This window comes from Pinus tabuliformis, chromosome 3_2, assembly GCF_031772625.1.
Source record: "Pinus tabuliformis cultivar Carrire ecotype Pingquan chromosome 3_2, CPIR1, whole genome shotgun sequence".
Classification (NCBI taxonomy): domain Eukaryota; kingdom Viridiplantae; phylum Streptophyta; class Pinopsida; order Pinales; family Pinaceae; genus Pinus; species Pinus tabuliformis.
In genome coordinates this window covers 892,263,260-892,407,438 of record NC_142302.1, presented here as the reverse complement: position 1 = coordinate 892,407,438, position 144,179 = coordinate 892,263,260, and the positions used below count along the sequence as shown (strand labels likewise).

Sequence of the window (144,179 nt, the reverse complement as noted above, 5' to 3'; positions counted from 1 at the left end):
CATCACCTTTTTCATTATGTGGACCCAGGGAGGATCCTCCTTCCTGCTCATCATCTAGATTCTATGGGGTCATGATGATGCTCAGTGAAGGCTTCCTCTTGAATGTTTAATGCAGGGCGTACTTGAAAATGTCTAAGAAAGTCGTCAAAGAACTCCTTAATAATCAAGATTCTCCTAGGTTTGTGATTATGCAACCATGAATTATGACCATGGAAAGATATCATGAACAACATTATAAGGACATCCTAGTGGACCACTTTCTCCTTTGAATTATGTGCAATAAATCTTTCTACATGATCAATTGCGAAGAGTGGATCACCATCAAACATGGGCACCCCATGTACCATCCTCCCTATGACATGATTTGGGTGCTCAGGCATGCTAGTCATGTCCAAAGTGGGAAAATCATCAAAGAAATACATCCTAATAAGATATAGATGTAAATTATATAGGAGTCGCCAAGGTGAATTTAAAGATGCTTAGAGAAATGCTTGCTCCGCCCTACAAGCACTGACCTTAAAATTTAATGAAGTAGGGCTTTGTTCTTCCAATGGAGTTTCCAAGAATGATATATCAATATTGTTGTATGGGGGTTGTGTCTCGTGTCCCTGGCAACAGCACCAAAAATGTTACGCTCAAAGAAGCAGGGGACCTAGGAGGGGTTCCTATAGAGCGACTACAAGGTCAATTGGCAACAATGGAGCAATAGCCCACTATCACCTTAGCTAAAGCTCCCTGCTCTTTACGGACTTTCGCCAATGAAAGGAGTCCCAGTGTTAGGGAAATCAATAGGGGAAATATATCAATGGTGTAAAGGTAGTGATTCCAAAAACCTATTCAAAGGAGAGACTCTAATGATAGGGATAGATTGCTTTTGAAGCAAGATGAATGGCTCTCCAAGAAGGGCTAGAAGGAGACCTAGACCTAGGGTTAAGGAGTACTTACTGGTAAGGAGTGACCTAGACCTAAGAATCCTAGAAGGATAGGGTTTCTAAGCAATCCTTGTGAAATTTCAGTGACAAGGTTGTGGGACCACAAATTAGCTCTAGTGGACCCAAACGAGGTCAAGGGTTTGGGATGGAACTTCAAACAAATGCACTGAACCAAGTGAAGGAAGAAACAAAAAACATCAAAGAGATAGGATTTGACTTGGATTTTCAATGCAGTGACCCTTAATGAAGCCACTAACAAAAGGAATCCCAGGGAGAAATGGTTCTTGAGATAGGGCCTGGGATAACTTGAGATTCCACCGTCGGAATGGCTTGAAAATTGAAGGACCTCTCAGGACACACCAGCACAGTTCATGACCAAGTTTAATCAACGTTTGATGGCTACAATGGATTTTGTGTGATTCTCTAGGAAGCCTACTAGGGTTAGGGCATACAAAGAGAAAAAAGGTGAGAAAGATGTTTGTTTTGGTGACCATATAGTACTAGACTAGTGCCTAGACTATTGGGAAAGTAGAGTCAATGATATTCAATGTTTAGAGATGCTTATGCCCAATCAAGGAGTTCCCCATCAACTTCATATGGCCCTAAAAGAAGCAACTAAGCTACTCAGGAAATTTATATTTCTTTGATGTTACAATTGATGACTTATCAAGGAAATTATGAACAATCATATACCCCTAGGACAATCATTCACTATATTGCGCATGAACAGATGAAAAATCCCTCACAAAGACAAGGTAACCAAATTCCCATTTTATTTAAGGAAACTACACCAGCTTCATGAGAGAAAAATTTCCATACATTATACAAGTGCAAGACATGGGAAATAAACCATGAAAAGACACTTACAAGAATAGAAAAATCTTCCAATCATCAATAGAGACAAAAATTGAAGCTCCAAGATTAAATACAAGCTCTTCCAAACATCGAAATGCATCAACATTCTAACTCGTCCATCAATAGGGCTACTAAAATTCTCAAGAAGTGATACAAGTCCAAATCCAAGTGATGATCAAATGAAATGATCATCACATCAATATATATCCTCCCTATGGGGTTTGATTTTCCTAATAAGGCCTAATAATGCACCAATTAATAAAATAACATGCAAAAATAACATTCCTTGGTGACAAGCCCACCAAGATAGCTCCATAATACAAAAATAAGCCACCCAAGAGGGGAAAATAATACATATAATAGGTTGAAGGGCCATTGAGGAGGCTTAGGGGAGTCCAATGTGTGCTAAGATGAATGAATGGGCTCCAAACATAGTGATAAAAGGGTTGGCCCCTTTATGTCCAAGAAAATGACTTGTGGTGCCCCCATGTGGCTATGGGGGGCACAAAACATCCTCATGGATCTCCAAATGGATTGAACAAGCCTATATCCCATCTATAATGGTTGGAAGAATGATGCAAGTTGTCCCATTGTCTCTGGTGGTGAGACACGTCCTCATTTAGTCCTTGAATTAGTTACCAAGTGTGTGGTGCAAGAGTGGAGTCTAGTCCAGGTGCATCATCATCGTCCAATAGGTGGAACACGAGAAAAGAATAAGTGTAACTGAAGGATCCCATGAAGTGGTGATCTGCTTACTGTTATGGTGGAGACCTGTGGCTCTCAATGCTCACTCTACAAATGGCAATATTGCCCTCTAGAGGGCTTGGATCCCGTATAGGGAGACCAAACCCAAGACGAAGACCCGCCTGCAATCCTATATAAGATCCAATGTGTCCCCTCACCTTCCAGTAAAACCAAACAGTAGTGCAATTGAGTAAATGAGCTTACAAATCATGGAACCAAGTGGACACTTCATAGTGGTGTGCCCTTCCCATAATGGGCTTCAAAACATACAAGTGTCTCCAAGTTCAAGAAGAAGGTTACTCGAGGACCCTATTAGGTGGTTTCAGCCTCTAAAGGGGTGACATGTCCATGGTACATCCATCAAATGGTAGGTGGTATGTGAAATAATGATGGAATGGAGTGGGGCATTAAGGGAAGGCTCCAAGCCACATGCCACAGTACAAGGGTAGCTAAAATAAGGGAAGCCACAACTTGGATATATGAATGTAAGAGGCAGCAATCATGGTACATGAGTTACCCCTGCCATTTTTTTCCACCCTTATTCATGTATTTTTCCTTTTATAGGTTTTTCTTTTGTAATTGCTCGGGGCTCCAGGGGATGAGAGCATGATATGTAAGATATAGCAGTGAATACACCATTAAGGTGGGACAATTTTTCGCCCACCAGGGGTTGGGACAATCATGGGTTCCTTAATGATGCAAGGGGGCCAATATGAGGGGCCCTAGGAACCAAGGTGATGGCCATGATTAAAGGGGTAGAGCTCATGTTTGGCTTTTTCCCATGTGCTAATTTTTTATGCATCGGCCATATTTCGCATTTTATGGTACATTTCCTGTTGAGAGTGGCCAAATTATGTTTTTTTCTTTTCTTTTAGCTGTATCAACCTTCGGGGCATCGTTCCAAGCCCGACCCAAGGTGTGGACAAGGGGGGGGGGAGGCTAACTCCTTGTGGACCAAATGGATAGATGGTTGACCCGAATGGGAAATATGATGAATGGGGTTATAATAAGCGAAAGGGAGTGATGTATATGGTGTCGAGAAGCAGGACCGCGCAATGAAAACCAGAGTTTCCCATGTAGTGCCACCCCTAAATCTAGTAGCCAAAAAAGGAGATCCCATAAGACAAGGATACAAGGTTAACCATCAAATTGGACAGAGGAGACAAGAGTACAAACCAAACCCAATATTTTTGCCAAATCCCCCCATTAATCCATCCCCAAAAGTCTCGATGATAAGTAAACAAAAATACCCAACTACACAATGAAAAACAATACCTTTGGGGTTGGAAGGCCCACTTTCAAACATACGATCATAGGATATGGGCGAGGGAGCATATGGCTATCTCAAGTGGCGGAGATAGTGGCACATCATGTTGAAAAGTGTAACTAGGTTCGATCTTCGTAATGTCTATTATAATCATGATTTTATGTATTCAAGGAAAAGAGAAAAAGAAATTTATTATTGTCATTATTGATGCATGGGTTTCATGCTCAAGGTAAAATTATTTGTAGGTCAAGCACCCATTGAGTGCTTCTAGGTTTGTCATAGAATTATGAAGTCAAGAGAGACATTGTCATACATGTAAGACCCCTTTAGGCATGTTGTATCTTGTAAAGAAAATTTTTGTAGAGTCAATAATGCCAGAAAGACCCCCCAAGGCCTTATCAATTAAGTCGGCCTACATGAAAGCTCAAGTCGACCTTGTGGAAGCAAGTTGTTCCCCGAGAAAGCCTATATATAGTAAAGAACTCGGCCTCATTTGGACACAACAAGAAGCAAGTTAGATTTGCAGAAGAAAGAAAAAACAAGGCCAGAAGAAAAGGACCAAAATCAAGGATAAGAAGAAAAGAAGCAAGATTGAATTTTTGGACCTCTCTCTCTCTTGTCTTAGAGTTCCTAAATTTGTTGGGCAAGTTGAAGTTGTTGGAACTTGTTGGGCAAGTCGAAGTTGCTAGAAGTTGTTGGGCAAGTTGAAGTTGTTGGAAGTTGTTGCGCAAGTTGAAGTTGTTGGAAGTTGTTGCACAAGTAGAAGTTGTTGGGAAAGTTTTTGGGGTTGAAGTTGTTGGGGACAAATTTGTTGCTGGAAGGTCAAAGTTTGTTGTTGTAAGTTGTGTAAGGAAAACTCATCAAGAAGGTTGACTTGGTCTTGGAGGGGTCTTTGTCAAGGGTCTTAGCTCTTGGAATTCATCATTTGAAGATTCTATAAGAAGAGAAGAACTCTTGTGGGCTTTCCTCTCAAGAGGAGAGATTTTGGCCCTGGCTAGTAGCCTACATTTTGTGTCCTCTTGTCTCTTTGATCTTCAATGTTAGGTAGTTGTTTGATGATAGAAAACACAATAATAATAAAGTTAAAGAAGTTAATCAAGTTAAGTAAAAAGACATCACAAGCAGTTATCAAATTAAGAGGAATCATTGAATCTAGTTGCCCCTAGATTTATCAACATGGTATCAGAGCTAAGGTGACAAGACAAGAAGAGGCGGCTTGAAGATCATCAGTTGAAGAAGGATACATAAGGGTCAAGCACAAGGAGATCATCAAGAAGGACCAATCCACGCATCATCTTGAAGGAAGGAACTAAGAATCAAAAAGGACTACCATTTGTAGAAGAAGAAGACCTCATAGACCCTACCTCATTCAAAGAAGGACTACATATTTCAAGCATGCTTAAATCATCATCCAAGGAAGCAAAAAGAAGCATGTCCATCGTCATCAAAGAACTCAAGGTGATCTCCCTCACATTGAAGCAAAGATCACATCTCAAACATCCTTGAATAAAATCAGCAAGGAAGCAACATCATCAAGAAGGCATCAAGTTGAAGATATCATCATCTAGGAGCACCTTCACTTGATAAGTAAGTATCTTTATATTTATGTTTGAATCTACTATCAATATGACGCCATTCTGTAAGGAGAGAAACAAACTGGTTGGGTCATGAAATTTCCTTACATAGAAGAAGAAGATAGATTTTATCCTCATAGAGAATGAAGTTATTGGATATGTTAAGGGTCCAATCTCCAAACCATCACAAGAGGAAGATCAAGCATTATCGAAGTATATGAAAGGGGAAATAAGATCTCAAAGAATCCTCGTAGAATCAATCAAGGATTCTCTCATCCCTCGTGTAGAAAAGCTGGAGAAATCAAAAGAAAACTATGACAAGCTGGTAGAATTGTTTTTTGTAAGCACTACAGAAGTTATATCATTAAGAACCAAGTTATACAAGATGAAGGTATCAAATGAAAAATGGGTAGCCTCATACCTTATAAGGCTATCACAAATAAGAGATCCACTACAAGAATTGGGAGAAATAATGTCTGATAATGAAATGACCATCGTTGTGCTCAATGCATTACCTAATGAATGGGGCAATTTTGTATCAAGTATCTATGGAAAGAAGGAAGCGACTCCATTCAGTGAAATTTGGTCATTACGTAAGAATGAAGAAACTAGGTTAAAGGCGAAGAGTGATGTGGGATCAAATGAACAAGTTCAAGCATATGATGCCATGGACAGGTGAAAAGGAAAGTTTAGTTTGATCCTCGGAAAAAGAAGAAGATCGATATGTCAAAGATACAATGCTATGAGTGTAATGAATATGGGCACTTCAAGGGGATTTGTCCTAAACTTAAGAAGGACAACAAGAAGAGAAAAGAAAGGAATGAAGCCCATGTCACCAAAGAAGTGGAAGAACCTGAAAAGAAAAAGACAAAGAAGGAGGCGGTGGGAGACCTCTACTATGACTAAAATATACTTGAGTTCTTTTCAATTTTGTAGAAGATAGCAATCGTGATGAAAAGCATCACAAGCATCAAGATGAATTAGAGTTAGAGATGGCACTATCATAGTAGCTTGGAAGGATAGTTGAAGTATAAGTATGCATGGTTGTAGCAATCATCATGATAGAAAGAAAGTAGCTCATGGCATCTCCATTGGAAGCATATAAGGACAACCAAAGTAGTAGTATATATGGTTGGAAGAAAGTCCTCTAGCATGATAGAAGATAAAGAAATCATCATACATCATCATCATTAGAAAGGAGAATTCGTAGGATAGGGATCATCAAGATCCTCCACTAGAATCTTTGTAAGAAGGTTCACCTCTACCTGGAAGAAGCAAGTGTCTCCTTGATATTCTATGGTCCACCTTGTGTGGTGTTATACCTTAAGAAACCAATTTCCTGGCAGTAGAGAAATTGTGCTTAAGACATTAATAAATATTATTTGCTATCACTTGTTTGTCACTTAGATATATGTTGTGTTCTCAAATGAAGGGCCTGGAGACTTGATTTTTTATTCTTAATACATGTATGACCAGAACATCTCAGAATGTCATTTTTTGCTAGATACAAATGATGAATGAAGAAAGCTTGAAGGAAAAGTTAAAGATAATATGTCGATCTTTGACAGCAACTATTATCCGTCACCTAGAAGAACTATGAAAATGAGAACTAAATCATAGACAATATGTTGCTTAACACAGAAACTACTATCTATGAACCTTGGAGAAGTTAATGATAATATGATGGCTTTTCACAAAACCAATTATCTATAACTTAGAAAGGAAGGTGGAAACTTCAAGTATAGGAGCTTCTTTTAAGGAATTTTAACTTTATCTACATAAGAAAATAAAGACATGTAGCTTCATTACTATACTTGAAAGAAGAAAACATAAGATGACACATAACAGAGATTGTTAAGTTATGGTATGTTCTATGCTTATAACAGTTTACTTCTTTTCCTTATTATATTCCAAAGATTAGCAATCACACGTACATAAAGTAAAGTGCAGATAGAACATTAAACAATCAACAGAAAACAAGCCAAGACAAGAGACACAAGATGTGGCGGCTAGCCAGGGACAAACCCCACAATGTGTGGGGAAACCCTTTGATCAAATCTTCTTTTATTTTCAATAATTCAGCAGAGAGAAATAGTACAATAAATCTGATTCATATCAGCAGTAGCAAACCCTAGATCAATAGCATCAGCATTAGCGGCTTCATTATCAAACTAGGGCAGACGATATCTTGCAAACCGTTCATCGGATTGACTTCATTCCACCACCAAAAGTTGTGGCTTTCAGAGGAGGTTTAGATGAACCTACAGTGCAGTTCCAAAGAGGAGATCTTCTAGGCCACGCAAGTCAATCTTTACTTCTGTAGTTGCAGCAGTTTCTGGCTTCAAACTAGGGCAGTCGATATCTTGCAAACCGTTCATCGGATTGACTTCATTCCGCCACCAAAAGTTGCAGCTTTCAGAGGAGCTTCAGATGAACCTACAGCGCAGTTCCAAAGAGGAGATCTTCTAGGCCACGCAAGTCAATCTTTACTTCTGCAGTTGCAGCTTCAGTTTCAGCAGTTTCCGGCTTCAAACTAGAGCAGTCGATATCTTGCAAATCGTTCATCGGATTGCCTTCATTCCACCACCAAAATTTGCGGCTTTCAGAGGAGGTTCAGATGAACCTACAACGTAGTTCCAAAGAGGAGATCTTCTAGGCCACGCAAGTCAATCTTTACTTCTACAGTTGCAGCTTCAAATTCAACATCTTCCGGCTTCACATGTGTGAGAGAGAGACCCATTTCAGCGCAGTAAAGAAGAGACTCATTTTTGCGTAGTAGAGAGAGAGAGAGATGTGATGAGATGAGTGAGTCCAAATGAGGAAAAGTCCTCTTATATTTATACACAACGTTGGTGGGTGAATAGATGCGACTGTTGGGCTTCTGAGCTTACATGAGTTGTAGGTCGACTTGATAATAATTCCATAATCAAAATAAATTCATATCCCCATGAATACTTATCGGAATCGGATGATCTTTATATAAATCCTACACCTCTCGACGAGAGGAATCTAATAAAAATATTATCAGCCATGAATAAGATGACCCACATGAAGTTTTTCCCTGGTTTCCAGAATTTCATTTGTTGCTAGATACAAATGATGAATGAAGAAAGCTTGAAGGAAAAGTTAAAGATAATATGTTGATCTTTGACAGCAACTATTATCTGTCACCTAGAAGAACTATGAAAATGAGAACTAAATCATAGACAATATGATGCTTAACACAGAAACTACTATCTATGAACCTTGGAGAAGTTAATGATAATATGATGGCTTTTCACAAAAACTATTATCTATAACTTAGAAAGGAAGGTGGAAACTTCAAGTATAGGAGCTTCTTTTAAGTAATTTTAACTTTATCTACATAAGAAAATAAAGACCTGTAGCTTCATTACTATACTTGAAAGAAGAAAACATAAGATGACGCATAACACAGATGGTTACAAAATTATACCCAACAATTCATGGAAACTTTTGATTCTTTCATTAATCAACAATTATATCAGGAATACAGTGGCCTAGTCTCTGGGTTCTCCAAAGTTCGAACCCTTTTTTTGTAAACTTTCCTCTTTTTGTACATTGTGGAACAGTTGTTGATCTCTAAAACTGCCCAAATTATTTAACTGCTTCTTTAACTATATGAAGTAAAAACTATTACAGAATTTTACAGAGGGTAAAAGACACCTCAAAGAACATGAAATAACAGAAACATCACTGGATTTAGAAGAGGGCGATAACTGTTGGCTTGCTCTGTTAATTTGCTGTCGATTTCCTCTGTAAATGCCCTAATGACGTTTAATTCGCTTTCGTCATAATGAACTGTGTTGCCCTGTGTAAACCTAGGCTTACGCATGTACCAGGACCTGTGTCTTTAATGATTTTCCGAGTCAAACTTTTAATCCATAATGGTTAAGGCCCCTTTCATAAATCCCTATGCAGAATGATTTATTAAACCCAACATAGATTAACCCTTAGTCACATTCACTTATCGGAACTCAATCAACCCTTCTTAAACCTTCAATATCCTTTTATTAACCCAAATATATATATGCCCGCTTAAGTCACTCCTTAACATTGGTTATACCATAGTATTTACCTATAAACCCTTATATCCGCACTAAATTAATTATAAACCATCTATAATGAACATATCCATAAAGCATGCATAACATACCTTTTCCTCACTTTTCAAAGTCTTTGCACAGTTATCTAGGCAACAGATTTGCCCGATAGATTCCCACCATAGATCTGCGCTTTTTGGATCAGACAGTCTATAAAGATTTTGGGTGGGACATAAGCTCGAAGAATACCTGCCTGAAATGGGTGGTTTTCTCTCTCCACCCAGCTGCTACATGTCGAATGATAAGTGGGATCGGGTGAGCTCCAATAAAAACCATTTACTGTTTTTGCTTCGCCCAAAAACCTGCTTGTAGCTTGGAATCTGCCTTTTTGTACGCCTCGCGGACCCGCCAGCACTCTACAACATAGTATATATATGTTTTGGTCGGGACTTTAAACCACGATGTATATACCTTTTGGGTCTGGCCTTAAACACTTTAACACTTGTTTCTTTTGCGATTTCGCTATGAAATAAATAAATACTCCATGTCTTTTAAACTTTGCGGGGGATAAAGAATATAAATAAATTTAATTGAGGTGAACCCCCGATAGTGATATATCTAATACAAAGCTAAAAACACAACATAAGCTACAACATGTGGGATCCACTAGGAAGGTATGATGACAAAGATGTGCAACATGTTGAGTTGTTTGAAGTACCTTCATCTTCAAACAAGAAAAGGAAGTTACTGGAAGGAAGTCTATATGACCAAAAGAAGGAAAAGGTATGTATATATTGATAGATTCATGTCATCATATAGTTGCAGATAGTTTGGTTGGATTGCTATATCTCATGAGCATGATCAAAGAAGATGAATATATTCCATTATAATGATGCATGAAGGCATGTAGACAATATGCCTTGAACTCTTCTACAGATTGATAAGATGAAATCAACATAATATGACCTCATATGGAATATGAGGTGGTTGACAATCATGGTTCCTATGTTGAAAGAACCATATAAAGGTGGTCCTAAGGAAAGAAATATGTGAAGAAAGGAAGAAGAGTTCGTGAAAGATGCAGCTATAGTCACGTAAGATAAGTGATCAACATATGATAACTAGAAGAATTAGCTACGACGTCTCCATGGAGAAGGTATAAAGACCCTGATAAAGTCTGACAGAGAAGGAGACCCTTGATATTCACTGTCTTGGAGATGGATTCATACATGTGTAGGATGTTGATGTCATGATGAAAGGCCATCATAAAAAGGTAATTTTGATTTGATGTTCATTTTGATTTTTGAAAAGATCTGGTTGGGTTGAAATAGGGCTACTGAAAGAAAGTTGTAGATGTCACCTACAACTAGCACTCATGTGATTAGATGGAAGATCCTAAAAGAAATATGACTTGGAAGAGGTATTTGTATGAAGAAAAGCCAGATGTGGACTATAGTATCACTTTCCGATGAAAAGAAAGATGACATGACTATTGGTTCAACACTATGGTTTGTTGAAGGGGAAGTGATGGAGAAGATGGTCAATGCCCTATGATAAAGTGATGAAGAAGTAGGCTCCATGATGAAGAAGGTGAAGTTCATGATATGATGCAGAAAAAGGATCCCTACAAGCAGCTGATAGTACCATGATCTCTGCCATAGAGCATATAGTTGTTGTTGGAAACAAGTCCCTTGTTGAAAGGGAGATTGGGCAAGTCCCTGGTTAAGATGGAGCTTGGGTATATTCCTTGTAAAGGAATGATTATATCCTCCTAGTTAAGAGGGAGTGAAGGATATGGTTCTCTACTTCATGTTTCATGCACTAGACCAGGACTAACAGTCGTATGTTTTAGTGAAGGCCATGAGCGAGAGAAGGACACATCATTCTTGTCTTCTTTTTATGAAGAAAGAATGGAGGATTGGGTAAGATTTTGGTTTTGGATACTCTTTGAGGATGTGGTACAACATCCAATAGGTAAGAGTAGTCGAAGTGGAAATTCCTTGAGGATGTGTTATTCCAAGATAAGAATTGTCCTAGAAGGACATACCTTGTGAACATTCGAGTGGGGTATGTGCCTTAAGAGACAATGATGATGGTGCCTATCAGTCATTGTTTCACCACCATTGTGCTCTGATCTTGTGGAGAGATAGAGTTGTTAGTCAAGGCCTTGATATGTGACAATGTTGGTTGGTATGATGAGATGCACTGGTATAAGTTGTGAAAATAGTTTATGAGATGGATTACCAATCTGACTCTTCTGATGAGCATTCTTCAATTGAGAATGTCCAAGTAACATGTATGGATTATGAATACCTCCCTAGTTAAGAGGGAGGGCTGAAAAATGTTACTGGGTTCGGTCTTCATAGTGTCTATTGTAATCATGATTTTGTTTATTTGATTGAAAAGAGAAAAAGAAAATTATTATTGTCATTCTTGACGCATGGATTTCATGCTCAAGGTAAATTTATTTGTAGGTCAATCACCCATTGAGTGGCTCTAGCTTTTTCATAGAATTATGAAGTCAAAAGAGTCAATGTCATACATGTAAGACACCTTTGGGCATGTTGTATCTTGTCAAGAAAAATTTTGTAGAGTCAAAAATGTCATAAGGATCGTCCAAGACCTTGTCAAGAAAGTCAGCCTACATGAAAGATTAAATCGGCCTCATGGAAGCAATTTTCACCCATGGAAAACCCATATATAAGAAAGAACTCAACCTCATTTGGACACAACAACAAGCAATTTTGATCTCCAGAAGAAAGAAGCAGCAAAACCATAAGAAAAGGACGAAAATCAAGGATAAGAAGAAAAGAAGCAAGATCGAAGTTTTGTCCCTCTCTCCCTCTTGTCTTAGGGTTTCTAAAGTTGTTGGGCAAGTCGAAGTTGTTGGGCAAATCGAAATTGCTGGAAGTTGTTGGGCAATTAGAAGATGCTAGAAAACACAATAATAGTCAAGTTAAAGAAGCTAATAAGTTAAGTAAAAAGACATCACATGTAGTTATCAAATTAAGGGAAATCATCGAATCTAGTTGCCCCTAAATTTCTCAGCACATTGAGCTATCTGGTGGTTGCAAGGGGTTGTTGGTTTTCAGCTAAGGACCATCTAGGAGAAAAAAAATTCTCCAATGGATACTACCCACGAGTGGTGGGTAATAGTCACAATAGGTTGTATTCTCCTCTAATATATACTCATTTTGAGTGATCGAATAGGCTTCTTCTGGGCCGACTTCACTGGCAGGGTCGGCTTGGTGTTGGAAATCCATAAATGACACTTTCAAAACAAATTTAATATTTCTTTCTTGTTACAATGTGCCCATAAGGGTCTTATACAAATGGCAAGGACAACATTGACTCAATAAACCCTAGAGCATGAAGAACATGCTTGACCTATTTGAAAAAAAGAAATAGAGCATGAAACCCATGCTTTTACATTTTTCTTTTCTTTTGCTTTTACAATATATACAAAATTAATTATGAAGGTCGAGCATAGTTACATTTTTCAACAAATAGACGCAAGATATAGGCTCCATGTCAGGGAAAAGCCCCATAACTTGGGTAAAACCCGAACAATCTCCTTCTTATAAAATCAAATCAAAATGAGACCTCCAAGACCAAAACCACTAATTGTCATAGAAATCCAAGTCAGCCCTCCACATGCTACATCAGCGATTCTCGTTTCATCACAGAGAACTTCATCATTATTATCGCTAGCATGTCACAAAAATGTAGTCATAGTTCACCATAAGGAGCCAAAACAGTCCATAGAACATATGTCACAGTAACTCGAGTTGATTATAGACTTGAAGTCACAAATGCTCGTATTCTTCATAGGCTTATCCTGAGAAAAAAATTGTATTTCTATCACTAAATATGTTCCATGAAACTTCGCTCTTATCCTTAGGGAACTTCGCATTTCTTTTTCTACCTCAAAACTCATTACAAAGGAATAATGAGTTTATTTCCTTTTGGAAGATGATTCACGCCAATATATGGTTGTTTCTCTGTGCGAAACGTCACATCTTTTACGTAGGCCAACTTGGAGAGCTGACTTGGTCTTCTAGAGTACACTTTGACTCTTTTTTACTTTCACAAAAAAAATATTCCTTTTTCTTTACAAGGAGTCCAAATGGACTTTGACTTAATTTCAAATCATTTACTCAACATATCCCTAAAAGCATGAAGAACATGCTTATCCTAAACTTGAGCATGAAACCCATGCTTAAATAAAACTTATTTTACTTAAAATACAAATTGATACAAGTACAAAGATAATAATGAAGACCAAACCTAGTTACTTTTCCAACATTCCCTCTTAACAAAGGATGTATTTATAATGACTCAATAGGTTTGTCTCAAGTTGAAATATTCACATAAGAAGGGATCCAAATTGATAAGCCTCAAAATATCATCATAATCAGCATTATTCCATTACCAAGGCCTTGATAGGTACACTGTATCCCTCACAAGATCATAGCATAATGTTGGGAGGCATTTCATGGGACACCACACCACCTCACCAAGGTACATACTCCACCTGGGATACCCAGAGTATATCTTTCATCAAACCATTTTCCTTAAGGAAATGTCTATCTATTTGACCATTCTTATCCAAGCCCATGTGACTTAGGATCTTCATCATAATCCCTCACATTACATGACTCAAGCATGTTTGTCCAAGATGTTTATCCAATCCATCATTCTCCTTATCCATGTCCATGCACTTACCTTAGGACATCAGTCTTAATCCGTCACTGTACCTAACACAAGGAGAACCAAGTTAATTCAAATCATCATTCTCCCTACCAGTGATGCATCAACTAGACTAGCAGTTGTTAGTCTTGGCCTAGTACATGACACAAAGAGAACCATTATCCAACCTTACTCCCTCTGAACCTAAGAGGGTAAATTCATGCTCACTCCCTCTCAACCAGGGAGAATTCAGAAAGCCTCAGCTTGTGTTAGAAGTACTCATACTTCCCTTACATCAGCTACTAGTTATAATTGTAGCTTCCTCAACCAACCCTCTTATCACTGAGATTGCTCATCTTACAACTCTTTGGGCTCCAAATATGCCTCCTAACAGATCATTATCATGTCCTTAAGGTCTTCACCTACAACATTCTCAATTGTGTCCACCATTACTTCTTGCATTTCTCTGCTCCTTGCACTACTTCCTGCCTTGAAGATAGTCCATCACACAATTCCTTCAACATACAAGGTTATTACAAGGTTAGCCAATCCATTGTTCAATACAACTTGGTTGACCTTTCCAATCAATCTCTTTCAGTTAACATAGCTTAATGGTGACAAAATAATTATGCCCTCTAATTGTTATCCTTCTCCTCCAAGATTGTTAACTCATAAGGTCTTCAACTAGTTTCCCTTTTATCTCTAATACTCTGCTTTAAATCACAAAACAAGGACTTGCAATTCTGCCCTCCAATGATACTTTTGTTGTTCCAAATGATATTGTTCATAGGGTCTTCTATAGTGACAAGGTTGCTCCTTTGTCACACAACTTAAGGCATCATTAACATCCCATACAGCATTGAATAACCTCCACATTCAATGTGCTTTAGGAAATTCACACATCTGCCCATACAACAATGTTTTAAGCTCTAGAAATCACTATCCTTAGAGCTTCATACCAGCTTCCTCCTAATAGTGACTTGATCCCTCAAACATCATTACTTGGGCAACAAATAGTTGTTCAAATTTCACCTTTAACACTTCATGACAGCCTACCTTTGTCACACTTGAAAGTATTTATGCCTTCACACTTGGATCTAATATCCCACAAACTTGTACACTAAATCTTATGCATAGTGTCCCTCAAGACAAGGTTGATCCAACTCATGTAGGGTTTTGGCCCTCTCCATAGAAACTTCAATTTTTTAGGGTAGATTTTAGGGTTAAATTAAGTTGATTGTCCACATACCAAAGCAACCCTAAACTAGGGCATATAAGGACACCTATTGGCTGCCTTTTAACAGTCACAAGATGTCCATCAAAAATTATGTCCAACCTGGACAACTCATCTAGTAGCATCAAAATAATTTCAAGACATCGAATACATACCTCTAGACCTGTGCACACTTTTGTAGCTTCACCAATTGGTTATGGCACCTAACAAGCGTGTTTAACCCTCATTTTTTGCTCCAACAGTTCTCTATAATTTTTTTGCCTTCCTCTCTTTATATTTTTCTCTCATATGTTGGCACCTAGGCGACTTTCCAACCTTGCCTCACAGCACCCTTCCTTGCCAATGAACAGGGCTCAACCCTTGTTAAAATTGGAAACTAAGGCCAAACTCCATGTGGGTCATCTTATTTATGGCAGCTGATATTTTTCTTGGATTCCTCTCGTCGAGAGGTGTAGGATTGATCTAACGATCATCTGATTCCGACATGTATTTATGGAGATATGAATTTATTTGTATATACTTGACAATTTGTCAAGGTCGGCCAGCAAGATAAAGTGTGTGGCACACCCCCAACTTAACCTCAATGATTCATATAAAAGGAAGATACCTTGTGGCATTATTTCACATCATCTCAACACTCATCTTCTCTCTCTTCATCTCATTAGGCCAGCGTAGGAGCAATTTCTCTCACACATGCAAGAGGAAGGACGATTTTTTTGTTTTAGGGCAGCGTTGATTGTTTCTAGGACAGCGTTGATTTTCTGGGGCTGCGTTGACCAAGGAGCAAGGTTTTTATTTGATGCGTTGACCTACGCATGCTATTTGGGTGCTGCGATGATGAGCATTGACCGAATTGTTGACCAGTGTTGACTGGTTAGGGCTGACTGCAGGCTACTGATTATTGATTGTTGTTTTGAGCATTCATTGAGGGTTGTTTTGAGCTGCCGAAGTTTGTTATTGAAGATCGAGTTCTTAAAGGTTGACTAGAGGTCAATCCAGGGTTGTTTGACTCACTTTGACTTTGATGGTTGCTGATTTATTATTGTTGATACAAAATATCATACTTGTGATATTGTACTATCTCTCTCTCTCTGCTGAATTATTGAAGATTATAGAAGAATCGATCAAAGGGTTTCCCCACATTGGTGTTTGTCCCTGGATAGCCGCCACATCTGGTGTCTCTTGTCTTGGCTTGTCTTCTGTCGATTTATTCATGTTCTATCAGCATTTTACTTTATGTTAATGTGATTGCTAAACAGTGAAATGGACATTGGGTTAATAAGAAGAAACTGAAGTAAATTTCACTAGGCATAGAACATACCATAACTTAACATGGTATCAGAGCTGAGGTGAAGACAAAGCCCAAGCAAGAGCAAGAGCAAGAGAAATCACCGAAGATTGTTGGAAAAAGTCTTAAGACTTCATGGGTTCCTCATCACACTTCCCCACAGAAGACAAACTCCGTGAGAATTCTGACTATCATGGACGGAAGATGTCTCTCGATCTGACATTGGAAGAGCAGGAAGTGTTGGACTATGTGAGAGGTAGAATCACAGAGCCTCCATCAAATGCATCGGCTGCTACAAGGAACAAGTGGACTAAGGGTGAAGTCAAAGCAAAGAAGATCATCTGAGACTCTATTGACAAATGCCTGGTGGCCTATGTTTTCGAGATGAACACCTCCAAGGAGATCTACAATAGATTGGTAGGCTTGTTTAAAGTTAGTGATGAAAATCAAGTTTTGTTCCTCAAAAATAAGCTGAAGGAAATTAAGAAGGGAAAAGATGAGGATATGCAATCCTACTTCTTAAGGATCACTGAGATCAAGAATGATCTCCTATCAATTGGGGAAGTCATTCCTGACAGGGAACTGACTATCACAACTCTTGGAGGGCTCCCATCCAAATGGTATGTATTTAGAACCACTCTTCTCAACAATAATGTAATTCCAGGATTTGAGGAATTGATGGTGAGATGCATTCAAGAAGAGACTAGGATGGAAGAGCAAGAAATGCCTTCATTTAAAGGCAACCCCACTTCTTTCTCCTCTCACGCTAAAAGGAGAAATAATTCTGGGTCTAAATCCAAAGGAAAGTCCGGATCGAAAGGTGGTAGGAAGGGAAGATGTTTCATTTGCAATAAATTCAGCCACTATGCAAGGGAGTGTCCAAATAGGAAGGACACATCTCATGACGATGATCAAAATCACTCCCGAGGCAATTCCAACCACAATCAAAGGAATGGCAGGTTCAATGGCAAAGGAAAGAGGAATGTCGGAAATCAAGGAAGTGGTCAACCCTCCAAGAAGGCAAGGAACTCCAAGTATGAATCTAATGTTGTTAACAATAAGCAAGATGAATATTATCTGATATCGGCCCTCTCTACTACTTCTCCTCTGGACTCGTTGGGCAATTAGCTTATTGATAGTGGTGCCTCAAGGCACTTCACTGGTTACAAGGAAGCTCTCTCTAATCTGATAGAGAAGGAGACCAACCTAGAGATTATTCTTGGAGATAACTCCACCTATCCCATAAAGGGTGCAGGGAATGTTACTCTTCAATTAAATTAGGGTGACACGATTCATTTGCAAGAAGTCTTATATGTACCTGATCTCAAGAAGAACCTGGTGTCCATTTCGGCGATGAAAGACAAAGGCTACAAGGTGGCCTTTAGCGATGGCAAGGTACATGTATGGAAAAAGAATTTTAAAGATGCTTTCACTCTTGGGTTTCGAGTTCACTCTCTATATCAAGTTGGAGGAAGTCTATTAGGAGTCATGTCTTGCAACACAACTCTTCAGTCTAAACTATGGCACCAGAGGTTTTCCCACCTTCACTATAAGGCTCTACCTGATGTGAGACAAATGGTGATCGGGATGCCCGAATTTAAAGTGGAGCAAGAAGGTGTATGTCCGAGGTGTGCCGAAGGAAAACTCAAAATGGGACCATTCCCCTCAAGCCATAGCAAGACCTCCGACATTTTGCTGTTGGCTCACTCCGACATATCTGGTATGATGCCTATGAACTCTTTAGGAGGATATTTATATTATCCCACTTTTACAGATGACTATTCTCGCAAGACGTGGATATACTTCTCGAAAAAGAAGGATGAAGTGTTCTCCTGGTTTTGTCACTTCAAAGCCTTGATCGAGAATCAAACCGAGAAGAATATCAAGATCTTAAGAACTAATAATGGGACCGAGTATGAATCCAATGAGTTCCATGACTTTTGCAAAGAGGACGGCATTAAGAGGGAGACCAAAATACCATACACTCCTACGCAGAATGGTGTGGTGGAAAGGAAGAACCGTACAATTTTGGAAGTTGTTCGTTCCATGCTCCATGATCAAAGGCTTCCGAAGTTTCTATGGGCCAAAGCTGCAAATACCATCGTATATGTTCAAAACCGATGCCCTCTTCAAGCATTGGATTCCAAGACTCCCGAAGAGATGTTCACTAGTAAGAAACCTGATGTCTCTCATTTTAGAATTTTTGGAAGTCCCATATATTTTCATGTGCCGAAAGAGAAAAGGAATAAATTAGGTGCATCTGGAAAGAACAGAATCTTCGTGGGCTATAGCGAAAATTCTACGGGCTATAGAATCTATGTGGTTGGTTAAAGGGAAGTTGAGATTAGTCATGATGTCACCTTTGACAAAGACATGGCTCTTAGCAAAGTTGACAATCTTCCTATTCTAAGCAAAACTAAAGAAGTTGACACCAAGAAGTAGGATGAAAAGGAAGATGAGACAATGCACCAAGTGGATGAACCTATGGATCCTATTGATCCCCCTCCGTAAGAGCCTTCCTCTTCTAGGAAGAGGCCCTCATGGCTTAGGGGAACACTTGATGATGCCGAAGGACACATTACACCCAGAGGGACATTTCACGAAAGTAAGAAGTCGACCAAGTATCAGGAATACTTGACCATTATGAGCACGATCATTCAAAATGAGCCTTCATCATTCGAAGAAGTCGTGAAGCATCAAGTATGGAAGGATGCTATGAATGAGGAATACGAGTCCATCATCAAGATGTTGGCATTATGATATAGGTATGATACAGGTATTGTCCTTGATGGAAACTCACTCAGATGGCAGATCATAGTGCAGCAAGTCAATAGCAAAGAATTAATGATCAGAGAAAGGTATATGCAGGTTCATCGTGACAAAGAAGCGTATACACGCGGGTTAGCAGACCAAAATGTGCGTATAATGTACACATGCACTTTCATAGAAGGAAAGGCGCATACATGTTGGAAAACTAAGTTTTGGTCCGTGGTATTTGGTCCATGGTATTTTGGTATTGGTCCATGGTATTTGGTCTGAGGTATTGACCCTAGGTATTGGGTCCAAGGTATTGCTCCTACGTGGTTTTGGACCATGGTATTGAGAGAGGCCTAAACCTATATAAGGAGGAGAAGATCATTAGGCCAAAGTGTGCAAGTGTGCAAGGATTGAATATCTGATGAAGTGTGAGATCTAGTATGCTGGTTATGGGTTTGTGATGCTTTGTTTGATCTGAACCAAGGATGCACCTATGCGGTTGATGATGGATGATGGATTGGGATCATAAGGCTTGGAATGTATTATCATTATGTGGTTTGATCATGGATAGACTAGATCTGAATTATTGACACATGTTTTATTGTATAAATGTTATGATCTGGGTATGACTGATGTCTGGAATAGCTGCAAAGTTATGAATAAATATTTGCAGATCTGTACGCGGGTTCGCTTTGGTAAAAGCGTGTATACATGCTGGTTTGGCTCATCCGAGTAGCGTATACAGTATGAAGTATGATATTTGAAGTTGCAGTTGGGTCTGGTTGTTGTTGCAGAGTTCTGTGTTCTACTCTGTGTTCTGGTGACTGTGTTTTGATGACAAGTTTCAGTGATTCAGTATTGGGTGATTCAGAGATTGATGATGCAGGTGTAGTTGATGGTTGTATTGCAGTAGTGATTGATTTGTGCTTCAATGTTGTTGATGGGTCCAGTATGAAAATTGGATGAAACGTGGCCTTCATATTATGGTGTTGTGATGAAACAAGAAGGTCATAGCCTTCTGTAGGCCAGCGCCTACGTACTGGTAAACATATCGGCCAGTACAAGAGCCAAGGGGTTGGAGCTCCATTCCGGTAGCAGCTGGAAAATGAGTGAAGGTTGTAGCCTTCAGTAGGCTGGCGCCTACGTAGTAGTAAACGGATCGACTAGTACAAGAGCTAGGGGGTTGTAGCTCCCTTCCAGTAGAAGCTGGAGAACGAGAGAAGGTTGTAGCCTTCTGCAAGTGGGTGCCTGCATACTGGTATGAGTCTGCGCTAGTACAAGATTGTAAACAAGTTTTTCTTATATTAAAGAAAACAGCAGCAGGTGGTTTTTGTCCCACATTGGGTTTCCACCTTATATCATGGTGTTCATGTGCATTAAACACAGTTGCGTGTACACGCGAGTTTCCTTAACTAAAGTAGCATATATGAATCTGATTATGGAAATGAAAAGTTATTGATTTTCTAATACTGATTCACCCCCCTCCTCAGTAGAGATTATTGTTGGAGATAACTCCACCTATCCCATAAAGGGTGTAGGGAATGTTACTCTTCAATTAAATCAAGGTAACGCAATTCATTTTCAAGAAGTCCTATATGTACCTGATCTCGAGAAGAACTTAGTGTCCATTTCGGCGATGGAAGACAAAAGCTACAAGGTGGCCTTCATCGATGGCAAGGTACGTGTATGGAAAAAGAATTTTAAAGATGCTTTCACTCTTGGGTTTCGAGTTGACTCTCTATATCAAGTTGGAGAAAGTCTGTTGGGAGTCATGTCTTGCAACACAACTCTTCAGTTTGAACTGTGGCACCAGAGGTTTGCCCACCTTCACTATAAGGCTCTACCTGATGTGAGACAAATGGTGATCAGGATGTCCGAGTTTAAAGTGGAGCAAGAAGGTGTATGTCCGAGGTGTGCCGAAGGAAAACTCAAAAGGGGACCATTCCCCTCAAGCCATAGCAAGACCTCCGACATTTTGTAGTTGGTTCACTCCGACATATCTGGTATGATGCCTATGAACTCTTTAGGAGGATATTTATATTATCTCACTTTTACATATGACTATTCTCGCAAGACGTGGATATACTTCTTGAAAAAGAAGGATGAAGAGTTCTCCTGGTTTCATCACTTCAAAGCCTTGATCGAGAATCAAACCAAGAAGATTAAGATCTTAAAGACTAATAATGGGACCGAGTATGAATTCAATGAGTTCCATGACTTTTGCAAATAGGATGGCATTAAGGGGGAGACCAAAATACCATACACTTCTGAGCCGAATGGTGTGGCGGAAAGAAAGAACGGTACGATTTTGGAAGTTGTTCGTTCCATGCTGCATGATCAAAGGCTTCCGAAGTTTCTATGGGCCGAAGCTGCAAATACCGTCGTATATGTTCAAAACCGATGCCCTCTTCAAGCATTGGATTCCAAGATTCCCGAAGAGATGTTCACTGGTAAGAAACCTGATGTCTCTCATTTTAGAATTTTTGGAAGTCCTGTATATTTTCATGTGCCGAAAGAGAAAAGGAATAAATTAGGTGCATCTGGAAAGAAGGGAATCTTCGTGGGCTATAGCGAAAATTCTACGGGCTATAGAATCTATGTGGTTGGTCGAAGGGAAGTCGAGATTAGTCATTATGTCACCTTTAACGAAGACATGGCTCTTAGCAAAGTTGAAAATCTTCCTATTATAAGGAAAACTAAAGAAGTTGACACCAAGAAATCGGATGAAAAGGAAGATGAGACGATGCCCGAAGTGGATGAACCTATGGATCCTATTGATGCCCCTCCGCAAGAGCCTTCGTCTTCTAGGAAGAGGCCCTCATGGCTTAGGGGGACACTTGATGATGCCGAAGGACACATTTCACCCAGAGGGACTTTCCGTGAAAGTAAGAAGTCGACCAGTTATCAAGGATATTTGACCATTATGAGCATGATCATTCAAAATGAGCCTTCATCGTTAGAAGAAGCCATGAAGCATCAAGTATGGGAGGATGCTATGAATGAGGAATACGAGTCCATCATGAAGAACGATGTCTGGGATGTGGTCCATAGACCCCAGGACAAAACAGTTGTCACCTCGAAGTGGCTTTACAAAATAAAGCATGGAGTTGATGGAAGTGCCGAAAAGTATAAGGGTCATTTTGTTGCTCGTGGCTTCTCTTAGAAGGAAGGTATAGATTATGACGAGATATTTGCACCTGTTGCCCAATACACCACCATCCGCTCGATCATAGCCCTTGTTGCTTCACAAGGATGGAACCTACATCAGATGGATGTCAAGACCACGTTCTTGCATGGTTCAATCAAAGAGGAAGTCTATGTGGAACAACTCGAGGGGTTTGAGAATCATAATCGGGAATCTCACGTGTGCAGGTTGAAGAAAGCCCTCTATGGGCTGAAGCAACACCCGAGCTTGGTATGAGAGGGTCGATAACTACTTGATGAAGCTGGGATTCACTAGGAGCAAAGCCGATCCGAACCTTTATTTTAAGGTTGAAGATGATAAGCCTCTCGTACCAGTGTTGTATGTTGACGACCTCTTTCTAATAGGTGCAGACCCTCTCATTCACAAGTGTAAGAGGGCGTTGGCTTCCAAATTTGAAATGAAGGACCTAGGACTGATGCACTATTTCCTAAGGTTGGAAGTCCAACAGAAGCCAAGGGAGATTTTCCTATCTCAAGGAAAATATGTGGTGATAATATTGGAGAGATTCAGTATGGTGGACTGCAAGCCCGTGACTACCCTAATGGAGCTTGACTTCAAGAGTTATGTGGTAGTGTTGTCAGACCTACTTTGGGAAATGCTACTGAGTTTGTCAAATCATAGGAGCATTGATATTCTTGGTGAACTACCGCCCGGATATATGTTTTGCAGTCAACATGTTGAGCCAACAAATGGTTGAGCCTCACCACTCACATTGGATTGGTGCCAAGAATCTTTTGAGATATCTTCGGGGCAAATCACTCATGGGTTGAGATACCCTGTCGGAGACGTGAGGCTACATGGATATACCGATGTTGATTGGGCAGGCAGTGTGGTGGACCGAAAGAGCAACTCTGGGTGTTGTTTCTCTCTGGGTTCTACCTTGATATCCTAGATGAGCAGAAAGCATAATTCAATGGCTTTGAGCACCGTTGAGGCAGAGTACATTGCTGCAAGTATGGCCTCTTGTGCAGGGCAGTGCATTTGATGGCAAAGATAGTACCGACAGACAGATGGATTAGCATATGGAGTTCTCCCTAGTTGAGAGGGAGTGTTAAAATTGGCAACTAGGGCCAAAATCCATGTGGGTCATCTTATTTATGGCAGCTAATATTTTTCTTGGATTCCTCTCGTCGAGAGGTGTAGGATTGATCTAAAGATCATCCAATTCCGACATGTATTTATGGGGATATGAATTTATTTGTATATACTTGACAATTTGTCAAGGTCAACCAACAAGATAAAGTGTGTGGCACACCACCAGCGTAACCTCAACGATTTATATAAAAGGAAGATACCTTGCGGCATTATTGCACATCATCTCAACACTCATCTTCTCTCTCTTCATCTCATTGGGCCAACATAGGAACAGTTTCTCTCACACGTGTAAGAGGAAGGACGATTTTCTATTTTAGGGCAGTGTTGACTGTTTCTAGGGCAATGTTGACTTTTTGGGCAGCGTTGACTTTTCTGGGCTACGTTGTTAAAGGAGCAAGGCTATTATTTGATGCGTTGACCTGTGCATGCTGTTTGGGTGCTGTGTTGACCAGCGTTGACCGAATTGTTGACTAGCGTTGACCAAATTGTTGACCAGCATTCACTGGTTAGGGCTGACCGCAGGCTGCTGATTATTGACTGTTGTTTTGACCGTTGACTAAAGGTTGTTTTGAGCTGCCGAAGTTTGTAGTTGAAGACAGAGTTCTTCAAGGTTGACTAGAGGTCAATCCAGGGTTGTTTGACTAGCTTTGACTTTGCTGGTCGTTGATTTATTATTGCTGATATAAAATATCATACTTGTGATATTGTATTATCTCTCTCTTTCTGCTGAAGTATTGAAGATTATAGAAGAATTGATCAAATGGTTTCCCCACATTGGGGTTCGTCCCTGGCTAGCCACCACATCTGTTGTCTCTTGTCTTGGCTTGTCTTCTGTCGATTTATTTATGTTCTATCAACATTTTACTTTATGTTAATGTGATTGTTAAACAGTGAAATTGACATTGGGTTAATAGGAAGAAATTGAAGTAAATTGCACTAAGCATAGAACATACCATAGCCTAACAGCCCTTATGTAATTTGTCCACAAACCTCAGCCAATAAAACAAAGAGAGACCCTCCTAAAACCATGCACCAACACCCAGAATAGTCCTCTACCTACTTCGACATGCTCCTAATCTTTCAGCCCTCAAAACAATCACAAAAAAAATGTTAAAACAAGCTTCTTTCTCCTTCGCTAAGGTCTGCTCCTGATTTGTAGCCAAGTTTAGATGTCTCATCAATGAATTGATGCACCTTGGATGTTTATTTTTTCTTGTAGCCTGACTAGGCCTTCTTGGCCTCCATAAGGGCTATAATACTCAAGATTATCTCTTTCTCAGAGTTGTTTTATTGCGAAATCAAGCTCTCCATGAGTATGACCAGATTACAAAACCTAGCTTACTCCTTGAGAACTTGATCCTTCAAAAGTTTTGTTGAGAGAATTTGAAACATTATGGTGTAGTTCATATGATTGAGATGTTATGTCTTCCTCGCATCATACTTGAGAAAGTATTCACATGAAGATTTTGAGTTGTGCTTTCTTCGCATCATATTGTCAACCTTTTAATAAGGAGCTCACATCACCATTTGCCAACTAAGATCCAGTGCTTTTGATGATTTCGAATCATTGTTATTTGGATATAGGGTTTCATTGTCATCACTTCAGAACCTTATATCTAAGTAGGAGATGAACGAATCAATACACTTGGATTTTTGGCTTTCAAATGAACTCGTCTTTATTTTAGATGAAACTTTGATTACTTGATATATGTCAAATCTCACAAACTTAGGTGAAATGTACTTGACTTTACAAACTTTATATCATTTAAGTGTCTTTAATATATCATTGTTTTAGGCTTGATTGAATCAAATCTTCATATTGGACTAGAATTTATATAGAAGTCACCAAACCAATTCCTCCATCAAACTGGATTCATGGATAACGATCTCAAATTGCTTGCTATGTCCAGAACAAAGAACAGAGACTTTATATTAGCTCACTAGTATCAGATTTTCGGATCCTTCTTATATTAGGCTTTCATATAATGCCAACAACTTATGATCTTCAGCTTCCTCCATCAACCTTAGCTTTGATACCATGTTGGAAAATCAAAGTAAATGTAGATATATGATGATTTTTCTTAGCTTGATAATTATTTGTGAACTTTGTTGGCTTCTTATTAATTTATTTGTGTTCCTTATCTTCATCAAACAATTACCAATATAAACATGAAGATCACAAAAGACAATAGACACAAGATATTGGCTGCAAACCAAGGCAAAACCTCACAACTTGGGCAAAACCCGAACAATCTCCTTCTTATAGAATCAGATCAAAATGAGACCTCCAAGACCAAGACCAAGACCAATAATTGTTATAGAAATCCAAGTTAGCCCTCCACATGCTACATGAACAAAGCTTGTTTCATCACAGATAACTTCGTCATTATTATCACTGGCATGTCACAGAAATGTAGTCATAGTTCACCGTAAGGAGCCCACATAGTCCACAGAAAATATATCATGGTAACCCGAGTTGATTACAAACTTAGGTCACAAATGCTTGTACTCTTCACAAGGTTGTCCTCAAAAAATTCCGTATTTCTATCGCAAAATATGTTCCAAGAAAATTTGCTCGTATCCCTAGGAAACTCACACTTCTTTTTTTTTACCCCAGAACTCATTACAGAGGAACAATGAGTTTCGTTTCTTTTGGAAGATGATTCACACCAATATATAGTTATTTATCTGTGCAGAAGGTCATGTCTTTTGGGCAAGCCGACTTGGTATTCTAGAGCACAGATTGGCTTTTTTAACTTTAAGAAAAATTCTTCCTTTTTCTTTACAAAGAGTCCAAATGGACTTTGGCTAAATTTCAAATCATTGACTCAACAAATCCCCAAAAGCAAGAAGAACATACTTATCCTAGACTTGAGCATGAAATCCATGCTTAAATAAAAAATATTTTCCTTCTTTTACGTAAGATACAAATTGGTACGAGTACAAAGATAATAATCAAGACCGAACCTAGTTACTTTTCCAACTATTACTAAGGCATATGAATCGAACCTCCAGCTATTCCTAAATTATCTTTTTTATCTCATTATTTTGTGCAAATGGGTGCCTATGAGTATGCATGTTTGGTGGCACACTATCAAGAATTAGTGGAATCCCATGGTCACTCTCCCTTCATGAAGGTGGTAGCCCCTAGGGTGTTTGGAAGACATGTTGATGTTTGGAGAAGACATACTACAAATCAAGGCAAATATCTTGTTGTGGGGTGTCCACTAGTTATATGGCATTGAACTGGGATAATACCTAAGTGGTCTTTCTTCAATAACTTCTAGATGCAATGAGAGGTCACAATTTTAGAATTGAATGTAATCCCTTAAAGGTATGTTTGTACCCTTCTCGATTGAAGTTCATGTATATATATCTTAAAAATCCATGGTAATAGGTCCCAAACTATGTATCCATTCCACCCCAAAAAATACATCGCAACCACCCATGTCGATAACAAACATGTGGGTTGGGTTTTGAGATGATACTCACCCAAGTTTGGAGTATGACATTTTTACATCTACCACCATATTTCATAATACCTCCATTGGCAATCATAATTTGAAAAGTTGGTACAAGACAAACATAACAATGAGTTTCCTCAACCTCTTCTATGAATAAAATTGTGAGTGCTACCAATATCAATCAATACAATCACTTTACAATTCTTGATGTAGCCAATTAACTTCAATGATTGGGGTACCAAGAAATCGAATGAAGCAATGAGAGAAATTTGGGGTTCCTCACAAGAAGTTTATAAAGTGGTTTCCTCTTTAGGTAGAGGTCGATATGGTTTCATCCAAGTTGAATTCCAAAGAGTCTTCAGTGGAGCGTCTTCTAAGTGGTTATGTGGGGGGGCACATCCATTTTAATTTTTATTATTTACGTTTGTGCCCTTTGAAATAATCAACAATCACAATTATAGCAAAGATGGAGGTGTTAGCATTCTACCATCTATTACAAAGTAAACATGTCGACTCAAACTAGCTATGAGTTGGAGTAGCTAGAGTTAGCTGCCACAAGGGGTCTAGGGTGGGTAGTGAATAAAGTTCTTTTGATTTGTGCATTAATCCCCATCTTAGTTTCTTTAGCTTTATCACACGTTTCCAACCATGTTTTTGAGCACTAAATCATGACATGTGCTCAGATTGCTTTTTTGAGACCACGGATGAAACATTCTTTAAAAGAAAAAATCAGATAGACCCTTTGTGTCAATTTCCAATTGCTCAAAGGTAGTAATAGTCCATAAATGTGTCAATATGGCGGAATTTTGTTAGACATCCCAAATGGTGAGTGTCACATTCAAAACAAGCATAAAGAACTTGCACGAACCGAGTCCAAGCAATATAGCCTTCCTATACCATTGCCACTACAACTCTAATACCACTTGTAATGCTCCTTACCCAATGAAACACAACCAAGTATATAGAAATGTAATTGCAATAACCAGATTCAAAAAACAATGAAATGAAAGATGTAAAAGATATCATTGTATTAAGAGAATACGAAAAAGAAAAAAAATGTTCACTTGCTTCTTCAAGTGAGGCAACCTTTCACCGCACAAAGCTTCAAATGCAACCACCCAGGGCAAATATTCTATAGCCTCCTATCTCTTTAAATAGCTTTCCAATAGAAAAATTCCTAACTACTTGTGGTCCTATCACTAATAGGGACCAATTACTTGGCCTTATAGAGCAAACCTTTTTACATTAAATAACTATCAAATACTATCTAATGGGTCGTTTTCAAGGATGATGGCCACATACAACAATTGACTAACTCCTAGGTATCCTAAAGTAAAAAGGTTAAGATAGGACCCTAACCATGTCAAAATCACACTTCTTACTCCAACAAAAGAGGAGTACTAAAATTCAACAAACACAGCAAGTAGATTTTTACATCCTATTTACAACTTAACAAAATTAGCAATTTCCATAATTCCAACAAATAAGAGTGTACTGAGCCAAAGACGAATCCACTAAACCATCAAATAACGTCAAATGCCACCTGCAAAATGTAAACCTACCAAAAATAGACATGCCAAAATAGCAGTTCTTATTCCTATAAAATAGGAGTTGCGTGACATGAAAATAACCATGCTTGCCACTGAATAGAAGACTTGATACAAATCCCACTGTGTTGGATGAGATTAATCAAACCTCATAATGGGTAGACGACACTCATTTGACAAATTTTGATCTAATATTGATGACTTGGGGTGGCTTCATTTTGATCCAAATCACTAATAAGATTAGAACCAAGCATGGCACGCACTAGTTGTACTTCACCAGTACTATTGCTGCAATTGCAAATATCCTTGAGGATTCCAACAAGTCCAAGCAATAGGAAACTCTTGAAGTTCATGTCAAGAATCCCATCTCCAGCAGTGGTGATAGGTTTGATAATTGATCAATGATATTTAGTAGGCCAATGGCTTGTAACATGTTGTTGTCAAACTTTAGAGACTATTTAGAAACTCATTGATTATATATTTTGTTTTGGACATCTATCACGCTCGATGCCATTTTGGTATATTCATCCTCACATGTATTCACATGTATTCCTTTGCATATTTTGATTTTAATGGTTTGGAATAGTTTAAAATATATTTTTTCATTAAAATTTGAATATCTTATGTATTTTTTGGTAAAGTGAATCATAAATTTTAAACAAGTCCGATTTTGATCCAAGTCTAAGTCAACTCTGAGCACACCTTGGACTAATTCCAAATCCAAAGTCCGAAATTTAAAACTTTGTTTGCGTGTCAATGAAATTCTTTAATAAATGATGTTAAATCAGAAAAATCATAAACAATATTTCCTCAAGCTCTGCCCTTGTCTGTCATAGCATCATAGGATAAATTTAAAAATCTTCTGCATAACAAAAGAAACAAGGTTAAAGCTCATCATGACTTCCAGCTCCAAGTGGCGAACCAATAGTGCAGAGTCTTCGGAAACTTCAGTTGTCATCCATTTCATCTTCCTCCTCAATATTGTCTCTGAAGCTAAAATAGTGAATTATGTCCTCATAGTTTGGGCACCTCTCCCAATCTTTTAAACCATATAAATTTGTATAATTACTGAACCAGCATCTCTCGAGTCTCAACACCATGTCCATTGCCAACTTATAAGTTTCTAATTTAGATTTCAGATCACATGGAAGTGTGTTGATTTCCAAAGTAATCTTCAAACGTGCAATTTGTCCAATCATCCCATCAACATTAATGGCTTTTATCTTTAATCTGCCATCTATAATCCCAATTCCTTATGGTTATTGCTGAATCCCCCACAAATTGCATCGTTGTAACACGATGTGTTATTTACACATTAACTAAATCCCACTCAAAAGGAATAACAAGGTGCTCCTTGCAAGTTACAACTGCGACCCCTGCCCCGTATACTCAGATTCCAACCTTGCAGATCACACCCCTTGAATCTTTTTTGTGGGGACATACTAATACCATGTGATATATACATTTGTATTAGAATAATATCAAGTACTCCGTCTGCCACTGTTTGGATACATTACCATTACTATAATATCGAATTACTAAATCACCCAAGTTAATGGATTCTACAAACCATAAGATTAAGAAGGAACTAAATGTCTTAGCCCAATTCCATTAATAAAATTAGTGGATAAATCAAAAGTTTCAGAGATTAAACAAATGACAACTATAGTGACATATAAGATTTTTTGCTGATTTAACCAGCACCCATATGCCTTCATAATCAGATGAAAAAATTAGGAATCACACTAGGCCCTGAAAGGGATATATTTTGAACTAACAAGATCAACAAGTATTGGATATAACTTTGAACTTCATGCAAATCCTATTACATAATATTCTGAAAAATAGAGATAACAAATCATCTTAGAATCTCAAAATCCTTGCAGAAATTTCTGAACTTCCATTGAATATCCCATCAACCTAGCTCATAAGCAGAATTACAGGTACTTTCTGGCAAGTGCACGCACTCTTGTGTCAAAATAAGAGGATGTTATGCGAGACCCTGGTATGTACAAGGGATTTAAAAGAATCTGCCAGACAAGATAGCATAATTAGTTCAAATTTTTTGCATCTTGGACCGGCTTCAACAAAATGAAAAATAAATTATTTTTAGCATTGCATTCTTCGCAATTAAATCCAGTATTTTAGGGTGAAAAACTGCCTTGACAGTATGAATATCTCTGTATTAACTCATGCATTAATTGTTGGGCTGCTAATATTATCGTTCATTTCAATTTGCCAAATTTTGAGTTCTGAAAAATCTAGGATTGTGATGCTGCATTTTTTATGGAGAAAAACTGAAATACCCTGAATTCACGATTTTGCCATCAACCATCATACTAAAAAACAGCCTCGTTTTTTGAAATAAATCTTAAAAAGGAAGATGGAAAGGTTGTTCAAGCTGACACCTTTATCATTTCACTTCAAGACTAATTACCTCAATTCTAGTCAAAAATAAAATCCCTAAAACGCTGAAGATTGTGAAGTCAAGATATTACCTTTATGTATAGCTCATGAACCTCCTGGAAAAAGTTTTTAATTCCATCCTCATTCCGAGAATCATGTAGCAACATCAACCTGGTATGTGCAACAAGGTCAAAGAAGGCAAAACACCAACTATTTTTGGCATCCCTGATTATAAAAATGAAAATCTAACATCAATCGTAATTATCTGAGAGTATTATACATCAAATTAATGTTTCACAGGAAATACATTCTCCAGCCAATATTTTGTCAAATATTTCCCTATAGTTCATAAAGAAAATTGAAAATTACAAGTGAGACTGAATCCTCTCTTTTATTCTCCCTCACTTTGCAACCCAATGGACAATTACCTTCAGACTGGTGCAAATTTGTCTTGAAGCTCAAATATGCAACTTCCGTAACTTGTTAATATTTATCATATACTAAAAATATTCTTTAATGAAGTCATCTTTGGTTTTATGCTTAAATCTTACTTATCATGTACCATGCCGCTTTGCACATACACACCCTGTTTATTGCATTTTGAAGTGCAAAACTTCCACAATGTTTCAACATATCACTTGTTTGCATCACTAGATAGCAATGTTATCGAAACCGAACTGGTCATCGAACCGATAGACCCCGGGACCGGGAACTGATCAGAAACAGACCGGAACCGGTAAAAAAACTGGACCAAAAAACCGGTCAACCCACAACACATTAAATATTCAAGTTTTAAAGAAAAACATATATATTCATGTTCATCCATATGAATCCAAACCATTTATACACAAATAAGCAAAGTTCTCATTTACATAACATGTAAGGGTGCACATAACCAAAATAGCACCAAGTACAATCCATCTCTAAACCGAAAATACATCAACAAACAAGCTCCACATGACCTCTGGCATCCAAAAGAGATCATGCTATAACAAATAGCTACATATCATCAAAATCATTGCCTATATTGGGATCTTCGTCGTCAATATCACCCTCTACGTATTAAAATAAGATTGAAAAAGCATAGCATGTCAAGTCAAGATTTTGTTTGAGTGATGGGTACTTTTTTTAGTAGGCTAATGATAGAGGAGTTTGACAACTAATGCCACTAACATCAAGATACATAGAGGGCTTGGTGCTCTTGATTAAATACTAGTTCCATACCCTCGTACATGACAAAATCCCACAAAGTGTTGCAATCTCCAAAATCCTGAAATCCTGGAAAATTGTTAAGTCTACTGGATTTTGAGTGAGATTTGAAATTCTACTTTTTCCATATGAAATCCAATGAGGTCAGATGAAAAACTGTTAAGTCTGCTGGATTTTGAGTGAGATTTGAAATTCTACTTTTTCCATATGAAATCCAATGAGGTCAGTACCACTCTCAAACATCCTGAGTCGTCTCATGGTAATGTTTAAAACTTAAGTAAAAGGATGAACTTCATCCTTTTACTTTAAGAGTTTAACATTAGCATGAATTGTATAGAATTAGTAGGGAAATTTGGTCAAACACTGGGTTTCCCCTGTCATAAATCATTGTTTTTTTGAAAAAAATTGTGTTCAAAGGGTACTTAGTAGCAATGTACAAAACCAACCGATTCGGTACCGAACAGGCCGATTCAGTGAAAAAAGGTTGATTCGATACTGAACTGGCCAGTTTCGTACAAGAACCAATCGGTTCAATACCGAACTAGCCAAAAGTAGTTCAGGTCACCGGTCCAAACCAATTTTGGCCTCAAGCCAGTCGGAGAACCCAGTTCAAACCTGTTAATTTTAGTTAACAATGGTATGTTCTATGCTTAGCACAATTACTTAATGTTCCTTAGCAACCCAATGACAATTTCCAATTTAGTTTTCCAATAGCAATCACATTGACAGTATCTGTAGATAGAACATAAAATAAAATGCAGAAGACGAGCCAAGACAAGAGAACACCAGATTTGGCAGATGCCAAGGAAAAACCCCAATGTGGGGAAAACCCTTTGATCAATTATTCTTATTATTATATCAAAGGTTCAACAAAGAGAGAGAGTACAAAAAGTCAAAGTTGACTTGCCAAATAAAAGTCAAAACAGCCCTGTCAAATCTGCAGTCAAACTCAACCCTAACCAGAAAGTCAAATATGGTCACTGCAACAACAAAACTTCTCCTTTGAAGCTCGGTCAAAGGCAGTCAAACTTGGCCTCCACCAGTGGTCAAAGTCAACCCCAAATAGTTATAAAATCTGTGGTCAAACTTGACCAACCTAAAGTCAACTTTGTGGTCAACGCAGGTCAAACATCCCAGAAAATCTCAATTTCTGTGCCAATCAATGCGGCCTGGTCAAACAGATTAAAACCCTCTAAAATCACAATCAAACTTGGTCAAACAATCCCTAGTCAACTCCTGAAATTTTCGGCCCTATACTTCAGTCTGAAATTCATCCTCCTTGCCACACCTGTGAGAGAAAGAGAATACCCAATAGTTGTATGAACCAATGAGAGGAGAAAGAAGAATGTGTGAGTGGTGATGATGCCAAATTAGGTGAGAGGTCACTTGTATTTATACAAGTCGTTGAGGGTGAAGTGACATGTCTCTTGGGATTCATGAGACTACATGATGATGTGGCTGACTTGAACAATTTACACGTGTGGGCATAAATCCAAAAACACATTTCTACATGTCCAAATTTGATGATCTTTAGATCAATTTTGGTCCTCTCGAAAAAAGGAATTCAATGCAATCATCCTCTCCATCAAATGACATGTACAAAGTGGAATTTGGCCCTAGTTTCCAATTTTAACACTCCCTCTCAACTAGGGAGAATTCCACCTGCCAATCCATCCATCATCATCGATCATCATGCCATCTTGTTGTCATGTACCATCTTTGTATCTCATCTCATCTCTGCTCTGTTGAACATTGGTATGAATAATGAAGAAGAATCAATCAAGAGTGAGTCACAAGACCTTACCACTCTCCACTAACAAAAGTCAATCCAGAGGTAGAACCTCAATCAGACTTGATCCTAGATCAAGTTGTTGAACACCATGCATCCTGGACATAAAGAGTACAGCAGTACATGATGCGTCCATCGATAGTGCTATGGTCCCTATCCACTTTTCCCAACTCATTGGCCAGATGAGAGTTACTTCCCATGAGTCCCGAACTACATGGGTAGGATGTTTCTTAGGGCATTAGCATGAGAAGGTGAACCTCTCATCCTGCTCATATGCCATAGGAGAAGGTGAACCACTCATCCTATGCATATGTCAATCGTAGGGGGAGGTGAACCACTCATCCTATGCATATGTCAATCGTAGGGGAAGGTGAACCACTCATCCTATGCATATGTCAATCGTAGGGGGAGGTGAACCACTCATCCTATGCATATGTCAATCGTAGGGGAAGGTGAACCACTCACCCTACACACGTGTCATCAATCGTCAAGGAAGGTGAACCACTCACCTTACACACATGTCAACCATCATGGGGTATCACAAAGGAAGGTGAACCACTCATCTTGTACACAACGCACCAATAGGGGAAGGTGAACCACTCACCCTATGGTCGCTCATAGCTCCAACAAGTACCCGTAGCCCCCGAGAGCTCCCAGAGCTCAATGTCCAACTCAAGCGGAACCCTCATGGGAGGCTAAGAATTTGATGTTCCCTAAGGGCTTCGTGAGGATGTCTGTGACCTGCTCATCAATCTTTATGTGTTGGTGCCTTATTGCTCCCCGTTGTGCCATATCCTGGATAAAGTGGTACCTTATATCAATGTGCTTGGAGCAGTCGTGGAACATGGGATTCTCTAAAAGGCGAATCCTACTCTGGTTGTCGCAGAAGATCATGGTGGTATCCAGCATGTGCTCAAATAGCTCACTAAAGAGCTTCCTCAACCAAACAGCGTTAGAACATGCCATACTAGCTGCAATGTATTTGGCCTTGGCGGTGCTTAGAGCAACCAATTTCTGCTTCCTAGTCATCCAAGAAATTGAAGTCCCCAATGAGAAGCAACATCCAAATGTGTTTTTATAACCCACCACACTGCCAGCCTAATGAGCATCAGTATATCCATGTAGCCTCAAATTCCCAATAGTGTATCTCAGTCCATAGTTGATTGTGCCACGAAGATATCTCAAGAGATTCTTAGCAATAATCCAATGTATGTAATGAGGCTCGACCATAAATTGACTCAAAGTATTCACAATGAAGCATATGTCAGGACAAGAGCTCACCAAGAACATCAGGGCCCCCACAAGTTGTTTGTATTCGAAAGGGTTTGCCAATTCGGTGGGTTTGCCAATTCGGTCCCAGCAGCACTACCACATAGCTTCTTGAAGTTGAGTTCCATCGAAGTAGACACAAACTTGCAATCCACCATCCCACATCTCTCGAGCAACTTCACAATGTATTTTCCTTGAGAAAGGAAAATCTCACCAGGCTTTTGCCAGACTTCCAGTTCTAAGAAGTAGTGCATCAGTCCTAGGTCCTTTATCTCGAACTCGGATGCCAACTCCCTCTTGCATTGATAAATGAGAAGGTCTGCACCTGTTAGAAAGAGATCATCTACATAAAGGACCAAAATGAGAGGCATGTCCTTTTCAACCTTGAAGTATAGGTTAGGATCAGCATCGCTCCTTGTAAATCCCAACTTCATAAGATATCTATAAATCCTCTCATACCAAGCCCTAAGGGCTTTCCTTCAACCCATAGAAGGCTTTCTTCAACCTGCATACATGTGTCCTTCAATCTTGTACTTTGAACCCTTGAGGTTGTTCCAAGTAGACTTCCTCCTTAAGCGAGCCATGCAAGAAAGCAGTCTTAACGTTCATTTGATGTAGGCTCCACCCTTGAGAGGCAGTGAGAGCAATTATAGATCAAATAGTGGTATATCAGGAAACTAGTGCAAATATCTCGTCATAGCCCACTCCTTCATTTTGAGAGAAGCCTCAAGCAACAAACCTGGCCTTATATTTTTCAGCACTCCCATCAGCTCTATGTTTAATTTTGTATAGCCATTTTGAGGTGACTACGGACTTGTCCTTCGGTCTAGGCACCACATCTTATACATCATTTTTCATGATAGATTCATATTCGTTATTCATCCAATCCTTCCAGACTTGGTGCTTTACGGCTTCTTCGAATGTAAATGGCTCAGTTTGAACAATAGTACTCATAGCAGCTAAGTACCCTTGATCCTTGTTTGGCTTCTTACTTTCGCAAAATGTCCCTCTTGGAGCAATATGTCTTTCAGCATCTTCGAGAGTGCCTTTGAGCCACAAATAACTTTTCCTTGAGGTAGAGGGATCACTAGGAGGTGGATCAATGGGATCCATCGGGCCTTCAACATCGAGCATAGATTCATCTGTCGAAGATTCATCCTACTTTTCTGCAGCATCATCATTATCCTTCCTTGGAATGGGGAGATCTTTGGCTTTTCCAAGGGCAGTGTCTTCATTGAAGGTGACATCATGGCTTACTTCCACATCTCTTTGACCAGGGACATGGATTTTATATGCCTTTGAATTTTCACTATAGCCCACAAATGTACCTTTCTTCCCAGATGCTTCCAACTTGTTTCTTTTCTCTTTAGGCACATGAAAATACACAGGACAACCAAATATTCTAAAATGAGAAACATCAAGTTTCTTACCAGTGAAAACTTCTTTGGGTGTCTTGAAATCTAGTGCTTGACGCGAGATCCTATTTTGAACATACACAACAGTGTTGACAACTTCTCCCCATAAGAACTTTGGTAGACCTTGATCATGGAGCATGGCACGGGTGGCTTCCATGATTGTTCGATTCTTCCTTTCAGCAACTCCATTTTGCTCAGGAGTGTATGGAACAAATGTCTCCCTCTTAATGCTAGCCTCTCTGCAAAAGTCATTAAATTCATTTGATTCATATTCAGTTCCATTGTCGGTCCTCAATATTTTGAATCTTGATCTTCTTCCCTGTTTGATGCTCACAAGCCAAATCTCCCTAGCCACATTACATGTCTCCTGATCATTTACCCATGACCTGTTCAATACCCTTGACCTAGGAAGAATCTGCACCCCTCGATGCTAAAACATCAACACTCCCTCTCACCGAGAGAGGCATTCTCAACCACTCCAAGCTTGTCCCTGAAGTATACAAGCTTCACCCTGGGCAGAGACATTGTGAGAATGTCAGCGACCTAGTCGTCTGTAGAAATGTATTGGAGCTTTACTACTCCCTTTTGTACTCACGGATGTAGTGGTACTTGATCTCAATGTGTTTCGACCTGTCCTGAAACGTTGGATATTCTGAAAGCTTCACATAGCTTTGATCATCGCAATGTATCACAGTGGATTCAGCACCTGATCAAACAATCCTGTGAGTAGCTTTCGAAGCCACACTATTTCACAACTCGCCAAGTTCGCTGCAATATGCTCAACTTCAACAATGTTGAGTGCAACAAATATCTACTTCTGGGTCATCCAAGAGCATCGCAAAACCCAAACTGAAACAACATCCCGATGTGCTTTTCCTGCTATCGGTACTTCTTGCCCAATCAAAATCTGTGAATCCATGCAGCTGAACTTCACCACTTGAGACATATCTCAATCCATAACTGACTATACCACATAGATATCTCAATACATGCTTTGTTGAAATTCAATGTTCATGCCTCAATTCCACCTGAAACTGACTTGAGTGTTTATTGCAAAGCAAATATCTAGCTTGGTATTAACCAGATAAATCAAGGATCCAATTAATCGTCGATACATAGAAGGATCCACCAAATCTAACTCAAAGTCTCTCAGCTTCTTCAGGTTTGTCCCCATGGGAGTGGCCATGGACTTGCAGTCCATCATCCCGAATATTTGAAGGATCATAATAGCATACTTCCCTTCACCAAGGAAGATCTCACCCAGCTTCTGCCACACTTCTAATCCCAAGAAGTAGTGCATCATGCCTAAATCCTTCATCTTGAACTCAGAGGTCAACTCCCTCTTACATTGATCAATGAGATGCTTTGCCCCTGCCAAAAACAAGTCATCAACAGACAACAACAAGATCATAGGCTCACCTTTCACAACTTTGAAGTAAAGATTTGGATCAGCATCATTCTTGGAGAAACCAAGACTCATCAGGTATCCATCAATTTGAGAATACAAAGCTCGAGGTACCTACTTGAGTTCGTACAAATCTTTCTTCAGTGTACAAACATGAGTCTCCCTCTCATGTAACTCAAAACCTTGAGATTGTTCCATGTACACTTCTTCCTCAATCACTCCATAGAGGAAAGAGGTTTTCACATCCATCTGATGCAATCTCTAACCTGCAATAGAAGCAATATAAATAATCATTCTAATAGAAGTGTACCTGGCAACTAGAGCAAATGTATCTTCATAGTCCTCACTTTGTACTTCTCTATGTTGCCATCCACTGCATGCTTGATCTTGTAGATCCACTTGGAAGTCACCACTGACTTCCCCTCAAGTCTCAGCACAATATACCACACATCATTCTTCATGATGGACTGATATTCCTCCATCATGGCATCCCTCCAAACTTGTTGGCTTGCTACTTCCTCATAGTTGGATGGCTCGGAATCAATGAAGTGACTCATCAGTGTTGCATATCCTGAGTAATTCATAGGACGTTTGTTTTCCCTGAAACTTGTAGGGAAAATTTTAGGGGCTAATATTCGCAGTGGGCTAATTTTTCATGTTTTTTCCTAAAAAAAGATTTGCCAAATTCCATTTTTTCTAAAAATGATTCACCCACATTTTATAGTATAAAATTATTTTACCTTAAAAATCACCAAAAATTAATATAGACTAATATAAAATCATTAGAAATATAAAAAAATTTACAAAAATATTGCCAAACATTTTACACTTTGCATATTAGGGACTAGTAAGATACGCCAAGGTTTCTAAACTTTAAGATAAACTTCCATCCTTAAAATTTTCCTTGGAAAAATGGTACCAAGGAAGTGTTTCCTAGTGCATTGACCTCTTTGCCTAGGAGAACACTTTAATGACCCTTTTGGCAAGAGACATTATGAGTTATATTAATGTCGTGGAGTAAAGTCGCTTTATGAGGTGGTACATGTGCTAGGTAATTTTTAATAATTCACTTTATGTCTTAAATGTGACTTTAGGGAGGAAAGGTACAAAGTGACTTTTATGTCTTAAAGTAACTTTATGAGAGAAAGTGCACATGGTACAAAAGGAACTTGATCTCATCCATTGATAGCATGGGCTGAGATTTAATCTCAGCCCTTGATGAATAGGGTTAGATTTTCCCTCTCTAATGAAAGACAAAAAGGGAAAAGGCAAGGGTTTCTCATTCATTCTCACATGAGCATTGGAGAAGAGAAGGGAGAGAAGAGAGGAGAACAAGATTTGCTGAAGGAGAAGAGAATACACAGCAGCTAGGAGAGACCATTTGGAAGCTCGAATCCCAAGGAAATGAAGCCCACATTTCAAGGTTGAACAGTGGCACAAAGGCCAAGGAGTGTCAGCCACAATTGAATTGCTCTCAAATCAACACACAGCAGAGTATTTTCAGCGAGCTTTTCGAGGGACAAAAGGCACCTATTCTGGTGCTGAAACAGAGATTCTCAGTTTGAGTTTCTAAGGAGTTTTGGTAGCCCAAAATTCGAGGAGGCCATATTTATTGCAGGCCTGTATATCACTGTATTGGAGGCAGTCTGTCAGCGTGAATATTGAGAGAATTCTCATTGGACAGCATTGTTTTCAAGGGAGAAATTTGTGGTAGAAGGCCCAAAATTCTAGGGAGAATTTCTGGGTTGAGAGCAAACAGTTCAAGGAGCAAGGATAGCAGGACTGTACACAAGTTTCAAGAACAGTGGCACTAATTCCTAGACAGAAGCAGGGAGAGATAAGTACCCTGAGTTGTCATTTAATTCTATAATAATAGTACCCTGAGTTGTCATTTAATTCTATAATAATTTTCCTAAGAAAGAAAATAAATCCTCTTTTCACTGGTTTTCCCCTAGTGGGTTTTTCCAGGGTCATTAGACCAAAAATAAGTGCCTATCTTCTGAGTGTGCTTGCTTGTAATTTCTTTTCATATTCGCTGGAAAGTCAAAAGTGTAGAGCTAGCTTAAACGTTTCAAATTAATTTGTATTGGATGTTTTAAATCACCTAACAGTTTGGGGTGAGGGCATTAAACAAACTTGCTAAAACTTTGAAACTGGGACGGCTACCAGCAAATAAAATTTTCTACAAACATGCCACGGGGAGCTGCATGCCCCTCTGCATCCTGCAATGTACTTTGAAGCCATGTCGGCCTCTTCTTGGATTCTAGAACAATGACCCTAAGTGTGTCCACATGTTCATTGGACCCTTCTGGCTCTTCTTGATGATCTAGGGGATGTTCCATAGGTTCTGAGCCCACTTTCTTAGGAGCCTCCAGCTCCTCATCATCAGTATCCAAGTGAGAACCTTTGGACTTCCAGAAGGCAGCATCCTCATCAAAAGTAACATCCCAGCTAATTTCAATCTGTCATTGTCCTGGAACATAAATCCTGTAAGCCTTTGACATCTCACTATACCCAACAAATGTTCCCTTCCCAGAAGGCTCCAGCTTAGTCCTCTTCCCTATGGGAACATAAATGTAGACTGAATAGCCAAAAATCCTCAAATGCCCAACCTCTGGTTTCTCGCCTATGAAGACTTCTTCAGGAGTATTATTCCCTAATATCTGGTGAGGACTTTTGTTCTGGAAATAAACAGCTGCCTTGGATGCCTCTCCCCATAAGAACATGGGTAAGTCCTAATCATGAATCATTGCTTTAGCAACTTCCATAATGGTTTTGTTCTTCCTTTCAGCAATCCCATTATGTTGAGGGTTGTAAGGGACTATCAACTCCCTCTTAATCCCAGCTTCCTTGCAGAAAGCAATGAGTTCCTTGGAGGTATACTCTCCTCCATTATCTGACCTCAGGACTTTAATCTTCTTCCTTGTAAAGTTCTCCACCTGAGCCTTGAATTCTTGAAACCTGTTGAAGACCTCATCCTTGGTCTTCAAGAAGTAAATCCATGTCTTCTGAGAGAAGTCATCAATGAAAATCACATAATACAAAAAACCACCCAAGGATGACACTGACATTGGTCCACATACATTTGAATGTATTAGGTCCAAAATTCCTTTGGATCTACTGTCACTTCTCAGAAAAGGTCCTTTGACATTCTTTCCAAGTGCACAACCTTTGCAAACTCCTTCATGCTCTACCTAGATTTCTGGAAGACTTGTAACCATCTTCCTTAATGTTGGTAAAGCCTTGTAGTGAATATGAGCAAATCTTCAGTGCCATAATTCGCATAGATCAGTGTTGTCATGTACCAATGCTTGAATTGATCGTCCTAAGAATCTATACAAGCCTCCCTCTCGAACACCAATCACCTTGGCAGAATCTATGCTTGAACCCTTCTTCCATACAAGGACTTGTCCATCAATAATGCAATTCTATATCCTTTGTCTTCCAAGGAGGAGGTAGAAAGAAAATTCTTTTTCAGACCAGAGGTACATACAATACATCATTTATAAAAATGTTACCTCCTGACTCCAACTGGAAAGATGTTGAGCCAACACCTTTGACTGCATACTTGTTATTGTCACCAAGCTCCACTTTCTATGTTGACTTCTTTTCTACCAATTCTGTGAGACTGTCACAGTTACTTGTCATATGTCTGGAGGCACCACTGTCCATTAACCAAATGTGTTGTGATCTAGAATAGAACCTGCAAGGGCAAAAAAAGAAGAAATAATTATCATCATCAGTATTATCATTCCTTGACATATTCTTATGTTTATCATCAATGTCTGCAGCTGAAGCATGCTGCTTTCCCTTCCTCTTCCTATTATCCTTTCCTTTAGGGAACTTGTCCTTATAGTGACCAAACTTGTGGCAACGGAAACATTGAATCTTTGACATATCCTTCTTTCCTTGAGAGGGAGCAAGTCTTCTTCCTGCATTCCTTTTCTGAAACTTTCCAAAATTTCTTCTTCCTCTTCCATTCTTAGAATGGGTTGCAAATGCTTGAGAATCACCATCTTAAGGTCTTTATATCTTCCTTTTCGATACTAGTCTAGATTCCTCTTGAGTACATGAGGTCCATAGCTGGTCAAAACTTGGAACTTCTGTTCTACCACAAATGTTAGATGCAAATGAATCCCATGAATCAGGTAGACCATTAACAGTTGTAGTCACAAGTTTTGTTTCTTCAATGCTTTCTCCAATAGCCTGAAGTTGATCTCTCAATTGAGAGATCCTCATGAAGTAGGAAGCCATTGTATCATCTCTAGTCATTTGAACATCACAAAGTTGGTTCCTCAAGCTCATTTTCTGACCAATGTTGTTGATGGTATACAATCCTACTAGGGCATCATACATCTGCTTTGAAGTTTGCAGTCCTGAAACATATGGAATCAAGTGGTCTTTGATGGATTCAACAAGAATCCTCTTAGCTGTGATTTCAAACTTCTTGTACCTTGTTTTTCCTTCATTATCCTATGGTTCAGTAACCTTGCCTTTCACATAATCCATAACATCATTCTCTTCAAGAATGAGATCAATCCTTGTCTTCCAAGCCCTAAAATTTGTAGCACCTTCCAACTTGTTCTCTTCCTTAGTAGATGAACCCATGGTCAAAGATCTGGTCACATATTAGATTGCAGATGTAAGTGTCTCAATCTAGGTGTCTTCAAGAGTGATCTCAATGCCCTTTCCTTCACCAAAGCTCTGATACCATGTTGATTTTTCAAGTGCAATAAAGACAAGCACAATTTTCTGATACAGATAATTACTTCCAATGATATTGTTCTTACTTTAGCACATTCCAGATCATTAAGCAATTATACTTCAGAAAATTTCAACCATAAATGCAGTAGGACAGTAGAGATCACAGTGAAATATGCATGCACAAGAGACAAAAAATTTACCCTAGGAAAACCTAAACTCAGGCAAACCCCGACAATCTTTTTTTACGATAAATTGTCCAATTCAACAAATGTACAATCTGAATATCCCAGTCAAACTTGGTCAAACTGACAAAACAAATCATATAGGTCAAACCTGGTCAAAAGACAATTTGCCTTCTGCAATAGCTAGTCAAATCTGGTCAAACAAGCCGAATTTCAAACCCTGTAACTGTCTCAGGAATTTCGATAAATTGTCTCCAAATTTCGGTCAACTGCCTCAGTCAAACTATGGTCAAACAGAGCATCAAATCGTTCTGTTAATGCAGGTCAAACAGCCCAGAAAAACTTCAGTCAACATTAGTCAAAGAAAGTCAGACTTCTAGTCAACTTCATTGGTCTTGTTTCTCTCCTTCGCACATGTGGACAGAAAACAGAAGATTTGATGATCTGAATTGATGCCAAATAGAGGAGGTCATTTGGTATATTTATAGTTGTTAAAGTAAGAGGGTTTTGACCAAGAGTCAAACCCATTTGAATGGTGGGGCCAACCTGACTTCCTGGAGGTGACATGAACTCAAAAAATAATATCTCTCTTGATTTTTTTTACTTGAATACCGACAACAGCTACAAAAATTCAACAAATATCACAATATTTTCCAACAATATTATTGGCTCCTAGAAGGTTGCACGATATATCGCGATGTCACTAATATTATCATGATATTTGCAAAAATGGTTGGGAGTGGCAATAATATATATTTAAAAATTTTGAAGAAACAAAATGATATATTAAAATGATAAACCTATAGTATAAGCCATGAAGTATATATATATATATATATATATATATATATAATTTCTATTTTAATAATGTAAGGTCTACTAATTAGCAATTGGGTCTAGCCCAAGTGGTTTGTTGTAATGGCTTCAAGCCTTGTTGACTGGTATTGTGCCCTGAAAAATACAGGTTTTACCCTGGATATCATCCTCAAAATGAGGGGAAATACTCGAGGGATTTCCTAGAGCATGTAACCTTCAAAGAAAATAAAATTTAAAAAAAAAAAATCTTATTTAGTATTGTAATGATAATAATAATCTAATTTTAAGGTTACAACCAATCCAAACACCAAATTGGAACACGAGATACGATTTACATGTACAATAATAAAATATTATTAATATATACAAGTTAATATTATCAAGATACAATATTAGCTTTATTAACTAAATATTGTATATTATTAACAATATGAATGCTAAAACAATGTGTCATGGAACACTAACAAACAGGTAACCAATACTATGACAATACCAACCACTATCATAAGGAGATGTCTCCATTAACAAGATGATGCCTCCACCTTATATATTGAGTGGAATAGAACAATGCCAGACATTCGAAGCTCATGAGAGAGTATGATAACCTTGCCATTGTCATTTGACATTTAAGAAATATAAAATATAATTAATTTAAAGACCTCTTAACTACCTGTTGCCTCAAAATCTAGCAAGTCTTGTAGAGGGGTATAGAGGGGTACCCTACAAGGCAAGCACTAAACCAAGTGACAACAATGAGGTGTGGCCCACTGTCACCACAGCCACTACCCCCTACTCTTTATGGACTTTCACCAATGGGAGGCTTCCTGCTATATAGGTCGCGGTTCACCTATGAAAGTTATACTAGATTCAGAGAATTATGTGACAAAATGGCCTAGAGAGGATGACACTACTTAGGGACAAGGCTCAATCAAGCTAAGAGAGGCAATTTGCATCCTCTAGTGAGACCAAGGAAAGGCACAATTGACCTAGGGCTTGAAGTATAGCCAGCATAAAGGGATATCCTAGGATTAAGAAGCCAAAAAAAGGTTTCCAAACAATGAATATTAGCAAGCCAATGGCATATGAAACCTTCAAAAAGTCCTCAAGTTGAAGCTTGGCAAAACTAAGGTTTACCTAGGGCAAGAGAATTAGAGCTTGAAATGGGGAAATTAGCCACTAAGAAAGGTTGATTTTAAGGCAACCAAACCTTCTCCTAATGTTGAATACCTTCACCAACCAAAATTCTTCTTCTAGGCCAATTTGCAGTATGCCCTAGTTTGGTCACTTATCCTTAAGAGGGCCAAAATGAGAGAGAGAGAGAGAGAGAAATTCAAGTTAATAGGTAAAATGAGGCTTGATCACCAAATTGACAAGATCGGTGCCTAGTCCTTGGGTTGATGGAGTCTATGGGTGATACATTAGCTAAATCTTGCAAAGGAGTAAGGGTATTTTGATGCCCTAACACAAAACCTTAACTATTATCTTTGTGAGGGATCAATATCACTTGGTAGAGTTATTACAAATATTCACCAAGGGGGATTACCATTCACGTTTCATATATGAATAATCCATACAATGATGATATCTAGATTGTATACAATTGATCTTCAATAATAAATGGTGCAATAGAAAAGCCTATGATAATCAATGCATTCCATAGGCTAGACAATAAGACCAAAAATTTATCAAGAACAAGGTTCTTTACAAGACAAAATGCATGTATAATCCATTATTGATCCAATGATAACTTCTCTAATGCCAAGCAAATAGCTTCAATAAACAAAGTTCTCCATAGAATCACATCTCTCCAAGATACAAGAGGGCCAAAATTCTCAAGGAGGCCAAATTATGTCAAGTAATGTGAATAAAAATGAATGATCCTCTCCTCTATTTATATGAGGACAAGAGCTAATTAGCCTAAAAGCCCCTAGAAAACAAGTTTGATTACAACACAACCTTGGGTTACAAGCCAACCCACTAGCTTCAACAATAAATGCCCTAATTAGCCCACACGTGTGAGCCACTAGCTCTCTAGGGTTGATTTCATGCTAAGAATGAACTCCAAATGCCATGTCCAGGTGACATGAGGTGTCCAAGATAATGTAGAAGTAGGCAAAAATCAAGATTCAAGGGTTTCCCCTCAAATTCACCTCAATGGCTCCTATGTGGTCCCAAGATCCAACTAGGGCACCACAAAGTGGTCTTCATGGGTCTGCAACTGCTCAAAGTGGCCTTCTTTGCTCCAGTGTTGAGGGTTGCTCAGATGCAACTATAGCCCTCCCTAGTCTTTGAAGGTGAGAACATCCTCATTTGGGCCTTGAATCAACTGCCATCCATCAATTGATGCTAAGGCCAACCTGGGGGCATGCTGGGTCCATGTGTATCATCCTGATGAAAGATCAAATCCTACTCAAAGGCATCCAACGTCCTAGATGCAGGAGGTTCCCTAGAACGTGCCATATGTTGTTGCTACTAGGAGGCCCAAGAGTCTCAACGCTTCACCTATTTGTGCCAGTATACTTCCCTAATGGTCTGGGTACCTATGGAGAAGGTGCCCAAAACATGGATTGTTGAACCACCTGACAATCACAACATTGATTATAGTGAAAGCAAGCATCCATTAGGGGCAAAGACGATTATTGCATCTAAGTGAACCAAGCTTGAATGTCATGGACTATTTAATACTTTAGATAAGGATCCCCTTCTAAAATCAGGGCCTTGAACTCGCAATGGTGTTTACTCCCTAGGTAGGAGTGGTTAACGGTCAACCCTATTAGGTGTTTCCAACCCATAAGGGGAAGTAGCATTTCCTTGGTCCACCCTTCAATCGATAGGTGTTAGTGATTAATAATGATGAGAATGGAGGGGATAACACTTCATGGCCAAGTGCCATGGCCAAAGGGACTAGTTAATGGATTGTCCACATCCTAAGTGTATAGATGTGAAGAGGGAATATTCGTGGATGCATGAGTTACCAACTCAACCTTTGTTTTTCCACGCTTCTTGTGAGCCTTTTACTTCTTGATTTTTCTTTGTATTATTGTTCATAGCTCAAGGGTTAGAGCTTGCTTTGAATGATGTGGAAGTTGTATTTGTTGGAAAATCAAAGCAATTATATTAGGGTTTTATTCCCCTTTCTTGATAATTACTTGTGAGTGTGTTGGCTTCTTTGACTTCTTTATTATCTTATCTTTCATCAAGAAACTACCATATTATGTGTGTATGAAGATCACAAAACAAGAGACACAAGATATAGGCACTATGCCAGGGAAAAACACCCCTCGAGGGGAAAACCCAGTGAAGAAAATTCTTCCTTTCAATGGTATTCTTTGAGACTCTTCACCCTAGACAATGACCAAACCTTCCCTCCACACCAAGTCAGCCTCCCAGATCTTCGACCTCTTTCCAGCAACTTCGACTAGGCAGCAGATTCCAGCATCAGTGAAACTTGGAAGACTTCAATCTCCCAATCTAGGGCACGAAACAGAGAGAGAGAGAGGCACCAAAAGTTTGAATTTCTTCTTCTCTTTAGACTTCCCCAAACTCGCACTTCCTTTGGCTTCCCGGCTTCAAACTTCGCACTTCCCAGATATTCTTAGATTTCGAACTAGCTTGAGTTGTGATGCTCCAAATGACTTCGACTAGCTGTATTTATAGCTATGTTGCACGAGTTTCCGGTACGTCGGTACTTCGGGTACGGGGTAACAAGTATCCGACACGGCTAGAAGATTTGCCCAAATTTTCAGGAAACGTCAAGTTGGCAATGGTAATAATTTAATATATATTAAAAATGAAAATAAAATAATTTATTTATTTCCATCCAAAACTTGCCAATCAAATTCCATCTTGCAAAGAAATATGTAAAAGATTGAACTTTGAAACACTGCCAAAAAAATCAAAATATTAATCTATCAACGATTTTCCAATCAAATTCCTTCCCAGCAAAGAAACATGTGGAACTCCCAAACTGGAAAAAACGTTGTTATTACTTGATTATTATGCAATTTCATGCAATGCTATATTATATTCAACTTTGAAATTCAAGTTTAGAAATTTATAAGATGAAATTAACACACACACTACTCTCTCTCTTTTTGAGTATCACTCTAATTTGTTGAATCTTATCATTAAAGCTTCAAGATAGGCTTCAAGAGAGTAGACTTATTTGCAATTGTTGAAATTCAAGATTTGCAACAGAAGCTGCCAAGGAATGACTGGCAGTTGTCTATATTTTGTTGAAACCTTTGCTACATCTCCACGTCTTTGTCGCTTTACAGAGTTCATGTAATCCAACCCCTTGACTTGAAAATAACAAATGGTACCTTCCCTGCTCAAAATAGGTACTCAAAACATAAAAGTTTGCTCAAATAAGTACCCAAAATGTCAAAATTTGTTGCAGTGAAGCTTCCGATAAGGTCCAAAGTACCCATTGAAGCTCCCAACAATTTTGGAGTGTGTCCCACCAGCTCCCAAGCACCCAGGAGCGGGGGAGCGTGGGGTACTCCAATGCCAAGGAGCAGTACCCATGTAACTATGATTTATAGGCTTCATGTGAGATCGAATAAGTGTCTTTACGCCAACTTGATCTCTTCTAGGGCAACTTCATGTGGAGGATACATAAATCATATTTAACTCAATAGTAAACATTTTTACATGATTCAAAAGCCCATGAAGGGTCTCTTTGAATGTACAATGACTCTATAAACTCAATATTAATCTTAGGAGTCCACAATTAGAACTTTGACTAATATAATGATGACCCAAGTATGAAACCCATGCTTTAATAAGTCATTGTTACAATAATAAAAATTATTTTCTTTATTCTTTTGACAAGTACATTTCATGATGACTCAAATACATTAAATGAAGACCGAACCTAGTAATAATTTCTAACAGTATTACCCCTTAATGATGAGTCATTTCATTGCTCATCGGGGTTTGGGCATGCAACGATTCTTTCTTTTGATGTAATGGAGCAACATGTACTCACGAACCAGGTGATGGCCATATGAGTGAGGTAGAACTCATGTTAGGCTTTTGCCAACGTGCTAATATTTATGTCCCTAGCCATCATTTGCATTTTGATTTTTCTTTCTTTAATTTTGTTGTGGCCATGATATGCTCTTTTTGTTTCTTTTAACTGCATCAATCTCCTAGGGCGAAGTTTCCAAGCCCTACCCAAACATGTGGACAAATGGGTGCCAAATCCCAAAGAACTCGTGACATGTTGAACCTGAAGAATGGAGGTGAGATATGGGCTTGTAATGTAAGATGAAAAGTGTTAAGTATGATGTAGGGGAAAATGGAACTACGCTATCTCAATAAAAGTTTCCCAAGTAATGCACCTCCTATACGCATTCGGCCATTATGGGAGGTCCCACTGGACTAGGATTGAAAATTAACCCCCAATTTAAGGTGAGAGAACAAGATCATGGTCAAAGCCCATCCTTCTTCCAGATCGCCCCATAATCCATACCAAATGCCCAAGAACAAAGAACAATAAGCACCCAATCACAAAATGACCAAAGTACCTTTCGAGTGGAAACCCACCCTCGTCGATGGGTGAAAAGCATATGGCTAATGCAAGCGGCGGAGATATATGGCATATCATCAGCTAGTGGTGGTTGTCAGGTGTTGTTGGCTGCATGGCTGACCATCTGGTTGTCAAGAATAGGAGAAAAAAATTCTCCTATAGGGTTACCCATCTTGGTGGATAACAGTGCTCAAATATTTGGTGGTTCTTATTTTTTTTGTTTTTTTGAATGAAAATCATGTACAAGCTCCGAGGCACAAAATACATTTGTGGGAATGGGGTTTGGAATGGCCACCCCACAATGGGAACACTCCCAAAAATATCCCTCAGCACCCAGTACCACTCCATACAATGTTAGAGTGTTTCGTACCCACTCCAAAGCTAGCGGGGAAATGGTAGGTACAGGCTTCCCAAAATCTCAGGAGCAGTACCCATCCAACATTGATATAAAGATTGTTCTTGGATGAAGTATTGATGATGAAATACAACATTTTAGTACACACCTATAAAAAATCATATCACTTGGTCTCTTCTTATGCTACGTGGACATAGCACCCCAAAATGAGTGGGCATGCTATGTACCAACATTGCGGAATGTAAAATTATTATTGTCTCTAAATAAACAATCATATAGTAACATATTGCTTATGTATGATCATGTTACATGTATGCTCATCCCTTGACACCTTTGGATCACTATTACGTTCTATACATCATAGCAAAAACCTGACCATAGCCTAGCAAAGCTATATTGACTGTTCAAACACATATTCATCATAATCTGGGGGGATAATACAACAATACGGATTATTTAAAACATGGTCCATTAGAGATTGCACATTAACATAAAAACTACAACTAAAATACAAAAGGCACAGACAGTGAACTTAACATAAAGGATATGACCTGCAGTTACATATACAGATACAATCAGGTCATTGAATCTGTCAACGGCCTTTAAAAACCTGCAATAAAAAAATCAAGCATAATAAGAAAAAGTATGAAGAACCGCAATACTCAAAAATTTAACTAGAAGGAAGAGTTGTAAATTCAGAAACATTATCAAAGCTATGGAACTATGCTTTGTTCAAAACTTTTGTATTGGATCAAAAGGATAATGGATATATCAAGAACAGAATGGAATCAAAGTAGTCCATGAATCACACATAGCACTTGTTGTCCATTGGAGATCTTGAACAATGTCCAAAGCTGCATGTAAGATAAACTGGTGTTGGTATGTAGCTTCCTCTTTCTGTCATTTACAAGGATTTGAAAGTTAGAACGGGAAAACAAATTATATAAGCAAGATAAAACAGACAAGACACTTGCAAGTATCTGTAAACATAAAATCCCTCATTCGTCATCATTTTAAGATATGTTTTAATGTTTCAACTGCAAGAAAAATCTGAAAATAACATTTTCAGACAGCTGCAGGAAAATCCCAAATGTATGTGACATGGCATAGCTGGTGCACAACATTCAAGGCAGAACTGCAAACTGTAATTTCTGTTTTACTGAGTTAATAGAAAGACGAGATTGAGAGTTCAGATTTGTACTTCTTGTTCAGATTTCCAGATTGGTATTTTACAATCTAGCTTTCAGATTTCTCAATTTTAATAGAAATTTATCAGCTTTAAGTTTCCTAGTTTTAGAATTTGAACCTCTAAGAGCAGAATCTGCTTCACATGATCTGAAATTTTACCATGATATCAGAGCAATCGATCTGAAATCTTCTAGGAATCCATGTCTGGAGGTGGTTGCTGTCTGTGAGGAGGACTTGTCATAGGATTTCAGCAATTGCGATACCCTAGCTTCAGTGATTGACGTTAATCTAAGCCTGTGAAAGGCATGAGGACCTGTGATAAGGTTGTTGGGTGAGATGCCCTCGATTTTCTAGTGAATGGAAGGTTGTTTTTGGTCTGTAATAGGTAATCCACACCTGGGATAGGCTCAGTTCTGATCTCTTTTGTGGCCGATATATTTACTGAAGATGTGATTTCAGGGATTGCAGCAAAGGCCAGTCTTGGTTTTCAACAGTGTAACAAGCTAGAGGTTGTGTATAACTTTACACCTTGGAAAAGCAACTTCCAAATGCTCTTGGAGCTGGTTGATCTGTAGAGCCTAGTTGAGAAGAAAGTCACACCCCCTGCCTATATTGTGTAGTTAGTTGAGCATACCAAGAAGGTGGCCAAAGAGAAACAAATCATCCTTGATTTGCTGAACTATTTTTCGCTCGCATTGTGGAGAAGATGAAGGCAAATGAGATGGATGATGCCTCAATCACTCTATACTATATACTATATACTGGAGTGTGAATATCTCATCCAAGATTGATGTTGAAGATACACTTACTGTCACAAGCATGAGCAATACAGACATAGTGGCTAGCTACCTAATGAAGATCACTGGGTGGACAGATTGGTATGTTGCTATATTAGAAAAGATAGAGAATGAATGGCACTAAATGGGTTCTTTTGATCTTGGAAATCATTTGTTTGGAATGTCTGTGCCCATGAGAAGCTTCCTAACTTTGAGAAGCTTTGGGATGATTTCATCCATGAGGAGACCAAACTAGACACTGTTTCAGACAAAGTTGAGGAGATCCAAAGCCCTTCCCTCATTGTAAAGATGAGGAGAGGAGGAAAGAAAGAAGGACCTAGGAGGGGTCAAAGTGGTCAGGGAGAAAGAACCACATTCTTCAGACTAAGGGAAGAAACACTCAAGTCACAGTAAGTGTTTAAGGTGCCACAAGATGGGCCACTATGCATCTCAATGTTCTGAGAGGAAGAAAGCCAAGCAGTCTCCAAGAAGTGTAGAAACTCCAACCGGAGAAAATGAGTCAGCATCCAGACTTGAGAAAACTTTCTCAATAATATCATATCTTTCCACCCACATTGTTTCTAATGTACAGTGGCATGTGGACGATGGAGCATCTAAACACAAGACCTTCACCAAAAAGGCATTCGGCAGACTAAAGAACATGAGGATGGCATACAAGCAGAGTTGGGGAATGCCGCCACTTGTGCAATTACCGTATTGGGCTCTCTCTTTCTATCTGCCTTCAAGTGATGTTCTTGAGCTAGATGATTGCTTATATGTTGTTGGTTTAAAGAAAAGTCTTATTCTGATATCTTGCATGATAAATATACGATGTATCTCTAAAGCTTGATGATCAGCAAGTGATCATTGTTAGATTTCCTTAAACCCAATAAACTGATTTGTAATTTCTATGTGTAAAAACCCAAAAAATTAAACAACTGGTATTCTGGAAACTTAAATCACAAACACACTGAGATTTCTAACATGCACAGCGGAAAATAAATCAGAAGACAAACACATCAACCATGCAACACAAGACATACCCAAGAAACCCCAACTCCGTGGAAAACCTGCAACGCTGTGTGTATTTTATTATTCTTCTGCAGCAAAGGATTTTCTTCTGAGAATTACAACAAAGGAGAAACTTCCCTTTTATCACAGAAGTACAACTGATCAATCGATCTGATCGCTGCCTCCTTAATCTGCCAAAAGGCAATGCGAATTTTCCTATGTGCTTGCACGTGCGAATGCAAATTCTCTTTTTCAACGCACACCTGTGAATTGGAGCTGTGCAACTGATCTCGGGGCAAAGGCAATTCTGCCTTTTCTTGATCTAAATCTCCCCTGTAAGCAGAACCTCTGCAAACTGCTAAACTCTGAGCTCTTCCTTCACTGTGTTCTCACACCTGCTTGTGCTCAACTGACTTGCCACCAACTCGCTCTATCTGACCTCAACCCTAATCTCCTTCTCAACGGCTGAGATTAAATCCTAAGTTAACTTAGGAACTTTTACTTTTTCGCAAGTCTGACTTTAGCAAATAGTTAAATAAATTAATATTCTGCTGAAGTGGCATTCTTCTATGTTCTTTTGCTTGTCTTAGAACTTAGACAAGCAAAACATTTCTTCTCTACTCCAATCAACACTCCCTCTTAGAGAGAAAGGTGTTCTACACGATACCAACTTCTCTCTGAGGTAAACAAATCTGCTACCTAGCAATGCCTTGGTCAGAATGTTTGTTGTCTGCTCCTCTGTTGGTACATACTGGAGTGTAACGTTACCTCTTTGTACAATATCTCTAATGTGGTGATAACATATGTCAATGTGCTTAGAGCGATCATGAAACAATGGGTTTTCGAAGAGCTTGATGCAACTCCGATTGTCACAGTGTATCACGGTAGAGGCTCCAACTCTGTCCTGAACAAGCCCAAGCGAAGCTTCCTCAACCAAATAGCTTCGCACCGTACCAAACTGATAGCCATGTACTTGGTCTTGGCTGAACTCAATGCAACTGATTTCTTCCTACTGAACCAAGAAAAAACTATTGATGATCCCACTAAACGCACATCCTGATGTGTTCTTCCTATCTGTGGAGCTCCCTACCCAATGTGCATCATTGAAGCCCTCAAGCCTCAACTCATCAACCTGTCTATACCATAAACAATGCTCTATTGTCCCTCTCAGATATCTCAACACGTGCTTCGCAACAACCCAATGCATTATGGTTGGCTTGACCAAAAACTGGCTCAAAGAGTTGACTGCAAAACATATATATGGTCGTGTGTTAACCAAGTACATCAGTGACCCAATCATCTATCGGTAAAGTGTGGGACCTACTTGTTCTGATCTAGATGTGTCCACCTTCCTCCAGTTTCTAACTAGAGGCGTGGTCATGGGCTTGCAATCCTACATGTGAAATCTCCTCAAAATTTGCAAAGCATACTTGCCTTGTCCCACGAAGATCTCTCCATCACCCTGCCAAACCTCAAGTCCAAGGAAATAGTGCATCAGCCCCATATCCTTCATCTCAAACTCGCCTGCAAGATCTCTCTTGCACTCCTGGATGAGCTTGTTTGCACCTGTCAAAATCAGGTCGTCCACATATAGCACCAGAATAAGCAGCTCACCTCCAACAACAATGTAGTAGAGGTTGGGGTCCGCTTCACTCTTGGTGAAGCCCAATCCCTGAAGGTAATTGTCTATTCGAGCATACCATGGCCGCGGAGCCTGCTTTAGCCCATATAAATCTATCTTGAGTCTGCATACGTGTGTATCTCTGTTGTATGTCTCAAATCCCTTCGGCTTCTCAATGTAAATCTCCTCCTCAACAACCCCATTGAGTAAGGTTGTCTCCACGTCCATCTGATAGATCTTCCACCCCATTTGTGTTGCAATATCTACAACCGCCCTGACAGATGAATACTTGACAACTAGGGCAAAGGTCTTGTCATAGTCAACTCCCTCTATCTACGAGAACCCCTTTGCCATGAATCTCGCCTTGTACTTCTCAATACTCGAATCAACTCCATGCTTGATGCAGTAGACCCAATGAGAGCCTACCACAGATTTTGCCTCTGGCCTCGACACCACCTCCTAGACATGGTTCTTCACGATGGAGGCAAACTCCTCCACCATGGTATCTCTCCATACCTATTGAGTGGTCGCCTCCTGATAACTGGAAGGTTCAGCATCTATCAACTCAATCATAAGTGCCATGTATCCTATGTACCTTTGTGGTTGTCTGGTCTATCAAACTAAAGTACTTGGAGCACCAACTTGCTCCTGCAACTCCTAGATCAACTGATCTGCCCATCTCACTCTCCTTCTCCCAGCATTGGGAGTCACTAACTAAGTGAGCTACACTTGCTCTTCCATCTACGTGTTCTTCTCATCCTCATCCTACCCACGTACAGTTGTAAACTGAGGTAGTGGTTGAGCCTCCTGCTTGGGAGCCTGTTGCTCCTCCTCTTACACTATAGTCTACTCACGCTCTAAGGACTTTCTCAAAGCCCTATCCTCCTCAAATTTCACATCTCTCATGATGATTGTCTTCCTGTGTGCTAGAATGTACACCCTATATACCTTGGATGTGTTGTTGTAACCCACGAAGATCTCCTGGGCTCCTACTTCTTCCATTTCTCCTCTAGCACATGGCAATATACAAGGCTGTCAAATATGCGGAAATGAGACACATCTGGATTCTTCCCTATAAAGGCCTCCTCTAGTGTAACACGCCCCAACACTGTATGGGCTTCTGTTCTGCAAGAGTACTATTGTATTGCATGCCTCAACCCAAAGGGCAACCCCGAATCATGCAAGGTGGCTTTGGTTGCTTCACCCATGGCCCTATTTTTGCATTCTGCCACCCGGTTATGTTGAGGATTATATGGTGTGGTCAACTCCCTCCCGATGCCCCCCTTTGGTTGCTTCACCCATGGCCCTATTTTTGCATTCTACCACCCGATTATGTTGAGGATTATATTGTGTGGTCAACTCCCTCCCGATGCCCTCCTTAGAACACAACTCCTTAAATGCATTCAAGGTGTACTCCCCACCATTGTCTGACCTCAACGCCTTAATCTTCCTACCAATATGGTTCTCAACCAAGGCCTTAAACTCCAGAAACTTCGAGAAGACTTCATCCTTCATAAAAAATATCCAAGTCTTCCTCGAGTGATCATCTATGAAGGTGACATAGTACTTGTACCCACTAAGGGACACTGTAGAGAAAGGACCACATACATCTGAATGAACAAGGTCCAAGATACCCTTGGCCCTGTCGTCTCTACTAGGAAAAGATGACTTGGCATACTTGCCAAGTGTGCAACCCTTGCACACCTCATGTTGATCCATGCTGCACTGTGGCAGCCTTGTCGTTATCTCCTTAAGAATCTTCAGTGCTCCATGGTGCAAATGCCCCATGTGCCTATGCCACAACTCTCCAAGCTCATTGCCTGAGTCACGGCTTCCTCTGCTAGTCAGTGCTACAGTTATCTCAAACTGTAATATGTATAGGCTCCTATGCCTAACCCTAATCTGCTTCAACACCTTGGAGTTTGAGGGTTTTATAAAAACCATGCCCTGTTTGAAGGTCCCCTCGTAAAAAACATCTCTGAGATATAGAGGGTTTCCAAACTCTCTCTCAAAACGAACTATACCAATACCCTCGACCCGGTACTTGCCATCGTCTCCAATCTCAATATTGAACTACATGTCCTTCTCTGATAGTTTGTTGAAATACTTCTTGTTTCTTGTCATATGACAGGACGCACCACTGTACACATACCATAAATCGGTGGCCACTGAACTTGCCATACAGGCAATGAGTGAGAACTCCTCAAAATGAGAGGAGAACTCATCTATCTCTAAAGAGGCTGCTACTTGGTCCTTCTAGGACCCTTTCTTCCTATTAGGGCATTTAATAGCGTAATGCCCAAACTGATGGCACGAAAAACACTCTATCTTGCTAAGATCCTTCTTCTTCTTCATGCCATTGGAACTCAGCTCACCACCACCATTGCTCTTTTCACCCTTAGACTTAGTCCCTTTGTTGGCTAGAGCAAAATTTTCTTCATCTTCCTCGCTTTTAACACAAGATCCAGCTTGAGCTTGTCTGCAAATCTCCTCTTGGACGTAGTCAACCCACAACCTCTCCCAATCTGAAAAGTTTTCTCAGGCACATATTCCATTCATGAAGGCTTGCCATGACTTGGTGAAACTCAATAGAGCAAAATCCACCAAATCCCTATTTGGAATTGTCTCACCCACACCAGCCAACTCTTCCTTTACCTTGGAAAACTTGGTGAGGTAAGAAACCATTAAATCTGACTTGGACATTTTAATTCTCTTGAGCTTGTCCTTCAGTACCAACTTCCTGGCCTCGCTTGAACCCTGATAGAAACCAATGATGGCAATACACATTTCTTTGGCTTTCTTCTTCCCAGTCAGGTGAGTGATAATATCATCTTTGACTCCTTCCAAGGTAATCCTTCTTGCCTTGGCATCCATCTTGTTATGCTGAGCAAATTGTTGACGATTTGTTGGTGCGACTGGGACATTATCAACAAAATCCCAAACCCCTTGTTCCTCCAACACCACTATTATCCTTTCACGCCACGTACAGAAGTTCGATGCACAGTCCAATCTGTCTTCAAAATCGAGACCCCAATATGCCATACTGCCAAATCAAACTGCTAAATACAATCGCACTAGTAGATCAATGTGCATTGCTTAGAAGTTAGAACCCTAACGACCAAATTGATCTGATAACTTGCTCCCTCCGAAGATAAAATATGTGCTCGGTCTTCAATCACAAACTGAGCTCCGATACCATGTTAGATTTCCTTAAAACCCAGTAAATTGATTTGTAATTTCTAAGTGTAAAAACCCAGAAATATGAACAATTGATACTCTAGAAACTTAAATCACAAACACATCGAGTTTTCTAATATGCACAGTGGAAAATAAATCAAAAGGCAAGCACATCAACCATACAACACAATATATACCTAGGAAACCCCAACTCCAGGGAAAACCTACAACGTTCTGTGTATTTTATTATTCTTTTGCAACAAAGGATTTTCTTCTGAGAATTACAACAAGGGAGAAACTTCCCTTTTATCACAAAAATACAATTGATCAATCAATATGATCATTGCCTCCTCTATCTAGCAAAAGATAGCGCAAATTTGCCTATTTACTTGCACGTGCAACCACAAATTCTCTCTTCCAGCGCACACGTTGAACTGGAGTTGCACAACTAATCTCGGGGCAAAGGAAATTCGGCCTTTTCTTGATCCAAATCTCTCCTGTAAGTTGAACCTCTACGAATTGTTTAACTCTCGGTTCTTCCTTCACTGCACTCTCACACCTGTTTGTGCTGCACTGACTTGCAACCAACTCCCTCTATCTCCTCTTATAATTTTGACGTGAACCCTAATCTTCTTTTCAACAATTGGAATTAAATCGTGATCAATGGCTAAGATTAAATCATAAGTTAACTTAGGACCCTTTACGTTTTCCTAAGTCTAACTTTAGGAAATAGTTAAATAAATTAATATTCTGCTAAAGTGGCAGTCTTCTTTGTTCTTCTACTAGTCTTAGCACTTAGACAAGCAGAACACTTCTTCTCTACTCCAATCAACAATCATTAGAAAATGCAGCCCTAAACTTTATCAAGTATTAACAGGAGGAGTTTGGGGTGGCTACTTGTTGATTCAATAGAGCAGGTACAGCAAGATGCCATGATGGAGGAGTGTCCTTCCAGCCTTGTGAAGATAGTTTCAAAACCTACCATGGAATCAATGATTGATCCCATGATAGTCTTCTTCTGATAACTTGGCAAGTAGTTGATGGTAGTATTGGTGTTAAATTTTAGGTATGTTCTATGCTTAGAGCAATTTATTTCAATTTTCAAAGTTAGCTCAATATCTTTTCCAGATTAGCAATCACATCAGCATTAAAGCAAAACTGCAAATAGAACAAAAACATAAACCGCAAAAGACAAGCCAAGACAAGAGGACACAAGATGTGGCGCTAGCCAGGGACAAACCCCAATGTGAGGAAACCCTTGATCAATTCTCCTTATATGTTCTTCAATAGTTCAGCAAAGAGAGAGAGAGATAGCACGTTTACAGCAGAAGTCAACACATTGACTTATCTAGATAAGAGCATAGATCATCTCTAAGAAGATGATACATGAGATCAGTTGAAGACATGCTGCTTCAACTGATTCTCCAAAGTGACTCCTTCACCTACGTTGTGCTGCATTTCGTCATCATGTTGCACCTCACCATGTTGCACCCATCATCACTATGTTGCATCTCATCATGCTTCATTAATCATGACTGTACCCATCACTGTACTACCTTATGTGCCATTGTTGCACCATGTTGCCATATTAACCTATGTGTTGGCTGCATCTTGCTTGCTTGTTGTCCCTACCATGCTTATTGTCCCTAGCTTCCTTGTTGTCCCTACCATGCTTGTTGTCCTTTGCATGCTTGTTGTTGCATGCTAGCTGTAACATTGCATGCTTGGTGTATTTGCTACTAAGTACCATACAACTGTCCCAATGTTAGTTAGTTGTCCATTACATGCTGCTCTCCTTCGAAGACAAATGCCCAGGCTGTTCCGGCAGTTTCGGCAATTTGGGTTGTTCCCGGCAGTTCTGGCTATTCCCGGCAGTTCCGGCATTTCCGGCTTTTCCCGGCAGTTCTGGCTTTTCCCGGCAATTCTGGCAGTTCCGGCTTTTCCCGGCAGTTCCGGCTTTTCCCGGCAGTTCCAGCTTTTCTCGGCAGTTCCCGGCAATTCCGACAATTCCCAGCAATTCTGGCAATTCCGACAGTTCCGGCTTTTCCCGACAGTTCCAGCAGTTCTGGCAATTCCGGCATTTCCCGGCAATTCCGGCTTTTCCCGACAGTTCCGACTTTTCCCGGCGGTTCCGGTTTTTCCGGCAATTCCGACTATTCCCGGCAGTTTCGGCTTCTACCCTCGGAATTAGGGTAGCATTATCCCTTAAGATCTCTCCTCCTACTAAAACCCAAAGACAAGTAGAGAGGAAGAGATCCCAAGTGTGTTGAAATGACTTGAAGGCCACCTCTATTTATACTAAAACGTTGAGCACAAGTGGGGTTTATTTGGTTGCTGGGCGATCTTGATGAATTGTCCCATAACACAAATAAATTCATATCTCCATGAATACTTATCGGAAACGGATGATCTTTATATCAATCCTACACCTCTTGATGAGAGGGATCCAAGAAAAATATCAGCTTCCATTAATAAGATGACCCATATGGATTTTGGCCCTAGATGTCAATTTTAACACTCCCTCTCAACTAGGGAGAACTCCATCCGCTGATCCATATGTCCAACTATACTATCTCTGCCATCAGTGCCCTGCACTGCTCTGTTCTGCTGAGCTCTACTCTGCTCTGTTGAACCATGAAAAAGAAGAATTGATCAAGAATGTCTCATACCATTCTCTACTGACCTGAAGTCAGTTTCATCTGAAGAGTGTGTGTCACATCACTCTTACTGGCCCAAAGTCAGTTTTATTGATCCCAAATCAATATCAAAAGAGAGTATCTCAAACCACTCATACTGATCCTAGATCAATTTCATTGATCCCGGATCAATAGGGGTCATCCTAGCATAGGTAGTACGGTAGATACATCGATGCGTCCATCGATAGTACTACTATGGTCCCTAGCCCCATTTCCCTGCTCATTGATCAGATGAGAGGTACTTCCCATGAGGCCCAAACTGCATGGGTAGGATGCCTCGACAGGAGAACTAATCATCCTATCCACAGGAGAACGAATCATCTTGCCCCACAGTCGCCACGGGAGAACTAATCATCCCGGTCCACAAGAGAACTAATCATCATGTTTCACAGTTGCCATGGGAGAACTAATCATCCCGGCCCACAAGAGAACTAATCATCTTGTTCCATAGTTGCCACAGGAGAACTAATCATCCCGACCCACAAGAGAACTAATCATCCTGTTCCACAGTTGCCACGGGAGAACTAATCATCCCGTCCCATAGGAGAACTAATCATCTTGTTCCACAATTGCCACGGGAGAACTAATCATCCTGGCCCACAGGAGAACTAATCATCCTATTCCATAGTTAACACTGGAGAACTAATCATCCCGGCCCACAAGAGAACTAATCACCCTGTTCCATAGTTAACACAAGAGAACTAATCATCCCGGCCCACAAGAGAACTAATCATCCTGTTCCACAGTTGTCACGAGAGAACTAATCATCCTGTTCCACAGTTGTCACGGGAGAACTAATCAACCCGGCCCACAGGAGAACTAATCATCATGTTTCACAATCGCCACGGGGTATCACAGGGGAAGGTTGAACCTATCATCCTGTACATAGCGCACCACCAAGGGAGGGTGAGTCGCCCTGTGGTCATATGTTGCTCCAGTAAGTACCCCAAGCCCCCCAGAGCTCCCAGAGCTCAATGCATGCAACATGCAAGACCCTTATAAGAAGGTCTCTCAACGACTCCAAGTCGTTCGGGAAAGTCACAGATTTGACCTTTCCCCGGGGCTTTGACAAAATGTTTGCGACTTGTACATCAGTCTCAATGCGATGGAGCCTCCTCGCTCATCGACTTACCATATCCCAAATAAGGCAGTATCTGATGTCTATCTGCTGGAGCAATCATCGAATACGGGATTCCTCAATAATCGAATCCCCCCTCTAGTTGTCACAGAGAATCACAGTGGTATTCATCATGTGTACAAACATCTCACTTAAGAGCTTCTGCAACCATGCAGCTTCACACGAGATCATACTCGTAGCTATGTATTCGGTCTCGGCGGTGCTTATAGCAACCGACTTCTGCTTCCTACTCATCCATGATATCGAAGCAGAATCCAAAGAGAACCAGCATTGAGAAGTGCTCTAGTGATCCTCCACACTACCTGCCTAGTCAGCATTCGAATAATCATGCAGTTTCATATTTCCGACAATGTATCTCAATCCATGAGAGATTGTGCCCCGAAGATATCTCAGAAGATTCTTGGCACCAATCCAGTGAGGCTCAACCAAATATGAGCTCACCATGCTAACTGCAAAACATATGTCCGGATGAAAGTTCACCAAGAACATCAACGCGAATGAGTTTATGAAACTCAGAGGCATTTCCCAAATCTGGTCCGACATCACTACCATATAACTTCTGAAAGTTAAGATCCTCGAGGTAGTCACAGGCTTGTAGTTTACCATTCCACATCTGGAATCCAACTCCCTCTTACTTCTGCAAGTGAGAGAGACTGCACCTGTTTGAAATAGGTCGTCCTTAGTAGGTGCTAGTATGAGAGGTCTATCATCCACAACCTTCAAACAATGGTTTGTATCGACTTCACTCTTAGTGAATCTCAGCTTCATCTGACAGCGATCAATCCTCTCATACTACACCCAGGAAGTTTTGCTTCAAGCCATACAGGGCTTTCTTCCACCTGCATACATGAGATTCTTGATCATCAATCTCAAACCCCTCGGGTTGTTCCAAACCTGTGGACCTGCTACATGAGGGGAATGGTCCCCTTGTAAGATTTTCCTTCGGTACATCTCAGACATGTACTTTCATGCTATTTTTGAATTCAGGCATTCCTATCACCATCTAACTCACAGATCTCCGGTGTTATGTGTCAATGGACATGGTCCCCAGTGGACTTCCTGCAACTTGATACAACCCTAAACTCAAAAACATCTTTGAAAATTCTATTTTTTTAACACGTACCTTTCCATCGATGAATGCCACCCTGAAACCTGACTTCCATTTCCGAGATGGACACCAAGGTCTTCTTGCGATTAGGTACATAAAAGAGATTCTTGTAAATGAATAGAGTTACCCTCATTCAATTGAGGGGTAACATTCCCTACACCCTTTCCGGGATAGGTGGCATCGACTCCAAGTATAATCCCACAGTTGTTTCCGTCTCTACCAAATTCGAGAGAGCACCCTTCTATCCGATGAGGTGCCTTGAAGCACTACGATCAATAAGCTAGATTCCCAAAGAATCTGAAGGAGAGGGGAAATACAAGATAACGCTTCTTTATCTTATCAAAAACAACATTTGATTCTTCATACCTGGGGTTCCTTGCTTTCTTTGAAGAGTCGACCATTTCCTTGATGACCTGCATTACCTGTCATTCCTTTGATCATTGAAGATGTCCCTGGAATGATTGTTATCTTCATCAAGAGATGTGTCTCTGCCATTTGAACACTCCTTCGCATAATGGCCAAACTTATTGCAACCAAGGCATCTGCCTTTCCTTCCACCCTTAGATCCGGACTTCCCAATGAAGTGATCTTTAGGTAGGCCATCAGAAACTTCCGCTGCGCCATTCTGATAATATTCTCTGCTTCAACTTCACCCTCGGTGAATTTGAAGAGGGATGAGGAATCCACTGATCCTTTTGTCCTTTCCCAACTGTCTTCGGTGATTACTCTTTCACTCTTACTTGGGCATTGTCTTCACCTCAGCTCTGATACCAAGTTAAATTTTAGGTATGTTCTATGCTTAGAGCAATTTATTTCAATTTTCACAGTTAGCTCAATATCTTTCCCAGATTAGCAATCACATCAGCATTAAAGTAAACTGCAGATAGAACATAAACATAAATCGCAGAAGACAAGCCAAGGCAAGAGGACACAAGATGTGGCGCTAGCCAGGGACAAACCCCAATGTGGGGAAACCCTTGATCAATTCTTCTTATATGTTCTTCAATAGTTCAGTAGAGAGAGAGAGAGAGAGATAGTACGTTTACAACAGAAGTCAACACTTTGACTTATCTAGATAAGAGCATAGATCATCTCTAAAAAGATGATACATGAGATCAGTTGAAGACATGCTGCTTCAACTAATTCTCCAAGGTGACTCCTTCACCTATCGTTGTGTTGCATTTCGTCATCATGTTGCACCTCACCGTTCTGCACCCATCATCACTATGCTGCATCTCATCATGCTTCATTAATCATGATTGTACCCATCATTGTACTGCATTATGTGCCATTGTTGCACCATGTTGCCATACTGAACTATGTGTTGGCTGCATCTTGCTTGCTTGTTGTCCCTAGCTTGCTTGTTATCCTTTGCATGCTTGGTGTATTTGCTGCTAAGTACCATACAATTGTCCCAATGTTAGTTAGTTGTCCCTTGCATGCTGCTCTCTTTCGAAGACAGATTCTCAGGTTGTTCCGGCAGTTTCGACAATTTCGACTGTTCCCGGCAGTTCCGACAATTCTGGCTATTCCCGGCAGTTCCGGCAGTTCCCAGCAGTACCGGCTTTTCCCAGCAATTCCGGCTTTTCTCGGCAATTCCGGCTTTTCCCAATAATTCCAGCAATTCCCAGCAGTTCCGACAGTTCCAGTTTTTCCCGGCAATTCGGACTTTTCCCGGCAATTCCGGCTTCTACCCTTGAGATTAGGGTAGCGTTATCCCTTAGGATCTCTGCTCCTACTAAAACCCAAAGACAAGTAGAGAGGAAGAGATCCCAAGTGTGTTGAAATGACTTGAAGGCCACCTCTATTTATATTAAAACGTTGAGCACAAGTGGGGTTTATTTGGTTGCTGGCCGACCTTGATGAATTGTTCCATAACACAAATAAATTCATATCTCCATGAATACTTATCGGAATCAAATGATCTTTATATCAATCCTACACCTCTCGATAAGAGGGATCCAAGAAAAATATCAGCTTCCACTAATAAGATGACCCACATGGATATTGGCCCTAGTTGCCAATTTTAACAATTGGCGAGTACCAAATTGGGGCTATTGTCAAAACATTCTTTCAAAAAGAGAGTTGATGATGTTGAGGTTTTTTATTCTATTAGCAAAGGTTTTGAGGTGTATGAATGTGATGCCCAAGAATTCAAATTGAAGAAGGTCTTATATGTGTAAATGCGTACAACATGAATTTTGTATTTTGGGATCGATAAGATCTTATTACAATGGGCTTTTCCAAGTTTAGTGTAGATTTTAATTCTTTACTTGATAGATTTGATCCTCTTATCTTGGTCTTGTATGTATTGGAGTTTATCATTGTAGAAAGTCCTCAATGACTCATGATGTGGCATGAATAGATTTTGACCTAAGTCACATGACATGATGACAAAAGACACAAAGGACGCCAAAATACGAGTGTCTGACATGAGACATGGTGACCCTAGAAACAAGACATGGAGGATAAGAAATATCAGAACGAAACCATTGACTGAACTAGAAGACCCCCTAAATCTAGAACCGATCAGAACCGGATTAGAACCGGAAAAAAACCCGGACCAAAAAACCAGTCAACCAAAAACACAAAATATTCAAATTTTAAAGAGAAACATATATATTCATGTGCATCGACATGAATCCACACCATTTATACACAAATAAGCAAAAGTTCTCTTTATGTAGCTTGTAAGGGTGCACATGAACAAAATAACAAATAGTGAAATCCATCTCTAAACCGAAAATACATCAACAAACAGGGCCTATATGGCCCTCCAACATCCAAAAAAAATTATGCTACAACAAATACCTACATACCATCAAAATCATTGCCTATATTGGGATATTCATCATCAATATCACCCTCTAAGCATTAAAATAAGATAGAAAAAGCTTAGCACATCAAATCAAAATTTTCTTTGAGTAATGGGTAAATTTATAGTAGGGCCATGATAGAGGAGTTCAACAATCAATGCCACTAACATCAAGTTACATAGAGGGCTTGGTGCTCTTGATTAAATTCTAGTTTCATACCCTCATACATGACAAAACCCAATGGAAACATTGCAATCCCCGCAATCTTGAAATCCTGAAAATTGTTAAGCCTACTAGATTTTGAGCGGGATCTAAAATTCTACTCCCCATTGAAATCCAATGATGTCGGAATCACTCTCAAACATCCTGAATCAATTAATGGTAATTATAAAAATTTAAGTAAAAGGATGCTTTAAGAATTTAACATTAGCATTAATAGGGCAATATGGTCAAATACTAGGTTTCCCCATTCATAAATTATTGCTTTTTCAAAAAAAAAAATGAATTCAAAGTGTCCTTAGAAGCATTGTACAAGAACTAGCCGGTTTGGTACATAACCAACCGAACAGGTCAGTTCCAATCTATGACCGGTTCAAACCAGTTTTCCCTCAAACAGTCAAACCAGCCAATTCAATCCGGTCTAGTCCAATTCTAATAACACGGCGAAGGACACATCATATATATATATATATATCGCACACATGGATGGATGGATGTACACACACGCACATACACGCACACATTAAAAAAAAACAAATATAACAAATTAGTGAATTACTCATACAAAAATGAAATATAAAAAAGATTCAAAAAAATTACAATTTGGAAACTAAAATCCAATTGCGCAACACTTGGAATCCCTTCTAACACTGCACAATAACCCTCGAATGCAACTCCAAAACATCTCACACTTCCAATCTTTTGAGTGAATGAGCTTAAATGAAAGGGAAAATGTGTTTTTATGGGCCATGGACCTCTTTCATGAGGGAAAGATGAGGGCACATGTTGGACACATGCCCTCATGTATCTGTGTCCGACACGCAAGATATGGGACATGGACCCAATTTGGAATGTCTTGTTACTTAGATTTCCTTGCATAAAGGATCTACACCTTGAAGATTCTGAAAAGATTTTAAAGTAATAAAGAGGGTCGTGATCAAGGGTTATATTTATTTAGATTCATAAGTGATCAACATTTTGAAGATGTTGGAGAATGTAACTAGTTTCGGTCTTCATAATTTGTACCATTATGTATTTTATTTAAAAAGCAAAAGAAAAGAAAAAGAAAAAGAATTATTATTTTTCTAGATAAGTTTGTTCTTCATGCTTCTAGCTTTTTGAGTCAAAGAGTCAAAGTCCTATTTTGGACCTATTGTAAAAGAAAAGGGAAAAAAAAAAATTAAATGTAAATTTTGGGACAAAAAACCCTCTAGATGCCAAGTTGGCCTACATGTCAAGTTGGCCTTGCCCCAATGGACATGTCTATTGGCACCCCTCTGATCTGTATATAGGATAGATGGAGCCTATTTGGACACACACACTTGGATGGATTTGGTTTGAAATATTGCAAAGAAGGGTAGAGAAGAAGTGGGGACCCGAAATCTAGAAAAAAGAGGATATCTTCTTATGCTAGAATTTGTGGAAGATTTGTCTTGATTTGTCTCTTGTTGTTGATCTCTTGTTGATGAATCTGCTAGAAAGAAGTAAGGTTTAACTTGGCATCTAAAGGTGGAGATTTCTATGGTTATGGGTTTTGGATATCTCATTTGATCTGATTCTATAAGAGAGAGTTTTTTTGGGTTTTCCCCTTGGAGGGATTTTTCCCTGGTTTGGAGCCTATATCTTGTGTTCTATTGTCTTTTGTGATCTTCATGTTTTATGGTAATTGCTTGATGAAGAAAGAAAACATAATAACAAAATGCTAACAGTCTCACAAGTAATTATCATGTAATGGAAATCTAATGATAAGATTGAAAACCTCTCAATTTCCAACATGGTATCAGAGTTGTGGTTGAATGAGGAGGTCTAAAGATCAAAAATCATTAGATCAGAATGACATACCTATGCCTTAAAACCATGGATAGGTTCATCAAAATAGCTCGCTCTTGTTGAGAAATCCAATAGGGTGGCAAGTTAATTGATTTCTCTTAATATGACATTATCTTGTGATGTTTCATTATTAGTTTTTCTTCTTGCAATTTATCTTGTTCTTATCATCAAGACTAATGTCGTACAATAAACAAAGGAGGGCACAAGATGTAGGTATGCAGCCAGGGCAAAACCCCTACGTAGGGGAAAACCCAGTCAAAAATTCTTCCTTCAGTAAATTTAAAACAAAATTGAGACAACCAAGACCCTCACAAACTAGACCAAAGACTTCTTCCATCCATCAAGTCAACCTTATTATTCTTCAGTTCTGAATCTTGTGTGCAGTATTTCGTTCTTCGATCTATACTCGATACATCGTTCTTCCGTCTAGACCAAAGACTTCTTCCATCCATCAAGTCAGCCTTATTATTCTTCAGTTCTGAATCTTGTGTGCAGTATTTCGTTCTTTGGTCTATACTCAATACATCGTTCTTCTGTCTATTCTTTCTTGCAACAATATGATAACACTTGACAAATTTCAATGTTATGCCTCAATCATGCTTTGGTCCTCTATGTAGTGACACAGTCCTGCAATAGGCTTCATGCTTCGGTCCTGTATAGGTAGCATACATATGATAACACAGTCTTGTAACAAAGTCATGTCTTGGTCCTGTAATGATATCCCTGTCTTCGGTCCTGTAGAAGTAGCAACACAGTCCTGTAATACAGTTATCCCTCAATCCTGTGATGGTAGCCCAATCTTCGACTCTGTGATGATAGCCCAGTGATGATTTTAGACTTTGGTTTTGTGTTAGCTTAGTAGTTACGGCCTGTAGTCATATAATCTTCTTGTCCAACTTCCTTCCACTGTGTTACACCGAACTTGTTCTCTGAAATTTTCTGAACTTTATCTCTGAGATACACCGAACTAATCTCTGCTCTCTGCAATTTCACTGAAGTTTACATGCCTATAGATAGTTGTTTCCCGTGGTAAAAATAAGTCGACTTGATCCTTTTTGTGAAGCCGACTTTTGGAGGATTTGTTCGAAGGTCAACCTTGCAAGGTTACTTGATGGAGGATTCTTTTGACAAAACAAATTTGACTTTGACTTAATTAAAAATCCTAAGCCTACAATCAAGGCTTGACCTATGATAATTGACCCAGGCATGAAACCCATGCTTTAACAAGTCAATTTAATTAATAATAAAATTTCTTTTGCTTTCTTTTGACATATATATTTCATTGTTGACTCAAGTACAATTGTGAAGACCAAACCTAGTCACATTCTTCAACAGCTCTCCTCTACAAGAGATCAATATATATATTCTAAGATTCGCTCATTATATAAAAAATTCATATGGTTTGAAAACGTCTATATGGAAACCCCAAAGGTTCGATTTGCACTGATGACTCTCTGTTTGCACAAGACTTTGTATACTCGTTTCAATAACTTCACTTGGTCGCATATAACTCTACGGCTAGTCTGGCACATATACTATGATTCAATATTGTTTATATGCATAATTCTGGTTCGCCCAAGGTATCGCATCTATTACAAAGGTTGTCAACGCACATCTGTGTGGCACTTCAGCGCAATCTTATGGTTAAAGGCTCACATAACTCTGCAATAACCCTAATAGTTTCGATCCTGTAGAAAATAAGGTTTATGGCAAAAGTACAATACAAGGAACCTTCATATACTATGCAAGGCGCAGATAGGTACAAAGATTTGGTAATCATGGATCTCGTATCGCTCAGTTCTGGGATAATTCGTTGCACTGTGACTTGCTTGTAATTGTATATGACAAGAGTTTGGGGGTCAGTGTAATTGTAATATGCTATAGATCATTGTGGTTTGGAAATATATAGTGGTTGTGTTATATGTTATGGCTCATAATGCCTCAAAAGACTCACATTGGCTCGAATCAAATTTCTTATGGTTCGTAAAGCTACAGTTGTGATCGCATATGTGGCTCATTTTTTTACACCGGCTCACAAACATCAGAGACTCACTCTCTATATAGGAACTTACAAAGGTTTAATATCAGTAATGACGAGTCTTTTCACCAAGAAAAGTTATACCAGTATGATGTCTGTTACAAATAGCGTTACAAATAGCAATGGCTTCGTTGGTGTAAAATAAATAATATGGTTTGATTGGTTCATGTCTCAATCTTCAGTAGACAGTGAAATCTAAAAACAAGTGGGCTTACGACTAAATGGAAGGATCGCTCCTTCATACGGATATTAACAAATTGACCTAGAGACCATGTTACGTGGACAAGATAATATCGGCTCAATGAGTACTTGTGACTTGCCATATATGACAGATATGTTAAGTCGACATTGGTTCATGAAGCTTAAAGTTGGACGACATTGAATCTTTGTGCATGATGGTTCGATTTATTTTTTTATGATTGATCTCTATGATAAATGTGGCCTTGATGACAGCTATTTTGGTCATATGTATTGCAAACAATAATGATGGTCGATGGATAAAACTGGTCCATGAAAGGATAGCCTGAAGTTAGTTTTAGCTTTGCAGATTATGCCAAGAACAATTATGAGGAACTATGTCTTCATAAGCAGAGAACCTCTCTAGCTACAAAAGTCTAAAAGAAAGACCGAGATTTTAAGTTTGATGAAAAATCATTTCAGCAAGAAGAAATCTTGATGAAGACAATGCATAATTTGGTTGCTCAACAATAATCTCGCAAAGTGGATTGCCTAATGAAGAAATTCTTTTGAAGCAGTTCCTCATAATCAAAGAAAAAGACAGAGGCACATAGTCTTTGGTTGTGAGGTATGTATAATTGTTATATGCATATCTAGCTTATGATGAATAAAGAGTTTGCATAATTACTAGAAGGCATGCTGCATATTAGATCTTGAGAAGAAATGTGTTAGGGTTTTGCAACATATTGTGCATAATAAGAATCTAGGGTTTGTGGATTTTACTTTTTTTAAAAGCTTTTGGTATCTAGGGTTTGTAAACCCTAGATGAGACTTGAATTGGAAAAACCCTAGAAAAGGTGAAAACCCTTCCCCTAATTGGTTGTTCCCTCTCAAGAAACCCTAGTACTTGAGAAATATCATCTAGGGTTTGCAGATTCAATTTAAAAATATATATATAATCTAGGTATATGGTAAAACCCTAGCAAGGGTTTAATTAGGTAAAACCTAGGAAATTAAGATCCTAGGGTTGATGTTTCTGCTGAAAGTAAAAACCCTATCAAGGGTTAGATCAAGAAATTTAAGGTTTGCATCTAAGAACCCTAGAAGTACACCCTTTGAGAAACCATGGAAACCCTATATTAATAGAATTAACATCATGCTCTTGTCTTTGTATATTTTTGCTTGGTTGTACTTATCAGTGAATATTGCAAGTAAATAATAAAGGAAGCAAGATGAGAAGAATGGCAAACCAAAGCAGCTCTTGTGCTTGTTAACAACTTCTTGAAAATGATGAGCATGATTGAAAGAGGGAACTGTAAGGACCCTAATGAACATGATGTTGAAGCTTCCTACTAATGAGTTCATTCCAGAACACATTGATGATTGAAAGAGGAAGCAAAACCTTGAGAAGATACAACAAGCAAAGGAATGTTGACTTCAAAGGGAGCAAGTAGCAGTTTTTAACATGTCACTCTAGAAGATGTTGCAATTTGGCAATTGATGATCTACATAGAATTTGACTGCAATTTGGCAATTGATGATCTGCATAGAATTTGACTTGGCTCCCTAGTAAGGCATATTGCAAAACATGTGAAGAGGCTAGAAGGAGAGCTTGATGATATTGATCAACATCAAGAATAGTCTCCGGAAGAAAGAAAGGGAGTTAACAATAACAACTCCAAAGAAGATATTGTAACTCGGTAGTCAAGTTCGATCCATGGCCACTCTCATTAAAATGAATGCCTGAAGAAAGATTCATGTGGAGATGGATCATGTGAAAGGATGTTGATCTCAAAGAACTTAGAGTAAACTAATGCTTTAATGAGAAGGCCATTGTTGAACCCCAAAATTGCTTCTTTTTGACAACTCTTTTTCACTCCATTCCTCCCTTTTTGACCTTCATAACTCCAATTTGGGTATCAGTTTACAAGGTTGATAGCATAGCAGGTACATAATCATCTTCTATTTCATAAATATCATTTGTCTTTATTATTTAACTCAATATTTACCTGAGCTACTGAATTACAGTGATTCTGTAGCTAATGTATGTTTTTGCAACTAAGTCCAAGGTTTGATGGGTTGCGAAGCTTCAACCGAAGAACAAGGCATATGGGCAGATGGAAATTAGTTGGTACAACGATTTGTTCCTACTTTCATAGCCTGGATCGATAAAGAAGACACCCTAGCAGCCCGGTCAAAGCGAAAGTCAACCACCGTAGAAGGCAAACCAGGCGAGCGAGATGCAGATTTTTAGCCTCATGATTTGCTGCGTTGATAGCAAATCATGAGCAGATCACAATATCTTATCTTTCAAAGTTAATTATAGCTAATGTTGATTAAGCATCAGGCGTAATACTCTGAAACATTTAATGCGAGGAGTTTTATAAATATGCCTCTCGGCATAGCGAACACAGACTTGGATTTTATTTTGTATACACTCTGTTTTAAATACAAACTTTGTTTTCGTTCCATTTCTTTTGTTGTGCGATCTCGATGCATGATTAATCATCTGGTGAAGGCATTATAGTGATACCTGCTTCTCATAGGAGGGCCCCCTCGAGACAATAAGGTTTTCTTTTATTTGCAATTAGTATTTTATTCTGTGTTTCCTGTAGGATTTTTGTTAGTTCATTTAATCGCTCAAGTTTTGATTTTTGAATATAAGTTTCAAATTGTTTTGCAGCAAGTTCATCTAATCATTTTATTGTTGAGTGAAGCGATATCTCTTGTGCACATGGACAAGTATAAGTTAACATAGATTAGAAGCATAGCTTTACATTGCAGTGATATAAATAGGATTTTCATTTGCAGAGTTAATCTTTCTTTCTATTAAAGTAGATTTATTTATAGTGTGATTTTATTGCAAGTGTGATTTCCATTCAAGCAAGTGTGATTTTATTTATAAGCAAGAGTGATTTCATTTTAAAGCAAGTGTGTATGTGTGATTTTATTTCAAGCAAAGTGTGAGTGTGATTTTATTTTTAAGTGTGAAGTTTATTTCAAGAAGAGTGTGATCTTTCTTTTAAGCAAGAGAAACAGAATTAAGCATTGCATTTTGATATCTCAAATTAACTTAGGAATTGTGTGAGTGATAAAGACTCCTAGCACATATAGTGCACATACATTTCATCAGTTTACTAGCCCTGGTTGATAATTTATGTAAGTAATTTAACATCAATTAAATTACCAAATAGCCATCATGATAAGGTAAGTTTGACATTAATATTTTGATATTGGTTGGTTAACATATTGTTTTGCTACCTGGAAGGATATTGCAGGAATACATGATGACAATTGAGGCAAGTTCAACTGTGGGTGTTGAACTCAATTCAAAGAACATATGGATTGAGTATATGGTTTTGACAATTATGTAGTCCAGGTGTTCACATCATCACCTTAGGATTGAAAGGTAGCAATATAAGAAGATGACCTGAAGCTCATGTTCTTACAACAAGATCACTTTCATGTTTAGAGGCAGCCATGATTGGCTTGAAGTTTGATAAGGCTCAATATAATGCCTTCATTGATGATAATGAAAGGAAAGTGATATGCAAAGGTTGATGGCTTGAACCCTGTCACAAGATTGAAGGAAGAGGATGTATCTAGAGATAACAAGAAAATTAGGAACCATGCAACTATCTCCATGAAGAACTAATAGTTGATACTCTTATGGAAACAAGCTAGAGAGCTTATGGTTGACTTCCCAAAATTGAAAGGAAGTGGAAGGATTTATTCCCTATATCAAATAGGAATAGAGATCTCCTCTTTGGTTGAGAAGAAGTGATAAACATCACATGTACATTCTCTTCTTCATGTGTCAGGTACTTGACTAGGACTAAAAGTTGTAAGTCTAAGTGAAGGCCATGGAGAGAGAATGGTGGAGGATTGGATAAGCATTTGTGGTTTCCTTGAGGATAGACAATCCAAGATAGGAAATGTATCGACACTCTTTGGGGATTGGATAGGCATCCAAGATGAGTGGTTGAAGAGGACTAGTATTCTGTGAGGATTGGGAATCCAAGATAAGAATAGTCCTAAAAGGATATACCCAGTGAACATTCTGATGGGGTATGTGCCTTAGAGGTAGTAAAGCCTCCTAGCATAACGCTCTTGAATGAAGTTGAACTTGTCAAGTTAAGGCCTCGATGACAGTGTTGGTTATGATTTTGATGCTTACATATGGCTTACCAATCCGACTCTTCTTTTGGGAATCTTTCAGTTTGAGAGTATCCATGTACCGAGTGTACAATTATGAATACCTCCCTAGTTAAGAGGGTGTGTTAGAGAATGTAACTAGTTTCGGTCTTCATTATTTGTAACATTATGTATTTTATGTAAAAAGCAAAAGAAAAGAAAAAGAAAAATTATTATTATTTTTCTAGATAAGCATGTTCTTCATGCTTCTAGATAGAGTCAAAGTCCTATTTTGACCTATTGTAAAAGAAAAGGAAAAAGAAATTTTTAAATGTAAATTTTGGGACAGAAACCCCTCTAGACGCCAAGTCGGCCTTGCTCCAATGCACATGTCTATTTGCACCCCTCTGAACTGTATAAATAGAGGATAGATGGAGCCTATTTGGACACACACACTTGGATGAATTTGGTCTGAAATATCGCCGAGAAAGGCGAAGAGGAAGTGGAGAGTCGAAATTTGGAAAAAGAGGATATCTTCTTGTGCTAGAATTTGTGGAAGATCTGTCTTGATTTGTCTCTTGTTGTTGGCCTCTTGCTGATGAATCTGTTGGAAGGAAGGAAGGTTTGACTTGGCATCTAAAGGTGGAGATTTTTGTGCTTATGGGTTTTGGATATCTCAATTGATATGATTTTATAAGAAGAGAATTTCCCAGGGTTTTCCCCTTGGAGGGGTTTTGCCCTAGCTTAGAACCTATATCTTGTGTTCTATTGTCTTTTGTGATCTTCATGTTTTATGGGAATTGTTTGAAGAAGAAAGAAAACATAATAACAAAATGCTAACAATCTCACAAGTAATTATTATGTAATGGAAATATAATGATAAGATTGAAAACCTCTTAATTTCCAACAGAAGAAGCCCCTAACATAAGGGAAGTTCAAGATATTGAGAGGGTATATTAGTTTGGTGGGAGAACACCTTCCTTATAAAGAGAAGTGTTAGCTTTATGCATTGGTCCTAAGTGTTGCCTATAGCATTATCTTCATTATGGCACCCTTCAACAAATATGTACAACGATGATAGGGTAGATGAGATCATATCAACAGTGCGTCAAATCCATACAACATTGTTATTATTCCTTGCCTTGAGTCTTGAGTATAACAAAACGGACATTGAGATGATGATGTGACATAAGTGTGTCTTGGGAGGCACACAAAAATGACATAGAGGTAGAGCGCACATGCATGTTGAAGGCATGCATGCACCAAACTTAGAGAACTCCAAAACTAGCACACTTTTAGGCAACGAGTTAGGTTAGGTTTGGTCTTCCTAGTCTAGGTGCACCATAGGGGTAGTACTCATGCTAATGTGTGAGTAATTCAGTTTTTGAGTAAAACTCAAAGTTGGACAATAAGGTTTTGAGATTATTGCATTGTGATTTATGTTTTGCGGAGTTAATATACAGATGAGCGAATGAGAATTGAAGGTTTTACTTGTTTGTATTTTTCATGACTATTGAAGTGGTACAAATAATATATATAAGCTTATTATATTATATGGTTATAATGTAATATATATAAGGCATATTATATACTTATAATATATAATGCTATAAAGTTATAAACTTATTACAATATATGGTTACAACATAGTATACAAGGCCTATGATATAGTTATAGCATATAATGCATATTATATAATTATAATATAAAAGATTAAAGTTCATTGCACCAAGAGGCGCATTCCACTACCATATGGGTTGAACGTGTAACATGGGTAATGCTCATGTCAACATTTGTAAGCTGAAAAAATAATAAATAATAAAATAGAAAAATGAAGTTATATACACCAGCCTAGATCCATCATAAACTTGAATCTACCGAGTGTCAAGAGGATCAAATCCCTCGAGGAGCAAACGCATTCCACTACCAAATGGGTTAGACATGTAACATGGGTAACACTCATGTCAACATTTTTCAGCCGAAAAAAAAAAATAATAAAATAGAAAAATGAATTTATATACACCAGCCTAGATCCATCATAAACTTGAATCTACCGAGTGTCAAGAGGATCAAATCCCTCGAAGAGCAAACCTTTCCTCTAGTTTTTGCATTGTAAAAAAGATTTACGCCTTGAAGGATTTTGATCCTCCTTAGTACTTGATAGATTAGGGGTTAAGATGGATCTAGGCTGGTACATTAAGTGCAAGCTCAACTAATAAAATTAATGGTGGGTATTTAAAAATTATAAAGGCAATTATCACTTGGTGCAAAGAATATTCTTAAGTCCTTAAAATTTTGATATATGAAAGAAAGGCATATGAAATATATTTGCCAAAAAGGGAAACATGAACATTTATTTGTAGAAAGGATATATTAAGTAAGGCTATATAAAACATATTTGAGAACATACTAAATAATCCATTTTGAAATTAAAGGCACCCTATTTTAGGTGAAAAATACTTCGATTGATAGCAAGGAGCAAATATTTAAGATAGGATGTGAATGATTGAAAAAAGAATTGGAGCTTTGAATAAAGTTTTTGCAAACTTTTGAGATGTGCAATTTATGGAATGAAAAAAGCAATCTTACAAATGAAGCCAGTCACTTTGGGAATTAGCAAATCATCAAAAGAAAAAATCTGCAAACAAAATATTAAAAAAAAAGCATCAAAGGTTAATTAAGAGAATATTAAAATGACTATGGCAAATATTGTTAAATTTCTATCAACAAAAGAAAATTTATTGTTTGACAAACCAAAATTATACTCATGAAGGCATCGTGAAGAGAAAGCATGGATCTTTCAAAGTATGGATCAACTATATAAAATTGCAAACAATATTAAATGAACAAGTTGCATAGAGAAGAGAAATAAATGATTTTCTTCAATGTGTAAAAGGTGAGATATAAAAGTGATGTCATATGAGAGAGACAAACTTTGGTGGCAACCAACGTTACATCATGTGAGTTCATTATTTACTTGAATCACTTTATTTGACCACAAACTCAAAACTATTATGCTTATTGTTATATAAAACAGTGTAATGAGGATAGCAAATCAAACTTGCTGAATCATAAGTTTGACTCTGATTGGGCTGGAAAAGAGTTTTTTCAGCTCAAAATAAGTCAAACTTGAGTTGACTCAGTCAAATTCTGAGTTGTAATCCCAATTTTAACTCAGTTTGACCAAGTCTAACTCAGTTAGAACGCTATAAAACACACTAAAACTGCAAATTCTCTCATTTTTTTTTCTCTCGTTTTGGCAAATTTTTACTCTGCCATGTTGAAAGTGTTGAAATTTTAGGGCATCCTCTAAACTGATAATTACTTCTTATGATTTACATTAGGTTAATCTTTTCTTGTTATATCTTTCATCATAAAGCAATTACCCAGGATTATCAACAGTAAAATAAAAATGCTAGAGTATCCTAAAGAGACAGCCACACAAGTACACAAGAGATTACCCTAGGAAAACCCAGCAACCTTTTCCTTAGAGAAATTCTTCATTTCAACAGAGATACACCTAGACATCCTAGTCATATACAAGGTCAAACTAACCATCAAAGAGACCTGGTCAGACCTGGTCCAACTCCATCCTAGTCAAGTCATCTGCCCACAAAATTTGTCTCTGATTAGGTCTGCTTGGAATTCTGCCTCCTGCCTTCCACAGAACTCGGTCCCTCAACAGAGATTCGGTCTTGTCACAGAGAATTTCGGTCTCTCAACAAAAGTACTAACACATATATTCAATCCTTCAAACTTGTCCTTCAAACCTCAAATTTTTCTTTTTTCTTCTTGCCTCAGATTATGCGAATTGTCTTCAACATAGAGAGATATGAATTGCCATGAGAGGAGGTCAAGTCTCACTTATAAATACTCTTCTTGCTGGCCAAAAGGGTGCCAATGAGGGTTGGGCCAACTGGACTTCTTTTGGAGCCAAAAAATCTATTTTTAAAAATTCAAATTTCTTCCTTTGAAACGAGCATGAAGGATATGCTTTTATAATTTTTCTTTTGACACAAGCATGAAGAACATGCTTTACAAAATATTGTTACAAGTACATCAAGGACCAAAAAATATTAATTATGGAGACCAACCATAGTTACAAAAATTCAACACTACCTCCTTACAAGGGAAGTATTCATAATGACTATCTAGATGTTCTCATGTTGACGAATTTCTCTAAGAGAAGGTCATAACAATTTATCAGCATTAGCATCATCAACATCATCATCATCTAATTACCATAACCTAGTCAACAACTCTGACATATGGTAAATCATTAACATCAACAAGTTGCCACAACGTGGTCAGTATTCCTGACACATGGCATAACATTTAGCATCAACTAGTCATCATAACTTTGGTTGATACTCCTGACCCATAATCTTGGTCGGTACTCTTGACCTAGACTAGTCTTGGTTCACCATCCTAGTCAATATCTTTTGACTCGTGGTGAAACTCCAAAGGCCACACTCTATCTGAGCAACCTGGGCCCGATGCTAAATAAGCTCACTCTAGAAAGAGATCTAAGCATGATGTTGGGAGGCTCTTGCTCATTTGAGCGGCCTCTAGGACTATTCTTCTTATAGAAGAATATTGTCCTTTGTCGGACCATTCTCCAACCAAGGTCATAGAGACACAAGGAGAATGTTTGTCCATCAAACCATTCTCCAACCAAGGTCATAATGACATAGGGAGAATGTTTGTCCATGATGTTATCTAATCTGTCAAACCATTCTCCAACCAAGGTCATAATGACAAGGGGAGAATGTTGGACCATTCTCCAACCAAGGTCATAATGACATAGGGAGAATGTCAGTCCATGATGCTATCTCATCAGCACTCCCTCTCAATGGGAGAGGCATTCTCCACAAGTCCAAGATTGTCCTGGGACAATTTGCTTGATGATACAGGAACCATACTACTCTCCAGTGTTCCACGGGGACACGCCCCCCAGGGTGGGCAACGCGCTTCCTCGCTTCCCCATGCTCCCAGGATGGGGAAATGTTTAACCACGTCCCCCTTTTTGGGGAAACTCTGAGGGGACTTTTTCCTGGTGACGAAAAGCATCCCCCCAAATTTTATTGCTAATAACAATTTAAAACATAAAAAATGAAAACGCCCCTTGAAGGATAAATTAAAACTTTAAAACATAATCATTCACATTTCACATTCATTTCTCATTAACCCTATGATTTTACCTTGTTGGCCTACATTTTCCTTCTACTATCGCTCGACATTTTACCTTTCCACTCGAGATTTTCCTGCTGCCCCTGCTCGACATTTTCCATCTGCATTGTGATTTTCATTTTCTGACTTGGAGTTGCCGGATCGGAGCTATGATTTTCATTTTGTGACTTGGAGCCACCAAATTAGACTTGCGATTTATTATTTAGTACTGCTTTCTATGTCATTGTCATATGATGAATTTACTTTCGATGTGCATTGTGTAATTTCAATTGTCAAATGATTAATTTAATTTAGATATACCTTGCATAATATTAATGCCTATAGTCAAATGATAAATTTAGATGGAATATTGCATAATGTCAAATGATGGATTCAATTTAGTAATTTACTTTTAGACTTACAATTTTACATTAATGATTGCAGAAATGTCAAATGATAATTATGATTCATAATGTTCTAATACGAAATGATGATCATATTTAGATATACATTTCATAATTATTAAGATTTACTATTTACTAACTTAGTTATTGACATATTGTTGGGATTTTGTTTTTTATTTGTATATATTAAACTTTTAATACTTTTATAACTTGTATGGCTTTGACGTACCCCGTTTCCCCAAAATTTCCCTAAATTTTGGGGTTGCTTATATACGTCCTCTTCTGCGTATCCCTGCTCCCACGTTTCCCCATCCCAAAAACTCGGTGGAACATTTCTACTCTCTTTATGTACCACATCTTCGTACTAGAACTCAAGATGCCTTGACCTATTATCAAGCTATCATCTGAACTTGATCAAACAATCCTGCAAGCTGAATTCATACTGTGTCTCAACTTGCCAACCAAGCTGCAATCTCTGAGTGCAACAGATGTCTACTTCCTGCTCATCTAAGAGATCATAAATGAGCCCAAAATCAAGAGACAAGCTCTTTCTATCTTCAACACTCCTTGCCCAATTTGAATTTGTCAATCCCTACAATTGTACCATAACTGACTGTGCCATGACCAACTGTACCATGCTTGGTACTTCAACACATGTTGAGCCACATGCCTTGGCTCAACCATAAACTGATCTGCTTCCTTTACTTGATCCATCACCTCGGTGACTTTCAGGTTACCCTAATTGGGTGCTCTTTCTGAAACAAACCCTGCCTTGGCAATCTCGATTTGCTTCCTCTGCCACTGATGCTTTATTACTCCTCCTAAAGCAAATCTTATGGTCATTGCAAATCCCTCTAACATATAACTTCTCTTGCTTTCGTCAGAGAAGCAAATCATATAGGATCAACCTTGATCCATCAATCCAAGTGTATCAAGTCTGAGGAGTTTGTACAAAGCCTTCTTTCTACTTACAAGTATAAGACTTCTTCATGTACCTCACAAGCTTGAGGTAGCTCTTATGTACACTTCTTCTTTCATCGAGGAAGACGGTCTCTACATCCATCTATTGTAACAGAAATCATAAGACAATAAATTTTAACAGAAGTGTACCTGACAAGATGTCCCTTCATAGTCTTCTCCCTCTTACTGAGGTAATCCTTTGCTTTGTACTTCTCTTAAGTTGCCATCTACAACATACTTCATCTTAGAAGTCACCACTAACTTCTTTTTAGCATAGATCAAGGCATACTTCAATCTTGTTAACGTAACTACTCCCTCTTGAGCTTAGATCTCATCTGATACAAAATCTGAGTCCTCTTGTCACAAGCTTTGCTTTGATCTTCCATTCTTTTCATCTACTGCCAGATCCTTGGTAGCCTTCATTATGTACCTACAATCCTCACTAGGAGACCATGGAAGAACAATTACAACCAAGCAAAGGATACAAAGACAAGAGACTAACTACTAGTAAAAAAAACAACAATAGTAATGATTAAAGAAGAGAGATATAAAATACTTATCTTTTGAGAAGAATGTCAACTCCCTCTTGATCTTTAGTCTTCTTGCATCCATCTTGCAAATCAACCTCATCTGTATGATGTGTTTCCTTAATTGCATGAGCTAGGGTTTCTTCTTTTAGCGGAAACGTACAACCTTAGGGTTTTGTCAATAAACCCTAGGGCTTTTTGTCCAAACCTTTTTGCTTGCTAGGGTTTACTAACCCTAGTTATCCAAATGTCTAAAACCTTAGAATATTTCATAGCTAAGACTTTCAGTCTTCCAAACCCTATATTCTTCTTGCAAGTCCCATGTTCTTCTACATCCATTAGATACTGCTTTAGCAACCATGGATTCTCATTTAAAAAAGATTTGGTCCCCTCAACCCAAGTAGTCTATACTTCATCAAGTTCTGCACTTCAACCTTGAAGAGGAACTCTGCCTCTTTTCATGTCTACCTAGCTTGTTCCAACAAGGTATGCTCCTTGACATTATAATGTGTAATAGCATAAGGTCCATGTCAACAAATGGTATTAATGCCTTGCAATCTTTGTAGCTTCAATATCCTGCCTTATGCAACATCTTCAGATGTTCAGCAAGACATATCACTGTAATGTATGGTTTTACAGATTTGCATCTTCTGCATTTAAGCCCATATCATGCTTGAATACACCAAGATGGCTTACATGCCACACATCAGTAGAGGTATTTGAATAATTGTCCTTAATGACTTCATATGTTCTGTAAGGTAGCATTTTCAGGACATAGACACAGTCCTTTGATTAAGGAGCAATAATGCATTTTGCACAGACCTTTTATTCAAGCATTAAATTGCATACTTATAGCTTTTCTGATCTCTGACTCCCCAATTCACATACTCGTCAAAGTTCTTTAGACAATGTTGTATCTTGGTCGTATCTTGGTCTTGTAACAAATCTTCAAGGGGAATGGGTATGAGATCCATGAAGCACATTCTCATTTGTCCATTCAATTCCTTCTTTAGTGCCTTCCACAATTCTAGGATCAAAATATGACTTTGTTGGCTTATTTTTAATCAACTCGACTCTTTAAGAGATCAAGAAACTCAGCATCTTCAATTCTGGAAAAGGGACTCAGACTTTTGAAAATCATCGAGACAATGATTTGATCTTCTTCAAGAGCTCACACAAGGATTTAATTGTGGTATGGCTCAAATCCTTTTATTTCTAGCTGGTACTACTTGTTCACTAAGGATGTAAAGATTGAATACCATTGTAAAGTGCATCATATCCCAACCTCCAGGTGGAATATAAGTAAACTATTCAAATACAAAATGCAAAAACTCCCTAGAGAGCAGTGCTTCACAAACTCTTAGCACATCGTTGCACAAAGTATCTTTACAGGATATGATTTCAAGAGGTGTCCAAAAGAGGTTGCAACAGGTCCTACAATCAATGTGACATAGATGATAAATAAATCAAACTTTTCACAAATCAACTCAAAGCTGTTGACAAGGCTCCCTTCCTAGAGTGAACAATTTGATTGTCCATAAAAAGAGGCACTTCCTTTGCCTCGGCCTACAATTTGATCTTTTGAGATCTTCGGCCCCCATGCAACTAGCTTTTGAGATTTTCGGCCTACCTGAGATAGGGACTGAGGCCTTTCGGCCTTCTGAGAATTTCAGACTAGGGCTTCTCCATAGATGCAAAAAGAATGCTTTGACTGGATTATGGTTTTTCCTTCTATCAAGGTTCCATAAGCAGGGGTATTATCAACATAGATGAAACTTGGTCTTGCGGAGATCTAGGGCTTCTTTTTGAGGCTGCATTTTCACCCATAGCTCTGATACCATGTTGAAATTTTAGGGCATCCTCTAAACTGATAATTACTTCTTATGATTTCCATTAGGTTAATATTTTCTTGTTATCTTTTTCATCATAAAGAAATTACACAGAGGAATATCAACAGTAAAACAAAAATGCTAGAGAATCATAAAGAGACAGCCACACAAGAACACAAGAGTTTACCTTGGGAAAACCCACATGGGGGAAAAACCCAACAACCTTTTCCTTAGAGAAATTCTCCATTTCAACAGAGACACACCTAGACATCCTAGTCATATACAAGGTCAAACTGACCATCAAAGAGACTTGGTCAAACCTGGTCCAACTCCATCCTAGTCAAGTCATCTGCCCACAAAATTTGTGTCTGATTAGGTCTGCTTGGAATTCTGCCTCCTGCCTTCCATAGAGCTCGGTCCCTCCACAAAGTTTCGGTCTTGTCACAGAGATTCAGTCTTGTCACAGAGAATTCGGTCTTGTCACAGAGAATTTCAGTTTTGTCACAGAGATTTTCCTCAAAATTTCAGCCTCTCAACAAAAGTACTAACACAGAGATTCAATCCTTCAAACCTCAGATTCGTCCTTTTTATTCTTGCCTCAGATTATGTGAATTTTCTTCAACATAGAGAGATACAAATTGCCATGAGAGGAAGTCAAGTCTCACTTATAAATACTCTTCTTGCTGGCCGAAAGGGTGCCAATGAGGGCTGGGCCGACTTGACTAGGAAGTCGACTTGGCTTCTTTTGGAGCCAAAAATTCTATTTTTAAAAAATCAAATTTCTTCTTTTGAAATGAGCATGAAGAACATGCTTTTATAATTTTCTTTTGACACAAGCATGAAGAACATGCTTTACAAAATATTGTTACAAGTACATCAAGGACCAAAAAATATTAATAATGAAGACCAAGCATAGTTACAAAAATTCAACAGAATGAAAGGACACAATGACATATCTAGGGCACCAACAGAAAAATGTAGGGCATCAAAACAACTGCATAGTGCAAGGTTTTACTCAACAAGCTTCATACCAGCCACTGTTGCAATTTTATAGCTATTGTTTTAACCCTCCAAGGCACCTCTACACACTTTTTTCTGCATTTCTTCCCTATTGTTAGTTATTTAGGGTTTATAGCAATTGTTTTCAGTATTTTTTTTACTTTTTGAGGGAGTGTTTTGGAGCTGTTATTTAGGGGTTTTTTCTGTTGTTGGTGTTTGTAGAGGTTTCGCGGCTACTAGCATGTTTTGGTGCACTGTCCCATATCATGATTCATAACAGCCACTAGCCAAAGAAAGCAACAGCATACCCTCATTCTCACTAACTTATTAAATAGTTATAAATCAAGACAGCAACAAAACAATAGACCAAGGCAGTGGAAAGCCAAGGAAGAAGACATTGCTTGGATTCAATATTAAAAGATTCTCAGATCAACTATTGTTAATTGTAAATTTTCAAGAATCCTTTTGGTGGTGGCATGCATAGATTCAAATACCAACTTGCCCAAAATTTGGGCCATGACATTGGTCATTGCAAGGGTGTTGACAAAGATGTTAAACACCAAGCCAACTTGGCCATCAAGGTCCTCAATAAGGTTAAACGAAATAAACAAGGATTAAACGCAAAATGGCATCACTCAAAGTTGGCCAATATTCTTCTAATGCCCCCTTGTTGCCTCCCCCTGTTAAATGCACAATGTCAGTCCCAAGTTTTCCAACCACCTGTCAAACCCAAACTCAAACTCAAAGCCAAATGTTGTTGCTTCCTCCCATCACTACAAATCCTAGTTGTGGGGGTAGAAATACACACTATTTTTTGCTCCTCATACACAACATGATTCCCAACCTAGCCTACAAAGCACAGGTTGGAAAATAAATGTCCATATGCAAACAATGCCATTGCCAATTTTTGTTACTATTTTGGCATTTCCTTCAACTGTGTTAGAAACTTAGAAGCCCTCACTAGCAAATCCATAATTGACGTGATTGTATCTTGTCCAAATGTCATAATATTTTTCAAATCATTGGATGCCTAGGACAAAATTAAGAGTGCCCAATTGTTATGTGACCTATGGCAGAAGCTGTTCCTGGAGGTGAGAGAACAATACCTTATCCAAAATTATTACTAATAATGTAGTTCATTATATGGCTGCTTGAAGATTTTTTATCGACAAGCACCCCTCCATGTTCTAGACCTCTTGTGTTGAACATTGCATAGATTTAAAGATGGAGAACATTGGATATGAGAGGTTGTGGATAAGGAGAAATCCATAACCCAATACATTTACAATCACACAAATGTCCTTAGCATCATGAGAACATCCATTGAAGGCAAGAAGCTTGTTTGTCCTACAACCACTATATTTACAACTAACTACATCTCACTGCAATTCATTCTTGGCCGAAAATTTAATCTCAAGAGCAGGTTTTGGGACCTGAGGGGATGCCACCTAAACATTACACATGGAAATCAATGCTTTTGTGTTTGATGATGATTTATGGAATGATGCCAAAGAGATTATTGTTGTTAAGAGTCACTTGTCACAAATGCTTGTTGCTGTTTTACATAGACAAAGACAATCACTTCACAACTTAGCTAATGAACCCATTCAAAGAAACAACAAAAAATAGAGAGAAGTGCCCTTTCTCAACACTTGTATTAGAGACATGGCTCATAAGATATGATGATACAAACTGATTCTTGAGATGTGTATTTATATAACTCAAAAGGTAAGTTATCGTCCCCAAGAGAGTTTATGGCCCCACATAAAAAAGAACAGGTCACCCTTAGCCATAACTTAGATTTACAATATAACACCCAAAATAATGACAGTGGTTGAATGTGAAGAATACATCATTTACAACATCCCTTCCTAATCTGAACAGGAAGTCACAAAGTAGAACGATGTAATCAAATGTGAGTGGTTTTATGGATACCCCTAACTGAATATGGGGTTAGTCATATGGCCATCATGAGATTGGGTTTATGGATACCCAACACAAATACAACTAAGATAGCCCAAATGCTGAGAGTGGGTTTAAAGATACCCAACTACCGAATGCTAAGAATGGGTTTATATGTGTGCTGTTAATTTTCTCCGAAACTCCACAACTACTTAGATGAATTACTGAAAACAAGGCAACTAAAAACTGAAACCAAATTTACTTTCACCAAGATACAGAGTTTCTTAACAATTAATAAGCAGCGGAAAAAACACTAGAGATAAAAACACATGCACACAAATTGACACACTTGTTTACCTAGGAAACCCAAAAGGGAAAACCTGCTTTCTTTGTTGTGGTATTTTATTGATTGTTCTTAAGCAATTGGATCTATTACAATTCACATTGGTTCCTACAGCTAGTAATCGGTCTCTAAGAACACACTTGTTCTCCTGCTGAATATCCCTAACTTGCCCTGAGAATCTCTGAGCCCTGCTCCTATTTCCTTGCACACTGAAGCCCCTATTTCCTTGTGCACTTCCTCCTATTTCCTAACTTAAATCTGGGCTCCTATTTCCTAGCGCAAATCTCCTATTTACTTGCACACTTGTACCATCCTAAATTCTAACGCACAAGCTCCTCAATTTTGCGCACACACACACGAAGAATGATCTCACAAGAATATGTGTGTGAATTATGTGCCTTTGTCCTCCTCTTTATAGACCCAATTCGAGCATGTAAGGAAGGCTCAGTTCAATTTTAGAAGTTGAGTTCTAATAGCAAGTTAACTGAGAGTGATACTCTTTCTCTCCAATCAACACTTGGAGTCTTAACTCGCTTGGAGTCTGAACTCGTTCTTCCTTCAATCAAGACTAAAGACGAACTCACTTTAACTGAACTTGTAGCTGCCACCTCATTTTGAAGTCAAACTAATGAAGACTCCACTTAATTGAAGCTCCAACTCTATGCATCCCATCTTGATGATCATTCCAATCTGGAAATAAACTCATCCTAACTGAAGTCTAACTCATGAGCTCGCACTCATGGCTAGAAAAAAACAAATTGATGCCTTCATTAGCTAAGGCACAAGCCAGAAGACCTTCACTCTCTACATTTTCAACACTCCCTCTTAGCGAGGAAGGGATTCTATACAATTCCCAACTTATCTCTGAAATACACGAAATTGCCTCTTACCAATGCCTTGCTCAAGATATCTGCTATCTGCTCCTCTGTTGGAATATACCATAGCTTCACTATCCCTTTCTGCACACAGTCATCTACTCGCTCTGCTCTACTAGCGTCCACCTTCCTCCAGTTTGTGACTAGAGGCGTGGTCATGGGCCTGCAATCCTACATATGAAACCTCCTGAGGATCTTTGTAGTGTACTTCCCCTGTCCCAAGAAGATTTCCCCATCACCCTGCCATACCTCTAGCCCGAGGAAATAGTGCATATCTTGTATCTCAAACTCCCTTGCAAGGTCTGCCTTGCAATCCTAGATCAAGTTGTCTGCTCCTATCAATAAAAGATCATCAACATAGAGGGTTAGAATGAGCAGAAGCCCTCCAACCATGATGCAGTACAAGTTGGAACTTGGCATCCACCTCACTCTTAGTGAAGCCCAATCCTTGAAGGTAGTTATCAATGTGAGTGTACCATGCTCTCGGAGCCTGCTTGAGCCCATAAAGAGCTCTCTTCAGCAAACAGACATGAGTATCTCTGCTGAATTGCTCAAATCCCTCTGGCTGCTCCATATATATCTCCTCCTCAAGCACTCCGTTGAGGAATGTTGTCTTCACGTCCATCTGGTGGATCTTCCACCCCATCTAAGTTGCAAGTGCCAGAATCGTCTTAATGGATAAATTACGAGCCACTGGGGAAAACATCTCATCATAGTCGATGCCCTCAACCTACGAGAAGCCCTTAGCCACAAACTTGGCCTTGTACTTCTCCACGCTCCCATCTGCTCCGTGCTTCACCTTATACACCCCATCTGAGCCTACTACTAATTTTCCCTCTGGGCATGGCACAATCTCCCAGACATCATTCTTCATGATGGAGGAATATTCCTCCACCATGGCATCCCACCAAACCTGCTAAGACCTCCTCAAAACAAGAAGGTTATGATTCTATCAACTCAGCCATCAATACCATACACCCAGTGTACCTATGTGGTTGCTTGTTATGCCTGAACATAGATGTAGGAGTCTCAACTCGCTCCTAGGCCTCCTAATCGACCCACTTGGCTCTCCTCCTCCCTGCGTTGGGAGTCACTGACTAAGTAGCTGACTCCACTCATCCTGGTCTCTTCTCTCATCTAGTTGCATGGCCCTCTTGCCACCTGGTTGAGACTCAATCTGTGATATTGGTTGAGGATCCTGCTTGGGGGAGGGAGTAGCTCCTCCTTAGGTACTCTAATCTACCCCCGCTCTAAGGACTCCCTCAGAGCTTTTCTCTCCTTAAACCTCATGTCTCTACTCTACGCACTTCATGCTTTGCTGCTCAAGTTAGCGCCTGTCTCAACTTGTAGCAGGTAAAATTCTTCATCCTATCTGCTTCATACATCTTGAAGTTAAGTGCTTGAGGTAAGACTTGCCTCTATTGAAGATGACATGATAACCACTAAAACAAGGTTCTTCTTCAGGCGTAGAACATAGAGGACATCTCTGAGATGAAGAGAGCTACTTGAATCCCTCTCAAAACTGATAGTACCAACTCCCCTAGTCACGTACTTGCCATCATCTCCTAGCTCGATATGAAACTACATGTCCTTCTCCTTCAGCTGGTAGAAATACTCCTTGTTCCCAGTCATATGGAAGGAAGCTCCTGAATCAATATACCACGCGCTACTGCCTACTGAGCTTGCCATGCAAGCTATCAATGAGAAATCTTTCTCGAACTAAAAAGAAAATGCATCTACCTCAGTTGATGCAGCCACATGATTCTTAATGGACCCCTGCTTCCTGTTAGGACACTTTATGGCATAGTGCCCAAACTCTTGGCAATGGAAGCACTTGATCTTGTTCGGATCTTTCTTCTTCTTCTCGCCCTTCTGACTAAACTCAACCTTTCCTTGGCCCTTCTTGCCCTTGGGTTTGCTGCTTTTGCCTGTCAAGGCAAAGTTCTCCTCGTCCTCGGTCAAAGTTGATTTCCCAACGCTCGTCCCCCACTGGATTTCTTCTTGGACACAATTTGACCACAGCCTTTCCCAGCTAGGAATATTATCTCTGCCACTGACTGCATCCTGGAAATTCTCCCAAGAAGTGCAAGACTCATAAGGTCATTGTTTGCTACAGTGTCGCCCACTCCAGCTAGCTCATCCCAAACCTGGGTGAACTTGGAAAGATACGTAATGATGGGCTCTCCTTTGTTTATCTCGATACTTCTTAGCTTCTCCTTCAAGGCAAGCTTCCTGACATCATTGGAACCTTGATACAAAGCTAACATGGCTTTCCACATCTCATATGTTGTTTTCTTCCCATGGAGATAAGGGATAATATAGTCTATGACCCCCTCAATAATGATCCTCCTCGCCTTGGTGTCATTCTTGTTATGCTAGACCAATTGTTGGGCATCTTGAGGTGGCACTATTTGATTCTTCACAAATTCTAGCACCCCATTATCCTCCAGCACCACTGAGATCCACTGCTTCAATGAGCAGAAATTTGAGGCTCCCTCTAAACTGTGATCTACCCTTAATCCTTGGAATGCCATTCTGCTTAAATAAAAACTCTGCTCAAAATCTCTAACGAAAGCCTTCTGCTAGAATTGCGCTCTTCACTAACTGATCAATTTGGTGTTGGTATTTATGTTGATCTTTGCTCTGATACCATGTTAATTTTCTCAAAAATTTTGCAACTACTTAAACGAATTACTAAAAACAAGGCAACTAAAAACTAAAACCAAATTTACTTTCACCAAGATACAGAGTTTCTTAACAATTAATAAGCAGCGTAAAAAACACCAGAGATAAAAACACATGCACACAAATTAACACACTTGTCTACCCAGGAAACCTAAAAAAGAAAACTTGCTTTCTTTGTTGTGGTGTTTTATTGATTGCTGATGAGCAATTAGATCTATTACAATTCACGTTGGTTCCTACAACTAGAATTTGTCTCTGAGAACACACTTGTTCTCTCGCTGAATAGCCCTGACTTGTGTGAAAATTCTATCACTGCAGCAACTGATTTACTTTTCCCACTTATTTCATCATAAGTTATTCATAAAATTACTTCAACAAACATTAAAATAAATGTTGTTGTAGATATCACACAGTAATACAAAAACAAACATACGCACACATTGACACAGTGATTTTGGACTAATGTCCCCGGGAAAACCCAATGTGGGAAAACCAATGCAGCAAGGGAGGATTTTATTATTCAGCAATTTTCTTGTACAACAGGGCGCCAAACTGGCTTACCCACAGATAGACAAACGTCCAGCACTTTTCTAAACCCATTCTAGGCCCTACTGGCCTCTGCGTCAGCCTGAAAACCCTCTGCGTCAGCGTACTGAGGCTCTGCGCAGCCTCTCTAGGTTTTTGGGTCACTCCTGCAGCCTCTGCGTGGATGACGCGGGCCCTTTTGGCTCCGCGCAATCTCTGTTGCCTCTGTGTAGCTTCCTCTGACTCTGTGTCTGCCTCTTTTGCACTGATCTCCCGTCTCTTTATTCTGTACTTGCTGCCTCCTGACTGCTCTCCAGACCACTGGTTCAATTTCTCAGCAAACCCCGCTCTAGAAATTGAACTGACTGGTCTCCCTCAGTGTGCTCTCCAAGTGCCCCTCAAGCCTCCTCTTATACTTTTTCTGTTGACATCTCAACGGCCGAGATTAAGTCCCTAATCAATGGCTAAGATTAGATCTGGCTTGATCCATGTCTTTTGGACCATTCTAACACAGATTCATATTAATACACATTAATATTTTATTTTCCCTAAGTTTAGACTTACGAACTCCATTAAAAATATTAATTATTTTAATATCTCCTAATCTGTTTAGAATCTGCCCAAACCCTTTTTCGATATTGGGGATCTTATGTGCCCCAACCTCTCCACCAAATTTCGTGGCTAGAGCACATCTGATGCTACCCCAAATCAACACTCCCTCTTAGCGAGGACTGTGCTCTAGCAATACTCCTCACTGAGTATTACTCTGATCATCCGGCATCGATACCTGTGCTGATGCTAGGCCTTCCTGCCCAACATCCTCTGTACTGCTGCCTCCTGTACTATCGCCCATGACTCTACTACTACCATTGCTGCATCTATACGACATCTCCCTCTACATCCATGTTGTTGCTGGTCCTTTCTCCCAACACTACATCCACACTAAAACTTCATCTGCATTTGTGTTGTTGTTGGTCCTTTCTCCCAACACTGCATCTGCACTACAACTCCCTCTGCATCTGTGCTGTTGTTGGTCCTTTCTCCCAACACTGCATCTGCACTACAACTTCCTCTTCATTCGTGCTACTAACACACTACTTCTGAAAGGGGTTCTTTACCATCCCCATCTTTTCCTTGAAGTAGTCAAATTTTGACTTTCCAAGGGCCTTGGTGAGGATATCTGCCACTTGTTCCCCTGTAGGAGTGTAGCTCAACTGTACAGCTCCTCGTTGGACACAATCTCTGACAAAGTGACACCAGATATCAATATGCTTTGACCTATCATGAAATATTGGATTCTCAGAGAGTTTGATGCAACTCTGATTATCACACATGATCTTGGTCGCTTCCATATTTCTTCAGAATAGGTTTACCAATAGTTTTCTAAGCCATATGGCCTCACACGAAGTTGTGCTTACTGCCATATATTCTGCCTCAGACAAGCTCAGAGCCACGGACTTCTGTTTCCTACTGCACCAGAAGGTTATTCCTAATCCAATTATTCCTAATCCAATGTTGAAACATTACCCAGAGGTACTTTTCCAATCCACTGAACTTCCTGCCCAATCTGCATCAGTAAATCCACTCAACCTGATATCCTTCCCCTTGTTGTACAAGAGCCCATAATCAACTGTTCCCTGTAAATACTTGAGAACGTGCTTGGCTGCTGCCCAGTGAGCCCTCTAAGTCCACCATGAACTAACTGAGGGTGTTGACAGCGTAGCAAATATCTGGCCTGGTATTGACTAGATAGATCAGGGACCCTATGAGCTGTCGATATAGGGTGGGATCGACATCCTTATCTTTTGATGCATCAATCTTCTTCCAGTTGGTGATCATTGGCATAGCCACAGATCTACAGTCTCCCATCCCGAACCTTTTTAGGATTTTTGTAGCATACCTTCCTTGCCCAAGGAAGATTTCTCCTTTCTACAGCCAAACTTCCACCCCTAGGAAATAGTGCATTCGCCCCAAATCCTTCATATCAAACTCTGTGGCTAGATTCTTCTTGCAGTCTGCAATGAGTCTGGATGATCATGTCAGGAAGAGATCATCCACATATAACACTAAGATAAGTGGCTCGCTCTCTACGACCAGATAGTAGAGATTCGGATCCGCGTCACTCTTGACAAACCCCATCTTCTGCAAGTAGCCATCTATTCGACCATTCCATGCTCTTGTTGCCTGCTTCACCCCATGCAAGGCTTTCTTCGGTCTACATACATGAGACTTCTTCTCATGTGTTTCAAAGCCCTCTGGTTGTTCAATGTATACTTCTTCTTCTATTACCCCATTCAGAAATGTCATCTTGACATCCATCTAATGGATCTCCTATCCCATATGGGCTGCAAGAGATATCACGGTCCTAATAGATGTATACCTGGCTACCAGGGCGAAGGTTTCCTCATAGTCAATCCCTTCATTTTGAGCATACCCCTTAGCCACAAACCTGGCCTTGTATTTTTCAATACTGTCGTCCGCAACATATTTGATCTTGTAGATCCACCTACCACAAATCTGTCTTGAGGCCTTGACACCACCTCCTAGACATCGTTTACCATTATGGAGTTATACTCCTGTTGAAATTTGGTACTAGAGGACAGGTGGTTCCCTAAGGCTTTGATCTTTGGCCTAGGGAAAAGTGTCCAAAAGAATTTAATTTTTCTCCTAAAGTGACTTTATAATTTTTATAAAGTCAAATCTAATTTAAAAGTGACTTTAAGTGATAAAGTTACTAAAATCTAATTTTAGAGTGACTTTATTAAAGTCAATGAAAAATTAGAAAGGAAAAGTGACTTTGGAAATAAATGACTAAGTGGGTCTTTATTAAAGTAAGGTGAACTAAAAAATAAAAAGTGAGATTTAAATGAGCATTTAATCGCAGCCCTAGATCTCAATCTATTTCAGCCATTGGATTTAGGGATCACCCAAAAGCCACTTAGGGTTAGATTAAAGGAGGAAAAGGTCATTCATTCTTTCATGAGCAGATTGGGAGAAGGAGAGCAAGAGAGCAAGGGAGATTTCTGAAGAGGGAGGAGGAGGAGGCAGCAGCTTGGCACACATTCCAAGGCAGCATTTCAGCAAGTCCGTACAGCTGATTTAGCATACAGTGAAAGGCAGATTTTTGGGCACGATTTTCAAGGAGGTCGTACAGCAGTTTGCACAGAAATCGAGGAGCAGAAATCTGAGTTTGCTGGCACGATTTTCAAGGAGGCCGTACAGCAAATTTTCAAGGAGGTCGTACAGTAGATTTTCAAGGAGGCCATACAGCAATTTTTGGCACAGAAACCGAGGAAATCGTACAGCAGAATTTCAGGCAGCTTGCATGATTTTCCAGGCAGGCCGTACAGCAGAATTTAAGGCTGAAAGTTGGCACAGAAATCGAGGAGGACGTACAGCATTTATTGTTGTTCAGATTTTGTTGTTTGCAAAGTTTTTCCAGTTGGCTGAGGCACAGAAAACGAGATAAGTTGTAAAAGTTTACTTGCTGATTTTTGTTGAATATTTCTCGCTGTAAAAAGCATTTTTTCATAAATAAGAAGGAACTCTCAAACTGGTTTTTCCCCAAGAGTTGTAGGGGGTTTTTCCAGGGTCAACTTGACCAAAAATTACTGTGTTTAAATGTGTTAAATGGCTGTTTGTACCTGCTGATTTTTTATTTCTGCATTTTCCAACATTCTGTAAAATTTCCAGAATTTGTGTTTTCAGCAAAATTTATTTTTCAGTTGTTGAATGTATGGATATGGGAAAGGGCATTTAACTATTTTGGAGAAATAAGGTGAAACTGAAAACCGGGGTGGGAAATGAGAAATTTTTACATGGTATCAGAGCTTGAGTGCTGAAGTGCAGTTTGGGACAGCAAGGAGGAAAATTACAGCCTGCTGATTTTTCACTCAGAAAATTCCAGCAAGCTGATTTTTCACAAACAGCAGTTTTTATCTTTACTACAGCAGTGCTATTTTTCAGTTTTAGGACAGCAGGATGTCATTGGGATTGAGGGTGGAGGATAGGTTGGATGGGCATAGCAAGTACAGCGTTTAGAATGAGAGGATGCAGAGTATCTTTGAGGAGGCAGAAGTCTGGGACATCATGGTGCATACCACACAGAACCCTGTTGTTGTGCCTACTGATGCCACTCAGTTGGCTGAGTATAATAAAAAGAACAACAAGGGTAAGAGATTGATTCTAGACGGAGTCAAAGACCATCGCATTCCTCATGTGAGAGGAAAGAGAAATGCCTATGAGATGTAGACAGCATTGTCCAATCTCTACCAGAGTACCAATGAGAACCGGAAAATGGTCCTGAAGGAGACGTTGAAGACCATTAAGATGGGTAATGATAGTGCAGTTGGATATCTCACAAAGATTACTAATGTGAAAGATGAGTTGGCAGCAGTTGGAGAGGACATTCCACCCACTGAGTTGGTGCGGATTGCAGTGAATGGCCTCCCCCGTTCATGGATGAACTTTGCTGATGGGGTTTGTGCACGTGAGACCCTTCCCACATGGGAGAGGTTTTGGGATGATTGCATTCAGACAGAGATCAGGAAAGATCAACTTGGGGCAGCCAAGCCAGTTGAGCAGGATGAGGATGTAGCACTGTCGGCAGGAGGCAAGAAAGGCAAAGGGAAGAAGCAGGCTTCCACAAGCAATGGTGGGGGCAAAGGCAAAGGTAAACAGGGTAACACACAGAAGGACTATTCCAAGGTGAAGTGTTGGAATTGTCAAAAGATGGGACACTATGCAGTTGTGTGTCCGGAGAAGAAGAAGAAGAAGGGGAAGAACCAGAGCGTGACAGCTTCAGCAAAAGTTGAGGACTTTGCAGTTCGTTTTGACCGGGAGTTTGGGTTCACTGCGTATGAGTCCTCTAGTGCAGGATCACCTGCCACATAGATTCAGAGGGAGCATGCTTTTCTCTCAATTAGCGGAGCATCTTCGGGTATCTGGTATGTGGATAGTGGGGCTTCACGTCACATGACAGGAGTCCGTGAGTACTTCTCAGAGCTTTCAGAGAGTGGCACTGATATAGAGGTAGTACTCGGTGATGACAGAGTTGTTAGAGCAGTCAGGGTGGGGACACTGACATTTCAGAGGGAGTCCAAACCTCCCTTGAAGGTGTCAGATGTTCTTTATGTGCCAGGGATGAGGAAGAACCTCATATCCGTCTCAGCTTTGGAGGACAGAGGATATGAGGTACTGTCAGGGGAGGACAGGTGTTGATGTATCCCAGGGGCACTCCAGCTGATTCAGCTCGAGTGATAGGTGTACGCCATGCAAAGGTGTACAAGTTTGCATTCCAGTCCCTTTTGGCATTGAGCAGTAGTACCGACAGCAGTGCTAGCAGTTCTAAGCTGTGTGAGATTTGGCACCGCAGGATGGGACATATGTATCATGGAGCCTTGAGGACCTTGCGGGAGATCACTAAAAGTGTGCCAGATTTCAGTACTGATCACTTTGATACTTGCAGAGGATGTGCGATGGGCAAGTTTGCCAAATCCCCTTTTCCCAGCAGTGACAGCAGAGCAACTGGGATACTTGATTTGATTCATTCCGCTGTGAGCGGTCGGATGTCTCATGTTTCCTTGAGTGGATATGAGTACTATGTTTTATTCATTGATGATCACTCCAGGAGGACCTGGATTTATTTCTTGAAGACCAAGAGTGAGGTCTTCAAGCGGTTTCAGGAGTTTAGAGCTCTTGTGGAGACACAGACAGGTCGGAAGATCAAGTCCCTGAGGTCGGACAATGGGGAGAGTACACCCTTGGAGAGTTTGTTGACTATTGTGCGAAGGCAGGCATTAGGAGGGAGTTCATTGTTCCTTACAACCCCCAGCAGAACGGGGTTGCAGAGAGGAAGAACAGATCCATCGTAGGGGCTGCCAAAGCCATGTTACATGATCAGGTGTTGCCATTGTTCTTGTGGGCAGAGGCCTGCAACACAGCTGTTTATTTGCAGAAAAGGAGTCCGCATCGTGCCTTGGGGCACATGACTCCGGAGGAGGCTTTTTCTGGGAAGAAGCCTGATATTAGTCATCTTCGTATCTTTGGATGCATTACATACTCCTACATACCCAAGGAGAAGAGGACCAAACTAGAGCCCACCGCAGAGAAGGGTATCTTTGTGGGCTACAGTGAGACCTCAAAGGCCTTTCGGATTTACATTCCTGCACAGAGGAAAGTTGTTGTCAGGCAGGACGTGAAGTTCGAGGAGGACAGGGCCTTTAGGAGGTCATGGGAGTTAGAGTATCTGGATCAGCCAGACCCTCAGCAGCAGTGGAGTCAGTCGCAGGGATCCAATGGGCAGGGATTAGGAGGATCAGGAGGTACATCTATGAGGATGTCAGGTCCGTTAGTGAGCAGTGGCTCGCCGAGCCAGAGGGGTGGTGCTCCGGACAGCATGTAGAGCAGTTCACAGAGCAGTTCACTAGGGAGTCCACTGATGGACAGTTCACACGGTACCTCAGCTTCTACAGGTTCAGGTGCAGGCAAGAGGACAGCAGACAGACAGTCAGGAGTTCAGGCTCATGATGATGATGGGGAGGAGGAGTTTCATTCTCCTATGGGAGAAGTGCACTCAGGGAAGAGGAAGCCCAAGTGGCTTCAGGACACCTTGAGAGATGCCACATCTATCGCTGAGCCTAAGAGGCCGGTCAAAGAGAGTAGACCACCTGAGAGGTTTTGTAGCTATATGGCAATGGCTACCAGCATCCTTGACTCTGAGCCTTCTAGCTATGAGGAGGCAGCGAGCTAGCAGGTCTGGAGAGAGGCCATGCAGGAGGAGTATTCTTCTATCATAAAGAATGATGTTTGGGAGGTGGTGCCGAGGCCTGAGGGCAAATCCGTGGTTACTTCCAGATGGCTTTACAAGGTAAAGCATGCTGCAGATGGCAGCATTGAGAAATTCAAAGCGAGGTTTGTGGCTAGAGGGTTCTCCCAGGTAGAGGGAGTTGATTATGAGGAGACCTTCACTCCCGTGGCTCGATATACTTCGATCCGCTCCATTATATCGATAGCAGCAGAGATGGGTTGGAAGATCCACCAGATGGATGTAAAGACTGCATTTCTCAATGGCTTCATACAGGAGGAGGTGTACATTGAGCAGCCACAGGGCTTTGAGGTGCATGGGAAGGAGTCCCATGTATGCAGACTGAAGAAGGCCCTTTATGGCCTGAAGCAAGCTCCCAAAGCTTGGTACTCCAGGATAGATACATACTTGCAGGGGAACAAAGAGTGAGGCAGATCCGAACCTTTACTTTATTGTGATTGCTGAGGAGCCTCTCATTTTGGTGTTGTATGTGGATGACTTGGTCATTACAGGTGCAGAGAGACTCATAGAGCACTGCAAGAGAGATCTTGCGGCGGAGTTTGAGATGAAGGACATCGGCTTGATGAATTACTTTTTGGGTTTGGAGGTGTGGCAGGAGGAGGGGCATTTCTTCCTGGGGCAGGGAAAATATATTGTGGACATCCTTGGCAGATTCCACATGGAGGATTGTAAACCCATGTCGACACCGATGATCACCAACTGGAAGAAGCTTCATGCTTCGGATTTTGAGTTGGTGGATCCCACATTGTACAGGCAGCTGATTGGTTCCTTGATGTATTTGGACCACACTAGACCAGGAATTTGTTTTGCAGTCAACACGATGAGTCAGTTTATGTGTGAGCCTAGGAAGGTTCACTGGGTGGCTGCAAAACACATTTTGCGGTACTTGCAGGGGACAGTGGATTATGGTCTGGACTACAGGCAGGGGGATGGAGTGAGATTGGCAGGTTATACTGAATCTGATTGGGCAGGCTATGCTTCTGATAGGAAGAGCACTTCAGGGTGCTGTTTTGGGTTGGGTTCAGTAGTAGTGTCACGGTTCAGCCGGAAGCAGCAGTCAGTAGCATTGAGTTCAGCAGAAGCAGAGTATATCTCAGCCAGTCTAGCTAGTTGTGAGGCCATCTGGCTTCGCAAGATGTTATTTGGCTTATTTGGTCAGCCATTGAGACCTTCAGTGATTTACTGTGATAATCAGAGTTGCATTAAACTCGCGGAGAATCCAGTATTTCATGACAGGTCAAAGCATATCGGAATCAAATATCATTTCATTAGAGACTGTGTTAAGAAGGGCGTTGTGAAGCTTGAGTATATTCCCACTGATGAGCAGGTTGCAGATATTCTTACCAAAGCCTTACCACGGGGCAAGCATGACTACTTCAGAGACAAGATGGGTGTGGTGAGGAACACCTTCCTCGGTAAGAGGGAGTGTTGAAATTTGGTACCGGAGGACAGGTGGTTCCCTAAGGCTTTGATCTTTGGCTTAGGGAAAAGTGTCCAAAAGAATTTAATTTTTCTCCTAAAGTGACTTTATAATTTTTATAAAGTCAAATCTAATTTAAAAGTGACTTTAAGTGATAAAGTTACTAAAATCTAATTTTAAAGTGACTTTATTAAAGTCAATGAAAAATTAGAAAGGGAAAGTGACTTTGGAAATAAATGACTAAGTGGGTCTTTATTAAAATGGGGTGAATTAAAAAATAGAAAGTGAGAATTAAATGAGCATTTAATCTCAGCCCTAGATCTCAATCTATTTCAGCCATTGGATTTAGGGATCACCCAATAGTCACTTAAGGTTAGATTAAAGGAAGAAAAGGAGGAAAAGGTCATTCATTCTTTCATGAGCAGATTGGGAGAAGGAGAGCAAGAGAGCAAGGGAGATTTCTGGACAGGGAGGAGAAGGAGGCAACAGCTTGGCACACATTCCAAGGCAGCATTCCAGCAAGTCTGTACAGCTAAGTTAGCATACAGTGAAAGGCCGATTTTTGGGCATGATTTTCAAGGAGGCCGTACAGCAGTTTGCACGGAAATAGAGGAGCAGAAATCTGAGTTTGCTGGCACAATTTTCAAGGAGGCCATACAGCAGTTTTCGACATGGAAACCGAGGAAATCGTACAACAGAATTTCTGGCAGCTTGCACGATTTTCTAGGCAAGCCATACAGCAGAATTTAAGGCTGAAAATTGGCACAAAAATCGAGGAGGACGTACAACATTTATTGTTGTTCAGATTTTGCTGTTTGCAAAGTTTTTCCAGTTGGCTGTGAGGCACGGAAAACGAGATAAGTTGTAAAAGTTTACTTGCTGATTTTTGCTGAATATTTCTCACTGTAAAAAGCATTTTTTCAGAAATAAGAAGGAGCTCTCGAACTGGTTTTCCCCAAGAGTTGTAGGGGGTTTTTCCAGGGTCACCTTGACCAAAAATTACTGTGTTTAAATGTGTTAAATGGCTGTTTGTACCTGCTGATTTTTTATTTCTGCATTTTCCAGCATTCTGTAAAATTTTCAGAATTTGTGTTTTCAGCAAAATTTATTTTTCTATGGATATGGGAAAAGGCATTTAACTATTTTGGAGAAATAAAGTGAAACTGAAAACCGGAGTGGGAAATGAGAAATTTTTACACCTCCACCATCGCATCTAGCCACACCTGATGCTGAGCTGCCTCCTTGAAGCTGGCAGGCTCTCCATCCTGAGCTACTAACGCCTGATACCTGTCTGGCTGTTTTCGCTCCCTTTTACTGTTCCTTGGCTCTCCGATGAAGTTCTCTACATCACGCAAAATCTGACGAAGTTCCCTGCTGGTTCTTCCTCTGCCAACAAGTGCTTCTGTTTGCTCCTCGTCCTCATCTTGAGAATCTTCCTGATCTGAGGAAGGATTCTTCACTTCCGTTGGTTGAAGAGGCATGACCAACGGATCCTCTTTCCACTGCTCCTTGGAAGGCATTTCGCGAGATCTTCTGAAAGCTCTATCCTCCATGAACTTTACATCTCATCGTACTACTACCTTCCTGCTCCCTTGAAGATAGATCCTATATGCCTTAGCGTTCTTGCTATATCCTCCCAGGTACCCCTTTTCTGCAGTCTGATCCAGCTTCTTCCTCTTTTCTTTGGGTATGCGACAATATGCCAAACTCCCAAATATCCTGAAATGACTGACTTCAGGTGTCTTCCCAGTGAAGACTTTTTCTGGAGTAATCTTGCCCAATGCCCTATGAGGAGTCCTGTTCTGAACATAGACAGCTGTGTTGGATACTTCTGCCCATAGGAATTTTGGCATATCCTGATCATACAGCATGGCCCTAGTTGCTTCTACAATAGGCTTGTTGCCATAATTTTGCTTTCCACTTTGTAACAAAGCCCTTTTGCTCTTTTTTCTTCCAAATGTTGTGGTGTTACTCTAAAGAAGGTGTTGCTCTTTGTATCCTCATAATGTGGTATCATTTCCTCCGTGAAAATTGACCACGTAACAAGTTGTTTACAAGAACAAAGCCCTTTATACCATAAAAATTGATCCGGTTCTAAATATGAAGATGCAATACATACCTTTTGTAACAATGGTACACCATGTAGATCAAAATATTGCTCCATCTGTAGTATCCAATTTATTGGATCCTTTCCATCAAACTTCCTCATATCGCATTTTCTTGATTTCAGGAGCTCGATCTTGAAATGACTGTAACTTTGTACTTTTAGATCTCAAAGTTCTGAAATTGTCTCCTGCAGTAGCCCTCTGAGTCCTCTTTCTAACCCCACAAGTCTGATCAGAATTTGATTCTCCAAGAAAGAGTTATGCCCAATCTCCTAAGGAGACCTAATTATATAATGTTTCAGTAGAGCGAACTTTACGACGTGCCACCTATGAAACCGGATTCGTCCAGAACCCTGGACGAATCCCGAATCGGACGAATCGGACACGATTCTGTCCTGACACGTGTCATTCTGCAAGGACTCGTCGTGTCCTCTTGTGGCACGTCGTGTCCAGGGCGTGTTCAAAAAATGAAAAACGTATCACGAATTTTGAGATCGAGTCCTGGTTTCGGATTCGTTTTTCGGGCTGCTGCTAGGTTTAAATGCGCTGTTGTCTCTCCCATTTGACGGCAATTGCAAAGGAAACAGCGATTTGGCAAAGACGCAAAGGTTTCATTCACCGAATCACCAGTTGCAGCGAGGAGTGGACCGCATTGCAGGTTAGTTTGCAAACCCGATTCACTGTTTTCGTTTTGCAATCGTAAGGCTTAATGCAGCCATTGTTTGGCTGGCTCTTGCTGCCTGTAGCAGCCCTTGAGGCTTAACGCAGCAGCCTCACGGCCCTCACGTATTTGCCTAACAGGCTAACCGTTAATAATACCTACTCTCACTCTCTGAATCAGCATTTTCTGTTGGGATACGGGCTGTTTATTCATCGCCCAAATCTAAATTCTGTAGCAGCTTATCAAACTAATAGTACGTGTACCATGACTGAGAGCTATAAAGCCCACACGATTAATTTTTCCAGGTTTTTTGTTCTTTTCCTCTGTTGTCGTCGCTGTAGAATCTCCATCGAGTCGCTGTGTTTGCTCACTGGAAAGGTTGGGCATTGCTGTTTGTGTGGTGCAGCACTGCTACCAGCCTACCAAGTAAGCCAGATTCAGAATATATGTTGCTTTTCCAATGAATTTTTGTGGGTCTGTTGCACATAGCATCCGAGTTGTGTACAGCCGCCAGCATTTTTTTGTTTCAATTGGTGAAGTTGTTCCTTGTTTTATTTATTTCTGTACTGGACTAATGAAAACTTTAAGTTAACAAAACCAATATAGCCTACTTCTTACACGCTCTGATAGTATACAGGCTCTGACAGGGCCAAAAGTCAAAATTGGTTGTTGTTCGATGACCATTCTTAACCAGCAGTTGTACAGATGTTATCGCCACGTATAATATAGAACAGTGTTTACACGAACACTGTCTTTTATTTGGTTAGATCCCCACTTCCACTTTTGTTCATGGATGGTTTGTCTAAGCAATTGCTTGCATGGATTCCATGTAAAAAAGATCCTGCACGCGTAAGTACTACACCATGTCAAAGATCTTGTTCCTATGCTTGTTGATACAGAGTCTATATTGCTAGCGAACAGATCTGGACCAACTGAATCATGAATCAAGAACTTCAACTGAATCATCAACCACATCAACTGAATCATGAATCTCTACAACGGTGGATGGATAATCTGATTTTTATACAGCAACATAGAATACAGCCAGGGAGCCACTGATATATACTATAAAATGAACTTGATTCTTGTTCATTTCTTTTGCTGTTTGCATTTTTAAATTTTTACAGCAGTTTGACTGTTTGTTCATTTTTTTTACAGGTTGAGGTAACATGGCTCAATCAAAGGCAGGGGCAGCAAGGAAGGGCAAGAATGTCATGGGTAGAGATGCTCTTCCTCCCCAAATATCATCAGAGTCTGCTGCAAGTAATGTTGAGGGAAGAGGACTTAAAGACAATGAAAAATATCCATTGTGGAAATATGTCACAAGAGAGGATGGGCCAAACAGCAAGGGAAAGGGAGGAGGCAATGTGCAATGGAAATGCAACTTTTGTAACATTTCTTTCAAAAGCACATATCACCGTGTGAAATCACATTTGTTGGCTATACCTGGTTGTGGGATTGGATCTTGTAAAGTTATTACTTCACAAAAGAGAAAAGAATTGGAAAAGGAGGCCAATGTTGGTATGGAACATGTGGCACTGGCTTCAAAATCAAAAGCACCCAAGGGCAAGAATGAAGACCCCCTTCCATTTTTGAGGAAAGCCACCACCAAATTTCCATTTGAGAGTTCTACTTCTACTGGGGGACAAGCATTAAAAAGAAGATCACTTGGTCCAATGGACAAGATTTTCCAAAAAGAGAGACGAGAAGAGCTTGATCTCACCATTGCCTTCTTCTTCTATCAAAACTTCATATCATTTAATGTTGCACGTTCACCTTTATTTGTTGAGATGTGCTGAGCTCTAACTCAAGGGGCTCCAGCAGGGTATGTGCCTCCTGGGTCAGAGAAGCTGAGAACCACATTGTTGACGAAGGCAAAAAAAGAGGTGCAAAAAATGCTCGAGCCTATTAAGGCATCATGGCCAACATCTGGGTTAGCATTGTTTCTGATGGATGGACAGATCCAGCACGACACCCAATCATCAACTTCATGGTGTCTTCCTTGAATGGTCCAGTTTTCCTGAAAGCAGTGGATACACTTGGCGAATACAAGGATGCACAATTTATGGGTGAGTTATTTATTAGAGTTGTTGAAGAGGTAGGTGTTGATTCTTGTGTGCAAATCATTACAGACAATGCACCTGTTTGCAAGGCGGCTGACATGATTGTGGAAGCTAAATATCCACAAGTGTTTTGGACACCTTGCATTGTCCATTCATTGAACTTAGCACTAAAATCCATTGCTTCTGATGTGCTTTGGATTGGAAGCATTATTGAGGATGCAAGACATATCCGTAACTTTGTGCAAAATCATACAAATGCCCTCACTATCTACAAGGAGTACAGCAATCTATCATTGTTGAAGATTGCTGATACACGGTTTGCATCTTCATTCATGATGTTGAAGAGGTTGAGGGAGGTCAAGACTGCTCTTGGGTCCATGGTTATTTCTGAGTTTTGGTCTTTTTGGAGAAAGACAGATCAGGCAGCCTCTAAAAGAGTGAAGGACACGGTACTAGATGATGCTTGGTGGGAGAGGGTAGATCTAATTATTCGGATCATGGACCCTATCATCTCTTTGCTTCGAGTTGCAGATACAGACAAACCCATCCTAGGAGAGGTTTATGAGGGATGGGATTCCATGATTGAGTCTGTGAGGAGCATTATTCTACAGAGTGAGTGCCCCCCGTATGAGACATCACCAGAGGCCTTCTGCGATACCATACATGATATTCTTGTCCGCAGATGGGACAAGAATTGTACACCTTTACATTGTTTGGCTCACTCATTGAACCCCAAATACTACAGCCATGAGTGGCTGAATGGTGGACCTTCCCGCAGATTCCCTCCTCACATGGATGGTGAAATCTCACAGGGGAGGAAAGAGGCATTGAAGCGGATTTATCAGGATAGTGCATTGCTTGCTGAGGTGGAGGATGCCTTTGCAGAGTTTTCCACTGGCACTGGTCGATTTGGAGGTTATGATGTGATTAGAGACAGGGGGCTTAAGAAGCCCTACTCTTGGTGGGCAAATCATGGGCAACAAGCCCTCCTCTTCAGCAGTTAGCCATGAGGCTCCTCTCTCAGGTGACTTCATCCTCTTGTTGCGAGAGGAATTGGAGCACATATGGGAATTTGCATACTGTGAAGAAGAACAGGCATGAGCAATCCAGGGCAGAGACAATGGTGTATGTGCACACCAACCTTCATCTTATTTACAGGCAGAGGGAAGAGTGGTTGAGGGGAAAGATAAAGATGTGGGATGTCTTTCCTGAAGATATGGGTCTGAACACCACTGTTGAGTTGGCATTGGCCAACATGGATCTCGGTGATCCAGTGCTAGACCCTATTAGTTTTGATGACTTAGAGGGGTCAACCTCCATACCAGCAGATGCAGAGGCGACTATGGATACAGGGGAGGAGGAGGATGCAGAGGAGAGCAGTGGGGACCATGATGATGGGGACAGTGATGCTGATTCTGATGCTGATTGATGCCTTGAGGCTTGTATACCTATAGTTGTTTTATATTTTCTATTTCTATTTTCCATTGGCATTGCACCAACACTACCTATGTAACAGATTTTGATTTGATGACTTAATGAGAAAACTACAGTTGTCAGTGTGTTTATCTTACTATCTTGTAGTTGTAAGTTGTCTTTCAGTTATGAATTATGAATCATGATTTAAATTTTTAATAGATTTATCATTTATGTGACCAGTACCACTGACATTTATTTGAATTTTGTATGTACTATGCATGCTAATAGCTATAGATGAAGATCTATGTTTGAAATCAATAAATTTGTATCATTAATTAAAATTTGTGTAAGAAATATGCTAATAACTAATTTTTAATATATATATATATATATATATATATTTTAATAAAATAATATATAACGTGTCCTAACGTGTCTTGTTCCGGGGGTCAGCTTGTCCCGACTCCGACACCACGAATCCCGAATCCTACGTGTCCCGAATCCCCGTGTCAGGTGACTTAGCGTGCCACGCGTCACTAATTCGACCTTCGGATCTGAAAACTATGCACAGAAAACTACAGCCTGTTATCTTTTTGTAACTTCTTACGAAATTTCAATTTGTTGCTCAGAGAGAAAGTTATGACGATTTTTCCAAGGTCACCTGTTTATGATGTAATTCGAGAGTCTGCAAAAACCCTAACTTCCTCAGATCATATATCAGAAAATATAGCGAGACAAGATTTGAAATTCGGACCAGCGATGCAGAACAATTTCTTCTCAAATGGGTTTTTTCTTTAGCTTCTGAAACTTCGTAGCGAAAAAGTTATAGCGAAATACCACGATGACCTGTTTTAGATGAAATTCTGGACCTTGCAAAAACCCTAATTTCCGCATATCATATCTCCGAAAATATAGCGAGACAAGATCTAAAAATCGGACACGCGATTTAGCGAGATTTCTTCTCAAATGGGTTTTTTTTTAGCTTCTGAAACATCGTAGAAATAAAGTTATAGCGAAAATACCACAATGACCTTTTTGGAGCAGCGAAACCCTAGAATCCAAAGCTCTGATACCAAATGTTATGAAACCAGCTCACAAAAAGATAGAAAAGATAGATGAACGTCTTAGAAATAAGCCTCTTTGAGGGGGAAACCTCCTTTACATTACACAAATGAACAATTCTTGGATGATACAAATGACAAGACCTCCTTTCTATAAATAGGAGTCTAAGGGGTCATAATATAATCAGAGCCGACATAACAATAGTAATCTGAGGGCACACTAGTAACAATAGTGGGCTTCTATGGGGCACAATAATAACAATATGGGAACTACATGGGCACAACAATATAATAAGGGGGCTATATTAATAACAATAAGGAGTTACACTAGTAGTATAGGGACCTAACATTCCCTGATTCCCGTCATATGCCACGAGGCTCCACTGTCTATATACCATACTTCTGATGATGCAGCACTAGTCATGCATGCCACTTCTTCTTCCAACCTGGAAGCCAACATAGAGAAATCGAAATCTCTCTCTCTTGTGCAATCTTCTGAAAATCTATGTGAGTCTCCTGAGGTGGATGCCTCTGCATCGTGGTCTCGACCCATAACTGATTTTCTGTCTCTAATTACTTAACTGATTTTCCCTTTCTGTCTCTAATTACTTCCTCTGATACCATGTGAAAATTCTATCACTGCAGCAACTGATTTACTTTTCCTACTTATTTCATCATAAGTTATTCATGAAATTACTTCAACAAACATTAAAATAAATACTGCTGCAAATATCACACCGTAATACAGAAACAAACATATGCACACATTGACACAGTTATTTTGGACTAATGTCCCCGGAAAAACCCAATGTGGGAAAATCAGTGCAGCAAGGGAGGATTTTATTATTCAGCAATTTTCTTGTACAACAGGGTGCCAAGCTGGCTTACCCACAAATAGACAAACTTCCAACACTTTTCTAAACCCAGAGTAGGCCCTATTGACCTTTGCGTCAGCTTGAAAACCCTTTGCGTCAACCTACTGAGGCTCTGCGCAGCCTCTCTGGGTTTCTGGGTCACTCCTACAGCCTCTGTGTGGATGACGCAAGCCCTTCTGGCTTTGCACAGTATCTGCTGCCTCTGCGTGGCTTCCTCTAGCTCTGTGTCTGCCTCTTCTACGCTAATCCTCCGTCTCTCTGTTCTGTACTTGCTGCCTCCTAACTGCTCTCCAGACCACTGGTTCTATTTCTCAGCAAACCGCGCTCCAGAAATTGAACTAACTGTTCTCCCTCAGTGTGTTCTCCAAGTGCCCCTCAAGCCTCCTCTTATACTTTTTCTGTTGACATCTTAAAGCCTGAGATTAAGTCCCTAATCAACAACTAAGATTAGCTCTGGCTTGATCCATGTATTTTGGACCATTCTAACATAAATTCATACTAATACACATTAATATTTTATTCTCCATTAAAATTATTAATTATTTTAATATCTCCCGATCTGTTTAGAATCTGCCCAAACCCTTTCTGGGTATTGGAGATCTTATGTTCCCCAACCTCTCCACCAAATTTCGTGGCTAGAGCACATTCGATGCTACCCAAAATCAACAACTTGCCCTGAGAACCTCTGATCCCTGCTCCTATTTCCTTGCGCACTGGAGCCCCTACTTCCTTACGCATTAGAGCCCCTATTTCCTCGCGCACTTGTGGCCTCATAAATTCTAGCGTACAAGCTCCTCAATTCTATGCACACACACACAAAGAATGATCTCACAAGAATATGTGTGTGAATTATGTGCCTTCGTCCTCCTCTGTAGAGACCCAATTCGAGCATGCAAGGAAGGCCCAGTTCAATTTTAGAAGTCGGGTGCTGATAGCAAGTTAAATGAGAGTGAGACTTTTTCTCTCTCCAATCAACACTTGGAGTCTTAACTCATTCTTCCTTCAATCAACAGTGAAGACTAACTCTCTCTAATTGAACTTGTAACTGCCACCTCGTTCTGCAATCAAACTGATGAAGACTCCACTTAACTGAACCTCCAACTCTACGCATGCCATTTTGATGATCATTCCAGTAAACTAGAAATATACTCATCCTAACTAAAATTTAACTCATGAGCTCGCACCCATGGCTAGAGAAATACCTTCACTCACTACATTTTCAACATATCCAACTTGAATATAGCTCACTCAAATATATTTGAGAGTGGTTTTATAGATATCTAGCTCGAATATACAATGGCCTTGACTAAGGTACTTAAGTGAATGGGTTTATAGACACCCACCTCAATATAAACCAGTGTAGATCCATCTTAACCAAGGATCTAGCAAGAGCAGAGGGGGATCAAATCTCTCGAAGTGCAAGCCCTTCTTATAGTGCAAAAAATTGCACCTCCAAAGATTGCATCTCTCTAGGGACTTGATAGATGATGGTTAAGATGAATCTCTCTCTCTCTCTCTCTCTCTCTCTCTCACTCTATATATATATATATATATATATATATAACTTTTCATTTTTTAAATTGCATTTTTGAATGCATAAATGGATTCAACCTCTTGAAAATCCCTTGAATACATGGAATAAAATAGCTTAAACATGCAATTCCAACAAATATTTGCTCCATTCAAAATTAACCCTTAATAAAAGGGTCAAAATGTAAAATAATGATACTTGAAATGTTATAACAATACGAATTTAATTTTTCAATTACTTTATATAATATATAGAAATTTTATTATTATTATTTTAAACCATATATAATATGTAAATTGTTGACATTGAAATAATTTAGTTAACATGAGCATTGAGATATTTTATTTATGATTCATCTTAACCATCATCTATCAAGTCCCTGTTTTATTTATGATTTATCTTAACCATCATCTATCAAGTCCCTAAAGAGATGTAACCTTTGGAAAAACAATTAAGTTTTGCACTATAAAAAGGGCTTGCACCTCAAGATATTTGATCCCTTTCGTCTCTTACTAGTGTTGAGCAATCAATGCAAGTAGATTAGAGTTTGATTCCTCTTTCTTGATAATTACTTGTGATTTATGTTGGCTTCATTTACTTCTTTATTATCTTATCTTTCATTAAGCAATTACCATATTAAGTGTGTCTGAAGATCACAAAACAATACAAACGAGATGTAGGTACTATGTCAGGGCAAAACCCCCCTCGAGAGGAAAACCCAGTCAAAAATTATATTCATTCAATAGTATTCTTTGAGACCCTTCAACCTAGACAAAGACCAAACATTCCCTCCACACCAAGTCAGCCTTCCAGAACTTCGACCCCTTTGCAGCAGCACTTCCTTCCCAGCAACTTCGACTATTCAGCAACTCACGGCATCAGGAAGCAACTGGCAGAAGCAATACTTGGAAGACGTCGATCTCTCAAAATAGGGCATGAAACAAAGAGAGAGTAGCGCCAAAACTTCGATTTTCTTATTCTACTTAGACTTGACCCAACTCGCACTTCTTTTAGGCTTCTTCTTACCACTTTGCACTTCTCCAGCTTACTTAGAGATATAGAACTAGCTTGAGATGAGATACTCCAAATGAATTTGACTTCCTTCTATTTATAGGCTCCAAGTGAGGTCGAATTGGTGTCTTTAGGCCAACTTGATCTCTTCTAGGCCGACTTGGTGTGGAGGTTACATAAATTATTTTTGACTCAATACTACACCTTTTACATGATTGCAAAGCCCAAGAAGGGTCTCTTTAAATGTAAAATGACTCTATAGACTCAATATTAATTGTAGGAATCCACAATGGGGACTTTGACTAATTTAATGATGACCCGAGCATGAAACCCATGCTTTAATAAGTCATTGGTACAATAATAAAAATTCTTTTCTTTATTATTTTGACAAGTACATTACATGATGACTCATATACATTAATGAAGACCGAACCTAGTTACATTTTCCAACGCTCCCTCTTAACTAGGGAGGTATTCATAATATACAAATACAATGGAAGATCTCAAACTATATGAACAGTGAAGAGTTTAGGCACCGCAATGCCATGGACTAGATTCCTGACCAAACCTAGTTACATTTTCCAACGCTCCCTCTTAACTAGGGAGGTATTCATAATATACAAATACAATGGAAGATCTCAAACTATATGAACAGTGAAGAGTTTAGGCACCGCAATGCCATGGACTAAATTCCTGACTAGGGCAATCTATCCAAGTGGGAATAAGGTGGACTCAAGCTTTCAGCCTCTCTAGGTACCATCAAGCTTACTTGCTAACCACCAACCCAGGGACCTAGGTGCATATCCATGGTCAGAGCTCTACGACCCACGCCACCCTCCCTACTTTGGGACCTAGACATCAACACAAAGTGTCGGCCCGATGTCCTCCCAAGCAATGCTTCACTTGCAAAGCCTCAACAAATCTCTTCCAATCTCTTATCATCAATACAATCAGCAATATTTTCTAAACCAAGCATGCTTCTCAAATACTCAAACTTCTTATTAGGAAGAGCCTTTGTTAGTATGTTTACTACTTGTTCATCTGTCAAGACATACTCCAACTTCATGATCCCATCCTACACCAAGTTCCTAATAAAGTGGAACTTATTGTTGATATGCTTCGTTCTAGTATGAAACACGGGATCTCCAGACATCTTGATACAACTTTTATTGTCACAATTAATCACAGTAGGACCCACAGAGTTCTCGAACAAATCTGTCAGGCGCTTCCTCAACCAAACAACCTCCTTTCCTACTTCACATGTAGCCACATATTTTACCTCGGAACTACTTAAAGCAACGAGATATTGTTTCCTACTAATCCATGAAATCATAGTGGCTCCTAGACTAAAACATCCTCCGGTAGTGCTCCTTCCATCGGTCTCACTGCCACCCCAATCAGAATATGTATAACCAATCAGCTTAACTTCCTTACTATCATATTTTAGGCAGTGATGTATAGTGCCACGAAGATACCTCAATATGTGTTTGGCAATGATCCAGTGATCATGACGAGGCTCCAACTAAAACTGACTAAAAATGTTTACTACAAAACATATATCTGGCCTAGTATTTACCAGGTACGTTAGGGAGCCCACCAACTAATGATAGGAGGTAGGATCCACTAGACTAGAGTCCGAGCCCCTCAACTTCTTGAGATTGGTGATCATGGGAGTAGTCATCAGCGTGAATCTATCATCACGAATTTCTACAGCAACTTGATAATGTACTTTCCTTGCCCCAAATATATCTCCCCAGGTTTCTGCCATACTTCTAGACCCAGGTAATAGTGCATTAGTCCCAAATCCTTCATTTCAAATTCAGCTGTCAACATCTTCTTGCATTCTTGAATTCTTCGCTCCACACCTATAATGAATAGATCATCCACATATAGTAGAATAATGACGGGCTCATTATTCCCAACCTTGATGTAGAGATTTGGATCTGTGGAACTCTTTACGAACCCAATTCTTAGTAGATATGCATCCATCCTTGCATACCATGCCCTAGGTGCTTGCTCCAAACCATATAGAGCCTTCTTAATTCTGCAAACATGAGAGTCCCTACTATTAACTTCAATGCCTTCGGGTTGTTCGATATACACTTCTTCATGAATGGTCCCATTTAGAAACGCAGTCTTCACATCCATTTGATGGACATTCCAACCCATTGTAGCAGCAAATGAAACCAGAGATCTAAAGGTAGTGTACATTGTTGTGGGTGCAAAGGTTTCTTCATAATCAATGCCTTCCTTTTGAGAGAAACCCCTTGCAACGAATCTAGCTTTATATTTGTCTATACTTCCATCGATAGCATGTTTGATCTTATATATCCATTTGGAGGTGACAACCGATTTGTCATTAGGTCTAGGAACGATTTCCCAAACTCCATTCTTCATAATGGATTGATATTCTTCCTACATCATTTTCTTCCAAACTTCTTGATGAGCAACTTCCTTGAATGTAGATGGTTCGGCTTCAATCAACTTCGTCATATATGCAACATAACCAAAGTATCTTTTCGGTCTCTTACTTTCCCTGAAGATTCTTTTTGTAGCTTCATGTCCTTCAGCATCTTCTATTGTTGCCTTTAACCAATTTGCCCTTTTCCTAATGGTTGGGATGACCAACAGATTGAATAGGCTCACTTGGTCCTTCTTCTTCTTCTTGATTTGTAGTAGGGTTTTCATGATGATCTTCTTCTTCTTCAAATATTGGAACTTTTTCATCATTAGAATCAATAGGAATATCCTTTGATTTCTTGTAGGCTTGATTTTCATCGAATATAACATCCCTGCTTACTTCAATATGTCTTCCTTCCTTAATGTAGATTCTATATGCTTTTGAAGAGAGACTATATCCAACGAATATTCCCTTGATACTTGTAGAATCCAACTTCTTTCGCTTGTCTTTTGGAACATGGATGTATGTTGGACTTCCAAATATTCGGAGGTGATCCACACTGGCTTCTTTCCTGTGAATACTTCTTCGGGTGTTGTATTATTAAGACTTCTATGAGGACTTCTATTTTGAATGTGCACGGTTTTCATTGTTGCTTCTCCCCATAAGAATTTTGGTAGGTCTTGATCAATGAGCATTGTTTGAATGCCTTCTTTAATTGACCTATTCTTTCTTTGGGCCACTGCATTTTGTTCGGGATAATAGGGAACAATGAGGTCCCATTTAATTCTTGCTTCCTTACAATATGCAATCAATTCCTTAGAAGAGTATTCCCCACCGTTGTCGGACCTTAGAGTTTTTATCTTTCTTTCGGTTAGGGTTTCCACTTCAGACCTAAACTCACCTTCATGATCTAACTTCATGTTGGGGATGCCATTAACCAATTGACTAAGAGAAGAGATGACTTTATAATGTAGATGACCATATCTCCTATGCCATAGCTCAATGGGATTGATTTCCATGTGAACCAAAGCTTGAGGAGGTGGTGTAATAACTCTATAAAGACTTCCTTCACGAACTCCAATAACCATAGCTTTATTAATGCTAGAATCTTTTCCCCAAACCAATACTTTTCCATCAACAAAAGAAACTATTTCCCCTTTATCTTCTAAACAAGAAATAGAAAGCAAATTCATTTTCAAACCTAGAACATATAGAATGTTGTTGAGGTGCAGCTTCGATCCATTTTCTAGCTTCAATGATGTTGATCCCAGGCCTCTAACAACATATCTTTTGTTGTCACCCAATTCCACTACATGAGAAGATGGCTCCTTTGATAGTGTATGAATTTGTTTACTTTCTCCTGTCATGTGTCTTGATGCTCCACTATCAATGATCCATGCATTGTCATCACTAAGAGAACCTGTAAGAGCAACCAAGAATCCTTGACTTTTGACCTTGTTGAATAAGTAGTGGATGACCTTCTTGATCCAGCTTCCAGCAATGTTGATACCCATTTTTATGTAGTTCATCAAAGAGGGAGAATCCATGCCAACAAAGTGATCTTCAACTTTTCCTGACCTTAGCTCTGATACCATGTTGAGAAATCAATGCAAGTAGATTAGGGTTTGATTCCTCTTTCTTGATAATTACTTGAGTTATGTTGGCTTCGTTTACTTCTTTATTATCTTATTTTTCATCAAGCAATTACCATATTAAGTGTGTATGAAGATCACAAAACAATAGACACAAGATGTAGGCACTATTCCAAGGAAAAACCCCCCTCGAGGGGAAAACCTAATCAAAAATTCTCTTCCTTCAATAGTATTCTTTGAGAGTTTTCAACCTAGACAAAGACCAAACCTTCCCTCCACACAAAGTCAGCCTTCCAAAACTTTGGCCCCTTTGCAGCAGCACTTCCTTCCCAACAACTTCGACTACGCAACAACTCATAGCATCAGGCAGCAACTGGCAGCAGCAATACTTGGAAGACTTCGATCTCCCAAACTAGGGCAGGAAACAGAGAGATAGTAGCTCCAAAACTTCGATTTTCTTCTTCTCCTTAGACTTGACCCAACTCGCACTTCTTTTAGGCTTCTTCTTCCCATTTCCCACTTCGCACTATGCAGCAACTCACGGCATCAGGCAGCAGCAATACTTGGAAGACTTCGATCTCCCAAACTAGGGCACGAAACAGAGAGAGAGTAGCTTCAAAACTTCGATTTTCTTCTTCTCCTTAGACTTGACCCAACTCGCACTTCTTTTAGGCTTCTTCTTCCCACTTCGCACTTCTCCAGCTTACTTAGAGATATCGAACTAGCTTGAGATGAGACACTCCAAATGAATTCGACTTCCTTCTATTTATAGGCTCCAAGTGAGGTCGAATTAGTGTCTTTAGGCCAACTTAGAGGTTACATAAATTATTTTTGAATCAATACTAAAACATTTTGCATGATTCAAAAGCCCAAGAAGGGTCTCTTTAAATGTACAAAGACTCTATAGACTCAATATTAATCCTAGGAGTCCACAATGGGGACTTTGACTAATATAATGATGACCCAAGCACGAAACCCATGCTTTAATAAGTCATTGATACAATAATACAAATTCTTTTCTTTATTCTTTTGACAAGTACATTACATTATGACTCAAATATATTAATGAAGACCGAACCTAGTTACATTTGCCACAACTAGATCCATGGTTAAGATGGGTATATATTGGTTTATAGCTTAGAGTGAGAGTGAAATATTTTTACCATATCTCCTTTGTATTGGGTTGTAATATCAACAACCAATAAAGCAAGCACAGTTAGAGTGGGACTACGTTTTATAATACTTTTAAGTAAACTAACCAAATATGTATATTTGCTTTTTATTTTGATTATAACCAACATTATTTTTTAATTTAACGAATATTTTATTTTTATTTAAAAGGGACACGTGTCAACTCCACATTGAGCATAGACAGGATTACACATCATCCTCATACTGGGCTATAGAATGAGCCTCTCGGATAGTTGAAACTAAAGGCTACACAAATGAATTCCACTCTTGTGGTCAATATCCCTCCTTAATTTGCATAGGAGGCCTTGGAGAGAAAGCATACACCCTTCTAAAGGTTGAACAACAGCCAAAGACAGCTATTACAATGAATCAATCAAGAAGAGCGACAAGGATTGTCCAATTGCACAGTCGAGGAAATACATCAATATGAAGTCCTCAAATAGTTACTCAATCCCACCATGTCCAATCATCAATCCAGTAACAAGGAACCCTAGTAATTAACACTAATCCAAGATTTTTCCTTATATGCTATTATGTATTGATCTGAAAGAAGAGTTGCTACTATACCAATAGAAATCTCAATACACAAATAAATACATCCAATTACGATGGACACCTAACATGAAGGCCATTTTGTTGGATGGGATTGACACCATTATTGCATGGACGGTTGAAGTTGAGAGGCATGTCATGGAATCAATCCCTGAATGGTTAAAGGAGGAGGCACAAGAGAACGTACTGGGAGGGAGAGTAGCAGTAGAGGAGGATGTTCCAAAGCAAGAGCCCTTATAGGAGGTGGCTGTTGACATTGAGAGTGTGCCACTACCTTCACGGACATAGACAGAGCAAGTTGAACTTAGAACTAGAGCCAACAGAGAACATCAGAGTCTAGTTTCTCCTTTTTCTAGAGGATGTCAGAGTCCAATTCTAGCCCTAAAGCCACTTTCATCTAGAGGAAAGGCCATCACTATAGCCATTAACTTTACCTAGAAAAAAAGGCAAAGGGAATTAATTGCTAGTTTATTTATCTAATTTCATTGTAGATGACTTATGACGATGAGATACATTTATTACATTTTTTGTTGATATTTTGAGGCTTTGGAGTCGAGATTCAAGACATAGGCCATGATTCGGTATTGATTGTTATGTATCACTAGTGACTAAATATCTTTTATATTAGTTCTCTTTTCATATTTATGTGCCAATGTATTTATTTGATGTTGTTGTTGCTTTTTAGATTTTTTTTAAATAATAATGAATATTTTGTATATTTTTATTTTGTCAATATTTTCCCTGATGTTGCTAATAAGTTTTTTTCTGGACCCTCAAAGATATTTTCATTGACACTATGTTTGCAACATTGATGCAACTGCCTGTACCTTCACATGCAACCTGACTCACACATGTACATGCAAATTGATGACCATTCCCTCGCTATTAATGCACCTACCATTGATTTTGAGAAAGAGCGAGTGTGCCCTACTACTACCCAGTTCATAGTGCCGAAAATTTGTTCATCATTCTGCCCAGGGCCACATAGCACTTATCCAAGGTAAAATCCAGTGTTGCAAAAATCGCGATATTATCGCGATAACATCAAAAAATCGCGACTTTTTCGAATCCCCGATAAACTCGCCCGATTACTACGTAATATTTTTTTTCCAAAAAATCGCGATAACTTCAAAAAAGCGCGATTATTTCAAAATTATCGCAATTCGATGGGAAGTTATTGCAAGGGTGGCGGACAGCGCGTTTTACAAGGGAATAGATGAATTTTTTTTGTCATTTTGAACAAACAACGACGTGGATTGAGAGCTGAGGAGGAGAGGAACCCTGGAAAGCATCTACTAGGACAGAGGAAGGGGAAGCCTAGAGATTTTATCATCCCAAGCAAGAAAACTTCGTCTTTGGATCAAATTTCTCTGGCAAACCGTGGTTTCCAAGTATGGGCACCAAATTTGACCATTTTGTTTGGTTTTTTTCTTGTTTTTTCTTGGGTTTCTATAACCCATTGATTATCAAAGATTTTTGAGTAGATTTGATGGTGTTTTTTTTCATTTTTGTTGCATAGATTGGAGAGAGTTCATTTTGGATTGAGTTGAGGTTTTTTTGTTTGTTTGTCAAAAAATCAATGTGTTGTGTCATGTATGTTATTTTTTTTTTTGTAACTTACAATTCTTATTATGCCATAGGTTCAACTTCAAAGTTCAAACTTCATCTTACATTAAAACTCAAGAGTTCAACCAAGTTACAAACATGCCAAGGACATTGAACCCTCTGTGAGAATTTGGTGAACTTGATAGAGGATTTGATAGATTGAACTTGTCTTGCAAGTTGTGTGAACATCATATTTCAGGGGGGGTTTATAGATTGAAGTATCACCTTGCACAAATCCCTGAACATGATGTAGGGCCTTGCAACAATACAAATGCAGAAATCATCCGAAGAGCCATGAGATCATTGGAAGAATTAGAGCAAGAGAGAGTGACCAAAGCAGATCTGAATAAGCAACTAGCAGGGAAGGTGTTAGGAGGTGAATATGGAAGTGGCACTAGTTCTACTTCAGCATCAATGTCTACAACCAACCCTGTAGTTGCCTCATCATTTTTTGTTCCTAGAACCACGCGTGGTTCACAACCATCTATCACTTCAATGCTTAAAAAAATGAGAAAGAACAAGCTGACAAGTTGTTGGGCAAGTTTCTCCTTTGGGGTGATGTTCATTTCAGCATTGCAAGGAATAATCCATTTTTCCAACCTGTTGTTGATATTATTATAACTATTGGCCCAGGTACAAAATCCCTTCTTATGATGACTTTAGAGGCCGCATTCTTCAAGAGGAAAAGGTTGACTGCACCAAAAGATTGGATAGGTTTAAGGCATCATGGGCACAAACAAGATGTACTGTGATGTCAAATGGTTGCATTGACCAAAAGGGAGAACCCTTATAAACTTCTTGGTTAGTTGTCCCAAGGGGACAATGTTTATGAAATCTGTTGGTACATCTTCACATATCAAAGATGCAAATTTATTATGTTATTTGCTGAATGTGTTTATTTTGGAGGTGGGTGCAGAACATGTTGTCCAAGTCATAACAGACAATGCTGCAAATTATGTTGTTGTTGGCAGGATGCTTATGGAGAGGCATCCTACTTTATTTTGGACACCTTGTGCTGCACATTGTACTGATTTGATATTGGAGGACATAGGAAAAATTTCCTTTGTCAAATATATTGTTGACTCATCAAAAAGCATTACAAAATTTATACATAATCATGCATCTGTGCTTAGCTTGACGAGAAAATTCACCAACAACAAGGAGTTGGTGCACCCCACCACTACACGGTTTGCCACCAGTTTCATATCTCTTCAATCCCTCTTTAATTCTATGTGGGATGTGAAGAGAGTTTCTTTCAGAGGAGTGGCGTGCTTTGACAATGAGCTGCAAACCAGAGGGAGAGGCCATATGCAGATTAGTTTCATACCAGGAAGACTTCTGAGCGGGAGTGCAGGAGGTGTGCACCGTTACAGAACCTTTGGTAAAGGTTCTTCGATTAGTTGATGGTGAGAAGCCCGCAATGGGTTATTTGTATGAGGCCATGGACAGGGCCAAAGAATCCATTCGGGCCTTTGGCCCTACTATGATGATAAGGGAGATGAGGGGTTTCAGGAACAACTCCTCCTATGGGAAGTGATTGATGAATGATGGAACAACACACTCCATTGTCTCATTCATGCTGCAGGGATCTACCTGAACCCCGCATTTTCCTACCCATGTGGGTTCTTATTTGATGTTAAGATCATGGATGGATTCTTAACCTGTGTTCAGAGGGTGGTGCGATCTCCAGCAAAACGTCCAGAAATCTCCAAAGAAATGGAGATATACAAGATGGCAGGTGGCACATTTGGCTTTGAGATGGTTGTAATTGATAGGAAGACTACAATGCCAGGTGTTTTAAAATTTCATTGTCTCTTCGAGTTCATAACTTCATCCTTTGCTTCAACTTTCAAATTTCATTTTTTTCGTATGTTTATCTTATTTGTATTTTTGTTGTAGATGCATGGTGGACTCGCTATGGTGTCAGAGTACCCCATCTGCGAAAGCTTGCCATTCGAATCCTCGGCCAAACATTTAGCTCCTCAGGATGCAAGCGCAACTAGAGTGTATTTGAAAAAATATACAACAAGAAGCGCAACAGGTTAAACTTAAAACTTAAAATATTCCAAATTTCCAATTAATTTTTTTGAATTCATTAAATAATTTTTTTATAATTATTATTTTATGACTTTGTACAGGTTGGAGACCCAGCGACTTAATGACATGGTCTACGTCTACTACAATCTTCGATTGTGGGTGAAGCAACTTGAAAGAATACCTAATATGGAGGCCATCTCATTGGATGGGATTGACACCACTACTGCATGGAGGGTTGAGGCCAAGAGGCCTCTCATGGAGTCTGGCGACGATTGGTTAGAGCAAGAGGTAGTGGAAAGCGTAAAGAGGGAGGAGGAGGAGGAGCAACAAGAGGAGGAGGTGACACCACCTAGCCTGGCTACCCTTGCCACCAGTAGAGGACGTGGTCTACCTCCTGTAGCTCCTAGTTCTCCAGCTTCTAGAGCACAACAGAGTCCACTGCCAACTCCACCGGTATCTACATCTAGAGGGAAAGGAAAAGCTATTGCATTTTCTTGCAAGAGGGGCAGAGGAAATCAGTAGTATTAGTTATTTGGTTCATTTCATTGTATATGACATTGTGACTCATGATATGATATATATTACTATATTTTTTGTTGATAGTTTGAGGCTGAGTTGGGACTCAGGAGTCAGGACTTACTATTCAGGACATGATTCGCTGTTATGTGTGATGTAGCACTAGAAATGATATTACACATCTTATATATTAGTTCTTTTATCATATTTGTGTCAATGTATTTATTTTATGTTGCAGATGCTTTATATATTAAAAAAATTGAAAAAAAAAATGAATATTTTTGTATTTTATGATTTTTTCCTGATTATTTCCCAATTTTTACGATTTTTTTCCGATTTTTTCCCCTCGCCAATTTACTTCAGATAATGATTTTTGCAACATTAGTAAAATCTAACATTAACATCTCCAACCAATACTTCTATTGATTTGTTAATCGATAAAATTTTGTCAATAGTTTGTAGACATTTATTTATCAGCGGATTGCTTTTCAACTTTTAGAATGGACATTCCTTTTGTTTAAATTGTTTGACTTTCAAAAGCAAAGTTTGCTTGTGGTTTTTCAAATGGAAATTTTCTTTATCTTTTTTTGACTTAAGTCAGCAAAGTTATTCATTTAAAAATTGATTTGCTTTTTACGGTCTCATAACTATCTTTCTAGTGTTTCCTTTTCATGTACATCAAATTTTAGATTTCCTTGGCATGTTCAAAATTTTCAATTCTTGGTTTTTGTTGAGAAAAAAGTTCAGATAAAGCAATTCTATCTTTTTCCTATTTTAACTTTACTTGATCATGATTATAAAATAAAATGGTGCAATATTAATCTCAGTTTTCACCTTCAAGATAATAGTAATATGAGTGATTACTAGATTTTATCATCTTTGGCCAACTCTTTAATGGAGTAACAGTTTTTTTAACCTGACAAACGAGGTAGACAATGTTCCATGGCTGATATGATACTCTTGCATGCACTGAGTGATGGAGGCTTTTATAATTTTAATGGTACCCATGTTGGGACTTTCTAAAAGGCGCCTTATGAATTTTTAAATATGATATAAACTTTGAGCTTTATATATATTAAGTACATATGATATATTTAGTCTTTTCAATGTTCATCCTTGTAAACAAAACTTGGTCAATAGAAACAACAGTGGATCAGTAGAAATTTGTGTGTTAAAACAAAAGTTCCTTAACTTGAAATAAAGGTATTTGAATTTTTCATAAGAAATTTACTTTCAAATGTTACTACAAGTTTGAGTTCAACAATAATTTCACCATGACTTTCCTTTAATTTCTGCTAGTCTTACTATGTCAGCTAATGTATGTGCCCCTTCATATATTCTAGCCCTATGACGGTGACCTAATTACAAAAGAGAGTAGGTATTACTCGGGTAACCCCTTGTGCATCCTAGTCTGGGAAAGGTCCCAAGTCTCTGATTTTAAAGCATCTCAGCCAAGAATCTCCTCCTGTTGGTTTTAAACACTTTTATACATAGTCTGGAGAACAAGTAATCTGGCCCACTTTCAGAAAAAAGCACCCACCTTTGACAGGACAAAAAAAATAAAAATAAAATAGGACAAGTGATTTAGCATGGATCAAGAAAAGTTCTTTTTAGTGTTTACACAAAAATTGGCTGGCAATTTCCCAAAGAACTACCTGCTAGTTATAGAAGATCTCAGTCTGCAAATATATTTAATGAAAATGTCACCCCAAGGGTGGGAACATGCTAAATCCCCCCTCCTGGGGTCGTTCAAGGCCATGTGTAAGAGCCAAAGAGAGGGTGCATGTGCATAATTTCAAAGTTCCCTTTGGCTCAAGCCATTCCCAACTGCCACATTTGCAAGGCAAACTTCAAAAAGCTTCATTCATCATTTCTTTCAAATAAGCATTAGTTTCCATGGATCCAATAAGGTAAACTGTAAAAGTCTAAAAGATGAAGAAGTATTAAGAAGAAAAATACCTTCCAATCATATCAGTGCAGGCAAAAAGACAATTCTGTGCAACAAATCTAAAGGAAAGTTGAGCAGAGTTGGACCATAAATGTGTGAAGCTAAAATGTTTAAACTGGATCAAATCTCAAGTCAGACTTGCCAAGAAATCAAAATATGTCCCATGCATTGACCTCATTCAATTTAGCCATCAACTTTAACATGGATGAGATAACTCTCATTGTTATATTTTGCACTATGCCACTCTACTGGATATAAGATCAAATCACAGTAAGTTTATAAAAAGAGACACCAAAGAGGACGAAGGCAGTATGGCTGAGAGGCTGAGACCTATCAGACTTACTAAGGTTGGGATAGATTCTTTAATCGTGGAATCCTAAATTAAGGAGATGGAGACACAATAAGACAAGCCTGCAGAGACCAGCAAAGTTCAAATGAGATAAGACAAAGTGAAACAACAAAACAATGAAGCTTTTGGTAAAAAGACAAGTAGATGTTCAATTAAGGAGAGTTTTTGTTCATGAATTTACTTTCATCCAATTCCTGCACAAGCAAGACAAAACAACGCAGAACGTTTCTGTCTAAACCCTCTCAAAAATTTGGAGTGGTTGGAGACCATTATTTCTAATTCATCAAGGGCTCAGAAGAGAACTGCTTCCAAACTGGATGCATCAAGAATGCAAATAGTGTCTGGATTAGCTCAATTGAAACTTCAGCTGAAAGATCTATGATGGAGCATTTAAACAAGGGCTTGACACAGAGATGAAGAATTTTCCATGGCCAAGCTATGGCACTGAATAATTTTCCTTGACACGTCTAGTGCATTAACAAGAAGGGCCCACATGTTAATGACATTCAAACCCTCTGGGGCTAGGCTCTTTACCAATAATGCTGCCCATCTAGGCTCTAGAGATTTGGCATGTCAGGTATGAGAAGAAATAACTCAATGATGAGGCAGCTCTGAAGCAATTATCTCCAGATTTGTTTAGTCTTGCAGCCATTTTATCAGTCTGAGCATTCCGGTTATCTTGCTTTTGTATTTTTCAAGGGGAAGATGTTGCATATATTACATTACGAATTAAGATACATGATCATCAAGATTGCCATATCCAGGGAACATAGAGAAGAGAAGATCCCCCTGCCTACATAAGATAGGAGGGCCAGCATATCTACATTGGTCCTAGACTAGCTATAATTTAGCATCAGCCATTGATGGAATTCTGTAGTCATAATTCTGATCTCTCCTGGGAAAATTTGAGGCCAAAATCTGTTTATAACTTGGTTGTCTTTTCTTTGCATAGTCCTCATCTTCTTGTACAGAGAGGAATCTATCCAGTGTTGTTAAAATCGCGAAAAAATCGCGATTTTATCGGAAAATCGCGATTTTTTCCTCTGCCCGATCAAATCGCGATTTTTATCCGTAAAAATCGCCACTTTTTTTTATACCGATTTTTATCGAAAAAATCGCGATTTTTTGAAAATATCGCGATTTTTACGCAAAAAATCGTGGGAGGCGCGGGCAGCGGGGTTTTATATGGCAAATTCAATTTTTTTTTAATTCATTGTGCTGTCGCCGCGCGGAGGAGGAGGAGAAGAGGTGAGGGAGAGGAGCTGAAGGGTTTCCGTCGGATTTGGGAGCGAATCCAAGCGTTTTTAGGAGGAATCCAAGCCAAGATCACCAATTTGTCCATAAAAGAGGGGTATGTAGATTAATTTTTTTTGGTTTTGCTTCTATAAAAACTTTGGTTTTCATTGTTTTTAAAGAATTTTTTGAAATTTTTCATTGATTTGGGATGGGTAATTTGTTATGACTATGAGAACCAATTTTTTATTTTTATTTTCTCATTTTTTTTAAACATTGTTTATTTTTTTTGAATTTTCATTGTTTTTTGGCATTTGCCATTGGCATTTGGTTGGGTAACTTGGGTTTAGAAATTGGGATTTTGGAAATAATTAACTTGTAATTTTGCAAATGCTAAATTGTAATTTGTATTATGTAATCCTAAATTCCTATTTCCTAATCCTTATTTTTCCATAGGTTTGCAAATTCAAAATTCAAAAACAAACATGCCAAGGAAATTGGATCCTTTCTGGGAATATGGTGACCCTAAAACTCTGAATGATAGACAAAACTTGTATTGCAAGTTGTGTGGAAAGGAAATATTCGGGGGGGTGTACAGGTTGAAGTTCCACCTTGCACAAATCCCTGGACATGATGTGGGGCCCTGTCTAAATACAAATGCTGAAATTATCCAAAAAGCCATGAGAGCATTGGGAGAATTAGAGCACACTAGAGATGCCAAAGAAGAACTCAAAAGGCAACTAAAAAGGTCAGTTGAAGGAAGTGGGCCAAGTGGCACTGGTTCTACTGCAGCGTCAGTCAATCCGGTAGCTGCATCATCATATTTTGTTCCTCGAACCACACCTGGTTCACAACCAACTATTGGTTCAATGCTAAAAAGAACTGAAAAAGAACAAGCTGACAAGTTGATGACAAAATTTCTCCTCTGGAGTGATATTCCTTTCAGCATTGTAAGGAGTAATCCATTTTTCCAACCTACTGTTGATGCTATTGCCAATGTTGGCCCGGGGTACAAAATCCCTTCTCTTCATGATTTCAGAGGCTGGCTTCTTCAAGATGAAAAGCGTGACTGCACCCAAAGATTGGAGGATTTTAGGGCATCATGGGCACAAACAGGATGCACTGTTATGTCAGATGGTTGGACTGACCAAAAGGGGAGAACCCTTATAAACTTCTTGGTTAGTTGTCCCAAGGGGACTATGTTTATCAAATCTGTTGATGCAACTCATCAAATCAAAGATGCAAGAACTTTATGTGATTTGCTGGATGTGTTTATTTTGGAGGTGGGTGCAGAAAATGTTGTCCAAGTCATAACGGACAATGCTGCAAATTATGTTGCTGCTGGTAGAATGCTTATGGACAGGCATCCTGCTTTATTTTGGACACCTTGTGCTGCCCATTGTATTGATTTGATGTTAGAGGACATAGGGAAAATTCCCTTTGTCAAAGAGGTTGTTGACTCATCAAAAAGCATCACAAAATTTATTTACAATCACACATCTGTGCTTAGCTTGATGAGAAAATGCACCAACAACAAAGAGTTGGTGCGCCCCGCCATTACACGGTTTGCGACGAGTTTCATATCTCTTCAATCCCTCTTGAATTCTATGTGGGATTTGAAGAGAATGTTTCTTTCAGAGGAGTGGCGTGCTTCGTCAATGAGCCGCAAACCAGAAGGAGAGGCCGTCTGCAGACTAGTTTCATACCAGGAAGACTTCTGGGCAGGAGTGCAGGAGGTGTGCGCTGTTACAGAACCTTTGGTAAAGGTTCTTCGGTTGGTTGATGGTGAGAAGCCCGCAATGGGCTATTTGTATGAAGCCATGGACAGGGCCAAAGAAGCCATTCGGTCCTACTATGATGATAAGGGAGATGATGGGTTTCAGAGACAACTCCTTCTATGGGAAGTCATTGATGAGCGATGGAACAACACACTCCATCGTCCCATTCATGCTGCTGGGCTTTTCCTGAACCCTGCATTTTCTTATGCATGTGGGTTTAATTTTGATGTTGAGGTCGTGGAAGGATTATTAACCTGTGTCCAGAAGATGGTGAGATCTCCAGAAGAACGTATGGAGATCTCTAGACAAATTGAGCAATATAAGTTGTCAGGTGGCACATTTGGCTTTGAGATGGCTGTCATTGATAGGACGATTAAAATGCCAGGTATTTTTTAGTTTGTAGTATGTACTTTGTAACTTTGTTTCAACTTTCAAATTTCATTGTTTCTTCAAATTCCATTTTTTTCTTATGTTTATTTAAAATTTTATTTGTAATTTTGTTGTAGACGCATGGTGGAAGATGTATGGTGGCAGAGTACCCCTTTTGCAAAATCTTGCCGTACGCATCCTCAGCCAAACATGCAGCTCCTCGGGATGTGAGCGCAATTGGAGTGTATTTGAAAAAATACACAACAAGAAGCGCAATAGGTTAACACTTAAACATTTAAAATATTGCAAATTCCAAATAAATTTTTGAATTCATTAAAGTTTTAAACAATATTTTTTTTATAATATTAATTATTAATTATTATTTCATGAACTTTGTACAGGTTGGAGTCCCATAGACTTAATGACATGGTCTATGTCTACTACAATCTTCGATTGTGGGTGAGACAACTAGAGAAGAGTAAGACACCTGATACGGAAGCCATCTCATTGGATGGGATTGACACCACTGCTGAATGGAGGGTTGAGACCGAGAGGCCTCTCATGGATCCCACTGAGGATTGGTTAGTGCAGGATGAGGGGGAGGAGGAGGGGGAGGAGGAGGAGGAGCAGGAGCAGGAGCAGGAGGAGCAGGAGTTGGAGGAGCAGGAGGAGGAGGTGACACCGCCTACCCGGGCTACCCGGGCTACCACTACCACCAGTAGAGGACGTGGTCTCCGTCCACCTAAGCCTCCTGTAGCTGCTACTACTAGTTCTTCAGCTTCTAGAGCACGTCAGACTCCACTGCCATTTCCACCAGCACAGGCACCAGCTTCTACATCTAGAGGGAAAGAGAAAGCTGTGCCATTTTCTCGCAAGAGGGGCAGAGGAAATCAATAGGATTAGACTTTCATTTTATTGTATATGACATTATGACATGATGAGATACATTATCATATTTTTTGTTGATATTTTGAGGCTGAGTTGGACTTGGGACTCAGGACTTACTATTCAGGACATGATTCAATGTTATGTGTGATTTTAGCGCTAGAAATGATATTAAACATCTTATATATTAGTTTTTTTATCATATTTATGTGTCAATGTATTTATTTTATGTTGTAGATGGTTTAGATATTAAAAAAATTGAAAAAAATTGAAAAAAAATGAATATTTTTGTGCCAAACGCTTTTTTCCCGCTTTTTTCCGCTTTTTTCCCGCTTTTGTCGATTTTTTCCGCTTTTTTCCCGGCGCCGATTAAATCCCGATCGCGCTTTGTGCAACATTGAATCTATCTCCCTTAGTTGGATAATTAGATAGTCTTTTGTATGTTTGTTCTAAACTTCAGTCTTAATGCAAAACAATGGAAATTTCACAAATTGATAGTATATCTTGCAAATATACTTTGCTCCCAAGCCATAGCAATAACACGATCAAATTTTCCACTTTTATATCATAAGGAATTGAAATCCCATAGGCCATAGGTAATGCACTTGGAAACACGATTATTGATTGATTAGTAGAGTAAATTGCAAGGCTCTATAGAAGAAAGACACAAATTTTAATTATAAGAACAGATGGACTAAATGATGGAGACTTGTTAAACAGGTCTGTAATGTATTTCTTGTCTTCTTGTTTGAGAAAAACATGAGACAACAAGCTTCTCCATAAACAAATCGGCTACCAACGGCAGATGATGAACATTGCATCTCGCTTTAAATTTCTAATGAAGAAAGAACCAGTTACGAGAGGAAATTTTGCAATAAAATTCTTTGTAAAACGAAAGAAAAACACCAATTGTCTGAAGCAAGTACACAGTTCACTAATAGCAGTTTAAGTTATCTCAGTGTCTTTTTGGACTGTTCTGTTTGTGTAGGCCACCCAGCCTCGTTTAATGTTTTTAATGATTGATTATTGGCTTGGCTAGGCTACTAAGCCGGTCTGGCAGTTTTGTACTATGAGATAGGACAATTTGAGATCTAGACTCCCGCATACCTAGCTTGCGGAGCTGCCTCTGTAGCCGGCCTTTTTTAATAAAATGCCACGTATGTACATGTTTTGATCGTCTTAATAGTTTAAACAACAAGCATTATATTCGAGAAAAATCGATAAATTGTACCGGTCATGGCATCATGGCATTAATCCACGAGACACATACTAGATTTGCGAGTGTTCTGCATGAGACTGCATGCCAGATTTCAATGTATAACAAATTAAGCAATCAAAGCAGCATGGCACGAATTATTAGGTTCCTAGGGTTTCCCAATACTAGTCACAGGTTCAAATCCCAGCAGAATTTGGTTTCAGTGTGCATGCATCTGACGATAGATTGGAATGCGGGGAAGACCTACACCTGGATGGGAGTTGGACCGGCAATACCCTACTGAATTTAAACTCATATTAGCCTTCACATGTAATATATGAATTTGATCTGTAATGAGAGAACGGGTATGGAAAGTTACTTTGATGGCTGTACCAACTTCAGCTTCATAGATGGGAATGTCATTGCGGCCCACAATCACGAAACATGCAGTATTAGCCATGACCCTTTCTTCTTACCTGAAAGGCAGGAAGCATTCACTCCTCAGCAACAGGTAGCACTATAACAAAAGGTATCATAAATCATTGGAAGGTAGGCCTGTACACAATCAAGAAAACCCCAAACATTTCTGGCAAAACTTAAAACCTTTCATTTCTGCAACCACGACCCAGGATAGAATCCAGGATCCAATTCTCGCAAGAAACTAAACTATTTGATCCATATGTGAGTGTCACGGAGAATACTTTTTTTTTTTCAGCACGAAGTGTCACGGAGAATACTTACAGTACACAGTCTGCGAGTGTTGAATTCCTACAACTAGGAAAGGAGGAAGCGGCCAATGAAGGTCTAATTCGCTTGCCCAGATCGAAGCACCACACCTTACATGTATAAATATATACTACTGGTTACTTCATCACAGCGTATGTTTATGAATGATCCCAGATGTAAAAATGGTGATAGTTGGTCTAAAAATTGGGTTTATAATCCAACAAGAATTGTAATTTATCTCTCTTGCAGAGGTTGAACACGGCCACCTCTGTGGTAAATGGGTTTGTAACGAAACAATGTGGTAAATGGGTTAATACGGCAGCTTTTCTTTAAAATCGTTAATGAGGATTAAGGGTTTTATTGGATATACATAAAATGATTTTATGATCAGCATCGTGTTTTGTTATTTTTTATTATGTTGAAAAGAATAACAACACTCATCATATTTAATACTTAACATAATAAAAGAATAACAATACTCATCATATTTAATACTTAATACTAATTGGTATGAAATTTTAAGTTGAGCTTATGTGGGGGATAGCTGTTGTATTTCTATTGATGGAAATGATCAATTTATATTCTGATATTATTATTAGGATTGTGTGAAGTTCAGTGGAGTTTTGATGCCCCTTGGGATAGTTTAATTCCCTTAAAAGTGATTCTCATCCTCAACCCTTCCCCAAAAGCTTGAACCAGAGACTTTGTGGGGACTAAATCCCACTCAAACCAACTAGTTTATACCTCATAAGTGTATGAAAAAATTATTATCAACTATAAATTCCTTTTGTAGATATGTTGGAAGGATTGTTTGAGTCCGTTGATGTGAGCGATCCAACCACTAAGATTTGGTGGGGAAAATATTGTATTGCCCGTAATCCCATGGATGAGGGATGTTGAATCCCCATAAATATGAATATTATAAATAGCCAATCTTCTGGAAAACCAAAATAGTCCCCATAGTGCGAGAATCTATGCCCGCATATTCGTACTTGCACCTGCATTCGAAGATATTTTATAGTGTGACCTGTGATCCATTATGAGCCATACACCACATTCACAAAATCCTCATTGAGCAGCACCATCAAAGTAACCTACAGGAAATAATATGTGAGGAGGGATGTTTCAGATCGAGTGATCCTTATCTCTCTTTGTGCTCCATCCGAGAGTTTCCAACCATGTACCAACTTTGAAAATGATTTGGAAGATGTCAATCTTGTAGTTTTCAAAAATAAAACCATTTATGGCTTTCCATATTTCCTATAAGATGAGAAGTGGAGTCGCTTGTAGTCTACCTCCACATTTCATCCACCATATAAGGCATTGTTCAATGGAGTGGAAGAGTTTGAAAGGAATGTTGTGTTGTTGCATGATGTATCTCCAAACCTGCAAAGTAATAGGGCATTCCAACATAGGGTGTGTGTTTGTCTCCAATGAAAGTTTGCAAAGAGAACATCTACCTAGCCCTTGAATACCTCTTTTCCATAGATTCTCCCAAGTCAAGGTTTTATTGTGCCATACCAACCATGTATACAAAATAATTTTGTAGGGGATATTTAACCTCCACAATTTGAAGAACTAGCTAGACTAAGTGAAAGAGTGAATGGAAATCAAAATGTACCTATATGTATATGCTACGACGACCGAGTTGCCCCTTAAAACTCATGCCCAGGTAATGTGATCACCGTCCTCTTTCCAGTATATATGTGTTGCAATCCTCTGCGCAATTTCCGATCAAACCCATATCTTCAGCTTTTCTCTATATAGGAAATAATCCACGCCATCCAAGTATCACATGTGCCAATATGAAATACCCTCTATAATGTATTTTGTTCAATGTATCCTCAGTTTACTTCTAATCTCACTCGATGCCCAAAATATTATCCATGTCGATAATAATGTGATTGCCCTTGCTAAAAGCCCAAGTAATATGCCTGAGGAACCAATCTTTAGTCTTAAGAAAGTTATTCCCTGTACATGACCCCGATTTGAGTCCAAGGTGCCTAGTTTTAATCCAGTCGTTCGTTGTCCTATGCTGCAAATACTTAGAAGAGATCATTTATTTCCAAATGCCTTCCCGATATAGTGCTCTCCAAATTGATTTGATGATGAGAGCCCATCCAAAATATTTAATGTTTAATATCCCCCATCCGTCGAATTATTTTGGGACTCTGATCTTCTCCCACTTGATCAAGTGGTATATATGTCTCGAGTCTAAACCCGCCTAGATGAAATGTGCCATAATACTTTTGATTTTGTTCACCACATATGTTGGAAGAATATAAAGGTGTGCCCAATCTACCATAATTTGTTGTAGTACAGCTTGTGCCAGAATATATTTGCTGTCAACGGATAACCATTGATGCGACCAACTAAATAGTTTTTTTGTGAAATTTGTCTTGTAACCACTGTCAGTCCACAATCCGATAGTTATTAGGCTTAAGACAAAATCCCCAGTATGTAAATTCATCCCCCAAGGGTTAAGTGTGGAAATGAAAGAGTGTTGCAATATTGTTAATCTCCTCCTAATCACCATAGGAATATATGATTAAATATTTCTCTTCATCGACCATCATCCCGAAGCCACCCTGAATCTTTGAATAATTTGGTGCAATGCCATCCATTGAGTTTTGGAAACCATCCTATAGGATAGGATATCATCCATGAAGAAACTATGAATGATATAAGAATGAGTTCCCATTCAAATGCCACTAGACAAGCCCAAGGAACTAGCAGCATTTATCTTAACGTTGAGTCCATCCATCACCAATATAAAAAACAATGGCGAGAGGGAACATCCCTGCCACAAGCCTCTCCGAGCTTTGAAAAATTTGGAAGGGTATTTGTTCACAAGCACAGAATATTGGACAGTAGTGACACATCCCATGATCCATTCAACCATATGGATCGATAAACCAATCTTAGAAGTGACCAATCAACACATTCATATGCATTGTTAAATCAACTTGCATGTCCAATGCCTCCAATTTCTTGTGTGGATGATATGTATAGCTTCCTGTGATGTAGCCATAGCGTCGTGAATCAACCTGTTGTGGAGAAACCCGAATTATTTCCACCGAGATATGACGCGAGAGGGCATCCTTGATCCGTTTTGCGGTGATCTTAGAAATGAGTTTGTAGCATGTATTGCAAAGAGAAATAAGGCAGAAATATAAGAAGGTGGAAGTATCAGTGACGTTTGGGATCAAAGCACTAAATGTAAAATTTATGCATCCATATACCATACCAGTAATCCTCGATTCTTCAACCATATCCAGCAGTTCCTTACCCATAAACTCAAAGAAGTGTAGAAAAATATCCACCGTCCATCCGTCCGGACTCATGCATTTATCTTTTTGGAAGGATTTAAGTACTCAAAGTATTTCATCTATGGAGACTGGGTTAAACAGTACAACATTTTGTTCCTCATTGAATATCTGGGGGTATTCCATCATTGCCCAATATGGTCTTCAATATCTACGTCTACTCTTGCTTGATATAAAGCCTCAAAAAAATGTACAACTTCTCTTTGAATCTCCCCAATCAAATATACCTTCTCACCATACCTATCAAGAATATGCCAAATGGTATTTATATTTTTTCGGTGGTTTGCATATTTATGGAAGAAGTGTGTATTCTTATCCCCCTCCCTGAGCCATAATGCCCTGCTTTTCAGTCTCCAGGTAGTTTCATGTATCTGGAGAATATGTCTATGTCTCTGTTCCAAGGATTTCAGACTATCCCACATGGAATTGGAAGGGATTCCCTGCTCCATATCCTTTTGAATGTGCACCATCTCATCCAATATATCTTTGAGTTCTTTAAATAGCGATTTTTTCTTTTGTCTTTCCCAGATTTTGAGTAATTTTAATTTCTCAGAGATATTTGTCATAAGAGAAATATCATCATCCCTCTTAACAAAAATCCATGTGGTTTTTATCAAATCATTGAATTATGTATCCTCTAGCGAGACCCTATTGAATTTAAATGGAATGCCCAATCGAGTATGTTCCATCTGCCACTGAAGAACGATGGGAGATGGTCAGATATAAATGTGTTGTCAACCCAGGATCTCCAATTTCCCAGTCTTTCAATGAGATTCTCATGTACCAAGAAGCGGTCCAAACGCTTCCCAACATAATTCTCCCCAGATCTTCCATTGCTCCAAGTAGGGGAGAGTGGGGAGGGTCTAATGTCTACCAGATTATTAGAATAAAAAATGTATATTAATATGTATTCCATTGGGTCTCGTTTGCATCTTGACCCCCAACATTCCTCTCTAAAAATAGTGGCATTAAAATCCCCAACCATTATGAGAGATCCAACTTTAAGGATATCGCATGCCTCCATTCGATCCTAAAAAGAGTTTATATCTTTATATGGATAGATTTAGGAAATATATTCTATCAGCAACCCCGTGAACATATCCAGACAAAAGAATACCAACAAAAAATTTATATGCTTGCAGAGAGGCCCATTTGGGGTCCCATAGGACAGTCGTGCCCCCAGATAATCCACAAGCGTCCACTGCAACCATATGTCAATCTGGAAGAAAAGTACTAAAATATGTAATGACTTTGTCAGACGCAGACATTTTTTCCCTGTAACATTATGATAAAAGGTCGAATCGACCCAAATAGGTGTTTGAGGGCTAGTCGCTTTAACAAAACCCCCAAAGCTCTACAATTCAAAGAAAGACAATTCATTATGAATTTCCATCAACAAGTTTCTCTGCTCCAAGGGCCCATGAGAAATTTGTTTAGAAGATAAGGATGTCTCTAAAATCATAAGACTCCAAAAAATGAATGGGTTTAGTCATCGACCCTTTCTTGTAATGTCGAGATCCTCTACCCCCATTACGTTGCACTGTCATATTGTGATTTGAATTAAGACTAATGGAAGGAGGGGATTTATGTTGCCAGTCATGGTGGATGGTAAGAGCAGGAACGTCCATGGTTGGATTGACCATCAAAAATTCGATATCGCTACCAACTGAGTTGTGTGGGGAGTGGTCAACCGCAGGGAGATCCAGGGACAGTGGAGAGGATATCTGATTTAAGGTAAGAGCAGAGTGCGTCGGAGGAGGTTCAGAGTGAGGTGATGGCTCAAATGGACAATATGAAGTCGAGGGGATTTCTGGACAGTGTACAGGGCGAAAAAACAAAGAGGGTCGAGAGGGTAGAAAGGGGTATATCATAGGGAGGATAGTTGTGGCGGTGGGAGGAACAGAATCCACCGTGGAAATATTGTTATCCCATTTCTTTCCTAAAGAAGATCCCATTTCTTTCCTAAAGAAGGCATAGGGCCCATGGAGGGGAAAGGTGAAGTAGAAATATTAAGAGACGATACATCATAATTAAACAGAGTTTTCTCAGAAGAGGCATTAATACCTGAATTATGGACCTATAACACTCTATCCCTAGCATGAAGATCTATCGACCATCCACCGTGTCTCCACCCTCTAGCATTATGTGAATGTCTTCTAGGGCACCTATCCAAGTCTCGTCTAGTGGCACAATAGACATCTAAACGGTAAACCCCAATAATCAAGTCGTTGGTTGTGTAGAAATTGATTCCATGCCAAATCAATATTTTCTCAGAGCCCGCCTGAGAAACCTAGTTTAACTAATATCCATGCCACCCGTTTATCACGAACACCCAAACAACCCGGGTCAATGTATATAAACCGTCCAATTGCATCTCCAATCTCCTTAAGCACATGTCTAGTCCAAAATTCTAATGGTAAACCCAACAATTTCACCCAGACATATTTGTTCTTTGGAGTATCACGAAGTGGATTAAATCTGATGTACCATTGATGGAGTTGTAAGAAAAATCTTCCTCGAACCCATGGCTTGTTCATGATACATTCTAGGTCCTCTTGATGCAGAAAGTGAAAGTTGTACCAGGAATTCATGAGTTGGCTAGATTTGGGGGAATATCCAAGAATGGGCACCCATTGAGATTTAATCCAGTCCTGCATGTTCTGTGGAGGAGGTTCCGCAAACACCCAACATCCTACCAGAGCATGTTTTTGTAAACTGGTTATTTTATCCCATAAGACATCATAACCACGAGGAAGGTGTGATAGATTTCCCACTGGAATATTTCTTCAGATGAAAACCATGGTCCAGTGGAGGACAAGCCTTATCACAAGACTCAACATGTGTGCCACCTGCTGGAGGATTAGGAGGGGGGGGGGGGGGGGGGGGGGTAATGTTCAGGCGATCCAAAGGACCAACATTTGTCACCTGTGTACATAGACTAAGATATGCCTTTTCATCTTCCAGGGTGGCAAGTATGGAGGCATCTTGGTCAAATACATCCGAATTTAAAAAATCATAGTGACCACCTATGTATGCCATGTCATCCAGAACCAAGTCATATAAATATTCTACGACCTTATTAAGATAAAAGTCCAGTTGGACCTGTATGGGGATTTAAAACCACCACACCTGGTAGGTGTACAAATTAAATGTATAAACAGGTATATGTCATACCACATACCCTGGCTAGAGTCACAAATAAATATTGACTGTGCCTCAGTGTCATCATCCACAACCTCCTAACATCTATAAAAAAAGAAAATTATTAACCTCGATCAAGCAAGAGTTGACCCCTTCTAATGATAGACACAACCACTTAGATATTGTAGTCAGGGAATGTTCCTCGAACCACCCAAACAAATCACCATATGTAAGGAATTAACTCCACGCTACATACAAGTACCACCTACCACTTTGATAGAAGGAGTGCATAAAAAATAGAAATAATGTAATCGAAAGACGGAAAGCATAAGTCGAATCTAGTACACTGCCACTTTTAGAAATCTATCCAAATGGTACAATGACAAGGCAGAATATTAATAGACATTTGTGCTAGTGCACTATCCAGATATCAAATTGATCCAAGATCCCACCATTATAGTTTATATGAAAAGGGATATCTTAAAGTATGGGATACTTTTGGTCAACTTGAAAAAATGGTAGAATTATATTTATTTTTTCCCTTCTTTTTAGGAATATCCAGCTAAAGGGAAGGTCAACCACCACCCACAATAAAATATGGTAACTACAAGGGACTAAACCGAGTTTAAACATGTGACTTGTGCCCAATCCATCTTCTAGTGACTTATGGCTAAACTATCTTCTACATGACCTGAACGGATGGTTCAATTGATTGAGCTAACACTTGGGATTAGCAAGAATTTGATAAACAAGTGGAACCATAAGATTGGAGGCACTCTTTGAAATTGACCTAAATGAAATTAGAGACTGATGTTTTTGGCAAACATCGTCCAAACACACTAGTATAGTTGGACAATGCAATGCACTATCAAGCAAAATAGTAACAACCATGACAAACCATTATTTGCAATGATTCATCTTCTCCTAATCTCTATAAGTTATTATAACATATAGAATATGAACCTACAAGGAATAATTTTTCAATCTTTTCTTAACTATATTATAATTATTTTTATGCCATTGTAATTAGGGTTACTTTACTCACTAAATTGTTGAAGTCTTCTATTATTCATATTTCTTGATGTACATTTTACTTTATTAGTACAAATTTAGAGTTGACTTATTTCCTAAACATTTACCCCAAATGTTTGCATAACATTGTGTTTGTTTATTCAATATATGGGTTGTGTTTCAAGTAACAGATTGTGTATAATTGGCTACTCTTTATGCAATTTATGTTGTGGTTTCATTTATTCTCTACTTATACTCCCCATTTTAGAGCAAATTAGTATTAGAGCATCATTTTGCATGTAATTATATGATTTTTTGTCCATATTTTATGGTAAATGCTCACTGAAATAAGGATGAAAAACCATGTGCATGGGCAAACTAGAGTGGTTAAAGAAGGATTGTCAATCTTAATAAAAACAAGCAAGGAAGTAGGTTATACAAATGACCACAGTAATCAAACACTACAAACTTTATTAATCATTGTTGCAACATTATAAATGAATATCTCTCAAATAATTTCTTTGAATCGTTTCGATATAAAATCAAACAACATTCTTCCTCTACTACCATGAAAGCTAGAATACTCACTCAAACGAAGGTGAAAATAATTTCCTACAATGGTTAGATGAACACATTATGATTTAATGACTAATTGTGACAACTCCATTCCTACTATGGTGTGCAACAATATAGATATGAAGTTATCTCTACAAAGTTGAAAATGTGTACTGAAGTTTTTTCATGGTGAGAATATTTATATGAATGCAAACATACAATGGACATCAATAAAGTTATAATGTGGGATGAGTTCGGAGTTGTTGTTAATTATTAGAAGTAACAATATCAATGACAATGCTTTCAACAAAATTTGAATTGATGAGTACATTATTGCATCAAAGAATTCAACAATTGTGTCATTAAGCTCAAAGTGATAGATGAAGAAATGAAGCAGGTCATCATTTTTGTTAGTGGAATAATCATCCAAAAGCAAGGAGATTGAGATATTTGACATCCACGCTATGGAAGTTTCTTATCACAAGATAGAGGTAGTAATGACAAAAAATAGATATTGACAATTCCACATATTGTTGTTGATTCCCTTGAGGGAAAGGGTGCCCTTTTCAAAGATGGTGCAATAAAGAAGCCATTCAACAACTCTAGATAGTATATGTTAATGTTATGATAATAAATCTTGTCTTAGGGACTTTTAAAATTTTAAGGGTTTATGCATGTAAATCCTTAGTGGTTGATTGTAGAAAACCTCAATGGTCCCACATCTAGGGTCATATCCTATTTCTAATCTACAATAACATCCACATCTATGTGCGTGAGAGAGAGAGAGTTGAGACACTAGTCTTTGTAATCACAAGGATTGAAGCATTTGACCAATGTAAAAAATCATACAATATTAACATACTTGGGTGAAATGGTGTCCACACATATTAATGGCATGATACTTGAGTAATAGAATCTCTTTGTTATTACATGTTTAGAGTTTTATCATAATTTATATATACATATTTTTCTAAAGAACATTGTCTTCGAATCATTTAAAGAGAGAGGACCATGCCAATGAGGAAAGCTTTTTTGTGCAATTATCAAAAGCATAAAGAACATTTCAAAGAAGATAGTTGGAAGCTACACTTATTGAAGCACTAAAAATCAATGAAATCATAACAGGGAGAAACAAACACGTCAATGACCAATCCTGCAACCAAAGGCATTTCTTTGATGTCAGATAACCATCCTAATCACTCCATGCATAATGAACTCTCCACTAGGAGCCAAATCAAAGAGCTTGTGTCTATAATTTTTAATACCAGTAGCCAATGAGGCTTAATCTCATAAGTGGTAGAAGATAAGCATAAGTTATCTGCAATGCATATTAAACTTGAATCCTTGGGTTGAGTTAGCAATAATAAATATTTGTGCATCCAATGTGAGTGCAAGGTCAAGTCAACTATCTCAACAAAATATATAAATGAAGTAGATTTCAACGTGGTATTGTTGGTTGTGTGATGACATTTTTAGTAGTTTACACTTGTAAGACCATGATGGAATCTACCGATGGTGTAAAAACTAGTTCAAAATAGTGAAAGACAAACAAGTTAATTTGATGATAGTGTAGAAAGATCCAACACCCTTAGCATTGATTTTGAATGAAAAAGATTGTTCGATGGCATGATGTGTCAGTTTGATGGCATGATATTTTTCAGACTTCATGAGGATGCAGTACCTTAGTGATGGATGGTTTTCCAAGGGAGGTTTGTTTCAAGGAAAAAACATTTTTCTAGTGGGGGAGGATATCGAGCCCTTGAGCTTGAGCGCCCATGAGCTAGACGAGAGGAAAGTGGCAGCACAAGTGGCGTTGAACTCAGCCCAAGAGTACACCCAAAATTTGACGTCTCAGTTGGCGTGGCCATATCACCCCCATAACGCTTTGTTTGGAATAGAGGTTCCTGCTCAAATAGGGTTCTCAGCGTGGACCAAGGTGCCAAATGCGCCCAAATAGAATGGACACACTAAATGTGCCCAAGTGGAATGACGCGCTCAAACGGAACAGACATGCCTAGAAGAACAAATGCACCCAACTGAGACAAGTTAGTGCAATAGAATGAAATCACTCAACCTCAAATATGAGGTCATGTGCACGATGAGGTGAAATGATGTGTTAGATCGAATTAACACATGATTGCTTGTTTGGAACGATTGTGACATATAAATAAATGGTGAACGAGTGGCTATAATAGCCCTCGCAAAAATTCATGTAAAAATATATAAGGCCACGATTGATGGGACACGTACTCCAAGCTGAATGGTGGGGGAAACATCCTAAGGGATGTTGATTCTGTTTATTATGGTTAATGGAATTGGCAAAGGCAATGACTAAGGTTTTGGAAAGGCAAGAGGCATTAATTGGCATTTTTATTTATGAAAATAATTGAAATTAGGAGAAAAGGAAGGTGAAAGGTCACAAGTTGCATGTGAGGAGGAAATTGAAAGAAAATAGTGGAAAATGAAGAAAATATAGGCCTCGCTGATAAAAAGGCTTCTAAGGATCAGTGGGAAAGACTTGATTAGTTTAGTTTTGGAGCTCTCTCATTATTATCTCTCTCTCTCGCATACTCTTGGGTACTTAGAATTTTCTTGGAGCACTCTTGGAGGGTGTGGCATACTTAGAGTTTTGGAGCAAGAAGGCAAAGGAAGAGCAGAAAATCGTAAGAGGGCATCGATTTTAGCAACTACAACAGGTTTTGCTTGCAGGTATCTTGGTCATGATCTATCACTAGCATGGAGGATTTCCTGGATTGATAGTGGATTGCCTAGCCTTTCCATTTCCTGGATAGCCATGGAGGTTGTGGGTTTATTTTCATTGTTGTGTTCTAGTTGGTTCTTATGTTTCCTTTAGCTTGGGTTGAGTTATTATTTCCTAGATCCTTGGTTGGACAAATGCTCTAGAGCCCTGTAACGGCGTAGGTTGAGTTACTAGTCCCGTAGCCTTGGTTGGACAAACACTCTGGAAGCCTTGGTGGGTTGAGTTACTAGTCCCATAACCCTAGTTAAACAAATGCTCTCGATCCTGGTAAAAGTTGTGCGTTGAGTTCCTAGTCCTGGAGCCTTGGTTGTACAAACGCTCTAGAGCCCAGTAAAAGCTGTGGGTTTAGTTACTAGTCCTGGAAGTCGGGTTGGAACAAATACTCTGGAGCCCTAGAAGGTCGGGATAGAGACCGATCTGATGTTGGCCTTGTGATGTCTGACCGTGAGGTGGAATCACTGTTTGATGGGTTGAGGTGGATGGCCTCTTGAAGCCTTGGATGAGTTTTGATTGATGTGTTCTATGAGATCCCACATTCATGCTTGGAATATGGCATGGTGGTGAATGGTTGAAGAGAGATTTGGCTCAGCTATTCTACGGTCGAGTGGAACGTGGAAGTCCCATCCCAGGTTCGGATTTTGCATCATTAATGAAAGGTTTTTTCTCCTTATATCCCCATGAGCATTATGATGGATTATATGTGGTTTATATGGAGGTGATTTCATTGGTATTTTTGTCCCTATTATGTTGGTTATTTATATGTTTTATGGAAGTAACTAGGTATGGATTTCATCATGTTTTCACTTGTAATTGAATGATCAATGCATATATGACCTAATGGGCGGAATAACAGTTCAAGTGATAAGAAAACAATGCTTCATGGTGAATCTCAGATAAGTATGAGACCCCTATGCTCAAATATGTTAATTACACCTGTAGATTACATGTTTGCAATATGTTTGACGAAATGCCTATCATGGCTAGTAGGGGTATAGTCAAGGTCTTGAACAAGTACTTGCTTTAGTACTGTCATTTCCATGTTATTTTACTGATCTGAAGAGATGGTTCAATTATGGGCAGTGACCTGGGCTCTGGGCCTGAAAAAGTGGTTCAAATCTTGGAGTTGCTGGCATAGCACTGACAATTTTGGTCTCTGGTCGCTGGTAGGCAAGCCTATGAGAGTGACTTTGGGTTGTTGGTTGCAATCATTCCTATAGCATGGGAATGAATGAGACTTAAATTGTCCAAAAGCTCAGTGGGACCCCAATCAAGTTGTTTAAAGTATTGGATTGGTTCCTGAGGATCCTGTAGTTGATAATTAATGTTTGTATGGTGTGTTTTCGTTGGTTCCACTTCCTTAATGTGACTTAGGAGGTCAAATCATATCATAGTGGCCTCTCGTCGCATATTTATCCCGACTGGTCAATTTCTTAGGTAGATGTGGGAGGAGGGTGTTTTACTCCCTCCTTATCAATACTGTAGTGGCCAATTTCCAGAAAAGTTAATCATGCCCAATGTCCTGCGAGAATCACCCTAGGGTATGGCAGCCACAAGCCTCCCTGCACAAATGGTCAGATCTGTCTGTGAAACCCTCAACTGCTGGATGTGAGTTGGACTGCGGCTGCGATTGAACCCCAGCTGCTAGATCTGAATGGTACTGTGGCGGTAGACCCTAAACTGGTGGATCTGATTGTTGCAGCGATGACAAAACCCCAACTGCTAGATCTGATCTGGAAAATAAGATAATGGGCGATCTTTAGAGAGACGAGGGAACTATGGTCTCAAGGAGTGTCAGGTGCTACAGATCGCAATATACATAAGGGTCCAATAGTAGTACTTGGCCCAATCTTTCAGGGCACTAACTAAGGAAGATCAACTGTACCCTTAGCCATACTACCCGAGTACCCTATTGTGCGCATGAGTAATCTCCCTGAGTGATGTTCTTGGTGTACTATAGCAGCAAGACGACTGACGGTTTATCTACGGCGAGGTTTCAGGTGAGCCTAGGGGGCTTCTGATATACCCAAAGGGTACGTGGAAGATAGTCCATGCACGGTTCTGTCTAATGCACTACTACTTGAAGGGGTACCCACAGGGGTTACAAGGGAGTCCAACAAGCGTGACCACCTCTTGTATTTCCTGCGTGCATGCCTCCCCAAATCCACATGTTTATGTGCTCGACAACAGATCTCGTGGTTTGAAGACACGGAACATGTCTCTAGACAAAAAAAAATCTGATAAAAATGGAAATACCACCGGCCCTGGAAAGCGCTCTGATACCACTTGTTATGCTCTTGACCTGCGAGAAGATGCCAGAATACCAAATATACGAAGAAACACAACCCAGAACACATAACAAAATGAGAAATAACAACATGTATTTTATTATTCAGAGATGAAAGCAATGTTCACTTGCCTCTTCGAGGGGGCAACCTCCAATAGAGCAAATCTCGATTACAAAATAAGACACGATGCTCCTCAATGGGGAGTCTTTATCCTTTATATAGGATTCATACATGTAATACCATGGGTCAATACCATGGTTCTCTTAATACCATCTATCTAATACCATGGCCCGTTTGCAACTAACTGTGGTCCCTTTCTTTAAATGCGGGTCAACCACTTACAATTATTAATATGGGCTTTATTGCCTCTTTAACTAACTATAACTATGACTCGACCCTATTACATAAATAAGGGGGTTAGGGTTGGACCCTAACAGTTGATATCTCATGAAGTTATATCTTGCTAACTATATTGATTGTGCAGACAAGATAGCCTCCCCTAAGGTACACTAAGGTATGAGTTTGCTTATGTAGTATACTTGGTGTTTCATTCTTGATTATGTCGTCTATTTGATGTTGAGTGTTTTTTGTCTATCATGTCATCTAGTTGATTTATTTAACATGGTATGTTTGCAAGTTGGTTGAAGGTTTGATGAGTTGCATAATATGAGTATGTGTTCCAGTGATCTTGTTTTAAGATGATTTTACTAACACATATGTGTCAAGACAGTTGATATGTACTTGAGTATAGTAGGTGATAGTTGTAGCATTATGTCTAATAACTCTGAGTTGACTATGGATTATGACGTGATTGTTAGTCTTGGTAAAGGTTGATTTCAAATTGATAGATATGATTGTCTTGATATCTGGAACATGTGGTTGGCATGTGTAAACATTTGTAGGAAACATGCTTGGTATTAGTATGACAAGGTAATAATTGATATGTTATATAACTAACAGTTGGGTGATGTGACAATACATAGTAAGCCTCGATTGCAACAAGGTAAAAAGGGCAAAAGAAAGGAATCGGGCAAGAATTCCTTTGGCTATTTTTGGAAAGCCTAATTCCAAACAAATGAGTGCTTTGCATGTAGGGATTCTTCTTAACCTTGATATCGTCTAACATTATGTGGATACATGCTATATTCATGAACATGTACTTGATAGGTATATTACCTAGTCTTTAGTTACAGGTGGATCTGTCAAAGGAATTGGAGTCCCTTGAGAAATGGCATGGATGTGTTCGGTTACAAGGCAACGTGCTTGGCATAACAACATAAGGTAATTGATGTATTTTTATGTTTATTTATACATTGATAGTTATGCATTTATGGCAATATGATGCAGGGGACTGCATGGCAAAGAGAGGTTGCCATGAAATCTTGAAGAAGGCTCTGGTTGAGTTTCCCTGGGAACCATGGTGATTGAGTCATGGTGTTTGTTGTTTGTCTTGTGTTTTTGGTCTTTTGTGATTTGCTTGCACTTGATTTGCAACCTTTTTTATGTCTAGAGTATGGCCATACCACTTTGTTTGTGGAGTCGTGTTGTTATTGGTTTTCATGATTTTCTTCTCGTTGTTTCTTGTCTTTCCTTTTATGTTTTGATTCTTGGGGATTGGTTGAGAAAGAGGAAAGTTAATGGAGCTCGGGGAGAGCTATGTGGTACCATCAAAGTTAATGTAAGACACAGATGAAGATGAAGCTGAGTGCATGAGTAAGTGCAGCGGAGGATAAGACTATGATAGCCAATTGGATTGGTTGGGTCCATTGGTGTAAATGGATGATGGCATGATAGGCAGGAGAAAGGTAAACAAAAAAGGTAAAGTAAATGGACCTAAGATGTCAGATGGCTTGATTAAGTTGGGAACGGTGGTTCTCAATGTCGTGCATGAATAAAGGAAGTTCTCTTAACCTTGACCTTGATATCTGGCAATTATGTTATGATCATGATTATGCTTATGTCTATATGTGTATACATGTATGTATGTATGTATGTAATGTCTGACAGGGTCATCATGGATCATGATTGTTAATGCTAACATTTATATGTATATATATGTATGTATGTCATGTCTGATAGGGTCATCATGGATTGTGATTATTAATGCTAACATTTATATGTATATACATGTATGTATGTGTCTATGTATCTATGTCTATGTTATGGACAGGTTATGCCAAGGGATACATCAGTGAAATGAAAGCAATGTGGTTTGCGGCATGCTAGGACAAGCATGGATAAGATGTTGGAAGCAAGGTTGCTTGGTAGAGGTAGTGTGGTTTCGGATGTGTGGTATTATTGTTGTGCATATGTCATACGTGTTGTACATGTTGCATCTGTGATGATTGTGCACATGCAATATTGTGCATGTGTAGTGTGTGTACATGTTGTTTATGCAATATTATTTACAAGGTGTTAGTACAAATAATGTTGTATGAATGTTTCATATTCAGTGTTGGGTATATATGGTGCTATGTACATGTTGGATATATAGTCTTGTGTACATATTGTACTGTGTGCATGATGGATATGCGGTGTTGTATGCATATGGTGCTCTGTGCGTGTTGGATATGCGATGATGTGTACAGATGATGCTATGCACATGTTGGATATGCAGTGCTATGTACATGTGGTGTTGCGTGCATGTTGTACACGTGGCATTATATACATATGGTGTGGTGTGCATGCTTGTATGAGTGGTGTTGTGTGCATGTGGTGTTGTGCACATGTTGTACAAGTGGCATTGTGTGCAGGTGGTGTTGTGTACATATCGTGCATGTGGCGCTGTGTACATGTGGTGTCACGTACATGTCGTGCATGTGGTACTATGTACATTTGGTATTGTGTACACGTTGTACAAGTGGTGTAGTGTACATGTGACGTTGTGCAGGGGGCGCCGTGTACATGTGATGTTGTGTACACATTGTACAGGTGGTGCAGTGTACATGTGGTACTGTGTACGTGTTGTATATATGATATTGGTGCACGTGTGGTATTGTGTGCATGCCACACATGTTGTGTTGAGGGCATGTGGTACTATGCATGTGCATTATGTACATGCATGTATTGGTGTTGTACATCAGATATAGATGTATTGTTTGTGTTATACGCCAGGTGTAGCTGTATGTATCATGTTATGCACTAGATATAGGCATATGTGTTGTTTTATATACACAAGGTGTAGGTGTTGTATGTCAGGTGTAGGTGCATGTATTACATGGATTTGTATGTCATGTATGGTTGTATGTGTGTGATGCACACTGTGTATATGTGCACCTGGTTGAGGAGAAGGCACTGGGTGTTTTTCGGGTGTGGCAACCGATCCGGTGTGTGTACGAAATAAGAACAAAGGCAGAAGTAAGGATCGATGAAGGATAAGTATCAGCGTTTTAATTCAACTTTATTATACATGTGGTTTATGATGATTACGAGTGATCTATTATTCTGGTATATGGTGATTACATGTGAATTATGATTATGGTTTATGATGGTTACATGTGATTTATGATTTTGATGGTTATGTTTTGAGCTAACCTAATGTGATATTTTATACATGTTGATTTGGTCAAAGATGTTAGTTTGACTTGTTGTGATAGAAAGCGAAAATAATTGCAAATGTACCTTATTAACGAGCTACCAATGAGGTATGATTTGAAGCTATTTCAATTTATTTTGAATCTAATGGAAATTATGTGCTTGGTATAGGAATGCATGAGCATGCCCAGTTGGGTGGTTGAAATCTACTGCAAGAATTAGCAGTGTCAATAAAAGGAATTGGAAAATGCAAAAATATTCTAGCAAAGCATTCAAGA

The 144,179-nt window shown here is 39.3% G+C and overlaps 2 protein-coding genes across 3 annotated transcripts; one reads left to right on the top strand and one right to left on the bottom strand.

Annotated features, from left to right (window-relative positions):
• Window positions 1-30,289: 30,289 nt before the first annotated feature.
• LOC149183499 (SNARE-like superfamily protein) lies at window positions 30,290-127,582 on the bottom strand. Of its 2 annotated transcripts, none has more exons than XM_089417159.1 (6): window positions 127,304-127,582; window positions 126,942-127,117; window positions 50,607-50,692; window positions 50,345-50,405; window positions 31,211-31,297; window positions 30,290-30,742 (listed from the first exon to the last, which is right to left on the bottom strand). In XM_089417159.1, the coding sequence occupies exons 2-6, from the start codon at window positions 127,020-127,022 to the stop codon at window positions 30,650-30,652; spliced, it is 408 nt and encodes a 135-aa protein (XP_089273285.1). In that variant the 5' UTR covers window positions 127,023-127,117; window positions 127,304-127,582; the 3' UTR covers window positions 30,290-30,649. The 2 variants fall into 2 exon arrangements, with proteins under 2 accessions (XP_089273285.1, XP_089273284.1); XM_089417158.1 differs by having other exon boundaries at window positions 126,942-127,038; window positions 127,304-127,579.
• Window positions 122,554-125,613, top strand: LOC149183500 (uncharacterized). The gene is made up of 2 exons (XM_089418749.1): window positions 122,554-124,761; window positions 124,884-125,613. Exon 1 carries the CDS (start codon window positions 122,821-122,823, stop codon window positions 124,507-124,509), a length of 1,689 nt encoding a protein of 562 aa, XP_089274875.1. The 5' UTR covers window positions 122,554-122,820; the 3' UTR covers window positions 124,510-124,761; window positions 124,884-125,613.
• Window positions 127,583-144,179: the final 16,597 nt, after the last annotated feature.

Bases quoted from the DNA above. Each gene is read 5' to 3' on its own strand.
- LOC149183500 (XM_089418749.1), top strand. From the start codon at position 122,821: ATGCCAAGGAAATTGGATCCTTTCTGGGAATATGGTGACCCTAAAACT.
- LOC149183499 (XM_089417159.1), bottom strand. From the start codon at position 127,022: ATGGCTAATACTGCATGTTTCGTGATTGTGGGCCGCAATGACATTCCC. The intron at 50,406-50,606 runs GTGTGATTCATG...TTTTTATTGCAG, and splicing joins CAATGGACAACAAGTGCTAT to GTTTTTAAAGGCCGTTGACA. The intron at 31,298-50,344 runs CATATCCTTTAT...GACCTTGTTGCA, and splicing joins CTGTATATGTAACTGCAGGT to CATACCAGGTTGATGTTGCT.